Source organism: Scylla paramamosain, chromosome 7, assembly GCF_035594125.1.
Source record: "Scylla paramamosain isolate STU-SP2022 chromosome 7, ASM3559412v1, whole genome shotgun sequence".
Taxonomy (NCBI): Eukaryota; Metazoa; Arthropoda; class Malacostraca; order Decapoda; family Portunidae; genus Scylla; species Scylla paramamosain.
Genome location: NC_087157.1, coordinates 7,220,001 through 7,342,500, shown reverse-complemented (window position 1 = coordinate 7,342,500; position 122,500 = coordinate 7,220,001). Strand labels below are relative to the sequence as shown.

The following is a 122,500-nucleotide window of genomic DNA, read 5'->3' as shown; positions in this document are numbered from 1 at the left end:
CTTTGTCTTTCTTCTTCTTCTTCTTCTTCTTCTTCTTCTTCTTCTTCTTCTTCTTCTTCTTCTTCTTCTTCTTCTTCTTCTTCTTCTTCTTCTTCTTCTTTTCCTCCTCCTCCTCCTCCTCCTCCTCCTCCTCCTCCTCCTCCTCCTCCTCCTCCTCCTCCTCCTCCTCCACCACCCTGTTCTTTGTCCATTGTCACCCTTCACAGCTACTCTGCCACGAGCCACACCTCTGTAGTTATTTTCATATCTTCCGTTCATAACATTCCTCTCCTCCCCCCGTCATTAACCCGCCAGTCTGTGCAACAACTCAACAGCTCCCCACTGCCACTGTCCCCTGCTGCGTCCTTCCCTTGTCAAAATCACCTACGAGTATCCTTATAAATACTGCCCCCTGTCAATGCTCCCTGCCAGTCTCATTTATATACATACTGTTCTTCGACCGTGTAAGCTTGCCATAGTCTCCCACCTTCCTTCCCTTGACTGCTCGTATCTACAGCAAGCATTCAGTGTCAACATTCCTCGTCTTCATGGCTGTTGAGAAAATATCAGTTTCTAAGGTGGTAACTCTCTCTCTCTCTCTCTCTCTCTCTCTCTCTCTCTCTCTCTCTCTCTCATTTCTTACCTTTCCTCGACGGGGACATCTCATTTCATCTATTTTTCATGCTTTGCTGTAAGATTTCCATCGGTTTTTTCCTGTTCGACCTCACAAAGGATTTATTTCTTATCTGTTTCCTCTTCTGCTTATGTCTTAGGGAATGGAGGGTGGGGGGAGAGCCTTCTTCTGCCTTTGAGTTCTTTTTTACTACCATTACTTTCTCGGTAGCATTAAGGGCAAGTCACCTCGTGAGGACTGCAAGGTCAATTGTACCCTGTGTATCTGTGTAACCTATGTAACCCTTCTACTCTCACCTTCCACACACACCTTACCTGCCTCCAGCCAAGCGTAATTCTACTTACCTGTCTCCTTACCCGTGTATTCCAGCCCAGTACCTGCAGGGAATGGGACTCAGTGTTATGTAGGATGGGTCGTTACTCTTCTGAAGGCGACGCAGAAAGGAACGGGAATGTGTACTTGCAATGGCTTCGGATCGTGATTCAGTGATGCGGATTCCACTGTCAGGTGTGATAATGAACGTCACTATGGAGAGAGAGAGAGAGAGAGAGAGAGAGAGAGAGAGAGAGAGAGAGAGAGAGAGAGCAAGGAAGTGGTCGAGAGAGTGAGGTATTGTGGGAGAGGTGCAGGAGGAGGGGGAGGGGAAAAGCGGCCAACCCACTTCAGTTAAGTTCTGACGAGTGAGCGGCAGGCAGACTAAATGGTAATTAGTTTGTCTTGGCTCTGAGTAAACAAGCGACAAGTCCATCCCTTTGTGTGTGTGTGTGTGTGTGTGTGTGTGTGTGTGTGTGTACTTTCTTGTCCCACATATTGCCCGTTCTCTCTCTCTCTCTCTCTCTCTCTCTCTCATATGTCCTGCTTCCCTCCCTCCTCCCTCCAATAATCTTCAGCTCTATCTTTTACTATATATTTTTCAAGGGTCACATCTTTTACTCGTCTTCCTGTCGCCTGGTATAAAAACACACACATTTCCACCTTTTTTCTCCTCTCGAATCATATTCCAAAATCTTTTCCTCATCATAATTATCTTCATAAGAATTCTTCCTTGTATCTTTTCTCTTTTACCATTAATTTTTTCCTCCCTTTATCTTATCTTCCAGCATGTTTCTTTCCTTTTTTTCTCACTTTTTTTTCTCCGCTCCCTTGTTCATTAGTCCTGCGTATCATTATTATCACATTTTCCCTCCCTACACAGTGTCTGGCACGATTCTTATATCTTTTTTTCCTTGCTTCAAATCATCTCGAATAATCTTTTACTCCTCGATTTTTTTTTCTTGCTTCATCTCGCCACTTCACCATGCTCCTCGTCACCGCTTCCACCACTACCGCGACCTTAGCTTCCTCCTCCTCCTCCTCCTCCTCCTAATCCTCCTCCTCCTCCTTCTTAACGTTCTTGTCACTTCATAAAAAGAGGCACTTATCTTTTTTTTTTCCCAGCTTTTTTTTACTCTTAGGCTTAAACGTATGTATGATTTATTTGTTTGTTTATTTATTTTTCTTTTTTGTTTTTTTGACGAGTGATTGTATTTTGTACTTCTTGTTTTTATTCCTCCCTTTCTACTTTTCATTACACCTTAATTTAAATGTTTATGATTTGGAGTGACCATATTACGTCTCTCTCTCTCTCTCTCTCTCTCTCTCTCTCTCTCTCTCTCTCTCTGGCGCACACATGCCTCTCCACACGCCCTCCAATCCACATAACCTCGTTTCCTTCCCCTCTAGGCCTTTCAAGTCCCATATCTTATCTCTTGCTAAATTTACCTCACTACCACCCCTGCCACCCACCTGTTCCCCCAACACCATCCTATTCCCTTTTCTCTCCCCCTTTCCTTCCCTTCACTCCTTTCCTCTAGTACTTCTACTTTACTCCTTCTCTTCCATCTTATTTTTCTTCTTCGTCTCTATGCTTTTCCTTTCCTTTCCTTCCCATCCTCTTACCTCTTACTTCTTTCCTTTTTTTTTTCTCTTGCTTCTATGCTCTTTCTTTTTTTCTTTTCTTCCCCTTTCATATTACTTCTTATGTTAATATAATCTTCCTTGTTCCTAATTCTCTCTCTCTCTCTCTCTCTCTCTCTCTCTCTCTCTCTCTCTCTCTCTCTCTCTCTCTCTCTCTCTCTCTCTCTCTCTCTCTCTCTCTCTCTCTCTCTCTCTGTCTGTCTGCCTGCATTTCTGTGCAATCATCTCTCTCCCTCTTGCACCGTCTCTCTTCTCCCTCTTCCTCCCTGTCACGTAGTCTTCTCTCCCCTTTCTCCTCCTCCTGCCATACTTCTCTTCGCCTTGCACTCCCTCTCTTTCACTCCCACCCACTCTCACCACCCTCACCACCCGCCTCTGCCAACCTGCCTGCCACTCATCCAGCCACTATTAGCCATCACGTCCTCTCTCCACTCTCTCTCCACTCTCTCGCCATTCCATCCACCGGTGTCTCTACTCACTACTATAATCTGCACACCACGCTGAGTTCCCATCCATCCACCTCCTCCACCTCTGAAGTCGCTCTTATTTTCTCCTCTTCTTCTTTTGATTTTTTGGCTTTACTTAATCTTTTCATTGTTGGTCTTACGCTTAACGTTCTTCATTTTTTTATTATTATTTATTCTTTACTTAACTAACTTACTAATTTGACTGACTAACAAACTAGCTAACTACTATTTTCCTCCCATCCTTCCTTTCTCCTTCTCCTCCTCCTCCTCCTCTCGCTCACTCCATTATCGTCATCCATTCCTCCACTCGTTCACTGAAACATCCACTACTAGCTCGTGACGAAATTAGAAAACGGGGTGTGAGAAGATAGGGGTAACTAATTTTTTTATACTCTTGCTATTTTTTTTCCTCTTTTCCTCCTCCTCCTCCTCCTCCTCCTCCTCCTCCTCCTCCTCCTCCTGCTGCTGCTGCTGCTGCTGTATGATGCCACCCTGATCTTATTTACGCATTTTTTTTTATCGTCCCGTCTATGTGTCTGTCTGTCTGTCTGTTGTCTGTGTGTAACTGCCTATGTTTGCTATTCCCCTCGTCTTACCCCCCCCCCCTCTCTCTCTCTCTCTCTCTCTCTCTCTCTCTCTCTCTCTCTCTCTCTCTCTCTCTCTCTCTCTCTCTCTCTCTCTCTCTTACCCAACCCCCAACTGTATTTTGGGAGGAGCCTTAAATACACGCAGCCTCGCCCTCTACACCCTCCTGCCCACGCTACCACCACCGCCCGCTCACCCACGCCCACACACACTCACCCACCCACCAGCCCACGTCCGCATCCCGCCTGCAGTACGCCCTCCCTTGATCCTCCTCTCGCGCTACCTCTTGAAGTGAAAAATTTTGTGTTCGTAATATTTTTTTTTTTTTTCACCTCCTCTGAGTGATAAATGAAAGGTTTTGCTTTAGCTTGATCTGCCTCGCCTTTTCCTCCTTTCCTTCCTTCCTTCCTCCTCCCTCCAGCTTTAGATCTTTGCTTTGCTTTATTAATGTCTCTTACATGTATGGTCCAATTTTTTATTTTTTTTAATTTTTTCGTTGTTTTTTTGCTTTTGTTTTCTTCTTTTTTGTTGTTTCGTTTTTATGTGTTATTTTTTTATATTATCTTTATTATTTTATGTTCCCTCTTCTGCATTATTTTCTCTTTCTCCTCTTGTGTTTGTGTTATTACTCCATCTATTCCTTCAGCTGTTTTTTCTCTTTCCCTATTTATTCATTCAAATGCTTTATTTACATTTTCTTCCTTCTCATCTTTTTTTTCTTTCCATGATATTTCTTTCTTTCCATCATTTTTCTCTCTTTTTTTCTCTTCTCACTACCTGTACCGTCACTTCTGTTCCTTTCTTTAACGCTCATTATCATCTTCCTCTTCATTATCTTCCTATTCATTACCTTTCACTCTCCTCCTATATCAATTCTTCTCTTCCTTTTCCCTTGCCTTTCCTTCCTTTTCCCATCCTGCCCATTCCATTCCATTCTTCCCTTTCATTTCTATCTTATTTCATCCCTTCCCTTTCTTTCCTTTCTTTTCCCTTCCCTTTACATCCCATCCCATCCATTCTCATCCGTTCCCTTTCCTTTCTCTTCCCTCCCTTCTCATCTCATCTCATCTCATCTCATCTTATATCATCCTATCCCATCTTTTCCTTCTCTGTCTCTGAGTCACTTTCCCAGACATGACTCCCAAGCAGTGCCAAGATGTATTAATTGGTACTTATCGTGGCTGTCTTCCAACACACACACACACACACACACACACACACACACACACATCTATATACTGGCACCGCTCCTCCTCAGGTAGAAGGCGCCCTTGGTAAATGACAACGCCCTTCTTGAGTAGTAAAGCGGCCTTGGGGAGCTCTCTTTGGTACCCTTCCCTTAGTGATGAGCGTTTCTGGGGACTTGTGGCGCCCTTCTGTAGGCGAGACGTACCCCATGTTGTAAATTGGCAAGGGCCAGTTTTCTTAAAGAGTTTTTGATATTTTTGTAGCGGGAAGGGTCGAAGGGTCGGAGAGTGCCGCGTGTTTGGCTCAGTGGGGAGGAACTCTTAACGACGACATATGTTCGAGTAGCTATCACTCTTGTTTACAGCTCTCCAGTTATTAAACCTAGACCTGTTTCGATCAGCTGTTTCTGTGATGCATGGAGAGCACACGCCGCTACAACAACGTCATGTGGCGCCGACTGAGGTTACGAAAGTGTTGCCTCTGCCTCTCGTGACTCAAGGGACAGGTCAAGGCCGAGAAGTGTGCTGGAAATGCTTGTTTATGTGTTCATTTTTTTCTTTGTTTTCAATATGCAAAGTGCCTTGTTATGGGACGTGTTAAATAAGTTTTTCCACCGAGATGCGTCCTAACAAGAGTCTCCTTTTGTCTTTTTTTTTCCATATATTATTTCTTTCTACACTACTCTCTTCATTCGTTACTCTGCTTTTCCGGCATTTCTTTCTTGGTGTAATGAACGCTCTCCTGTTCGCATTCAAAAAAAAGTTGCTAAAAAGTTGCTTTCATTGTGAAGGAAACAATGAGTGCAACACCGAAGGAAACTTGAACGAATGTGTCTACGCACTGGGAAGGTTGATGCTGAAACGTTTCACCGTTTTATCTCTATCTACAACTTTTCACAGGTTCTAGCGGTAGTTGTTGTGGTTTGTGGTTTTCAAGGATGTTTTCATGTATCAAGTGACAGTGTAATAAAGATACTGCACCATTAACAGAAAAAAAACCACCCATGAAAACCCGGTAAGTAATTCCTTGGTGCCTTTGCAACTAGTCCTAAGTGAACAAAACATTTAAGAATACGAACAATCCTGACGAAGACGCAGACAGAGACCCTGAAGGAGACGGGAATGACGACACCAAGACCACAAGAGAAGCACATACTAAGACCTTATACAATTCATTGACAAACACACAGCTGCTTAATACACTGAGCCTCATGCGCCTAATAAATGTAACAGGCAGTGTACACAGGGAGGCAGTCATGTGCACGGGAGAGAAGCAGGCACCCTCGAGTTATTCTGAGGCTGGTGAGGATGGCGCACAGGAATGTTAGGGCAGGAAAAGAGGGAGGGAGTGCGAGGGTGGGAGGGACAACTATGGGGGGGAGTGCGAGGGTGGGAGGGAGAGTGATGCTAGGAGTGAGGGGTCGGGTGGGAGAGTAAAGGGGGGCGAGAGCGATGGAGGGAGGAAAGTGATGGGTGGGATAGACAAGGAGGGGAATGAGAGAGAGAGAGAGAGAGAGAGAGAGAGAGAGAGAGAGAGAGAGAGAGAGAGGAGAGAGAGAGAGAGAGAGAGAGAGAGAATCTGGAGTAAACACCTGGAAACTAACTCGGTAATAAGGAAAGAATTCGGAGAAACGAAAGAAGAAGAAAAGGAAGAAAACGAACAGGAAGAAGAAGAAGAAGAAGAAGAAGAAGAAGAAGAAGAAGAAGAAGAAGAAGAAGAAGAAGAAGACGTATTACAACATACCGCAATAAGAAGAAAGGATAGGAAAGAGGAATAGATGGTGACAACGAATAAAAGATGAGACACATAGGAAGATAGAAAAAGAGGTAGAGAGGAAGGAAAGAAAAGAAAAAAAAGGGGAGAGTGAAGGAAGAAAGACCAGAACAGCGCTCATCCTCAATTAAATCTGCGGGGAACATTAATTCGTAGTAATGACGTGACGTGTGAGGCGCTATGAGGTGTGAGTGAAGGGTACGCTGCGCCTGGCCCCCTCCCTCCCCCTCCCTCACCCCTTCACCCCCACAAGGAAGGGTAGTGTTGGTAAGGCCCCCATCATCCCCATCATCCCCACCCACACACCTCACCCATCACCGGCGCTCACCTGGCTGGAGGAGGCGCAGGCCAGCCATAAACATTTAGGTTGTGGGGATACCTGGCGTAAACCATCGAGCTGTGCAGGAAGAAAGGGAGGAGGGAGAGGAGGAGGAGGAGGAGGAGGAGGAGGAGGAGAAGGAGGAAGAATGCGAGGAAGAAGACGAATGTAGAGGGCAATTAATAGCACTACTATCTCTGCAGCATTAATAGTTATAGTATACTCATGATCAGAACTTAAGTAATCTGTTGTATTCACTTCTGTTTTGTGTTCTTTTTTCAGTCTTTAGTTCTCTGATTTGACAACAGTTACCTTATAAAACTTGGCAACTGGTAAATTTTCAGCTTATCAGTAGTTTAAGATTAAGGGAAAACTTGTAATTTTTTTTTTTTTTTTTTTTTTTTTTTTTTTATGTAGGAAGGATACTGGCCAAGGGCAACAAAAATCTAATAAAAAAAAATGCCCACTGAAATGCCAGTCCCTAAAAGGGTCAAAGCAGTGGTCAAAAATTGGTGGATAAGTGTCTTGAAACCTCCCTCTTGAAGGAATTCAAGTCATAGGAAGGTGGAAATACAGAAGCAGGCAAGGAGTTCCAGAGTTTACCAGAGAAAGGGATGAATGATTGAGAATACTGGTTAACTCTTGCGTTAGAGAGGTGGACAGAATAGGAGTGAGAGAAAGAAGAAAGTCTTGTGCAGCGAGGCCGCGGAAGGAGGGGAGGCATGCAGTTAGCAAGATCAGAAGAGCAGTTAGCATGAAAATAGCGGTAGAAGACAGCAAGAGATGCAACATTGCGGCGGTGAGAGAGAGGCTGAAGACAGTCAGTTAGAGGAGAGGAGTTGATGAGACGAAAAGCTTTTGATTCCACCCTGTCTAGAACAGCAGTATGAGTGGAACCCCCAGACATGTGAAGCATACTCCATACATGGACGGATAAGGCCCTTGTACAGAGTTAGCAGCTGGGGGGTGAGAAAAACTGGCGGAGACGTCTCAGAACACCTAACTTCATAGAAGCCGTTTTAGCTAGAGATGAGATGTGAAGTTTCCAGTTCAGATTATAAGTAAAGGACAGACCGAGGATGTTCAGTGTAGAAGAGGGGGACAGTTGAGTGTCATTGAAGAAGAGGGGATAGTTGTCTGGAAGATTGTGTCGAGTTGATAGATGGAGGAATTGAGTTTTTGAGGCATTGAACAATACCAAGTTTGCTCTGCCCCAATCAGAAATTTTAGAAAGATCAGAAGTCAGGCGTTCTGTGGCTTCCCTGCGTGATATGTTTACCTCCTGAAGGGTTGGACGTCTATGAAAAGACGTGGAAAAGTGCAGGGTGGTATCATCAGCATAGGAGTGGATAGAACAAGAAGTTTGGTTTAGAAGATCATTAATGAATAATAAGAAGAGAGTGGGTGACAGGACAGAACCCTGAGGAACACCACTGTTAATAGATTTAGGAGAAGAACAGTGACCGTCTACCACAGCAGCAATAGAACGGTCAGAAAGGAAACTTGAGATGAAGTTACAGAGAGAAGGATAGAAACCGTAGGAGGGTAGTTTGGAAATCAAAGCTTTGTGCCAGACTCTATCAAAGGCTTTTGATATGTCCAAGGCAACAGCAAAAGTTTCACCAAAGTCTCTAAAAGAGGATGACCAAGACTCAGTAAGGAAAGCCAGAAGATCACCAGTAGAGCGTCCTTGACGGAACCCATACTGGCGATCAGATAGAAGGTTGTGAAGTGATAGATGTTTAAGAATCTTCCTGTTGAGGATAGATTCAAAAACTTTAGATAAGCAGGAAATTAAAGCAATAGGACGGTAGTTTGAGGGATTAGAGCGGTCACCCTTTTAGGAACAGGTTGAATGTAGGCAAACTTCCAGCAAGAAGGAAAGGTAGATGTTGACAGACAGAGCTGAAAGAGTTTGACTAGGCAAGGTGCAAGCACGGAGGCACAGTTTCGGAGAACAATAGGAGGGACCCCATCAGGTCCATAAGCCTTCTGAGGGTTTAGGCCAGCGAGGGCATGGAAAACATCATTACGAAGAATTTTAATACGAGGCATGAAGTAGTCAGAGGGTGGAGGAGAGGGAGGAACAAGCCCAGAATCGTCCAAGGTAGAGTTTTTAGCAAAGGTTTGAGCAAAGAGTTCAGCTTTAGAAATAGATGTGATAGCAGTGGTGCCATCTGGTTGAAGTAGAGGAGGGAAAGAAGAAGAAGCAAAGTTATTGGAGATATTTTTGGCTAGATGCCAGAAATCACGAGGGGAGTTAGATCTTGAAAGGTTTTGACATTTTCTGTTAATGAAGGAGTTTTTGGCTAGTTGGAGAACAGACTTGGCATGGTTCCGGGCAGAAATATAAAGTGCATGAGATTCTGGTGAAGGAAGGCTTAAGTACCTTTTGTGGGCCACCTCTCTATCATGTATAGCACGAGAACAAGCTGTGTTAAACCAAGGTTTAGAAGGTTTAGGACGAGAAAAAGAGTGAGGAATGTACGCCTCCATGCCAGACACTATCACCTCTGTTATGCGCTCAGCACACAAAGACGGGTCTCTGACACGGAAGCAGTAGTCATTCCAAGGAAAATCAGCAAAATACCGCCTCAGGTCCCCCCAACTAGCAGAGGCAAAACGCCAGAGGCACCTTCGCTTAGGGGGATCCTGAGGAGGGATTGGAGTGATAGGACAAGATAAAGATATGAGATTGTGATCGGAGGAGCCCAACGGAGAAGAAAGGGTAACAGCATAAGCAGAAGGATTAGAGGTCAGGAAAAGGTCAAGAATGTTGGGCGTATCTCCAAGACGGTCAGGAATACGAGTAGGGTGTTGCACCAATTGCTCTAGGTCATGGAGGATAGCAAAGTTGTAGGCTAGTTCACCAGGATGGTCAGTGAAGGGAGAGGAAAGCCAAAGCTGGGTGTGAACATTGAAGTCTCCAAGAATGGAGATCTCTGCAAAAGGGAAGAGGGTCAGAATGTGCTCCACTTTGGAAGTTAAGTAGTCAAAGAATTTCTTATAGTCAGAGGAGTTAGGAGAGAGGTATACAGCACAGATAAATTTAGTATGAGAATGACTCTGTAGTCGAAGCCAGATGGTGGAAAACTCGGAAGATTCAAGAGCGTGGGCACGAGAGCAGGTTAAGTCATTGCGCACATAAACGCAGCATCCAGCTTTGGATCGAAAATGAGGATAGAGAAAGTAGGAGGGAACAGAAAAGGGGCTACTGTCAGTTGCCTCAGACACCTGAGTTTCAGTGAGGAAAAGAAGATGAGGTTTAGAAGAGGAGAGGTGGTGTTCTACAGATTGAAAATTAGATCTTAGACCGCGAATGTTGCAGAAGTAAATGAAGAAAAAGTTGAGGGGGTGTCAATTCAGAGGAGGAGTAGTATTTTACTCAACTAGCTATTGGATCATCATCACCATCGTTATTAACAGCAGAAGAGGTAGAAGTGACGCCAACGAGTAGAAGCAGTAAAGGAAACATATCCACACACATTGCACAGTTTCCCTCACCCCCAGCAGGCACGAGGAAATTAGCAAACAGGTTTTTATGTTGCCTTTGGTAAACAAGCGGCACAAGTGAGGCGCCGCGCAGGCAGGTTCACGCCTCTCGCACCTCCCCGCTGCCTCTACTGTCTCCTCGGCCTCTCCCCCGCAGTGTTGTCTTCCCCACCAGTACACTCATCGATACATAAACAACGTGGTATCTGTTTCTCTCGTGCTGTCCATCTGTATGTTTCCGCCTGATTAGTGGTGTTCATGTACTCTGTTTATGTACGTTTGTATATGCGTATTTATGTATGTATGTATGTATGTATGTATTATAAGTGTGCTCTCTCTCTCTCTCTCTCTCTCTCTCTCTCTCTCTCTCTCTCTCTCTCTCTCTCTCTCTCTCTGTGTGTGTGTGTGTGTGTGTGCATCTATCTTTCTAACTGTGTATCTTCCTACTTATCTATTTCCAAACAAAGGACCTACGTGATCACTCGCTCTTAACAAGGCGGGGAGGAGAAGGAGGGGTGTAACTATTGCTGTAATCACGTGACACAGTTCAAGGATCCTATTGGTCAAGCCCCTTCCTTGCTTCCCCCTCCTTCCCGCCCTGGACCTCCCACCCTGCAGCACAACGGCGTTAGTGGTGGTCTGCGGCGGGTGTGTGGTGCCTCCTTCCTTTGTTAGCTGGTGTTGGATGAGAAGCTTGACTTGCGTGACTTGTGGTGAGGTAAGATATGCTGCAGTGTTTTTTGTTCTCTATCTATGGCCTGTATTGTAAAACTCATTGTTCTCTCACTACGACTATTATCAAAGGCCACACAAATGATTGGCCGGCTTCTCAAGAGTGTTCTGGTAATAACGTAGAAATCTTGTTAATCTGTCACTAGAACCATATAAAACATTCTTGAAACCCATGTAACTTCAATTAGAACCTTTCGATTGTAGTGGAAATGTGACAGGGAAGTGTTTCAGGCCGGCAATCCCTAACGGGGTGCTCCAGACAAGGCACCACGCTTTCACTTACATTCACACTCTTAGCCCAGGCGACTTCTAGTGGAAAGGGACAATCTCGTGGCCCACCTTGTACTGTTCATTGTTGAGAAGGGGGGGGGGAAAGAAGGGTAAAGAGAACGGAAAAGATGATTGTTTCCTGTCACGTAGAATTGAGTGGTTTAGGTAATTATATTAATTTTGTTATTAAAAAAAAGTGGTAATCTATCCTCTAACTCAAAGGAATTATAGAAAAGAAGGAAAATAGGGTAATTATAACATGAAAGGTGTTATTGCTTCTCTCGTTGCGTGGAATGGAGTAGTTTAAATAGGTGTATATGACTTGGGTTATGTATCAACTTGACAGTCTATTCTCTAACTCAAAAGAATCATATAAAGGCTGTGACGTTACTATTCCACGGAGGTAGAGCGTGCTGGTGACGGGCGCCATTAGAGCAGTCGCCTGTCTGCTGGTTTTCTTTTATGCCTAGAAGGAAAACGGGATTGAAGGGCATACTTAAGTGATGCATACTGTACTGTTACATCTACTACTACTATTACTACTACCACCACCACCACCAACACCACCACTACTACTGTAACTTCTAGTATTCTTCTCCGTCACCACTACCATCACCGCCATCTCCTCCTCCTCCTCCTCCTCCTCCTCGTTGTAGTCTGTAAATATCGCTAATTACGTACCTTCCAATTTTCAGCCCCATATTTTCATACCTAAATGTCTGACTCAACAGGTTACATTAGAACAAGTGCCGGCCTTTTCTTAAATATTCATAATGCTGAGAATTTACCCTCACAAGGCGGCATAATCAGGTCCTTCCGGTACCTGCTGATTACTGCTAATTAGACCTTCCTCTAGAGGGAAGAGCCAGGCTGGGTGGGGTGGATGGTGCTGGGCGGAGGGATGGAGGGAATGAAGGGGTCGGGTCGGGTCTGAGAGAAGGAAGAGAGAGGGGGGGGAAAAAGAAAGGGATAGGAATTCAGGGCGAGGCCGAGGGAAGGAAGGGAGGAGAAAGGGAGGAAAAGGAATAGGGGAGTCGGAACGGAGTTAAGGGAAGGAAGGAAGGAGCAGAGGAGGAAAGAAAATGGGCAGGGAGGTCGGGGCGAGTAAGAAAGGAGGGAAGAATAGGGAAGAAAAGAAAAGAAACAATAAAGTCGGGGCGAGGAAGAGAGTAGAGGGAAGAACAGGGAAGGAAAGAAAAGGAAAGGGACAGGAAGGTGAGGGCAGGCTTGAGAGAGAGAGGGAAGGGGAGAACACGGAAAGGAAGGGACAGGGAGGTCTCCCTGTGTGGTGCGGTCCCTCTTCCCTCTCCTCTCATTAAGGTCATTCATAAAAGGTTTTCTATAAAAAGTTTTCTTCATTTGCTGAGACACTCAATATGCATGAATCTGCAATGCTTATGACTGGATATATTTGAAAAGTGTGGTTTTAAGATTATAGTATGTATTTTTCTGCCCAGATGTGGTGTGAAACATAGGAAAAGGAAGAAAGGGAGACAGTGAGACGCTGGAAAACCGAGCGAGTGAGTGAGGAGAGAGAAATAGAGAAAGAAAGGGATGTGTGTGATATACCATTCCCTGCCTCCTTTCCCTCATACTGGAGCTTGTGAGGGGAGTGGAGGTGTGTTGCGAGTTGGTCTTGTGTGAACCCCAACACGCCGGATGGGGACAGCCAGCCATCATCCCCTGCAGCAATCCTCGTCCTCGCCCGCCTTGTCCCTTACAGCCTCCCGCAGCCTCCTGGATGTATGCGTCATCACCGCCGAGCCAAGGTACAGTGCTTGTGGTGACGTTATGGTCTTTATTGCATTGTACTTGAACACACACACACACACACACGCATACACGCACACACGCACACTCGCACGCATACGTACACTCGCACGCACACGTACACTCGCACACACACGTACACTCGCACGCACGCACACACACGCACACTCGCACACACACGCTCACTCGCACGCACACACACGCACGCACACACACACACACACACACGCACACTCGCACGCACACTCGCACGCGCACACACGCACACGCACACACGCACACGCACACGCACGCACACTCGCACGCACACGCACACTCGCACGCACACGCACGCACGCACACTCGCACGCACACTCGTACGCACACGCACACTCGCACGCACACTCGCACGCACACTCGCACGCACACGCACACTCGCACGCACATGCACACTCGCACTCGCACTCGCACTCAAACGCACACGCACACCCTCACGCACATCCTCACGCACACTCGCACGCACACTCGCTCGCACGCACGCGCACACTCGCACGCAAACACACAATCGCATGCAAACGCACACTCGCACACACATTCAGTCGCACGCACACGTACGCTCGCACGCACACGCACACCCGCACGCACACACGCACACGCACATACACGCACACAACACGCGCACACACACACGCGCACACACACACACGCAAGCACGAACACGCACACACGCACACGAACACACACACACACACACACGCACACGCACATGCACACGCACACGCACACACGCGCACGCGCTCGCGCGCGCGCACACACACACACACACACACACACACACACACACACACACACACACACACACACACACACAAAGACATTCTCTAAATATGTTTGCTCTTTTATATATGTATTGATTATGTTTTCTAAAAAAAAAAAAAGAAAAAGAAAACAGCTTACAGTTCTCTTTGATATGATTGAAGGTATTCATCGTATTTGTTTGAAGTGACAATACAAGTTATTCACCTCAGTTACTGTTTCCCGGAAAAAAAAAATTGTGTGTGTGTGTGTGTACGAGAGAGAGAGAGAGAGAGAGAGAGAGAGAGAGAGAGAGAGAGAGAGAGAGAGAGAGAGAGAGAGAGAGAGAGAGAGAGAGATTGTTGTGTTTTCAAGATATACCGTTATCACAGTTCAATTTTCCCAAACACACTCATAGCCATTCCGTGAATAGCGCTTTATTTGAACGCAGGGGGACACTGTCGCTCTATGGACTGCTTTCGATTGATATGAGCGCTGCCATTTTGTGATGGATTAAAAGTTTAATTGTGTAATTCAAATAAACAAATATTGGTCAGCGTTTTAGTAGTGTGGGTGATGCCGGACACAACCACTAATGGCTTTGCGAATGACGGTCTGTCAGATCAAAGGTGTGATATTTTCATATCAAGCATTTACAAGTGTTAAATAGATCAAATGTTTAATTGAATCGCGTGTTGGTACTGAAGGTGATTGAGTAAAGCGACAAATCTGCAAGTCAGCGAAAATTATTTGAATGGTGTTATAATATTTGAGAGAGAGAGAGAGAGAGAGAGAGAGAGAGAGAGAGAGAGAGAGAGAGAGAGAGAGAGAGAGAGAGAGAGAGAGAGAGAGAGAGAGAGAGAGAGAGAGAGAGAGAGAGTTTGGGTATTTAAAAGTAATAACATGGGAGAGGAAGGAAAAATGGGTAGTCTGAGCAGCATAAAAGGATAGGAGGAAAGGTTAAGTGAACGGAAAGACGAGAGCAGTGTGAAGAATCTGTCACACTAGAATTTGTTCCCGCCGCCCACAGCTGACGCTCTTCCTTCTGACAGGTTTTTCTCTACGTGCTAATGCAAATAATTAAGTTACAACATGTTGGGCACAAGGTAATGACTCTCTCAGGATAAACTAATTTGCTCTCAGTAATTCACTTATAGTTTCTGAAGAAATTACCGAGACCTACCAGCACCAAGAGGAGTTACCCAGATGACCTCCTCGCCTCGGTCGCTGTTTGTGTTTTGGATTTGGGAGGGTTTCAGAACTTGTTTTATATTGGTTTAATATATGCAGTGTTTTTTTTTTATGTACATATTTGGTGTGGTGTCAGTTAATCAGTTAGTCTGTTTGTCAGGTCTATCTGTTCTGTTTATATGTCTGTTCGTCTGCTTTGTTTGTCTGTCACTGCCTGTCTGCTAACTCCTCACTCGCCTTCCTCTCTCTCTCTCTCTCTCTCTCTCTCTCTCTCTCTCTCTCTGCATATAAAATGTTTGTATGCATTTATGTATACTATACGTACGTACACGAGTTTATGCCTGAGTACAGTCTAAGATCACTAAAGTTCAACGTACCTATTTTGACTCGCATGAATATAATTTCTCGTCATATGCACCCAATTTTCGCTCACGGCAGAAGCAGCGGCACTTCTTATCACTCCCAAGCCCCGATTCCTGCGTCCTCTAGGAGATATCTTATTCATGAACAGTGGATAATCTGTGTCAACGACTGTCCCGGGAGATTGATAACTCCACTGTGAACTTTCCTGGCGATGGCAAATAAGGGAGGAAGGGGCTGGGGAGTGCGTGGTATGGTGGTGGCTGGAGGAGGTTTGTGGGAATGATGGAAGATGGACAGCTGGAGGGATCGTGATGAAGAGGAATAGTTGGTGGGACTCTGGGGAGGCGAAGGGATTATTGGAAGACCCCAGACGGTGAGGACGGATTACTGGAGGGAGGCGGGGAGGGCGTGACGGTGGGAATATCACGGGTGTTGGGCAGATTGGAAGGTTTAGCGTGAATTAGGTGTTTGCGAGGCTGTAATTGCGCAGCTGAGATGGGGAAGGATTGGAGGAGGTGGCGATAAACACAGCAGTCTCGATGATTAATGAGGCTTGGAGGGGGGGCGGGGTCTGTGTGGCACGGGAGAGGCACTGCGGAAGGTCAGGTGTGAGCGGCGGAGGTCTGGAGGCTGGCAGGTGGCGGTGTCTGGCAGCGCTTCCACCTGAGGTCGAGGCGCCGCCAGTAGTGTGCCAGGCGGCGTTGAGGTAGGGCTGTGCGAGGGTGTGGCGGGGCGGCAGCGTGAGGGTGTCTGTGTGCCTCGATGCTTCTGTCCCACGTGCAGCGACCGTCATCTCCTCCGCGCTCTAAACAGGACTTGGTTTTCAGGATCTTTAGCAGCTTTACTTTCCAAAATAAAGGATTCTTAGACGCAAAGGAGCCACAGGAATGAGATATCTGTGGCTGTTATAAGGAGTCGCGCCAACTTGCGAGCAAAGCGTGACCAGTGACCCGGGTTGTTCCTGAGGGCACGGAAGGCCCACCTGACGCTGTAGTGACTCCGGTGAGTATGGAGGTGAAGGTAGTTAATATTATCTTTCAGTGGCCTGTTTTGGAGGAAATTTTTGGCCTTGTGTTGGAATAAAATGCGGACGCAGAGTGGTTTGCATAATGAATGGAAGTGAATTAAGTATCAGTTGATTCATCCCTGCAGCTGCACTTTTTGTTTGTCGTATGGCTGCCATAAGGGAACCAGGGATTGAAGCTAAGGTGGCTAAACTACATCTGATTCTGACTGAGATGCATTTTGGGTTCTGTGGCACATCTTTAAGTTACTTGTGAATACAATAATCTTCACTTCACTGGCAAGCGTGACCGTGGTGTTGGGGCGGCGGCGTCTTCCAGGCAGAGACAGTGTGGCGAGTCAGGGAAAGCATCTGTTAAGGGGCGTAGCCAGACAGTCGCGTCACTTAGCCACACCAGGACGTGGTCTGGACCGGTGCCCAAGTCTGTAGTGGTTAGTCACTTAAACAAAAGAGTCAGGAACCTCTCCCCTCTAGACCTCAAACTCCTGTGCCGTCTCTTCCGTGTGGCGCCCTATGGCAGGCTTCCGTGTCTGCCGCGTGGCCTCTCAAAGTCTGTTTGTCAGGACGAAAATTGTGTGATTTTAATATTTTTAATATAATTTTTACTATTCTCTGATTAACGATTTGGAGAATTGGTAATGAGTTTCCTTTAAATTAACAAGGCTTGGCGGATCGTTGAATTGAACGAACGAAAATAACAAGGATTCGTTCAGTGTTTCATCCAGAATAGTAAACATAAAACTGAGACGCATTTTTTGGAGAGGCACGCCACAAAATCTTTCGTGCACAAAAACGTGAAATGCATCGAGAGGGACAAACATAGCATTTGACAATTTAGTTTTCCAGCCTCACCAGGTAACCACGCATTAGGGCTGCATAAGGCACGACAGACGCACCTGCCTGTAGCGTGGAGGCGGAAGTGGGCGGAAGAGGGCTAGGAGGAGGGCGCTTGGCCGGGAAATCAAATTGAGAAAATGGATTCTAGGAAGTGCGGAGCGTTTCCTCGTTTATATTTTTTATAGGATGAAGAACAAGAGGCTTTGCAGTATCGGTAGAGAGGGTTGGAGGGGGAAGGGAAGTGTGGAGGAGATTAGAGAGTGCTTGGATGTTGAGGAGGAGGAGTTGAGAGGAGTACTGGGGAGAAGAGGAAGAGTACCTGGAAGTCAAGGAGGAGGAGGAGTCAAGATGAGTACTTAAGGAGAGGAAAAGGATGGGAAGTACTTTTTTTTAGGTCGGGAAGGAGTCGTCGAGGTGAATATTGAACGCAGAGGGAGAGGAGGAGGATGCCAAATTTTATGCTTCGTGCCAGAATTGAATACATCTCGCATCGTACATTTCCCGAGCTGCGCCGCGCTACTGTTGTGTACACGGGCAGGGAGGTATGGGTCTCCTTGTGCCGCGTTTACCGAGGAGGCGCCCTAAGCCATCAATTTGACCTCCGCGACAGCTCTCTCTCCTTTATTTTCATTTCACCGAATAAAGTTGGCGGGGCGTAAGAAAGGCGCCTTCTGCCGACTAAGGATATCAGGTGGAGTCATAAACTTCACCTGAAAAGAGGATGATGATAGTGCTAATTGAGAATGCCATTAGCTTAATCTCCATTCCATTTCCTTAAGCTTAATTTTATTCTCTTTCTTTCATTCTCACTTGCTCTCTCACTCACATTATTATTATCTTTTATTTCATCCTGCCGTTTCTCCCACTTATTTTATTCTCATTCATTCTTATTATCGTCTGCCTCTCCCCTGTCTCTCCCTCTCAATTCAGTCTTTTCATTTTAGGCCACTCCTCCTCCTCCTCCTCCTCCTCCTCCACTCTTGGACCCACAGGTAAATCTGGCAATGGTTTCCCTCGCTCCGTGAAGAGCTTAATTGCCAGGTATCTTCGTCACGGGCCTGTTAAAGCTAATGGATATGTCTCAATGGAAAGGACTCAGTGATTTTAAAACAGAAGACAAATATAGACAGAAAGAAGCGGAGATTGAGAGGTTGGTGCTGGACTGTTACTTTCCACTTAGCCAGGCGGTGGGTCTTAGTTCTGAGCCTTATGTGTTGTGTGATGGAAGGTATTACTGTGTGTGTGTGTGTGTGTGTGTGTACCAGCATATCCAGTAAGTACGTGTTTTTCCTGAATTATTAAGCTTCTATATTTTCCTCTCAGTTTAGTACCTGTTTTGAAGATCCAGGTTATTTTTCCTTCTTTTCGTCTTTCTTTTGTTTCCTTCCATCATTCATTTATTCATTCACTCATTCATTTATTCATTTATTTATTTATTCACTCATTCACTTACTGGTTCTTTTTTCTTTCCTTTCTTCTTGCTATTCTTTCTCCTGTGTGTGTGTGTGTGTGTGTGTGTGTGTGTGTCTGTCTGTCTGTCTGTGTCTGTGTGTATATGTATGTTTGTATGCGTGTATGTATATAAAAGCAGCACAATTATTTGTATAATTTTACTGGTACACGACTTAAATGACCTAAAGTATATCAAGTTATTTTTTCTTTACCTGCAACAACACGTAACTGCCTCGTATATATGCGTGCCTCGTCAGTGTGGAGTTACAGCAATACCTTACCAGCAAGTACCGCGGCGGGAGATCCTCGGAACGCTAATTACAGCAGTGTGTCATGCGATAAATCACGACGCTGAAAGAAAATGGGAAGGGAGAGTGAGATATAGGTTTGAGAACACGGGATAGGTACGAGATTAGGAAAGTGAGAAATGGATGAACGGTTGTGAAGGTATTCCATTCATCTAAATCCCACCACGTTGATCCTTTCATGAAAATTATTATGCCACAGATAACGCCCACATGACAAGCTCCACAATCTAATCTGACCGTAATGACTTTTTTCCGTAAATGCTCTCTAACCTAATCTAAGATAACCTAATCAAACTTATCCTAACCCTCCTTGATAAATTCCTTGACCAAACCTAATGTTCATGATAAACTCACAAACTTACATAACCCCTATTATAACCCAACTAACGTAACTAACCCTTCCATGGTAGGGCTCATAACTTAAGGAACCCTCCCATGGTAACCTAACATAATACTCCTTGATAAATTCCTTAACCAAACCTAACTCGCCTAATCCATATGTTACCTAACCTAACCCAAACCTATGATAAGAGCCGACCCTCATCTAACTGTTTTTACCCTGTAGTGAGTTTTCTTAACCTATTCTAACATCACTTTAACCTGATCTGTCTTGTAAGAGGAATTACTTTTTTATTTTTTCCATTTTTATTATTATTTTTTAGGTGGAAAATTTATCCGGAGCTCGTAAAGAGGAAGAACAGTAACAGGGAAGAAGGGTGCTCGATAGAATGGGATGATATACACCTTTGTCTCAGCCTGGCTTTTGTTTATGTGCCAACATTTTCATTAAAATCCGGAGAGAGTGAGGATGTTGTATAGGCCGGGGCGGTGGAACAAGAGGTGGTGACGGAGCCAGGTGAATAAGGGCAGGGCTCTGGGGAGGCTGTGGGGGCAGGGCGTAAAGAAAGGCTGAGGGACAAGGGAACAAGGGAGAAAAAGGAGGTAAGGTAGGCAAGATATAAGGAGGGAAAGAAAAACGAAGAGATGAATTGAGAATACCTCCACTCTCTCTCTCTCTCTCTCTCTCTCTCTCTCTCTCTCTCTCTCTCTCTCTCTCTCTCTCTCTCTCTCTCTCTCTCACACACACACACACTTACTCTTCTCACCCTTCGTTCCCAGGGCCTGTCTTGTCGCTAGCACCGTCCTCTGCATCTTACTTTATCTGTCACAATCCCACCCTCAGCTGCTCCTGCCGTGGGAACAAAAGGGTCACCTACTTCTCTTCCCCTCCTCCACCTTGTCATAATTTTCCTCAGACTCTCCCTTTTCGTCATCGTCCTCCCTCTTGTCTTCTATCATCTTAGTATCGTACCCCTCTTCTGTCTCCTCGTCCGTGTCCTCTTTCTTGTTCTGCTGCTTCTCCTCCTCCTCCTCCTCATTATTATCATTATTGTCTTCCTCCTCTCGTTCTCCTCATCCTCTTTGTCCTTGTCCTTGTCTTTTTCTCTCTCTCCCTCTTTCATCTTCTCGTCATTGTTATCTTTCTCTTCTTCGTTCTTCTCATGTGTGCCTTTTCCTGCAGGTTAGGTTCCCTCTCTCTCCCACACCTACACCCACCTCTCTCTCACCTCTCTTCCTATCTCACCTCTCTCCTTTTCTTCTTACCTCTCTCTTTCTCACCTCTCTCCCTTTCTCACCTCTCTCCCTTTCTCACCTCTCTCTTTCTCACCTCTCTCTTTCTCACCTCTCTCCTTTCTCACTTCTCTCCCTCTTCCTCCTCTCCCACACCACTCACACACATTTGTTGCAACACGAGAGGAAAAAAAAATCAGTTGTGTTCACTATTTCACTGTTTTATTTTGTATTCTTTTGTTTTGTTTTTCATTTTATTTCAAGTTGGGAGTTGCTAATTTTTTTGTTTGTTTGTAAACTGCGCCATTTTTATTCCAACTCGTGAACTTCTAGCTTAATGAACGACTCTCCTCTATTCCCCCCCACCCCTGACACCCTATCTCCCTCCCTGTCTCCTCTCCTTCCTTCCGCCGTGACTCATCCCTCTGTTCCCCCTTCTCCTCCCCCCACCAAAAAAAAAAAAAAAAGTTCTTTCCTCAGATCGGAAGGTTTAGGTAGCGTGGGGAGGTATTGTCTGAGCTTCCAAGTTTGCTGTAATCTTTCTCTCCCAAGTCAATGTGGAAGTTAGTGTGGTTGGCGTGCACTGACGGAATCTGGCACTCGCGGCAAGACTCAGAATGCCTGTAATTAATCTGACGGTTAGTGTAGGAAACTTTCTGTATTGCCGTGAGAAAGTAATAAATATGTGAAACGAAAATTTAGGAATGTTTGAATAATATGAATTTAAGATGTCGATGGCTGCAGTGATTTGTTAGGGAAGGTACCAGCGGAATTGTACTAATAGATTTATAGTACTCGTAGTTTGAAAGGGGAAGAAATTTGAATAAGAAAAATAAGGGAGATAAGTAAATAAACTAATATATAAATGAATGAATAAATAAACATAGATATATAGAGTAAAATATAGATAAGTAAAATAAGTGAAATAAAGCAAGTAATATCCTCTGAAACAATTTACCAGCAAGAGTGACGCAAGATCAGCCTTGGATCTTGTGAGTCTAATATATAAAACTTTTCGAATTCCATCACGAGCGATTTTTATGCGTGTGGTGTGCAGGTGCCCGGGGCCAATCCGCTCAGGGGATCCAGGGGCGACGGGGAGCGGTGGATTAATTTCTCCATCCATGCATCAGTGGACGAGGTGTTGACGTGCTCAACCCTTTTTTTTTTTTTCGTGACGTAATGACTCACTGCGGAAGTTGGGATGGAATTTCTGGGTTTGATTATTTTTTATTGCTCTGTTTTTTTGAGGACCTTAGTTTTTTTTTGGGGAGGATTGTATTTATTTATATTTTTTTGGTAGGAATCTTAAGATTTTGAAATGACTTCCATCTGAACGCTTGAAACACTCACTTTCATATCATTCTTTACTGTTTCCTTCAGTTCAGCTAAGGAAGACAAGCTAAATTTATCTTATTTGTGCAAAATCCTGTTTTTTTTTTTTTTATTTATTTATTTTTTTTTTAATTTATTTTGGTGCAGGGGAACGGCCAGAGAGGACAGGGAGAAGTTTGGAAGGGAAGAGGAAAGAGGGAAAAGGGTTATGTCTTTGCCTCATGCACGTTTAGTTACCGAGTCAAACACCCTTAATCATGGTGCCCTAAAATCCAATTATCTCCGTGACTCCCCTTTGCGCCTCCGCGACTTTAGGGGGTAGAGACTTTAACTAATATCCGCGTGCTGTGAGCTACGAGAGAACAAAGAGGAAGCTGCCCCGCTGGCCTCTCTTTATCACATAATTCGCATACAGGTGAAAGAAAAGGTTGAGGAAGTATGTCCTGTGTTGTTTACTGTGTAGACTTTGGGTGCTTCGTAGTTGTGATTCTTTCTCCTTATTGGATTCAGGACCTGTTTGTTTTATACCTCAGTTGATTTGCTGACCTTATAGCTGTTTTTGTCGTGTGACATCGTATGACATGCAAAGTAAAAATAAAATTAAAACATTAGAAATTTAAGAATTGGTAAGAGAGAGAGAGAGAGAGAGAGAGAGAGAGAGAGAGAGAGAGAGAGAGAGAGAGAGAGAGAGAGAGAGAGAGAGAGAGAGAGAGAGAGAGAGAGAGAGAGAGAGAGGGATTTATACAACTGTACTAATGTGAAAAGAACTGAGTACTAAATATTATTACAGATTCAGTTTATTTAGCAAATGTACAAATGCACGCTAGTAATCATGTGGTGCCGAGTAATTTTTTCCTCCTGCTTTTCGTATTATATATATTGTTTTTGCCAAAATTTAGCGCCGATTGCAATAATTTTCTCTCCTGGGACGTGCATCCTAATTACGTGAAGTGAAACTGTACTTTTTTCTTGTCTCCACAGGGTGACATTCGTTTTAAAATCAATCCAGTAATGAATCTTTCTCTCTCTCTCTCTCTCTCTCTCTCTCTCTCTCTCTCTCTCTCTCTTACCAATTCTTAAATTTTTAATGTTTTAATTTTATTTTTACTTTGCATGTCATGCGATGTCACACGACGAGAAAACAAACAGGTCCTGAATCCAATAATGAGAAAGAATTACAGGTCCCTTGGATATGATTGAAGGTATTCATCGTATTTGTTTGAAGTGACAATACAAGTTATTCACCTCAGTTACTGTTTCCCGGAAAAAAAAAATTGTGTGTGTGTGTGTGTGTGTGTGTGTGTGTGAGAGAGAGAGAGAGAGAGAGAGAGAGAGAGAGAGAGAGAGAGAGAGAGAGAGAGAGAGAGAGAGAGAGGTAATCACAAGCTTGACTGCGTGCATATCTCGAGGGTGTGAGTGCTGTCCTGCCTCTCCCTGACCAGCGTGTTCCCTGCCTCGCCTGCGCACAGAGCACTCCTTGTCTAGAACGTGCCGTGGAATATGTATTGTGCAGCTCCTGACGTGAACAATAATGGGAAGAAATAATATATACTAATAATTTTTTACTCTTACTTAGAAGTACATGCATGAAAAAAAAAAGAAAAGGGCTACCAGAAGATCGTGTTGGTTCATAGGGATATTATGCTGATGTGTGGGATAGTAGGGTAGAGTATGGTAAGGTTTCTCCCCACCAACCTTTTGTTTGTAGTTAATCCTTTTTGACTGTACTCATTTGGAACTGACACCTTCTGTGGGCCTGTTTATTATAACTTGTTCCCCTTGCCAAATACCTATCTTACATAAATAAACAAAAATAATGCTAATCGGGTCATCTCCCAACGCTTAAATGGGAATACATACATACGAATATAGGAATACATGAGCATAAATACCAAAAGCCCATGTTAATTTATAGGGAGAGTGTAGCATTGATGTACGATAGAAGTCTAAGTCTCCTGCCCGTGAACTACTACTGCCGGGAGATTAAGAAGGGAACGTCATGTGCCTTGAAGAAAACGAGTGCGTGGTAATTCGAGTGAAATAGAAATAGATACTCAGTTTGATCACGGGTAGTAGTGGTACAGCTCGCTAAGAAAGTTGAAAGGGAACACCATGTGGCTTGAAGAAAACGAGCAGCAGTACGTGATAATTCCAAGCAGTCAAGCACGGGAAGATACTCAGCTGGATTACTGGCAGTGGTGGGATATCTCGCACCTGCACGAACTGGAGTCAATTAGCGTTCATCAGCCGCCAGTCCGCGCGATACAGACGAGTTGTAGACCAAAAATATCTCGCCACGTTCACTTCGCTAATGATTCACTCACGCCATTCCAATTACTTTTCCAATTACTAAATTTCAAACGAACGACTACGAACGGCTTTGGAAACCTTGATGACTTTGGCTATTTGTTTTGTTACGTCATATTTACGCACACAGTCACACACGCAAACTCTCTCTTTCATTTCATTCCGTTTTGAATTAATTATGGACTCTGAACTTGTGATGGATTACCTCATTCGTCATGGCCGTTGCCGCCAGATCTAATCGGAGGCGCGTCAGAAAGTCTCGATGGATATGCTGAATTTTTCTCAATTTGTCGGAATGCCAACTCGATGTGTGGCTGATGAACCCCGTGGCTGCAACTCCGTAATGCTTCTTATTCCTTAGATTCAGTATTTATTCATATTTTTACCTCTTACTCTTGCGTTTTTATTTACTTACTCCTAACCAATAACCATTTATTTCTTTACCACTGTAAGTCATATTTCATTTGGCTCACTCATAGAACTGATATTTGTAGCTTTTCTACGTTTGTAATATTTATTCTGTTAATCGTATAATTTTTTATAACTTTCTATTCATTTGACTCTGATGTATTTAATTTGACTCACTTTTCATTGTTTGACACTCAGTAAATTTACTACTATACATTTTTTTTATCTTTATGTCCAATGCTTTTATTTCCTTTCTCACTCTTAGAATCAGCTTTTATTTTCTTCCACTCTCAAGGAGATGCAGCGGCGGTGAGTGTGTGTGTGTGTGTGTGTGTGTGTGTGTGTGTGTGGTGTGTGCGTGGTGCGATTATGTTCCTCGTAATCCCATTTAATGTCAGATTTCTCACGTATCTTACCAAGCCTTACGTTTCCTGTTACTCCGTTAATAACCCACATAACTTCCTCCAGGAAAGGATGGTGTTTGGTGTCTGTCGGAGTGGCGGCAATGGTGGTGGTGTTCGGTGGTAGTGATGGTGGTGGTGATGGTGGTGGTGGTGTTTGGTGTCTGCATGGCGGCAGTGATGGTGGTGGTGGTGGTCTTTGTTGTCTGCATAAAGGCGGGTTTGCTTCTGATGCCACTGTATTGCTAATTTCTGAACGTAACCAGGCAAGGCAAAGGAATATTCGATTTTAATGAAGGGTGACAGAGTTAACTCCTTAGACTTGAGGAAGGGAAAAGGGAAGAGCGTGGTGGATAGCAGAGGGAAAGGAGAATATTAGAGAAAAATTAAACTTGTGAAAAATGTTGGGAAAGAATGTGTCTGAGGAAATTAGAATGTGGAGTAAGACTTGAGTAGAGACCTTTGAATAGAAAATTCCGATAAAAAAAGATGAATGAAGAGTTCACTAAGAAACTGGATAGAGAATTGGATGCGAATAAGGAGTAAGAAAAGAGAATAGGATATCAGAAGAACCATCGATAAGGAGACTTGCGGGAAAGAAGAATCTGATAGAATGGTGTTTTGGCGCCACCACCTCGAGGCCAAAGGGTGCAGGAGAGGAGGAAGGTGACGTGTAGGAGAGAAGGAAGGCGCTTAAAAGGATCATTGGGGACACGTAAAGGGAAGGAGGGGACGCTTAAGTGCTTGGTCGCCACTGTCTCACGCCTCGCTGCTCAAATCCGACCATTAATTAGTCGCCTCCCCGCGCACAGCTGCATAACTCCCGAGGCGCCTGACATTTGAGACGTCTCCGCCATCTTCAACTTTATCTTTTCACGCCCAATTTTCCGATCGACATGCTTCTCCCTGTTATCTCTTTTTCCCTCCACTCCTTATTCCTCCGAGAATAAAGTTGTGTCTACTCTTCTACTTGTTTCTTTGTTTCTTCCTCCTCACCTTCTTCAAACAAAACAGTCCATTATGGTGGGTCTGTAGGTGACCTTTGCTCCCTTCCCCAGGGCTTGCCCGAGGAAGGCAAGGTTTAGACACCACTTTACTAGAGTACCGCTTCAGAGAGAGAGAGAGAGAGAGAGAGAGAGAGAGAGAGAGAGAGAGAGAGAGAGAGAGAGAGAGAGAGAGAGAGAGAATCTACACAAAGAATTCTTAAGTAGGTTTAGGTATGAGAGTTTTCTGAAATAATTTGTGAGTAAATTGAACGTGTTTTCTTGTGTCTTCTTCACCTTACTTTGCCTTTGCCTCTTCTCCTTCCTTTTCCTCCTCCTCCTCTTTTTATTCACGAAGAGAGGCACAAGGACATGATATTTCAAATGTTGCTCAGTTGGATTATGGCTTCTTGTTTTCCGTCCCCGCATGCTTCATACCTACAGACTGCTTGCTTGCGTGGCGGCGGCGGCGAGGCGGCTGCGGAGACACAACGCAATATCCCTCCCCCGAACAAAAACTTTTCATTGAATCGCTTTATCATGTTTGCCTTTCTCTCTCTCTCTCTCTCTCTCTCTCTCTCTCTCTCTCTCTCTCTCTCTCACCATTGTGTATAACTTAAAGGTATTTCCGTTAAGGCTGTCCTCCTCCTCCTCCTCCTCCTCCTCCTTCTTTTTCTTCTTTTTTCTCTATTATCTTCGTCTTCATCATCGTCATCATCATCATCATCTTAAGTTCTTCTTCTTCTTCTTCTTCTTCTTCTTCTTCTTCTTCTTCTTCTTCTTCTTCTTCTTCTTCTTCTTCTTCTTCTTCTTCTTCTTCTTCTTCTTCTTCTTCTTCTTCTTCTTCTTCTTCTTCTTCTTCTTCTTCTTCTTCTTCTTCTTCTTCTTCTTCTTCTTCTTCTTCTTCTTCTTCTTCTTCTTCTTCTTCTTCTTCTTCTTCTTCTTCTTCTTCTTCTTCTTCTTCTTCTTCTTCTTCTTCTTCTTCTTCTTCTTCTTCTTCTTCTTCTTCTTCTTCTTCTTCTTCTTCTTCTTCTTCTTCTTCTTCTTCTTCTTCTTCTTCTTCTTCTTCTTCTTCTTCTTCTTCTTCTTCTTCTTCTTCTTCTTCTTCTTCTTCTTCTTCTTCTTCTTCTTCTTCTTCTTCTTCTTCTTCTTCTTCTTCTTCTTCTTCTTCTTCTTCTTCTTCTTCTTCTTCTTCTTCTTCTTCTTCTTCTTCTTCTTCTTCTTCTTCTTCTTCTTCTTCTTCTTCTTCTTCTTCTTCTTCTTCTTCTTCTTCTTCTTCTTCTTCTTCTTCTTCTTCTTCTTCTTCTTCTTCTTCTTCTTCTTCTTCTTCTTCTTCTTCTTCTTCTTCTTCTTCTTCTTCTTCTTCTTCTTCTTCTTCTTCTTCTTCTTCTTCTTCTTCTTCTTCTTCTTCTTCTTCTTCTTCTTCTTCTTCTTCTTCTTCTTCTTCTTCTTCTTCTTCTTCTTCTTCTTCTTCTTCTTCTTCTTCTTCTTCTTCTTCTTCTTCTTCTTCTTCTTCTTCTTCTTCTTCTTCTTCTTCTTGCTTTCCTCCTCCTCTTCCTCCTCCTCCTCCTACTTACCCATTTTTCTTTTACTTTCCTTTCCTGCCTCATTTCCTCCTCCTCCTCAGCACCTTTCCTCTTCCCGCGTATTTCCTCATTTTCCTCTTTTCTTCCCTTCTTTTCATTACCTCTATCTCTCCTTTTGTATCCTCTTTTCCTCCTACTGCTCATTTTCTTTGTTATTTATCCTTTTGTCCTTCCATCCTTGCACCATCCCTCGTCATTCTTTCCTGTTACACGTCTTTTTAGCTTCTCTTCTTCCTTAATGTTCTTTGTCATCTTTCCCGGTCTGCTCTTCCTTTCTCTCACTCATCCTGTTCTCTTTTTCCATCCCATAACCTCTGTCTTCTCTTCCACCATCTCCTTTGTACTCCACTCTGAGGCGCGTCAACCAGTCTCTCTTTCACTTTCGTACTTGTCACCCGAATCGAAAGGTGCTTGTGACTTCAGGTTGGGATGGCAAAAGCAGGCTGAACAAATGGCAAGCGAAAAAGTGTCATCCATGAATTGCAAGTCTGTCTGTCTATATATACCAGGTCGGCAGTCCTACACCGGGTGGTCCAGACAAAGCACCAGGCACTCATTCACACATCATTCACACTCTCAGCTCCGTCGCTCCCTGGTGGAAAGGGATAGTCTCGTGGACAACAATATCACACCCCATGAATTTTAATGAGAATGTGGGTAAAATTAACATACGGGAAGGTAAAACGTGACAGAGCGAAAAGGAAAGAGAAGGAAAAGTGTTTGGGATAGTACAGGAAAAGGAAGGTTGAACGAATGACAGTGGAATAGTACAGGAAAAGGAAGGTTGAACGAATGACAGTGGGATAGTACAGGAAAAGGAAGGTTGAACGAATGACAGTGGGATAGTACGGGAAAAGGAAGGTTGAACGAATGACAGTGGGATAGTACAGGAAAAGGAAGGTTGAACGAATGACAGTGGGATAGTATAGGAAAAGGAAGATTGAACGAATGACATTGGGATAGTACAGGAAAAGGAAGGTTGAGCGAATGATAGCAAAATGTCATCTAGAACTGCAAGTAGAATGGAAAAGAAAGGTAAAATGAAAACAAAGGAAGGTGAAACGTGGCAGAGCAGAGAGAGAGAGAGAGAGAGAGAGAGAGAGAGAGAGAGAGAGAGAGAGAGAGAGAGAGAGAGAGAGAGAGAGAGAGGTATTGTACAGGAAGGCTGAACGAACGGGCAGCAAAATGTCATCCTGGAATCGTGAGAAAATTGAAAAAAATGATATTGAAGCTGCCACTGGAACTTGACAGGGGAAAAAGAAGGAAGGGAGAAAAAACAAAGAATGGAATTGCACATTTAACGATGCGACGAATATTGTTATTGTCATTTTTGTTTTCGTTCGTGTGTCTAGCTTTGAAGATATATTAAACTTTTCTTTAAACTTCTTTCGTGTGTTGTGGCATTTGCTGTGCTCGTAAGAAAGAGAAAACAAATAATAAGAAAATAGTGGCGATGATTATTGGTAGTATTTTCATTTACTTTTCCTTCCAGTTAAGAAAGTTCACTAATTTTATTTCTCTTGTTGCGGCACTTGGCTCTTCTCATGCTTTTCACTATCTCTCATGATTGCTTCCCGTTGCTTCTTTCTTACAGCACTAGACTAGAGAGGAGAGAGAGAGTGGGGAATATTAGAGGCAAGGGAAAGGCGGAAGAAATATGAAAACCTCACCAGTTACGCTTCGTAAAATTGTAAGAACACCTCAAGAAATTCCTCGCACTCGTTTTCTCTGAATTTGGGATAATGATTTCTGCTCCCACCTGTGGAAATGGAGCACTGGAGTTTGTTAGCCGGCCAATTAGGAAGAACTGATGGGCTTTGGCAGGCGAACGAAGGGAATGAGAGATGGGAACAAGAGGAGGGGGGTTAGATAGATAGATTGATAGATAGATAGAGAGAGAGAGAGAGAGAGAGAGAGAGAGAGAGAGAGAGAGAGAGAGAGAGAGAGAGAGAGAGAGAGAGAGGAATTCCATCCATCGAGTAACTTTATTTTGTCGGTTGAAGGTGAGAGAGTGAACAGGTACTGCCAGGTAGAGAGAGAGAGAGAGAGAGAGAGAGAGAGAGAGAGAGAGAGAGAGAGAGAGAGAGAGAGAGAGAGAGAGAGAGAGAGAGAGAACGACAAAACTCCATTCCTCCACCATCCCCACTACCCCACCGCCCACACACACACACACACACACACACGGCTCATATGACCCACTTTGCAAATTATCATCGAGAAGTGAAATCATTCTGGGAAATCTGACTCGGCAATTAGGTTTGTGGGACACCTGATAAAGGCGAGCACTAACCCCTTCCTTGTAATGACGAGGAAACGAGAGAATTCTATTATCTAAACATGTTATTACGTTTCTACCGAGAGAAGGAAAGCTATTAGATTTGAAAAGGTCTTAAAAATAATTGTTTTCATCTACTGTAATATATTCAGGAGGTATTGCTCTTTAAAGGTTTCTCTGAAGTTTTGGATTGATAAAAATTTTGTTTGTCAATGGGGATGTTTATTCAGGATGTTGTTGTTAAAGGGTTAATGTATGATAAACGTTTTTTTTATGCCGTAGTATGTGCTGAAAAAAAGTTGCTTAAATTATGGTTAAAAATGTCTGTTATGTTTGGAAGTTTAAAGGAGTTAGATCGCTACTTTTTTTTTACAAGAATTAAGCTGATTTAAGACTTATTTTTTAATCCTAGTCAAGAGAAGCCGAGTTGGAAATAACTTTTACAAAACTGAACGAAAAGGAGTCACGATGCTACATTAATATACCCGAATGAAGAGAAGTTCGTCTTATTTTTTTGTATTCGAGAACTAAACGAAATCTGAGCGATAGATTGTATACACGAGAATAGAGTTGAACACAATGTATCCGTAGTATTTGTAAAGAAGCACTCCCACGCTAACAGGAAGACAAAGGCTAGTTATTGATTCTTGGCAGACCAGGAGCACAAAAACGGAAAAGAAGCAAACTAATCTGACGCTCCTCCCCACCAAAAATAAGTAGATAAATAAAAGCAAATAAAACTGGTAATAAATAAATAGATAAAGTAAATAAAAATAAGTAGATAAATAAAAGCAAACAAAAACTGGTAATAAATAAATAGATAAAGTAAATAAAAATAAGTAAATGAAATAAATATGAGTTAAATAAGTAAAAACAGATAAACAGATAAGAGGTTCCCAAACAGAAGCCAATTTAGTTCTGAATTCGTGCAAATGGTTTCCTTGTTCGTGCAGACACACCTGCTGCGCGCTAATTAGCAGCTGCAAGGTGGTGTTAGCTGGTCTTGTTAACCCTCTGACTGCCATGACTTCTGAAGGTTAATGAAATGTTCAGGTGCAAGTTTAGAGTAGTTTTGAAAGGCGCCAATGTCACCAGAGGGAACGTTCGCATAGTTTTGTATTTCGAATTTTTTAGTGCCTCTAGTCATGCTTTTGATGTGTAATGTCATTAAAGGTTACTCAAATGAGGTAATAATTTATCACCCTGTTATTAGCTGTCAAAGGGTTAAGCTAATGACTGTGAAATGTGGGCTGACAATATGTATTTTAGTCAACGAGTTCGGTTTGCCTGATTGAGGGCTGTATATGTTCTGCTTTCCTCGTTCCCTCACATTAGTAACAGTGATAGGTACTATTTTGTACTGAAAATTTATTGTATCATTTACGTTTGCGTTGAGTTTCCCAATGAAGTGCACCTAATTAAAAGTAAAATTTAAGTCTGTGTATAATTTCACAATAAAATGCACTGAATTAAAAGGTAAAAAATGTGTCGAGTGCTTTTAGAGAAATCTCATCATTATGCCTTCAAAATACTTTCCTTTTAGCGTCTTTGTCTCTTTCATCACAGTTAATAACACACTGAATATTCATAAACTCTGGAAAACTGTTCCTGTTTTTGTTTTTTCTCCTGTCAGCGAATTCAGTTGTTTAAAAAGGGAGCGTCAAGACACCCCAGAAACTCAGTTGCTCGTGTCTCTTGGTTTTCCTCCTCAGATTTCTTTTCGGAAATAGCTTTGTCAGTTGGCTTCTTTTTAAATGAATTAAATAAAAATAGTAAATAAAAATGAATGATTAAATTAAGTGATTATACTAGCAAGGAAGCTATACAATAAATTTTCTAGTATCCTTTCCCTCATGCTATTTAGTTAAGGAAGGAAACAATTCTCAACTTGTATCCTCAAACACACTGCTGCCTTGTCTCTGCAACTGTCTGCTACGTTGTAGTAGATGTTATAGATGTTTTCAAGGATGTTTTCATAATTCCAGTGGTTTGATAAATATACTACATCAACGAGAGAGAGAGAGAGAGAGAGAGAGAGAGAGAGAGAGAGAGAGAGAGAGAGAGAGAGAGAGAGAGAGAGAGAGAGAGAGAGAGAGAGAGAGAGAGAGAGAGAGAGAGAGAGAGAATAAGCAGCTTAAAAGAAAACTGAAAAAAAGAGAGAAAAAGTTTGGCGACGTGAAAAGAAAATGTGTCAAAACTTCAGGGCGTGAATAAGTTGATTACGACAAAGGAAATGAAATGAGAAAATAGATTAAGAGGACAGTGACGCGCTGGAAGACTTTAATATACATAATCATAATTTATATAAAAGGACCTTAATGAAGAATTACTTTTCATGAAGCGCAAATCATGATGATTATCACCATAAATACAATGAGACTCAGAAAGAGAGAGAGAGAGAGAGAGAGAGAGAGAGAGAGAGAGAGAGAGAGAGAGAGAGAGAGAGAGAGAGAGAGAGAGAGAGAGAGAGAGAGAGAGAGAGAGAGAGAGAGAGAGAGAGAGACTTGGCACGCATTGCATATAAGAGATAAAGGGAAGCGGGTAAAGATGCTGTGTGATATGATGTGAGTGACGGTCGGGAGATTGGTGGGCTGGTAGGATCCGGAAGAGGACAAGCAGGGAGAGAAGGAGTATTGCGAAATACATACCAAGAACAGATACTGAAAGACTTTCCAGCGTGTAAATTGGCTAAAATTGGTCATCTTGGTTCCTGTACTTTTGTTTGTTTTGGGAGCGGTGTGATGTGCGTTTGTTCCTATTTATTTCTTTTATTTTACTTATTTTTTGCCATTGACCGGCACTCCTGGCATATATATATATATATATATATATATATATATATATATATATATATATATATATATATATATATATATATATATATATATATATATATATATATATATATAATAAGCTTAATGTGGATATATTTTCAAGTACTGACTCTGCTCATATTCCAAATCAAATGAGAGAGAAACGGATAGGGGAAAAAATGCTCTTTTGCTCTCTTATCTCTCCTGCAACGTGCTTCTAGCAAATGGTCAGGAGGGATTATCATGCTCGTAGTAGAAAAGGAAGGCATGAAAATCTGTTGTTACTTAGTTAAAGAATAATCTTGAACTACACGAAAGCCGATGCTGGTGCATCTTGAGACGGAATAACTTTACTAGGTACTAATAAGCAGTTATTGAGACTTCGACACTGAAAGGATAAGGAAAGGAACAAGGCTAATGATTTTTTTCTTTGATATATTTATTGAGTTTTATCGCCTCTGTTTCTTTATTTATATTTTTCTTTATTTTATTTTATTTATTTTTTTCTGGGAAGTGTCCATGGTTCTTTACTTTCAGGAATTCGTTGTGGTTAATTTGAAACATCTTCGCTTCCAAACGATGTAAATTTAGCAGTGTACTTGTAATTTCATACGTGTTAGCATCTGGTAGCAATTAATTTCACCTTAGTAACTTCACCTTCCTTTTCTTGTTTGCAAATTCTACCTTATGAGTGGACACAAGTGGTAGTACGGAAAAGGAGTTCAATGTGGGAAGGTGGATAGGAGAGCGTGTTCCTTGATAGTAGAAATGAATAAGATAAATAAAAGAAAAGTTGCGGTGCTGTGAGGACGCGTGTGTGGGAGCGGTGCTGGCGACCCCAATATTGGCTGTCATGAGGCGGCCGCTGGAGAGGAAGAGACGCCGACCCGCAGGAAGCCGCATGGGGACACCTTATCGATGGAAATGTGGGGAAGAGGATGAGAGAGAGAGAGAGAGAGAGAGAGAGAGAGAGAGAGAGAGAGAGAGAGAGAGAGAGAGAGAGAGAGAGAGAGAAGGGGGTGGGCAGGCGTGAGAACCGCAACTAACTTAGCGTTTGCTTACGATAATTGCTTCTACGAGTATGTAGCGAGGCCATCTCTCGAGGAGCAAGCAGTTAAACCGTGGCCGTGAGACTCATTATCTCAACACACACATTGCTTGCACCACTAGCTCGCCACACAAGCTGCAGACAACTCACCGCAGAGCACACCTTGCTTCGCGCTAACAAGATTGCATGCAGAGTCATGACAGTATGTGCAATGATAATTAACCAAAATGAGCTTAACTCTAGTCAGTTTACATTGGTGGCAGCTGCGGGATAAGAACCCAACACATACATCAGTATCGCAAGAACAAGTCCCTGTCAAGTCTGTAAGCCTTTATGAAGCCACTAAAAGTACCAAGGTCACAAACAACCGCCACCGCTATCGGTTCACCGCTAGCCCGACTACACTTAAACATCTTAAACATTTACCAAAAGACAATCGAGTAACCACAACCAATGCCACATCGACAAAACCTCCCATGCCAAGCAATTACATATCGCAGAGTGGTATGCGTCACTATGCCTTTGTGAAACATTGTGACACTGAATGCTTCCGGCTGACTTACTAGAAGCTTGCTGACGGTTTGAAAACATCCCGCCTGCCAGCGCTTATTTTTTGCATAATCTAATGATCATCCCTCGAGCAATTCATCATACTCGTCGTCATCGTGTTTATTGTAATCATCATCGTCAGTATCACCATCCTTACTCAGTACACTCCGCTACACCGTCACAGCATTTCTATTATTACTCGTAGTCACCATATTCCCTTTTACCGTCACAGTATCACTATCACTATTACTTCTTACTACACTCCGCTTTCTCGTCACAGATTACACCACGCAGTCTCATTCACGAGGCTTCTCAAAACTCGGGAGCAGTTAGCAGTTTTCCATGAGGCACTTGAGTCTCCTTTGTGTCATTAGATTCTTTAAGCTTGTGAGGACTGGCGCGTCGAACAGTCTTAAAGAGGAAGTAGTACCTACATACACAGTGCGTCCAGTTTTGCGACAGTTTGAAAATTACCTCTGTATATGTGTGTCATTTGCAGTGTGTGTGTGTGTGTGTGTGTTTGTGTTTGTGTTTATGTTTATGTTTATGAGTGAAAGGGATGGCGGATGTATGTATACGACCATTTTCTGAAACAATTTTGCGCCTCACCTCTACTACATGCAGAAGACTATAGTTAAAGTTGCACGGATTTTCAATTATGTTTTTTTTTTCTTTATGGTTCAAGTGTCAGATTATTGAAATTTCTACATTATTAGCAGGAGAAACACTCTTGAAAACCCAGCCAATCACCACTGTAGGTATCTGCCCCATTCAGTGTGTGTGGGTGGAGAGGGATGAGTGGCGGATGCAATAGCTGGCTGGATGAGTACAGAGGCGGACATACACGTAAACAAAATAGCACATGCAATACATAACGCGTTTACAAAATCGACAACATAAATCCTTGGAACATATTTATCAGCAATCAATTCACCAGCAACACATGCGCCAACGTAACTCAGTTTATGCGTGTGGGTGTCCCTTGCATGTTAGTGCTACACCAAGCTGAGCCTAATGAGACGTAAATAAACCCAGGGAATGACACGTGTCCCTTCATTACCAGACACAGCGCGACAAAGACCTGTTTACTTTCCCAAAAATAACGGGAATGAGTGAAACACGAGGTAAAAAATGTTTTAATGAGACTTTTCAGTAATTAACTATCCATGACAATTCTAGTCTCTTTTGTGCATGAAAAGAATAATAACAATGAACCAATATAAAATAATGAAGATTAATTTTAAAGCTTTTAATGCCTTTAAAGACGCAAAAATAAGGAAAATGTATTAATGGAACTGAGTAAAAAAACTATCAATTTTAGTTTGTACATATGAAAATAATTTCAACTCAGCGAAACGCACTGGAATAAAATGAAGGTGCATTTACGACGCTTTTTAAGACAAACTATAGCAATTCAAGCGTCATACTTTTACGAATTGCAATATTATCACCATACTCACATACTCAAGCTTACGTACCAAAATTACCTGACGTTCGTACTCTCCCAGCGTTACTATACATACCACGTTGACTCTTAATTAACCTGTTCCCGCTCACGACTCACACAGGTACGTTGGAGTCATTCTCGGGACCTCCTTCACGGGTTTTAATAATTGAAGGCGTTTATGGAAGGTGTACACACGTGCGAGGCGGTGATGAAGTCTTATTTTTGTTTCAGTGCCAAGGGGAAAGTGGAAAATTAATGAGTTTCTGATGGGGAGGAAAACGTTCGCTGTAAATAACTTTTCGGAATGTGAGTGTTTGAAATTTGGAACTGATCGCGAAAGACGTTATTGAAGAGCTGGGGAGGAAGGGAAAATTAATGTTGTGAGCGTTGAGGGAAAGGGGGATGGAGGGAGAGAGAGAGAGAGAGAGAGAGAGAGAGAGAGAGAGAGAGAGAGAGAGAGAGAGAGAGAGAGAGAGAGAGAGAGAGAGAGAGAGAGAGAGAGAGAGAGAGAGAGAGAGAGAGAGAGAGAGAGCAGTTCAGATATTTATTACATGTCTGTTTCTCTCTCTCTCTCTCTCTCTCTCTCTCTCTCTCTCTCTCTCTCTCTCTCTCGCTCTCTGTGTGTGTGTGTGTGTGTGTGTGTGTGTGTGTGTCAGTACACTTTTCACTGGTTGCCACTATGCAGAGACACGCGTCTGACTAAAAAAAAAAAAAAAAAAATCTTTAATTAAATTTTTCTGCACGGCTGTAATTTTCTTTGCCTCTTTTCTTCCTTCCAGACTGGAGAACTGAATTTTTGGCTGCTTTTGGCCGTGGCTTTCTTGTGTGCGTGCGTGCTTTCGTGCGTGCTTAAGTGTGTGTGTGTGTGTGTGTGTGTGTGTGTGTGTGTGTGTGTGTGGTAATAATACTACTGAAAAATTACTCCGAAAGCATTAAGGATTCTCTCTCTCTCTCTCTCTCTCTCTCTCTCTCTCTCTCTCTCTCTCTCTCTCTCAGAACGTGTGAGAGCCATTAGCCACACAAACTTTCCCTTTACTCCTCGGCCCATAATTTCCAACTGACGTGAGTAGCTGTGACAATGCTTCTGTAAATACTGTTCACCACACCTGTAACTCACAGCACCTGTACCCGCGGCTAAACTAATCATGTGCGTTCTCCTAGTGCCTCTCTCTCTCTCTCTCTCTCTCTCTCTCTCTCTCTCTCTCTCTCTCTCTCTCTCTCTCTCTCTCTCTCTCTCTCTCTCTCTCTCTCTCTCTCTCTCTCTCTCTCTCTCTCTCTCCCCCTTCATAAACCAGAAGCGCGGACCAGGGGGCAGCGGGGATGGAAAGGGTTGAAAAACAGTCTGTTGTCTGAAGGGGGGCTTCGTTTCTCTCTCTCTCTCTCTCTCTCTCTCTCTCTCTCTCTCTCTCTCTCTCTCTCTCTCTCTCTCTCTCTCTCTCTCTCTCCTTGTTAAAGAGGAAAACTTGAGGGCATAATATTTCAAAACTTGTGACGTGCCTCGATGCTTCTGTGTGTTGGGAAAGTGTCAGTCAAGGGATGGCTCCTGGAAATTGTGTTAGGAGCCCTGAGTGTTGTATATATGTATTGTCTGTTGTACTGTGTTTTATTGTGTGTGTGTGTGTGTGTGTGTGTGTGTATTACTGTAATGCATTGAGGAATTCGAGATTGCTATAATTTTTTGCTTTTAAAAAGGTTTGATACACTCACACACATGCTCACACACACACACACACACACACACACACACACACACACACACACACACACACACACACACACACACACACACACACACACACACACACACACACACACTGTAGAGAGAGAGAGAGAGAGAGAGAGAGAGAGAGAGAGAGAGAGAGAGAGAGAGAGAGAGAGAGAGAGAGAGAGAGAGAGAGAGAGAGAGAGAGAGAGAGAGAGAGAGAGAGAGAGAGAGAGAGAGAGAGAGATATTGTACGCCTCGGATTTGTGAAGCCACTCATTAGCCTTGGAGGTAATTAATTCTTGATAATACTATGACGATATTTGCTGTGCCTGATTACACTTGCAATATGAAGACGAATGATTATCCTCCCCCACACACACACACACACGCTGTAATGTTTGCACTGGTCTGTGATGCTGTTTGCTCGTCTGAATAGATAATTAAGTTTAAGTAAATTAACCAGTGGTGTACTCATTTTTACTGTCTGCATTAACGTAATTTATGAGGAATAGAGGGGAATGTCAGCAGAAATTCAGCGGGATATGTAAATTTGAAAGAGTGGGATTGTTGACAGCCATGGAACGAAATTACTTACGCTTTTGCTGATCGCGAGTGGAATAATTCATCAACCGTGACTCATTAAGGTGATTCAGAATGAGTGAAGGGGGATATTAACTGCTTTTTAAATAGGATATCCAATGACGCTCACTGCAATTACTATACAGAGGCAAGCGAGACTTGAAACCGTGAAATGGCTGTTTGTGAAAGGAAGAATCGTAAGATAAATATTACTAGAGTCTCGACCCAAGCATTGGTGAAGCTTAGGAGTAATGGTTAAACCCGTTGATTGTTGTGGTTTCTTATCGGTTTAGTGAAATATCTTGTACAAGTTTGGAGTTGAATTGCGAGACACATTAATAAAACAACGAAAAATCAAGTTATCGAGAAGCTTAAACCTTTTAGTGCCTGCAAATATGTTTCTCTGCAGAATCATCTGTCTTTGCTCTGAAAAGATGAGTCGTATTTCATTGCCAATAAGTTTGTTTAATCATAAATCATCAGGACAATTCAACGGGAAGCAAATCAGCAGTTTATAGTCCCTCGTTAGCCCAAACATCTGCTGAGATTCAAAATAGTTCTCGATGGCGATTTAGTGCAATTAATGGCCGTGACTCTAAGGGAACATTAACCAAGACTAAATACAAAGTCGTGCAGTGATACAACGAAACTGTTAACCTTGACCTGACACGGTTATTATGCGGATTAACGAGGACATTATCCCTGATTCAGTGGCACAAAACAACTGTGATTCAAGGCAACTGCTAATCAAATTTCAACGTGGTAGTTAATCGTAATTGAACGAGAGTAACCATGAGCCAGCCACGGTATCATCCACAATACACCTGGGGCATTTTTAACCGCTTCTCGTTGCAGTTACTCGCCGTGAATGGGACGCGTATCAACTATGAATCCAAGGGTGTAATTACGCTGACTTAGTGAAGATGTTAAATGGTACCCAGCGGTATTTTTACAGACTTTTGTTATACGTTTGAATAGATGTAATTGGAATGTACTTGTTAAGGGTCTGTGAACATAGTAATAGTTGCTGGCACAGGTCACCACAGCTTCAAGTGAAATAACAGCCGTCAGATTGAAGAGCAGTGTTGTCTGTCTCCCGCAGAGAAACATTATTTTCCTTTTAACTGTGCAGTAAACATTCAGAACAAAGCATCGCCATATTTTGTGAACAGAAATTTAGTTGAAACGTTGTGAAAACAAAATCGAGAAATTCTTGCATGCTATTCCTGAACAAATTCTTTTCTTTTCTGAATGAATCTTTTAAATATATTTCCGAAACATTTTTCCTCGATATAAAAAAAATGCAAAAATGGATCAATATAGGTAAAATAATAGTTTGTGATACAGTTTATTATGATAGATAGATAGATAGATAGACAGACAGACAGACAGACATATAGATAAACAAATAACATTAAATAGTTTCTTCGGCACAACCATCACTCCCTTATTTAAACTGCGAAGAACTAGACAACTGGGAGCCCTGACAGTGACAATCCTCGGTATTTAAGGCGCCGTTGCTCTCTGCGGGGAAGCTGCGTGATGTGCAACCTGCCGCGAGGAGAAGTAGGTCACCGCGGCACCCTCAGCGGAAATTAAGGTCCGGGTGAATGATGCTAGTGTCTTGAGAGTACCAGACAAGGTCACCACCATTTCTACGTATCCACACCATTCCTGCATATCCACACCATTCCTGTACAGCCATACCATCTCTACATACTTACAGCATCCTTATTTATTAACATACCCAGTCCATCCTTACACGCCTACATACCCTCATCATACATACATACCCATACATACCCATACATACATATATACATACATACATCATTCCTACCAGTCCAGTTGCTCACACCATGCTTATGTATCCTCACCATCTCTACATAACCTCACCATCCCTGCTCATCCTCATATCCCCTGCGTCCTTACATGTCCACACACTCCCCACCATTTCTACATAACCACATGTACACACCATCCCTACATATCCACTTTTCTCCACATTCCCCTACATATTTTCGTATCCCTCACCATCCCTACATGTCCACATACCCTCATCATCCCAACATAGTTCCACATTTCTCTTACGTTACTCTTTTTATTTATTTATTTTTTCCTTTACCTTGTTTTTTTTTTTCTACCGGAAAGTGTACGTATCATTTTTCAGGTTTTGGGACAAGAGAGCATACGAGGAAAAAAGCATTAGAAAAGAAAAACATTCCTTATACTCTGAGATTTTATGCTATTTTTTTTCTTTCTTTCACTGGTTAGTACTTTTCTCAACTGTCTCCGTGCCAAAAGGGAGCTCAGGGCAGTGATGGATGAGGAGGACTCTTCTCTCTTACAGTCCTCTCCTCTTTACCAACTTGTGTATTAAGACTTTTTCTCCCAGATAATCTTGTAAAGAGTCGTTATTTTTGCTGTATTTTTTTTTTTTTAACTGATGTGGTGTTATATAATCCACCACCTCTCCTCCTCTTCTTCCTCCTCCTCCTCCTCTTCTGATAACTACATAGAAATTTACGACTAGTTTGTCCATTTCATTAATTGGTTAAAGAATGTAACCTTGACATAGCTTCAGGAGAAAAAGGAGGAGGAGGGAGGGAGGACGGAAAAAAGGAAGAAAAGAAAGAAACATAAAGGAAAAAGAAAAACTATAATGGAGGAGGAGGAGGAGGATTAAATGAATTACTACAAAAGTTTGATTATGATAAAGAAGGACAAAGAGGATTGTGATAAAGAGCTTACAGAGGGAATGATGGAATAAAAGAAGAATGTAAGAAGAATCCTCATCCAGGAGGAGGAGGAGGAGGAGGGGAAAACATAGGAGGATAAGAAAAAAAAACAAAACAAAAAACAAGAACCAATAAGAGGATTGGAAGGGGGAGGAGGACGAGGGGGAGGAGGAGGAGGAGGAGGAGGAGGAGGAGGAGGAGGAGGAGGAGGAGGAGGAGGAATATCAATACAACAATAACAACAACAATGATAATAATAATGGCAATAATAATAATAATAATAATAATAATAATAATAATAATAATAATAATAATGGTAATTCTGGAAAACAAATAGGAGCATATTTGTTGGTCCTGAAGAGGATGTTTTTTGATAAATGCACTACATTTCATCAAAAGCGAATGATAAAATAAGAAAATAAAGACGAGAGAGGAGGAGGAGGAGGAGGAGGAGGAGGAGGAAGAGTAATAGAGGAAGATTAATAGCAGTAAAGAGAGTTATGTACATCGAGGGAGGAATAACTGATGATGGAGGAAGACGGAAAGAGTAAGAGTAAAAGAGGAAGGGGAGAAAAAGGAAGAAGACCAAGACCGTGTATAAGACAAGTGTTTAGATATTCCAGAGAGAGAGAGAGAGAGAGAGAGAGAGAGAGAGAGAGAGAGAGAGAGAGAGAGAGAGAGAGAGAGAGAGAGAGAGAGAGAGAGAACGATGGAGTAAAGACATAAAACGTTGTGTGTGTGTGTGTGTGTGTGTGTGTGTGTGTGTCTGCAGTGATAATTGTACCTTCGCAAACTGATACTCAGGCTGATAACAACACCAGCATCACCAACAACACTGCAGCGTGGCACCTCATCCAACACAGCCTTTGTACCCACGAGTTTATCACGACTACCGCCTCTCTGCCGGATATTCCTGAAGCAGACCACTTGCATTTAGTTTGTTTCTCTTTAGTTCGTGTCTTCATTCTTTCTTAGTAGGGCTTATTTATATATTTTCGTCTCTGTCATTCTTCTATTGTTTCTTTGTTATTTTATGGTTTACTCTTTTTTTTTTTTTTTCTCTTAGTGTCATGTCTTTCTTCTCCAGTTTCTTTTTTCTTTCATGGCACTATAATCACATTTTTGCTCTTCCGCTCCTATTTCCCTCTATTTTCTTAAAGTTTCCTTATCATTCTAAGTTTTACTTCATTTCTTGTTTTTTTCTTTCTTCCTTCATTTCTTCTTTTCTCCTTCTGACTTAAACTTTATTATTTTTTCCGCTATTATTTGCGTTCCTTCCTCTATTTCCTCCCATCTTTTTGTCTGTCTGTCTGTCTGTCTCTTGCACATTACTTCGCTCTCTCACTCACCCACTCACTAACTCACAAACTTTCTTAACTCGTGTACTAACCAACTCCTACTTCTGTCCCCGTCTTACTTATTCCTTATAATCTGCGCCATTACTCGTATTAGTGCCATCTTACCCACGCCTTTGTCTCTTCCTCTCTTCTCTGTCGTTCTCTTCTCCTCACCCTGCATGGACTTCTGCTTCTCCCTCTTGTCTGTCCTCTGCAAATGCCTCTGTGTAGTACATGCTTTTCCAACGCTCTCTTTGTACCTCTCTTGACACGTTTTGGCTTTCCCCTTTCATGCTCCTTCCTTCCTCCTCTCTCTCTCTCTCTCTCTCCACTTTATTTCTCCTCTTCCTCTCTCCTCACTTTATGTACTACCCTTCCTGCGTGTTTCTGTTATCTGGTTATCGTTCTTTTTTTCCTCTTTCTCTTCCTTGTCTCCTCCTCCTCCTTTTCCTGCTCCTGCTCCTCTTCTTCCTACTCTTCCTCATAAAAGTGACTCTCCCTACTCACCCACTTCCTGTCTTCTTCTCTATCGTTCTGCTCTCTCTTCTCCTTTCTAGAAGTCTTCCCCTCCTACTTCTGTTTCACCTTCCGTCTTGCTACAGTGCTGTGTGTGTGTGTGTGTGTGTGTGTGTGTGTGTGTGTGTGTGTGTTATTTTTATCCTCTTTCCCTCTCGGCTACTTAGTCCCATGCTTTCTATTCCTTTCTCCCTTCCCATCCTCCCTCACTACTTGTCTTTCGTGCTTTCTTCTCTCTCCCTCCCTCCAACACTCACTCTTTGTTTCTTACATACATTTATTCATCTCCCTCTGAATAAGTAAGACATGCCTCGAGTGTGTGTCTTCCTTCCTCGTTGTCTTTCTTATCTTGGTCATGGTGGTGGTGGTGGTGCTTATGGCGGTTGTGATGTAGGTCTCTCTCTCTCTCTCTCTCTCTCTCTCTCTCTCTCTCTCTCTCTCTCTCTCTCTCTCTCTCTCTCTCTCTCTCTCTCTCTCTCTCTCTCTCTCTCTCTCTCTCTCTCTCTCTCTCTCTCTCTCTCTCTCTCTCTCTCTCTCTCATCTGTATTCTGGACTGCATAAGAAATAAAGATGAACAGCTTTCATTCCGTCTGTTTGTCAGTCAGTCAGCGCTTGGCTTTCCCGTCTTTTCCTGATATTCAGTAGATGTATGTATGTATCTACTATGTATGTATGTATGTATGTATGTATGTATGTACTATATCTGGTATGTGTGTGTGTGTGTGTGTGTGTGTGTATATCCTCACTTTGTAGCGTAAAATTGATTGAACTTACTTGATCTGACGGTAATGGCAGCGGGACAATTGCTCTCCCACACCGCTAAAGATGGTTTAAGGCTTCAGTATAATTATTTGGTTAGAACAGCTAAGGGGTTAACGAAAAGAGATGAAATTAACTACGAAGCCAGGCGAAGACAGATCCAATTGAATTTTTCAGATATACAGAACAAAGAATAGAGAATCAATAGGTCCATTAAGGGCATCTGATTCAAAGTTACTTTTTCTAAACGATTATTTTCTTGACCGGTTTTCACTCACGAAAACGTGCAGGAAATTCCGGAAAAGGGAAGAGAATTTAAGGACATGTGATGATAAGCTGATAGATATTTTCATAAAAAAAGGAGATAGCGGAATAGGACATGGGCTGAAAATCAGAGCCAGGTGAAATATATCTCAGAGTACTAAAACAATGAAAGTTATCTATCAGTGAACCTCTAGTCAATATCTTGAAGAAATTATTAGATTCAGGAGAGGTACCGGTAATGTGGAGGCAGGCGAATGTAGTACTCATCTTTAAAATCAGCTTAACATTAATTATAGATTTCATAATGAATCGGCAATTGTGAGGAACATTGGGGATCATTTAGACAAATACAGGATGACAAAGGATTCACAACGTGGCTTCACGAAGGGGCAGTCCTGCTTCACAAACCTGCTGAGTTTTTAAGATAAAGTCTACGCGAGGCAGCAGATAATGGGGATAGTCACGAGATCATGTACCTGGACTTTAGTAAGGCTCTCTACAAGGTACCTCACCAAAGGCTCCTGCACGAGATTAGGGCACATGGGGTAAAAGGGAAGGTTTTATGCTGCATGAGGTCATGGTCAAATAATATGAAGAAATTGGTCCAAAAATAGAGTGGTGGATGAATGGAATAGACTCAGTAATGAAATTGTTAGTCATAATGGAGTTTTAAAAGTATTTATACATGTATGTATGCATGCATGTATGAAAGGACATTATTCCCTGCGTTTTGTTAATTTTTGACAATTAATTCTTCTTATTGGAGAGTGTGTTCGTGATTTGTAGTGAGTTAAATACTATGCATTAACAATGGAAAAAATAAAATTCTTGAGAACTTTCCTAATAATTAATCACTGTAGCTTTTGAAAAACGTCGGGATGAGAGAAAAACGAAAAAAATTTGACACCTAAGACTTTCCTTCTCTCTACCGTGGTATATTAATGCATGATGACTGTTTCTCTGTATACGTGTGTGTGGTGATAATGAAAGAAAACGGGAGAAAAGAAAATGCTTGATGAATACAAAGTAAGCGATATGGTACGTAAGTCTCTCTCTCTCTCTCTCTCTCTCTCTCTCTCTCTCTCTCTCTCTCTCTCTCTCTCTCTCTCTCTCTCTCTCTCTCTCTCTCTCTCTCTCTCTCTCTCTATATATATATATATTAGTAAAGTTTAGTGAAGCGTAATTACGTATATTTCTCTTTTTATCATTTTTACCGGTGAGGGCAAATAAAGTGTGATATTCTGGCTACGTTGAGGGAGGAGGATCATGTGTCACTTCTAGATAAGCCTCGTTCCCTCTCCCCATCTTCACTCTCCATTCCTTCCTTTTCTTTTCTCCTCGTTTATTTTTTTCATTTTTTTTTTTTTTGCTTCTCTCTCCTCTCTCCCTTCTGTCTCTTTTTCTGTAATATGTAATCAATGCTCTTTATTGTCTTCCTCCTCTTTCTTCTTGTCTCTCTACTTCTCTTGTTTCCTCGCCTTTTTCTCACTCTTTTTCATGTCCTCCCCTTTGCTCTAGTCTGTCTTTCCTTGTCACTTTTCCCTCCTCCTCCTCTTCCTCCTTGTCTTCCTCCTATTCCTCCTCCTCCTGGTCTTCAAGGCATTTCAAAGTCTCTCTCTCTCTCTCTCTCTCTCTCTCTCTCTCTCTCTCTCTCTCTCTCTCTCTCTCTCTCTCTCTCTCTCTCTCTCTCTCACGTGCAGTCTTCCTGGTTTCTTTGCTCTTGGGACTGCACCACTGGTTTCTCTTCTTTCCTCTTTTCATATTTTCCTTTTCCTCGTTTTTTTGTAGCATTTTTGTCTTAACTCAGATGTCGCAGTCTTCTTTTTGCCTTTTTTCCCTTTATATTACTCTCACGGTTTTATGGTTTTTCTGTTTCCTAATTTTTTTTTTTAGCATTTCTTTATCTTCCATTTTCTCTCCTTATTCCCATTATCAGTTTGTTTCCATGTTTCTTTTTTTTTATTTATTTACTTATTTATTTTTTTCATTTTTCACCTCTATCGTCTCATTGACATTTCTTGTCCACCGCCATCTCCTTTGCTGCTTCTTCCTTCTCTTCCTCCGCTTCGTTTTCTTTGCCCTCACCCACCGTCTAGTGTTTTATTGCCTTCGTTTCTGATATTGACTTTCCTTCCTTCTCTTCCTCCTCCTCCTCGTCATATATTGTTTTTTTTTTCACATTTCTCCCCTCCAGCGTTCCTACAAGTACACAATGCACGTAGCACATTACTACCACACCAGAGCATTGAGACTCGGCCGCGACAATTGAAAGATTAACTTCAGCTTGTCTTATGTACGAGTATCTTGCTCTCCTCTTGAATTAGTGTAACGTTATTTGTCATCTTTCTTAACTAGCGGGGTGCTGTGGGACGGTGGATGGGTGACGATAATCTTCTTCTTCTTCTTCTTCTTCTTCTTCTTCTTCTTCTTCTTCTTCTTCTTCTTCTTCTTCTTCTTCTTCTTCTTCTTCTTCTTCTTCTTCTTCTTCTTCTTCTTCTTCTTCTTCTTCTTCTTCTTCTTCTTCTTCTTCTTCTTCTTCTTCTTCTTCTTCTTCTTCTTCTTCTTCTTCTTCTTCTTCTTCTTCTTCTTCTTCTTCTTCTTCTTCTTCTTCTTCTTCTTCTTCTTCTTCTTCTTCTTCTTCTTCTTCTTCTTCTTCTTCTTCTTCTTCTTCTTCTTCTTCTTCTTCTTCTTCTTCTTCTTCTTCTTCTTCTTCTTCTTCTTCTTCTTCTTCTTCTTCTTCTTCTTCTTCTTCTTCTTCTTCTTCTTCTTCTTCTTCTTCTTCTTCTTCTTCTTCTTCTTCTTCTTCTTCTTCTTCTTCTTCTTCTTCTTCTTCTTCTTCTTCTTCTTCTTCTTCTTCTTCTTCTTCTTCTTCTTCTTCTTCTTCTTCTTCTTCTTCTTCTTCTTCTTCTTCTTCTTCTTCTTCTTCTTCTTCTTCTTCTTCTTCTTCTTCTTCTTCTTCTTCTTCTTCTTCTTCTTCTTCTTCTTCTTCTTCTTCTTCTTCTTCTTCTTCTTCTTCTTCTTCTTCTTCTTCTTCTTCTTCTTCTTCTTCTTCTTCTTCTTCTTCTTCTTCTTCTTCTTCTTCTTCTTCTTCTTCTTCTTCTTCTTCTTCTTCTTCTTCTTCTTCTTCTTCTTCTTCTTCTTCTTCTTCTTCTTCTTCTTCTTCTTCTTCTTCTTCTTCTTCTTCTTCTTCTTCTTCTTCTTCTTCTTCTTCTTCTTCTTCTTCTTCTTCTTCTTCTTCTTCTTCTTCTTCTTCTTCTTCTTCTTCTTCTTCTTCTTCTTCTTCTTCTTCTTCTTCTTCTTCTTCTTCTTCTTCTTCTTCTTCTTCTTCTTCTTCTTCTTCTTCTTCTTCTTCTTCTTCTTCTTCTTCTTCTTCTTCTTCTTCTTCTTCTTCTTCTTCTTCTTCTTCTTCTTCTTCTTCTTCTTCTTCTTCTTCTTCTTCTTCTTCTTCTTCTTCTTCTTCTTCTTCTTCTTCTTCTTCTTCTTCTTCTTCTTCTTCTTCTTCTTCTTCTTCTTCTTCTTCTTCTTCTTCTTCTTCTTCTTCTTCTTCTTCTTCTTCTTCTTCTTCTTCTTCTTCTTCTTCTTCTTCTTCTTCTTCTTCTTCTTCTTCTTCTTCTTCTTCTTCTTCTTCTTCTTCTTCTTCTTCTTCTTCTTCTTCTTCTTCTTCTTCTTCTTCTTCTTCTTCTTCTTCTTCTTCTTCTTCTTCTTCTTCTTCTTCTTCTTCTTCTTCTTCTTCTTCTTCTTCTTCTTCTTCTTCTTCTTCTTCTTCTTCTTCTTAGTCTATTGTCATCTTTCTTATCACCACGTCCTCCCACCTGCATTCCTTTATTTCCTGTCAGCGTCTTCTTTTTCTTTTCTTTTTCTTTGTAGCTATATATATCTGGGATTTTGTTCTTCATTTCTTGTTTCCACCCTCTTATTCGTCACTATCAGCGCTATTCTCCTCCTTCTCCTCCTGCTCCTTTATGAGACCTTTCCACTAAACAAGTACACAATAACATACTCAAAATGGTAGTCACGCTCCTCAGCAAATCCTCATTACGCTCCTCTTAAGCCGTACTCTTTCTCCTTATTATTGGGTCTTACCACCAACCCATCAAGCGTTTACCCACAATTCCCAAGTATTACCTCACCTTCCTCCCCAGTTCCTTTCCTCTACTACCCAGTGTCTCCCAATCTTTTCTCCACCCTATCAAACGTCTTTCTTCGGGTTCTAAATACGAGCATCGTCTCAATCTCTCCCCGCAGCGTCCCCTCTGCCCCTCATTTTCTCCACATCTTTTCCCGATTGTTTCCTTTCAACCTTCTCCAGTATCTTTCGTTAGCTTGTCCCCACTGCCCCGTATTTCCCCCCAGTAGCTGTGTTTGTCCGTTCCCCTGTCTGTCCTATCTCCCTAAGCTCTCCCTATCGTCTCTCTTTCAACCCTTCTACAGTATCTTTCCTCAGGTTGTCTTCGGTTTCCCTCAGTGTCCTCGCCCTCTTATCAGTCCTTCCCTACTTTTCCCTCGTGTGTTTCCTGTCGTCTCCCATCAATTTCTATGTCCCTCTTAATTACTGTGTTCCATTCTCATTCTTTTCTTGTCTTTTCCCCCTGCTGTTACGTCATGCAAGTTGCAGATCAGTAATTTTTCTTCGTTATCCTTCTACTGTTTTTTTTTTCCATTTCACTTACTGTTTTTGTTCACTATTTCCTTCGTTTTTTTTATTTATATTGTGTTTGTTGTTTTTTGTATGTTTTCTCATTTAATCTTCTGTTTTCTTCGCTCTTCTTTTTTCTTTTTCTCTCCTGTTAATTTCTATTCATGCTGACTTTTTCCTTTCTTTCTTTTCTTCGTGTTATTCGATTTCCTTCTCGTAGCTTCACCTTGTTTTATCATATTTCATTTATTGTTTTCCTGCAGTGTTTCTTCCTAGTTTTTCTTTCCTCTCTCCAAAGTTAATTTCCTTCCCTGTTTATTCTCCTGTCTTTCCTCTCGCTATTTTTTTTTTTTTTAGCCTGTGTGTCTGGCTGGCTGTGTCTGGCTAGCTGTCTGTCTGGCTAGCTGTCTTTGTCTGGCTAGCTGTCGTCTGTCTAGTTGTCGTTGTCTACCAAGTTGTCGTTGTCTATTTGTCTTATCTATCTACCTGGCTGGCTGGCTGGCTGGGTGATTGGCTTGCTGGCTGACTGGATGGATAGATGGATGGATGACTACTGGCTCTCTCTCTCTCTCTCTCTCTCTCTCTCTCTCTCTCTCTCTCTCTCTCTCTCTCTCTCTCTCTCTCTCTCTCTCTCTCTCTTTCCTTCTGGCTATGTTCCTGCCTTCCCTGACAGGTGGGTGTTGTTGCTGTCTCAGGATTTCCAACGTAATGTCATTATTAGCACACTGAGTCATCCCTCTTCCTCCTCCTTCTCCTTCTCCTTCTCCTTCTCCTTCTCCTTCTCCTCCTCCTCCTCCTCCTCCTCCTCCTCCTTCTCCTTCTCCTCCTCCTCCTCCTCCTCCTCCTCCTCCTCCTCCTCCTCCTCCTCCTCACTGGTATATATATCCTCACAGAATCTTTCGTTGTTTGCTTCGTCTTTTCTTTTCTTATCTACTTGTAAGGGTGAAACTGATGATGCTGGGTGGAGCGTGACTTTGTTGTTGTTGTTGTTGTTGTTGTTGTTGTTGTTGCAGACAAGGAGTGTGTTTTGTTTCTCATATTGTCTCTCTCTCTCTCTCTCTCTCTCTCTCTCTCTCTCTCTCTCTCTCTCTCTCTCTCTCTCTCTCTGTATGTGTGTGTGTGTGTGCGTGTGTGTACGTGTAGAGAGAGAGAGAGAGAGAGAGAGAGAGAGAGAGAGAGAGAGAGAGAGAGAGAGAGAGAGAGAGAGAGAGAGAGAGAGAGAGAGAGAGAGAGAGAGTGTGTGTACGTGATATTAAATTACGTTTTTCCTGTAATGATTGGCAATACAGACAATTAATCTCCCTATAATTTTCGCTCGCGGTATTAGTGTTGCATCTGTGAATCGTGCAGGCGTTAAATTTGTACGTCCGCTCAGCATATTTAATCAATCTGCCGTGAATCGGAATAACCTTTTGGAGCTTAGCGAGGGAAGGTCGAGAGCGGAAAAGCGATAACGTGCGTGTGAAAGCCTGTGAACAAATAAAAGTATCAGAGACAGGCAGGAGGGCGAGGCAGGGAGGCACGAGATATGGAGAAGGAAGGGGCGAGTCGGATTGGCGGAGGGTGGTAAAGAGGACGATCGAGAGGGCGGTAGAACAAGGAGAAGGGTGGGTAGAACAAGGGTGGTATGGTGGGTGTTTATGGATGGGCGGGAGGCGAGATAGAGTCATGTTGGCCAGATGGTATTACCCGGGTAAGGGGTTTTCCTTATGACACCCTCTCCGCCTGTCGCTGCCATCTGCTTCTGAAAGGGTGCGCCTTATTAGGTCTTACCCTCCCCGCGACGAGTCTACACTCCCAGACTACACTGCTTTCCTTAGGAGTGATGGCACTTTGATTCTCTCTCTCTCTCTCTCTCTCTCTCTCTCTCTCTCTCTCTCTCTCTCTCTCTCTCTCTCTCTCTCTCTCTCTCTCTCTCTCTCTCTCTGTGTGTGTGTGTGTGTGTGTGTGTGTGTGTGTGTGTGTGTGTTTGCCGTTGTGTTGCACCCTCAACACATTCATTTGGGCGTGGTGATCTGCCAGAGGTGCTGCAGATCTGGTAAAACTACAACAACAGAACGTGTGTGTGTGTGTGTGTGTGTGTGTGTGTGTATTTGTGTGGTGTTCGTTTTCTTTTGGGCTTTCAGTGGCGAACCTTGAATTTCACGAGATTCCTGCAGCGGTGTGATGGGAGGCTCCCCGCGGCCCGCCATGATGGAGGGAGTGTGGCGTGCAGGCCTGTAAGACACCCTCAGACGCCCCACGAGACAAAACACTCCGTTAGCCATGTCTCGTTCGCTCGCCTTTTCCAGGAAGAGCCGCCCACTCCGGGTTTCCGTGTCTTGCTCTCCCAGCCAATAGCCATTTATTGTCTCCCAGTCTCTTTCTCCCCCTCTCTCTTTTTTTGTTTTTATTTTACGGTCTCTTACTGTCTTTTCTTCACGGTCTCCTTTCCCCTCCGCTTTCCATCATGCTGTCTTTCAATTATCCATTTACTGTGAAGACACTGGTGTCTGGCTTACTGGAGTGTAATTCTTAGCTCAAAGCGTGAGGTATTAAAGTTTTAATCCTTTGACTGCCATGTCTTCTTAAAATTAATAAAGTGGTATAAATGTAGCGTATAATTCCTAAGGACAAGACACTATTGACAGGAAAAGGAGTGATCGAGTAGGTGAAGATTTTTATTGCCTCTAGCAATGCTCTTACACGATGAATTGTCTTGGGTTATATGCTTCTTTTCCTTTTTTTCTTTTTTTTTCTTAGTGTCAGTAAACCAGTAAAGGGCAAAAGGAAAGGATAATAAAAAAAATAAAAACTCAACACTGTTCCGTAAAAGAAACAGAAGTAAAGAAAACGGAAAGAAACAAAATTACCGAGTGTCATACATTTGCATTCACAGCGATTTGCGGGAACCAGGAAAGGCGGTGCGGAAGAAGGGCAAGAGTAAGGGAGGCAGTAGACAGGAGGTCCGGGAGGTGAGTGAGTGGGAAGCACGTAATATCAGTCTGTGGCTCCAGCAGGGCAGCTTCATCTCGTCGATTAGAGATAATGTGGAAGGCCTGTCGTGTGTTAACATCCTTAATTACATTAGTGTATCGTTGCAGCGCCATGTCACGATGCGGGCAGCGGGGAATGTTGGCTGTTCTCGTGCTGCATTCCACTTGTCTTCATTCCCTATCTCTCCTCCCTTTTTTTTATTCTCTATTTTTTTTTTTTTTTTTTTTTTTTTTTAACATTTTTACGTTCTCTTTTAAGTGGAGGGCCCGCCGTTTCCTGTCTCACCGCCGCTGCTCGGTTAGTATTCCTGGATGACATGGACTATTTTATTTCCCTGACACCCGCAGCCAGAGGGAAAAGGCTTAACCATATTTTGTCTCCCTTTCCGCGTGGGGGTTGGCGTGTCGTGGCTGGCGGGGGGACAACAGCGGCTCGTCACCTCCATTACACGCCCGCCGCACGCCAACATGGCCCTATACCGGCCCCCCTCTACACCCTTCACCATGCCGAAATGAACGTCCGTGTGTGTGTGTGTGTGATTATGAAAAAGGTGTCATTATTTCTAGTTCTAGTTCTAGTTAGGTGTCATATATTTCTAGTTAGTGTATGCAGTTTTGTGGACGACAAATTTAATAATTACACATATTTAGTATGTTTATACTTTGTAAAGTTATGTTCATATGGTTATGTAATGTATTATGTGACTCCTAGCTGTGGTACATAAAACATCTATCTGTTTATCTACTTATATATTTATTTATTAATCAGTCTGTCTCTATTTATCTGTCTATCTGTGTGTGTGTTTGTCTCTCTATTTATCTGTCTATCTGTGTGTGTGTGTGTGTGTGTGTGTGTGTGTGTGTGTGTGTGTGTGTGTGTGTGTGTGTGTGTGTGTGTTCCCATCAGTCTCAAGTCAAGAGAAACTTTTGCAGAAGTGAGTGAAAGCAGTTTGTAAAAGTTTGGAAGCGGCCTTGAGTCTTTCCCTGTAAAAGAAGAGTAAGACCAAAGGAAAAGAAAAAGAGAAATGGTGAAAGTTTGAGATTCACGCTAAGGAGATGAGTTCGCACTGTTATATTAATGAATATTTAATTTATTTATTCACTTTGTTTCTTACAAGATCATACAAGACAACTTATGGAAGATGGCAAAAAAAGACCAAGAACCTTCATGTTTCTTCTCGTATCAGTTCGTTTCTTGAAAAGATTTGTGATCCAGAAGGATAATTGAATTTAGTTCTCGAAGTGGCCTGCCTCTTCCCTGCGGGAAAAGTCTCTGGAAGAAGCAGGGTAGAGAAAGGGAGGCTTTTCCAGACCCAAAGAACAAAGGAGATAAAACAGGGAATATGCCGCATAATTCTTACATAGCTTACCTGAGAAAATTGCGTTTTATTGAAAAGACTGTCTCTTAAGTTTATCACATTCCTTGGAAAAAGGAATCGGGGTTTACCAACAAGTTTTAAAGAATATAGAAGCTTACTTTAGAGGATTACTTCTCGTGAAAAGACAGTCTAAAAGGTTTTTAATATTCCCCATAGGAGAAAAAAGATTTGATGTGCTTGAAAGAACATTTAAGTAGAGAGTCTCTTCCCTGAGAAAAACTCAGATTAGATATTTCAGTGGAGATAGAATGAGAGGGTTTCTGTACAAGGACTAGAGATTATATGATATGAAATTTCATATGTCTTAGGGTACACGAAATATTGCGTGCATTAGGGGGTTATGTATTCGAGATTAATTTGAGTGATACAAGGGATATGAGAATTTGGGTTTGTATTCTGGACAGGACTAGAAGCTTGATAAAAAAATTTATATTTACGAAAGAAATAGAAGAAAATTAGTTAGAAAATGATGGTAGACGACTGAAATAGACTTAGTAATCAGTGTTAGTGCCGAGTCAATGGGGAAGTTTTAAAATATATGAATATATAGCTAGGAATTATAGGTGGATATAGGCATGTATGTTTTACACTGGGACTGTCACGAGTAGGCCTGATGACGTCTTGCTGCTTTTCTTATGTTCCCATTATTGGATACGTTAATTTCATGTAATTTTTCAGGGAAACATTAATGTTCCATGCATTAGCACACTGAAGCGACCAAAGCCTCTTGGGTAAATAATATAGCAGCTCAGTGGCGGTGCAGCCTCAGCGGTGGCGCGGGGTAAGCAATAACGTTGAAACTTGCTTTTGTAATATGGGTTTCAAGCTGATCTCTCTAACCTGCTGCCTAACTAACCTGTGGTTGTGCTGACTGGCAGATTTACTGGCCAACTCTCTAATGAATTGAATAATTAATTAACTGACGCTCTGACTGACTGCCTGACTGATTGACATTAATTTACTCACCAATCATTTTCTTTTCCACAACTATCCTTCCATTCACTTAACTATACTCCTCCAAAATCACGCCCATCCATTCCTCCAACCACCCACCCTCGCACTCACCCATCCTCTCACTCACCCACCAGCCAATCCACCCACCAGCCTACCCACCCACCCTCTTACCCACTCATTGCCGAACCACTCACCCTTTCACTCATCTAACTAACTTGGTGTTATGATATTAAAAAGTAAGTAAAGTTTGTCCACCCCTTAAGAGGCATAAAAGAAAAAGATTAATTAAAAAGTTAAATACTCGTATTTCCCACGAAAGAATAATAACCTCAGAAGGCTAGTGTCTGGTGGTGGTGGTGGTGACGTAAGTGTATGGCGTTAATAAAATGAACTGGAGAGCTGAGTAACGGATTGATCGGAACGCATAGGCTGAAGACTAATTAATTAATCCTTTAAGAAGAGAAAAGTGTAATTTCCGCTCAAGGATTAGCAGAGTTAGTATACAGGTAGCACACGAATATTTTAAAATAAATCGTTACGCTCTGAAAAAAAAAATATATATATAAAGGACATCAATCTCGTATTTTATATATATATATATATATATATATATATATATATATATATATATATATATATATATATATATATATATATATATATATATATATATATAAAAGAGTTGAAACACAGAAAAAGAAAATAGTTTAATATGGAACGCGCTTTAGTAGGAAAAGAACTATATTTGAAACCCAGAGAAAAGAAGGAAAAATAATAAATCATGCAAGACTTTGTCCCGCAATAAAAAAAAAGTATTGCATGCAGTTGAAACCGAAAAAAAAGGAGAGTATGAATCATAACAGACTTTTAACAGAAAATGAGACTGAAAAAGTTGAGAAGTAAGAAACTCCTCTTTGTTGAAACACTGAAAAATAAACTAATAATGATAATAATAAAACAACAACCACAAGAACAACAACAGCAGCAGCAGCAGCAGCAGCAGCAGCAGCAAGAAGGAAGATGATGATGATGAGGAAGAATAATAATATTAAGAAAAAGAAGAAAAATATGCAGAAGAAGAAAAGGAAGAACAATACGAACAACAAGAATAAGAAGAACAAGAAAAATAAGAGCAAGAAGAACAAGATTAAGAAAAGCAAGAACAAGAAGAAAGGAAAGAAAAAGAAGAGCGAGAAGAAACACACAAACCATACCAAACTTTAACCCGAAAACAAAACGGTAGTTAAAACGCAAAGAAAAGAAGAAAAGTGCCCCTCTTAAACCTACAGCGGGAGAGAGAGCTGAGAGGAGCGGCGCGACGGGAAGGAGGCCGTCGCGGGATTAGCTTTATGGGCCTCATCACATCCACCGGGGGAGAGGCAGCGAAATAACATAGAAATCAGAACCTCATTTCTCTTCTAATCCGTGCTAATCTTCGTGGCCACTATCTTAAGACGACTGCTCTGGTTCTGCTTTGTACTGTTTAGAGTTGAGTACTAAAAACGTATTGGGCTGAAAGCGTTGTGAAAAGTATGTGAAAAGCTTAGAAGCGAAAGGAAAGGAAAGTGTTCGTATAGCAATGGAAACTTACCGAAAGGAGGGAGTGAAAATCACGTAGAAGTGGAAGACAAAAGAATGGAAAGTAGAATGATAAAAAGGGAAACCAGCGTAAAGGAGATTTCAAAGGTGCATAAAAATGGAAGAAGAAGGAAAGAAAAGAAAAGTATACATACAAAAAGAGAAATCTACCGAAAAGAAGTGAAAACTGCGTGGAAGTGGATACCAAGGATGTAAAAGATAAAGTGAAAGAAACGAAAAGCAACTTGAAAGAAAATTAAAAGCAAATGGAAGAAGGAAAAAGGAAACACGTACAAATGGGAAACCAATAAAACGAGACGAAAGTAAATCCCAGGTACAAATGGAAAACCAATAAAACGGAGAGCAACTGGAAAACTAGAAAATAAAGTTGAAAAAATCATACAAACAGAAAGAGGACGAAGAGAAAGCGAAAAAAAAAAAAAAAATGTGCCATGCAAACACGAAACCAACAATACGAAAAAAAAAAAAATGTTGAAATAGAAAACTAATGGAACAGAAACATCGAAAAATGTAAAACAATAGAAAACGAACGCATCTAAAACAAGATCAGGAAGCGCACGATACACAACGCAAACACGAAGGGAAATGGTAATTACTGCCCGAACGAGACAGGGTGATGAGCGAGATGGAAAGGAAAACGGGACACTCTTTCCTCTTAATGCCCTCGCACTTTTCCTCCTCTTCAGGCGTGGCAGAAATGGATTTTTAAATTGCCTCTCCTTTCACAGCAAGATTTACTCCGCTTATCCTTGTCCCAGTTATCTCTAAATCTGCCTGGTGGTCTGAATGGAATACCAACTGTGCTTTCATATGTCAACGTGTTAACTGTAATTGGACCTGATACTTGTAAATTGAAATTGGTATGTATTACGTCATATCAAGATTTCTCTGATCATTCATGTTCCAGTTATCTCTAAATCTGCCTCGTAGTTCTGAATGAAATATCAAAAATACTTTCATATTTCAGCGCCACGCTAATCTTAATTGAACCACAGACTCGTAAACTGGAAAGAGTAATGTATTTTGTAACAGCAAAATTTCTCCATGTCCTAGTTACCTCTATATCTATATGGTGTCCAAAATGGAATATCAACAGTGCTTTCATATCTCAACGCCACGCTAATTGTAATGACTCGTAAATTGAAAAGAATAGCGTATTACGTCACAAAGATTTGCTAACATCCTGACATCTCTGTATCTGCCTGGTGCTCCGAGTGAAATATCAACAATGCCTTCATATCTCAACACCACGCTAGTCGTAATCGCACCACAGACTCGTAAATTGAAACGAAGTGTATTACGTCACAACAACAGGGTGAAGGAGTGTGGCGGATGTACATTGTGTCAAAGTGGTGTTCTTTTTGTGCGGGGGAGGGGGAAGGTTTGTGGGTTATGAGACTGCGAGGTGATGAGGCGTGATGAGCAGGAAGGGCTGGATTGTGGGGACGTCAGGGAGGCGATCCGTCTGTTCTCAGGGGCGCGGGAAGAATGCCATTTGTAGGGAGACGGGTGATGGATTGTTGAGAGAGAGAGAGAGAGAGAGAGAGAGAGAGAGAGAGAGAGAGAGAGAGAGAGAGAGAGAGAGAGAGAGAGAGAGAGAGGGGTGGGGAGGTTGCAATAGTGGGGGAAACTAGAACTGCGCTGTCACAATTCTAACATTAAAGCCGAAACTCCTCCTTGAAGAACATGAGAATTATATTTACATGCATTTTCACGTCCTCGGCAGAGTTTACAGTAATCCTTCTCCTCCTCTTCCTTCTCTTTCTCCTCCGTCTGAAGTTTTCTTTTTTCTTTTACTTAATTTGATTTATTTCAACCCATCCGAACACTTGTGTTCTTCTTTCTCTTTTCTTTTCCTTTCCTTTCCTTTCCTTTCCTTTCTATTATTCTATTATTATTACCTATGTTACATAAACTGTGACAAGACCAAGTACGTACTTCCTAAAAGACACACACACACACACACACACACACACAGAGAGAGAGAGAGAGAGAGAGAGAGAGAGAGAGAGAGAGAGAGAGAGAGAGAGAGAGAGAGAGAGAGAGAGAGAGAGAGAGAGAGAGAGAGATAAAAACGCACGCCTGCAAGTAGGAAAATATTAGGATACAACCTGAAGACCTCCACGGCACTCAGATTAACTTATCACTCCTCTGGCACTAATGGTAGCAGAGGACTTCTTTCTCCCGGCACTCCGAGGCACTAATGAAAGGTGTCTCTTGCTCGGCACATTGGCACTACAGAGGCCTTGCTGTGGCGGCACTGCTGGCACTACCTGCGGGCACTCAGGAGCACCACAGCCTGGCACTGCTCTGGCACTAGAGATAACAGAGGCCCTCGTTCTGGTGGCACCACTGGGGCTGTATTCGCTCCGCCTGCACGCCGCGCTGCACGAGGCGCTGCCGGTGGTGGATGAAGCGAGTCTCTGCCTCCCGCCACGAGGTGGACGGGTTGCTCCACACACACACACACACACACACACACACACAAACACACATAGAGAGAGAGAGAGAGAGAGAGAGAGAGAGAGAGAGAGAGAGAGAGAGAGAGAGAGAGAGAGAGAGAGAGAGAGAGAGAGAGAGAGAGAGAGAGAGAGAGAGAGAGAGAGAGAGAGAGAGAGAGAGAGAGAGAGAGAAAGCGCGCGTTGGCTTAATCCCGTCCCCCTTAAGAGTACACAAGGAATTCCAGATAAACAAAGGAAGCGGTGGGTGTGTCGGCCTCCCCTTGGCGGTCCCCTTGGCCACGGCACAGTTCCCGAGTCCCTGCGCGACCCTCGAGTCCTGCCCAGTCCCTCTGTGATATTCTGCAGTATGTCAGCGGTTTTTGTTATGCCGTTTTCTATTCTCTTTTTTCACCTGTTTTCCCTCTACCCAAATGGAATCCAGCCAGTGAGGAGAAGGAGTGACAGTAAGATATTGCTCGCTATGCACTATTTCATATGGTTGGAGAGAGAGAGAGAGAGAGAGAGAGAGAGAGAGAGAGAGAGAGAGAGAGAGAGAGAGAGAGAGAGAGAGAGAGAGACTACCTTAGACAGACTAACATTTAGACAGACTGACTGACTTATAGACGAACAGACCAACTTATAGGCAAACCGACAAACCGATAGACAGAAAAATAGACAAACGGATAAACAAATAGATAAATAAGCAAATAAATAAACACAGAGACAGACAGACAGACAGACAGACAGGAAATACCGAATCCAAAATTCCTTCAAACTCGTGATATTTCCTTCCTGAATTTGTTTTAGAATGGGGAAGCTAAAGAAAACGGAGATGGACGCAGTGGTATTCTTAACACCTCCATGCAATATTGACTTAGAAGACTCGTTCATCATAACAACTATTACTAACTCTATACAAACTTTGATTAGCCGGAAGATATGGGCTATGGAGAGAGACTGGGGATGAATGTGGGATGTGGGAGGCAGACTGGAGGGAAATGTAGGAGCTTGAGAGGAATTGTATGAAGGAATGTAGAGGTTTGGAGAATCGGTGTGGAGTATTATGGCGTTTGGGAGGGAGTGTAGGGAGAGAGATGAGGGATTCTGGGGAAATGTATAGAGGAAGATGAAACGTGTAGAAAATTTGGTGTCTGGTTGAAGTGTGGGGAGTAAAGCAATCTTGGGGAGGTGAAAGGACGAATATGGAAGTTTTTTTTTTTTATGTAGGAGGGGCACCGGCCAAGGGCAAGAAAATTACAAGAAAAAAAAAAAAAAGGGCCCGCTGAGGTGCCGGTCCCCAGAGTCAAAAACGGTCGTAAAAAAATAAATTAGTGTCTTGAAACCTCCTTCTCTTTATTCCTTTTTTTTTTTTTGTTGTTGTTGCTGGATTGGTAAATTAGCGAATATTTTTTATATTTTTTGTGCTCTTGACCGGCCGCCTTTATGAAAAGAAAAGAAAGAAAAAGACTGGAAAGAGTATAAGATTTCACGCAACTGTCTGCTGATGAGAGAAAGTGAGCATTGTTTGGTGACGGTGAGGGAAGGTGAGTGAAATTGAGTGACAGGATAAGTCGTACTGAACACCCTGAGATCGACCTCCTGAGACCGACCTCCTAAGTTTCTACCCTGCCTGTAGGTGTAAACATGTGCCTTCAGGGTCCGCTGCGCAAGTTAGGATGCAAATCGCTGAAGTTTGCACCATTTGCCGCGCCTTAAGCCTTCCCGGGTGATGAACGCTATACTTTTTTGGCTGATAATGAAGCTGAGAGAAAAATATGTATCTTGAGTCTCCTTGCAAAGTATTAATAATGCTCTTACACTTTATCTGTACACGTGTGTTGAGATTATGGGTGTTTTAAAATATACCTAATGGTAACATATAGCATGGGATAAGTATAGAGGGTGCGATTATAATTGGGTTTTTGTGTGCCTCTTGAAAACCTCTTACGTTAAATTAATATCCTTTTTATATTCACGTCCGGAGGATTTTTTTTGTCATACATCACGAGAAAAATTACACTAATGGAAATGTGAAAGGCTCGAGTAATATCTGTTTTATGAATTTAATCTTGCTATCGTGTGTGTGTGTGTGTGTGTGGAGAGAGAGAGAGAGAGAGAGAGAGAGAGAGAGAGAGAGAGAGAGAGAGAGAGAGAGAGAGAGAGAGAGAGAGAGAGAGAGAGAGAGAGAGAGAGAGAGAGAGAGAGAGAGAGAGAGAGAGAGAGAGAGAGAGAGAGAGAGAGAGTATAAGATAGCTGCTGAGTGTGCCAGGCCACGTTTCCGTTGAGTGTGTAAAGCACCAGCACCTGACGTGCCAAGAATTCAAGTGACACCTCTTAAGAGTGCCGGAAAGACACTCAAATTATTTCACCAGCACACTTCAGACACTTATCAACTTCTTTCACCTCTCATTCTTTCACCACCCCCATCCTGTCTACCACGCCCTCCCTTCCACCACCCCTCCTGTTTATCACCACCTCCTGCCTCCTCCCCTACCCCCGTTTACCATCTCATGGTCCCGTTATTTGCCCTTCCCGGCTTCTCTGATAACACAAAATTAAAGTGATAAAGTTTAGCGATACGTTAGTGTTGCCAGCGGCCGTGACACGAGATGCTCGAACAGCATAAAGTGTCAGGGATGCATAAGTGAGTGATGTGAGCCTCGCCTGATGCTCCCCCACCCCCAGGCAAGGAAAGTTTAGCATGAAAAGTTACCTGATTCTCGTCTCCCTTCGCTGTCCTTCATACACGCTGGCAAACTGCATCTTTGTAGGTTCTGTTTAGTGAAACCATATTCTGGAAACACATGGGAAGCTTCTGAAGATTGGAAGAGAAATGGGAGGTGTGATAGTGCTCGTTCAGGTGTCTATATGCGTGTTTCTACTTTTTTTTTCAAGAATTTTATGGCTGATAATTATTAAAAGCGTTCGGTGACATAAAGAAAGATAATGGATGATGAATCTAGCTCGTTAAGATCAATATAAGAACTCATTGACATACCTGAAAAAAATCCTCTTCACCTGACACGAAACACCTGGACCCTTTAACATTTCCCTGCCATTCTGTCCACTTGACGCGCAACATTATTACTTTGCTCGCCTCATGTCTTCCAGAAGCACTCTACGTATCTCACTTAGCCTTCCGCTCCGCCATCCTCCCTGCATTCCAATCCTTCCTTCCACTCGCCTTCCACTCGCACCTCCTTCCTGCCTTCCACTTTTCCCTCCTTCCTTCCACTCCTCCTTTCTTTCCACTCCACCATCCTGCCACCACCAGCTTAAGGAGAGCAGAAGACTAAGACGTACACCCCATGCCGCCCTCGCTTGACCTTCCCCTGCCCTAACCAGACCAGACGAAGCACCGCCAACATTCATCATAGCGCTCTTCTCGATAATGGTTGTGAGTCCCATTGTGTAATTGAAAGAAAAATGGGGCTTTCGGAACTGTGCGGATTTATGGCTCCTACACCTCCCCTGACAGTGTGACCTTCCCTGTTCCTCACCATTCCTCTGTTTCTGCTCCTCATCCTCCTCTCTAACGGTGATTGGTGCTTTGCGTGGAGACCAGAGGACGGTGGAGTGGTGAAGGGCTCGTGTGTGTGTGTGTGTGTGTGTGTGTGTGTGTGTGTGTGTGTGTTTGTCTCTCTACCACTCCACAAACATTTTCAGTTTGTCTCGTTTTAGAAAATCCTGATTAAAATTTGCTTTATTCCCTGACAATATTCCATGTGGAGAGAGAATGATTTATGGAATTGATTTGCATGGTAACTTTAGTCTGTAGAGCCGCGCGTGGCTAGAGAGAGAGAGAGAGAGAGAGAGAGAGAGAGAGAGAGAGAGAGAGAGAGAGAGAGAGAGAGAGAGAGAGAGAGAGAGAGAGAGAGAGAAATAACGCCGCCATGACACTGGGATAACTGCAACTGAGCTTAAATGAGAGAGAGAGAGAGAGAGAGAGAGAGAGAGAGAGAGAGAGAGAGAGAGAGAGAGAGAGAGAGAGAGGGAGAAATAACGCCGCCATGACACTGGGATAACTGCAACTGAGCTTAAATGAGAGAGAGAGAGAGAGAGAGAGAGAGAGAGAGAGAGAGAGAGAGAGAGAGAGAGAGAGAGAGAGAGAGAGAGAGAGAGAGAGAGAATGGTTACGAAGAAGCTGATTAACTTCCCCATAAAAGCTGGCGGAGAGAAGTAGACTCCTGGTCGTCACCCTCCTTTCCCACCTAACTCGCGGCACAGCCCTGAGATACTGGCATTGTTTACACCAACACTCGTATTTACATTACAAATACTGGCGGATGTGGAGGAGGAGGAGAAGGGGGGGGGAAAGTAGTAGTAGTAGTAGTGGTGGTGGGGAGTATTAGGAGGAGGGTTTTTATTGCTCAGGTCCTTGAAATCTCACTGATAAAGCAAGATTGAGTGTGTGGAGTGAGTAAGTGAGCGAGTGAATGAGAGTGCTTTTGAGAAGGCTTGAGTTTCTGAGCTAGCGCAGATAAGTGCACTCATATCTCTAGCTTAGGAATGTTTTTTTTTTTCCTTTTTTAAGAATCTTGCAGCCGGATCTGGGGAACGTTGTGTGTGTGTGTGTGTGTGTGTGTGTGTGTGTGTGTGTGTGTTTGTGTTTGTTTACGAGGTGGTTCCCTGGCCCAGCATTCCACTCCTTCAATTCAAGTGCCACTACATTTCATATTCCTGTGTGCCAGCAAAATGAGAACCTGCGCTATCTACCCCACCACTGCTAGGCCGAATCTCTCCACCCGTCCTTGTTTTTATGTAAGCTTCTGGTTTGTATATGAATAGGGACAGTTTTCTTCTATTTCTTTCCCGCACATAAGTATTTAAATGTTTTGCATTACTATTACCGGAACGATAATATGATGTACACTTCTGGTCATCATATTGACATTTTCTTCTATTTCTTTCCCTCACAGAAATATCTGAAGCATCAACATTATTATTGCAATGATAATGTACATGTTACATTGTGTCTGATCCCTATATGAAAGGAAACGTTTTCTTCTACTCTCCTTTACAAAAAAAAAAAAAAAAAAAGAATTAGTATTATATATTATTATATTATTATTATTATTATTATTATTATTATTATCATCATCATCATCAGTATTAGTAGTATAAGAAGTGTTGTTAAAACGATATTATAATGCACATGTCCTGTCTGTATATGATAGCAACAGTTTTTTTTTTTTCCCCTTACAAAAAAAAAAAAAGTATTAAAAAGATATACATTATTATTATCATCGAAATGATGATAGAAAGATAATATAAATTTCTAGTCAGTATATGAGAGGAATAGTTTTCTTTTACCACTTCCTCTCACATTGTGAGAGGAAGTGGTCTTACATTGTGTCTGATCCCTATATGAAAGGAAACGTTTTCTTCTACTCTCCTTTACAAAAAAAAAAAAAAAAAAAAAAATTAGTATTATATATTATTATATTATTATTATTATTATTATTATTATTATCATCATCATCATCATCAGTATTAGTAGTATAAGAAGTGTTGTTAAAACGATATTATAATGCACATGTCCTGTCTGTATATGATAGCAACAGTTTTTTTTTTTCCCCTTACAAAAAAAAAAAAAGTATTAAAAAGATATACATTATTATTATCATCGAAATGATGATAGAAAGATAATATAAATTTCTAGTCAGTATATGAGAGGAATAGTTTTCTTTTACCACTTCCTCTCACAAAAAAAATGATGTACATTATTATGAAAATTATAATGTAAAGATAACTGTGGATAATAAACTTAAATTTAAATAGCGTCATTTGTGATAAAGAGGAAACTTAATTACTTGTAAATGTGCAAATAAAGTAACCTAAAAATACAGACAAGTGGTGCACATAAAAGCTGCAGTTTAGTCAGAAACAATAAAAAAAAAGTGCTACAAATGCGATTAAAACAGCGAAATACTCTTGTTTAAAACGACTAATTTGCAAGTCGTTCTAGTAGGTTAGAGAGAGAGAGAGAGAGAGAGAGAGAGAGAGAGAGAGAGAGAGAGAGAGAGAGAGAGAGAGAGAGAGAGAGAGAGAGAGAGAGAGAGAGAGAGAAAGTAAAGTACATATAAATTAAAAAGAGGAAACGAACTTGGTACATAAATCGCTAATTTTTCAGCACTCGCTCATTAATACAAGTTCCAGTAACATCATGGCATCCCTGCTGTCCTCTGCGTGGTGTGTTGCATGGACTGATATATCGAGGCATTGGTGCTTAGCTGGGATTGGTATGTGTGTGTGTGTGTGTGTGTGTGTGTGTGTGTGTGTGTGTGTGTGTGTGTAGGCCGGAGGTAAATGTTAGAGGTTGAAGAGATGTCTAGGAGAGAGAGAGAGAGAGAGAGAGAGAGAGAGAGAGAGAGAGAGAGAGAGAGAGAGAGAGAGAGAGAGAGAGAGAGAGAGAGAGAGAGAGAGCCTACATACATAAATACACCCACTCCACTCCATTAACAAAATAGCTCAATCCACAGCTTCCCTCATAAGTACCGAACCAAAACACAGACACTCCCCACAAGGCGACCCACACTTGTTATAGGCTCCCTGGTTGGCCATCAGTATCTCCTCCCCAGCCCAACCCAGCCCAGCGATCGTTTAACATGTTGCTGCAAGTTTCTGCCGCATTGAGTCACGGATGGGGTAATTGTTGCTTCCACTACTGCAACCCGGAGATTAATCCACTTATTCACATGTTATTGCCGTGTGTGTGTGTGTGTGTGTGTGTGTGTGTGTGTGTGTGTGTGTGTGTGTGGTAGTAGCATTTTGATTCGTTTCAGAGAGAGAGAGAGAGAGAGAGAGAGAGAGAGAGAGAGAGAGAGAGAGAGAGAGAGAGAGAGAGAGAGAGAGAGAGAGAGAGAGAGAGAGAGAGAGAGAGAGAGAGAGAGAGAGAGAGAGAGAGAGAGAGAGAGAGAGAGAGAGAGAGAGAGAGAGAGAGAGAGAGAGAGAGAGAGAGAGAGAGAGAGAGAGAGAGAGAGAGAGAGAGAGAGAGAGAGAGAGAGAGAGAGAGAGGATTGTTTGTTTTTAGATGTGAGTGCCTGTCGGAGTGCTAGGGATTACTGGAATTACAGTATCTATTATCTATTATCGTGTCATGCATGATGGAAAACAGTAACCTTTGCACAATATTCTGACCTTTTGCTTGATCCAGGCCTGCGTGGGTTGGGAGCAAGGGAAGCAGCAGATGTCCGTGGGGAGAAGGGCAACAAGTCGATGTGTCGAGATGTGCCCGCGCTTACCATAATTCAGCTTGCTAACATAACTTAGTAAAGAAACCTAACTTAGTAAAGAAACCTAACTTAACCTAACCTAACATTTCCATACCTAAGATTTTACTTACTAACCTAACCTAACATATACCCATAACTGAGCCTTAGTTTACTCTAATCTTAACGTAACCTAACAAAACGTAATCTAACATAATCTAAATTTGCCTATTCATGCTTTAGAAGCTCATATTTGGCTTTTCAACCTAACAACCTAATCTGACCTACTATGGCATACCTACCTAACACAACTTAACCGACGTATCTTTAGTTTAGAATTTTGTTTATTATCTATACTTCCACTTTTATGCATAAATTATTCTAACTCTTTATTTTATCATGAATATGTAGAGTAGTAAATTGTGTGTGTGTGTGTGTGTGTGTGTGTGTGTGTGTGTGTGTGTGTGTGTGTGTTTGAGTTTATATTTTATGATGTTAAAATTTGGTTGGTAGTTATGTAAAATTGACGATGGTTGTGTGATTAAAATGTAACAAAGCAAGTATAGGAGACTGATGATGTGGAGGTGGTAGTCGTGTGTGTGTGTGTGTGTGTGTGTGTGTGTGTAATGGAAACAATTAATTTAAGAGCCATTGAGCTTTAAGGAGGTGCTATGTGTGAAAAAAAAAAGGAAAGAAGGAAGAGAGGAAGGAGGTGAGGAAGAAAGGAAACACAAGTCTCTCCCTCAGCTCTTCTCACTTCTTTCCCTTGCCAACCATCCTGATTCTCGCCTTTCACTGCTTTTACTCTCCTTTCCTCTTCATTAAATTTTCCATTTTCTTTATCTTTACGCATTACTTTTCTTCATTTCTCTCCGTTTCTTTCGTTCCTCCCTTTGTCTGCTATTCTTTTCATACTTGTCTGTACTTTTGTATGTTCCGTTTTTCCTCCTCGCCCCCCTCTCTCTCTCTCTCTCTCTCTCTCTCTCTCTCTCTCTCTCTCTCTCTCTCTCTCTCTCTCTCTCTCTCTCTCTCTCTCTCTCTCTCTTTCCTTCCCTCCTTTGGTGTCTATTTCCCCTCTCCGTTCATATCTACTGCTTCATATTCTTTCCTTTCTTACTTTCCAATATCCCCTGGTTCTCTTTTGCTACCCGACTGTGTGATATTTCCTGCTCTTCTTTCTCACCGCATATCCATCTCCCCTTTCGTAGTTTCCTTTTATCCCTCATCACTTTCATTGCATCTTTATTTTGCCACTATAGTCTCGTTGTAGCGGCGCTTGAACATCAGTCAATCAGCCGATCAATCAATTAACTTCTTAACTTTTTAGATTATCCTCTGTAAGTCTTGTTCTTCCTCTCATTCTAACGCTCTGATCTTTCTTTCATCCTCTCCTCCTGCTCTATTTGTTTTTCCTACTATCGTCTTTCTTAAATCTCATTCCTCCGGCTAGGACTTTTTCCTTTCAATTTTCTCTGCCCTCCTCTGTTCTTGCTCTATTTCCATTTTTTTCTTTTTTTAATACCTATCATCTTTCGTATACTTCATTCTCTCCGGCTGGCACTCTCTTTTCTCCTCTCTCTTTCTTCCTTTCTTCCTCCTCTCCTCTAATTTCTTTCGCTTCTTATGTATCCTCTCTTAAAAACCTTTCCTCTTGCTAGCCTCGTACAATTTCCTTTCCTCTGTTCGTACTCAAATCCCCCCTTTTCTTCGTTCTTCTAATTCTCTCCTATCTCTCCTTTTCCCTGATCCTCACTGCTCCTTTCAGCTTTAACTTACCACTTTCTTTCCTTTCTTCCTTCTTTACCTCTTTTGCCACCTCCCTACGACCCATTTGCCACCTGTCAGCTTGATAGGGCTTGAGAACCTTACCTAGAGTGAAGCTGATTGGAGTGCAGGGACAGGGAAAGAGAGCGACCTACTCGTACTAGAGGAAAGGACGGCCAGGTGGAAAAGCGGGTAGTTGGGTGGAAAGAGTCCCATATGTTTTTTTTTCTCTTGTGGGTAGTGGAGTACATGAAGAGGACGAAATAGTTGCGGAAAGTGGTCATCAAAGGAAATGTGATGTACACGTGAGGGTGAAAGGAAAAGAAGAGAAGAGGAGCGGGGAGGATGGATGAATGGTGTGCAAAGGAGCGTAAAAGATGTGTAGGGTGGAAGTTGAATGGAGCACTTGGCGGTTTTGAAAGATAAGACCCGTGAATGAAAGAGACAGGCGGAGACAGGCGGGAAGGAGTGATGCGGAGGGGGAATACAGAGGGAAAATTGGGTTTGCATTTATTAATAGAACTAGATATTGGAAAGCCAGGATCTGTAAGAAAAGACCAGTGGTAAGATTGAAAAAGGACAGGATAACTGAAGGATATAAGGTTGGTGGATATAAGGATTGCAGGATTAGATGATTAGAGGATGACTGGAGGAAAAGCACTGGAGGATTAAAATTTTGAAAGATCAGAGGATTAAATAGCTACATAATAAGACGGAATAGGATATGAAAATATTGAATGGTTACATGACTGGAAGATGAGGAGATGCGGAAAAAGAATCTGAGGAGGAGGAGGTGTAAGAGGCAATGGATCTGGGAAAGAAAATGAAGAAGAGGTGGAGGAGGAACTAAGAAGGAAAGAAAAAGGAAAAATTACCACAACCACGAGGAAAAAAATATCTGATTCTTTTATTGATAAATGAGCTCAAAGTCGAATATAATATTATAAAGATTGAGCCTCCAGTAATAACCACACAGCTAGGTGCTGCCTGATGAGGTGAGGCGGCTCGGCGTCTTAGCTTTAAAGATGAACTCCGATCAGACACCCAATAATGCATCGTTATTGTGTGTGCGTGCGTGCGTGCGTACGTGCGCGCGTGCGCGCGCGTGTGTCCGTGTGCGTGTGTGTACTCAGGCGCGGAGCACCGAGGTAAAAAAAAAAGTTCACTTTCTTTTTGCGATATGACTTGAAATTCTGCGTGGGAAAAGGAAAGATGATTCAGAAATTCAATATGAAAATAAGGCATATTGACGAGAGCGATTGAGTGTGTTGGGAGAGGAGGAGCAGGAAGAGTGGAGGAGGAAGAATAGTGTAAGAATAGGAAAACCACAAGTGGTGGCAGAATGAACGCCTAGAGGGAAGGGCGGCGGAGGCCAGAGGGCTGGGCGGTGCAAGAGAGTAGAGCGGCACGTTTGGGGAACTCTGCCTGTGGGAGAGTGGGCCATCAGGGCGGACGTGGCTGGAGAGAGAGAGAGAGAGAGAGAGAGAGAGAGAGAGAGAGAGAGAGAGAGAGAGAGAGAGAGAGAGAGAGAGAGAGAGAGAGAGAGAGAGAGAGAGAGAGAGAGAGAGAGAGAGAGAGAGAGAGAGAGAGAGAGAGAGAGAGAGAGAGAGAGAGAGAGAGAGAGAGAGAGAGAGAGAGAGAGAGAGAGAGAGAGAGAGAGAGAGAGAGAGAGAGAGAGAGAGAGAGAGAGAGAGAGAGAGAGAGAGAGAGAGAGAGAGAGAGAGAGAGAGAGAGAGAGAGAGAGAGAGAGAGAGAGCCATCAGGGCGGACGTGGCTGGCGAGAGAGAGGGAGGTGAGGAAATGTACAAAAGGGAAAAGAGTGAAGGTGTAGTGAAGAAAAGTGTTGGAAGGAAGTCATACGCGTTGTCAGAGAAGATCTTGATAAATTTGTTCTGCTCTTGCTTTATGTCTCTGCAGTGTAGAGTCTACACACACACACACACACACACACACACACACACACACACACACACACACACACACACACACACACACACACACACACACACACACATTCATTCATATTTTCAAGGGTATTCTTCAGCTCCACGCCCGACACACTGTCAGGTTGCGCATCTTTGTCGTTTCTTTCTCGTATCTTTCTCACACTTACCGCTCATTTACATAGATGTTAGTATAATGAGGCTCCACCGGCGGCCACGGATGTCACACTAACTGCTCAAATAAGAGGGATAGAGAGAGAGAGAGAGAGAGAGAGAGAGAGAGAGAGAGAGAGAGAGAGAGAGAGAGAGAGAGAGAGAGAGAGAGAGAGAGAGAGAGAGAGAGAGAGAGAGAGAGAGAGAGAGAGAGAGAGAGAGAGAGAGAGAGAGAGAGAGAGAGAGAGAGAGAGAGAGAGAGAGAGAGAGAGAGAGAGAGAGAGAGAGAGAGAGAGAGAGAGAGAGAGAGAGAGAGAATTTAGATGTAGAAAAGATGGAGACAAGTAGATACAAGAGCGGATGCTGAATGGCGTTAACTCTTTAAGATAAACGCGTGAATTCAGGACGTGTGAATTCAGGGGAAAATACTAGAGTGAACGCATCAAGGCACGTTAATCTTCTTACTCCATCACAAACAAATTGAGGAGTGTCTGTTTGTGACTGAATTAATTGCGACTCAGAAATACCGTGAAGAGGTGCTGAGGGTGAGAATACGTACCATGGTGTATATTTGTATGGTCACTTGTTTTAGGAATTGCTCGTGTGTTCAATTACTAAGGTTATATTAAACGTATCGTACCTGCACCTGCCTCCCGCGTGCACCTGTGTGGGGCGTGTGTAGCTGAAAGGCACGGAGTTCAAAGATAGTAAAGATTTTCGCCGAGTACGCGCTGACGATTACTGTTGCAAAAAAAATGACCTGCTATTTATCTGCCAGTTTTACTCATTCATTGCTCTTTTCATCAGTTATAACGTCCTCCGCCTCACTGACTATACAAAGGAGAGAAAAAAGGAACCATGTCAGCCGTTTTTTTTTTTTTTTTTTGCGGGAGCTTTTGAAATACTGCATCACACCAGCTTGTGTGATGTACAAAAGGACTTTTCTGTTAATACTCGGTGGTGCTTTATTTACAGGATGAAGGTAAATAAAAAAAAAAAAAAAATGGTATGAAAATTGCTGTTGCCGTTGTTGCAGCTTATTATTATTATTATTATTATTATTATTATTATTATTATTATTATTATTATTATTATTATAATTTTTGTTGTTATCTTTATTATCATTTATAATAATAATAATAATAATAATAATAATAATAATAATAATAATAGTAATGATAATAATAATAATAATTATTATTATTAGTAGTAGTAGTATAGTAGTAGTAGTAGGCTAGTTGTTGTTGTTGTAGTAGTAGTTGTTGTTGTTGTTGTACTATTATCTTTGTTGGAGAAGATTAGGCAGATTTACGGATGGGGATGATGGGTAGAAATAGGAGGTAAGATTCATACAGGTGTTGCCACGTGTAGGCCTGATGGCTTCTTGAAGCTTCCCTTATGTTCTTATGTAGTAGCAACAGCAGCATTTTTGTCTTTATTATTAGCAGAAGTAGTAGTAGTAGTAGTAGCATTATTATTATTATTATTATTATTATCATTATTATTATTATTATTATTAGTAGTAGTAGTAGTAGTATTGTTAATAAAATTTATGAGGATTATGATCATGGTAATTAGTTTAATAGCATTGTTGATAATTTTATTACTGTTAAAATTACATTTTTAAAAATTTAATTACATACAAAAACATGAACGTGGTAGTCCCTGTCTTGTATCCCCTTCAGTCCTCTCTTTTCATCAGGAGGAACATTCTTTGGTTCAACAAAAGTCCTTTGACTCCACAACCTTTTTCTTTATGGTTCCGAGGAATATTAATAATGTTACTCAGACGTAATATTGTTAATGGGCAACATGTGGGGAAGAGGAGCCTGGTTAGACAGGAAAAAAATACCTTTCAGCTTTTACATTTTGGAGTTTTGTTTCATGCATTATTAAAACATGTATTCCGTGGCATTATATTTTTCGTTTTTTTATGCAAATTCGACAAATAGAAACCTAATGACTCGTCGATTTCTTCTGTTTCGCTTCTGGTATGATGGATGCATGAATGTGGTGTTGATGATCATGACGGTGATGGTGGTGACGGTGATGGTGATGGTGATGATGATGATGATGATGAACAGGATGAGGAAAATATTACGGCGACGATGTTGATGCTGGTGAATTAGAGATGGTGGTAATCGTGTTGAAATTGATTTCGTATTGTTATTGTTATTATTATTATTATTATTATTATTATTATTATTATTATTATTATTATTATTAGTAGTAGTAGTAGTAGTAGTAGTAAGAGTAGTATTAGTACGTGGTTGTTGTTATTTTTGTTATTTCTGTTGTTGTAGCTGCTGATGGTGGTGTTGTTGTTGTTGTTGTTGTTGTTGTTGTTGTTCGTAATGGTGGTGGTGGTGGTTAAATGTTGTGTGCGCAGAAAATACCAATTGTTATTCCGGAGTGTTTTCCGAGTGGAGGAGTGAGTGGAGTGGCGAGGCTTTTGTAGTGGCGGTGAGTTTGGTGTGGACAATTGTGTGTGTGTGTGTGTGTGTGTGTGTGTGTCTGGAGGAAATGAAAGTGGCTATGTTGTTAGGAATTTTGTTGTTCTTACTGCTCTTACAACAACAACAACAACAACAACAACAACAACAACAACAACAACAACAACAACAACAACAACAACAACAACAACAACAACAACAACAACAACAACAACAACAACAACAACAACAACAACAACAACAACAACAACAACAACAACAACAACAACAACAACAACAACAACAACAACAACAACAACAACAACAACAACAACAACAACAACAACAACAACAACAACAACAACAACAACAACAACAACAACAACAACAACAACAACAACAACAACAACAACAACAACAACAACAACAACAACAACAACAACAACAACAACAACAACCTTTACTCCCTCTTACTTCTACTGCAACTACTATTTTCGCTAGCTGCATGGCATTGTATAACTAAATTACTATATTACAACGGTGTCCTTTAATCCTAAGCGCCATTGTATCCCACATATGAGTTATAGAGAGAGCGGTAGACACTGTCACCTTCATTTTTGCTGGGTGTAGCTTTGAGCAATTTCACATGCCAGGAAAAAAAATAACACCTCTAAAAATTCTTGTTTTGTTGGTGATGGATCTTTGTGGAGGTGATTATTGTTGGTGGTGGTGGTAGTGGTGGTAGTGGTAATGGTGGTAGTGGCAGTGGTGGTAGGAAGAGTGGTGGTCGTGGGCGGTGCTTTGACATATACTGCTGTGCTTGACTCAGAACCTTGGCTCCTGACTCCTCCTCTGCAGTGTGTGTGTGTGTGTGTGTGTGTGTGTGTGTGTGTGTGTGTGGGCGAGTGCGTGAGAGGGCTTTTTACCGACTTACTTTACGTATTGTCTCTCTTCTTTCATCCTCCTCCTCCTCCTCCTCCTCCTCCTCCTCCTCCTCTTCCTCCTCCTCCTCCTCCTCCTCCTCCTCCTCCTCCTCGTCGTTCTCTTCCTCTTTCAGACCCAAAGGCCATGTGATGTTTGGACTCCTGTGTGTGTGTGTGTGTGTGTGTGTGTGTGTGTGTGTGTGTGTGTGTGTGTGTGTGTGTGTGTGTGTGTGTGTGTGTGTGTGTGTGTGTGTGTGTGTGTGTGTGTGTGTCTGCGGGTACATCCATTCCTTTGATTTCTTTGTTTCATCCTCTCCATTCTGCGTACTTGGTCCAATACTTTAAATTTCTATCCTTTGTGTGTGTGTGTGTGTGTGTGTGTGTGTGTGTGTGTGTGTGTGTGTGTGTGTGTGTGTGTGTGTGTTCGGGTGCGCCCATGGCCTTCGTTCAGTTAAGACAAAGACACCTTACAGGGGAGACTTCCTCGTTTGAATCTCATCGGGAATTTCCTTTTCGCTAATATATCTACGGAACCTGGCAGCCTGTTTTCATTTACTCACTGAAAATCGGGAGCGAAAGAGAGATAAACGTTGTTGTTGTTATTTTTATCTCTCCCTCAGCTCCACTTCCCTTCTTTACCATCTAATTTTTAACATAATCCCCTCAGCTTTTTCCTCCACATTTTAATGTCACTATTCCATCCAGTCTTAGGCAATATCCCTCTCATCTCTCTAGTGCTTATTCTTCCTTGTAATTCCCTCAATCCTCCCAGCCGCGGCTACTCAAAGGAGAGGGACAGGAGCGGGGAGAAGGGAGAGGGAGGAGAGGGGGAGACGATGGGAGAGGAACTTTATGGAGGGGGATTAAACAGGCTTGAGATAAGAGCGGTACGAATGTGTGTGTGTGTGTGTGTGTGTGTGTGTGTGTGTGTGTGTGTGTGTGTGTGTGATCGGAATGAAAAGCACCAAAATGTTTTTATTAATAAGGGAAAGTTGTGGTGGGTATGTGGGTGTGTTAGAACAAGGATGGCTTGGGTGTGTGGGTGTGTGGGGAAGATGTGCGATGTGGATGTGAGTGTTGGGGATGAAGGATGAGTGGGCACGGCGGCTGAGTGAGTGCGGCGCGGTGGGTGGGCGTGGCGCGGGCATAAGCACAGGCACTGCGGCAGTACTGGGGGGAGGGGCTGGCCAGGCCCGCCGAGTCTCTCCGCTTTAAAGTGAGGCCCTGCGATGCTGGGGAGGCGCCGGTGGTGGTGGTGGTGGCTCTGGTGCTGCGGCTGCAAGGAGAAGCTTGGATGACTTCAGTCAAGTCCAGATTATGATTATTACTTTGTCATTATTATTATTATTATTATTGTTATCATTATTATTATTATTATTATTATTATTATCATTATTATTATTATCATCTTTATTATTATTGTTATTATTATTATTATTATTATTATTATTATTAATAATATTAATATTATTATTATTATCATTATTATTATTATTACTATTATCGTTATTTTCGTCGTCGTCGTTGCTTCTGTCATTACTGTTGGCATTGTTGTTGCCATTGCTGCGATGTACTTGTGTCTGTAATGTTGCAAAACCACATACTTAGTTCACGAATTTCCAGAAAAGAAATCAGTGTTAGATTCGCTAGAGGAAGAGAGGGACACACACACACACACACACACACACACACACACACACACACACACACACACACACACACACACACACACACACACACTCATCATAAAACTCAGTGCAGTATATGCGGATGCCCCTCGGGAAGGTGAGTGGGTGGGTGAGTCTGCGTCATAAAAGCTGTATCATGTACTCAATTTCGCTGAATTTTTCAGAAGCTGCGACCTCCAAAAATGTAATTACGAGTAGCTATATGAGGAAGTACTTGCAATGCCGACAGCCACAGCGCGATGGTGGAATGTGGCACTAATTAGGGCTTCACAATGAGCGTGGGCGATGAGGTGAGGGTTGGGGCTTCGTGCTGTGAGACTGGCGAATAAGTTACATCTGCGGAGAGCAAGATGAAAGCCCGGGATTGATCGAAGGGCGGGGAATGTCTGGCGATGTCTTGGCGTGCGGGAGGCGGTGGTGGGACGCTCTCTGGTATAAGACTGAGTGGTATTCAAGATATTTTAGTGGAGAGGAAGATGTTTAAAAGTGATGGCGAAAAATCATAAAGGTTTTTACTTGTTTCCATAAAAGTAATTCGAGGGGGAAAAACATTTTACGTTAGAAAATTCTTGTTAAAAGTTACCACCCTCCCCTCCCCCACAAAAAAAAGTGAAGAGTAAAAAAAAATGCATTTAAAAACGTAACGTTAGTTAAGTTAAAAAAAGAATAAATAAAAAGGCATGAATAAAAAAAAAAAGAATAAATAAAATAAAATAAAATAAATGGTCAAAGTGAGTTCACATAGTTGGACAAATTCAGGGAGTTCCAGGCTTTGAATGAATTTATCGGACATTTGGGTGGGAAAAGCAAGCGCCTTGAAAGCCTTGTATCAGACGCACTCTGAAAGTTGTGTGCCTTCTACCTGTGTGATCCCCAACTCCCTCTTAAATTGTTGGAAAAAACAGCATATTGGATAATGACGTGTGTGTGTCTGTGTATGCGTGGGGGGAGGGGGTGAAGCTGGGTTCTGACAGTAATTCGTTTTTCACTGTCATTGGCCTCGATCGCTATTTATCACCTGGTTCTCATCCTTCTCGCCAAAGCTGCTAACGGTAGCGTGCCATACTCGTCAATTTTCTCTTTCGTCTTCTTTCTCTTCCTTGCTCTTCAGTTTTCCTTTTACTTTTCCTTTTTCCCCCCTTTCTCTTCCTTGCTCTTCAGTTTTCCTTTTACTTTTCCTTTTTTCCCCCCATTTGTTTTCTTCTCGTGAGTTGCTGCCTTTCCTATATTTTTCATTTCCCGTCCCTTCCTTACCTTTCCTTTTCATTATCTTGTCTTCTTTTCCATACCTTTCCTTTCCTTTCCTTTTGTTTCTCTCCCCTTCCACCTCCCACGTTTCTTCCCCTTCCGCCTTCCCCTTTCCCCCATCTCTACCATCCTTTCTATCTTTTCTTTTCCGCCATTTCCTCTTTCCCTTACCTTTCTCTCCATACCATTTCTTTCATATCTTTCTTTCCATCCCATTCCCTTTTATGTCTTCTCTTTCCCCTCCATTCCTTCTCCACTTTTATCTTGATCCACTTCCATTTCCCTCGGCAGCGTCAATGATAAGAGAGAGAAAAATGTAACTTGTCTAGGGAGGAGGCTAGATGATCGAGAGAGAGAGAGAGAGAGAGAGAGAGAGAGAGAGAGAGAGAGAGAGAGAGAGAGAGAGAGAGAGAGAGAGAGAGACTGTCGTTTTTATGTTAGGGGAAACACATGCAGAGCGAATTATCATATCAAAGTGGGATAACACGAAAACAAGATAGGAATTTGTTGCAATGCGACAACACGAAATGCAACGAGGATGCAGGATAATTATACTTGAATGTTGGTGTTTTCGTATTTAGTAAGCATCGTAATTTCTCAGCTCTCGCCCTTTTCACGTTAATGATGTGCCCACGTTATTCACCAAAGAAAAGGGATAGAGCAAAATATTGTGCTGTATTATTATTTTTTTCTTTTTTTCTTTTTACTTTTATCTTTCATGACCTGCATCGTACAGTATTTTTTGAGGTTTTCACAGGTTTCATTTTACCACCGAAGCGCCAGTTTATGGAGGGAACTTTTCCCCACGAAAATATTTACTGAGTAGAAGCGAGCGACTAGCGACGGGAGGCCATGTGTGACGTAGCGCAGGTGAGCTTAACAGGTGGCTGGCTGCGCCTCAGCACGGACACGGCTGATATATATTGATAATTATCTATTTTTCTTATTTTTATTTATTTATTTTTTTAGATCCCAATAATTTTTATTATTAATTATCTAGGTATATGTATATAATCTTCGGGTGTGAATTTTTTTGTGAATGTATATATGTATTTACATTTGTGTGTATGATAGTAACTGGGTGAATATATGTATGTATTTTTTTTCTTATGTAGGAGGGACACTGGCCAAGGGTAATAAAAATCCATTAAAAAAATCCACCGAGATACCAGTCCCAGAAAAGGGTCCAAACCGGTAGTAAAAAAATTGAAGGATAAATGTCTTGAAACCTCCCTCTTGAAGGAATTCAAGTCATAGGAAGGTGGAAATATAAAAGCAGGCAGGGAGTTCCAGAGTTTACCAGAGAAAGGGATGAATGATTGAGAATACTGGTTAACTCTTCCATTAGAGAGGTGGACAGAATAGGGGTGAGAGAAAGAAGAAAGTCTTGTTCAGCGAGGCCGCGGGAGGAGGGGAGGCATGCAGTTAACAAGATCAGAAGAGCAGTTAGCACTAAAATAGCGTTAGAAGACAGCTAGAGATGCAACATTGCGGCGATGAGAGAGAGACTGAAGACAGTCAGTTAGAAGAGAGGAGTTGATGAGACGAAAAGCTTTTGATTCCACCCTGTCTAGAAGAGCGGTATGAGTGGAGCCTCCCCAGACATGTGAAGCATACTCCATACATGGGCGGATAAGGCCCTTGAACAGAGTCAGCAGCTTGGGGGGAGGGCGAGAAAAACTGGCGGAGATGTCTCAGAACACCTTACTTCATAGAAGCTGTTTTAGCTAGAGATGAGATGTGAAGTTTCCAGTTCAGATTATAAGTAAAGGACAGACCGAGGATGTTCAGTGTAGAAGAGGGGGACAGTTGAGTGTCACTGAAGAAGAGGGGATAGTTATCTGGAAGATTGTGTTGAGTTGATAGATGAAGGAACTGAGTTTTTTGAGGCATTGAACAATACCAAGTTTGCTCTGCCCCAATCAGAAATTTTAGAAAGATCAGAAATCAGCGTTCTGTGGCTTCCCTGCGTGAAATGTTTACTTCCTGATGGGTTGGACGTCTATGAAAGGACGTGGAAATATGCAGGGTGGTATCATTAGTGTAGGAGTGGATAGGACAAAGAAGTTTGGTTTAGAAGGTCATTGATGAATAATAAGAGACTGGGTGCATGTATACTTGTATGCGTGTATCCATACATGAGGGAAAACTAAAGATGTTTGCAAGAATATCAATATGGAGAGGTGTGTCTATCAAACATCATACATCTGCATGTGAAAAGAATATTGCATGAATGCTGCGCTAAGCCGCTGAGAGAACCTTTAACGTTAGGAAACCCGTGAGTGATATTCTGGACTATATTTCCAGTATATGAACATCCGGGAGTTTGTGTCTTTACTTTCATCACCTGTAGTTCCTGAATTTTCCTGTATAAATGTTATCCTTGAGAAGTTGTACATTTTTGTGGCAAACAGGGCCTGGCGAGGGGAGCACACCTACACACAGATGACCAACACCTGTACTGTTCATAACCTGCAGTGTATTAAAAAAATAAACACGGACCACACATGTATTTTAAGTTCCGTGGTTTCATATGTCATAGTCGAAAATATTTTACTTTTATAAGAACACTCAAGAGGACTGAGACGTGGCTTCGTACACATTGTAGCTTCTTATCTTGACAGCTTTTAACAAGGTGCAGTGGTAGTTAGTGGGGATTTCAAGACAGTTAACAAGGATTTTTTGCTGTAAATAGGAAAAATACTTATGAGATTCTAAGTAACCATTTCCATAGCCTTTGAAAACAGTCTTAATGAAAGTTCAAAGCGTTAAGAATACGTGCCTCGATTCGATTAGGTTAGTTTAGGTCGTCAGGTCGTCAGGTCAGGTCAAGTTAGTTTACGTAAGTTAGGTTACAGTACGATTGGAAGAATGAGGCAAAACTTTTAACTATATATAAGTTTAGCACTCGTGTGGTGTCTTCCTGACCTGACAGTCTCTAAGGAAAAGTCTCATGGGAAATTGAAAAAAATGATATAAGTGGCGTGTTGATTAAAAAAAAAAGACAAATAAATAAATGTTAGTGTTGCAAAGCAAAATTAGATGGTGCAATGAGGTGAAAATTCCACGTTGGGAGTAATGGTATTCAGCTCAACCCTTTTACCGCTATGGTCGCTCTTTCCTAACATTCAGATCTCTGTAAAAAGTGTTTGCATGGACACTCACAAAATGGAAATAGGAAGTAAATTCTTACTTTTTTTTAGGCTGCAGAAATAGTATTTAAGAGACTGCAGTACAAAGCAAATGCCTATGAAGTTGTAGATGGTTATGGAGGAAAAAATGTAGCAGTGAAGAGAAAAGGGTATTATTTTTTTGTCTCTTTATAGCCTCCAGAAATATTTAGGAGACTACAAAACAAAATAAGTGTCCATAAAGTTGTAGACGGTTATGGGAAAAGTGTTAAAAGAAATTGTAGCAGTGTAGGAGTTAACCACTGACACACACAAACACACAGAGAGAGAATAGAAGGATATTTTATCTCTTTTTAGGCTGCAGAAGTATTAAAGAGACTGCAGTACAAAATAAGTGTCCGTAAAGTTGTAGATGGTTATGGCAAAACATGTAAAATAAAGAGAATTGTAGCAGTGGAGACCTGCAAATATTTTAAAAAGTGCAGAAGCCGCGTCTGGATAAACACTGAAGGTCACATGATGGTCACTGGACAGGATTTGGTGTTCCCGGGTTTTATGAAATTGCGATATTGGGTTCTGGAATATCTTTACTGTATGCAGCGGTGGCGTTATTATTGCTTTTGTTTTGTTTCAGTTTACTTATTTTTCGTATTTTGGGTGACGGAATTTCGTGGTCCTGTTTACGTTTGGAGAGTTTTGTTATGTCTTTTTTTTTTTTTTTTTTTTGTTATTTGGCTTTTGTTTTGTTTTAGTGTGTTTTGTTTGTCGCAGGATTTCACTTATTGTCGGTCAGTGCCTGGAATGAAATGAGAGCAGCACGTTTTTTTCCCCCTCCTTTTTGTTTGTCACTCTGTTTATCTGTTTCTCTGTCTATTCGTCTGTTTATTTATTTGTCTGTCTGTCTGTCTGTCTGTCTGTCTGTCTGTCTGTCTGTCTGTCTGTCTGTCTGTTCTATCTTTCTCATGGAGCAGGTCAGTGCTTGCTAGTACCAGCGATAAACAATGGGAGGAAATGCTCTCTCTCTCTCTCTCTCTCTCTCTCTCTCTCTCTCTCTCTCTCTCTCTCTCTCTCTCTCTCTCTCTCTCTCTCTCTCTCTCTCACTATCACTTCCTATTCCCTTTCCTTTACTTCCTTTCCCTTCCCTTTCCTTCCCTTCCCTTCCCTTTCCTTCCCTTCCCTTCCCTTTCCTTTATTTCCGGTCCCTTCCCCTCCCTTCCACTAAGCATCCGCCGAAAATCCACTAGGCACACGAATAGAGAGAGAGAGAGAGAGAGAGAGAGAGAGAGAGAGAGAGAGAGAGAGAGAGAGAGAGAGAGAGAGAGAGAGAGAGAGAGCGCCCTTGTCTGCACTCGGTCTACACTACTTAAGTCTGCCCTGCTGCCTGGATATACATAGGCACAATGAGACGCCAGGAACTCGTGCTGTGTGAATCCTAAGTCCGTGAAAGCTGGGCGTTTGAAGTGGAGACGTCAAATTACTGCGAAGAGATGGAACACAGGGACAAGGGAAGGAGGATATAAATGAGATAACGAGTGAATAGAGAGAGAGAGAGAGAGAGAGAGAGAGAGAGAGAGAGAGAGAGAGAGAGAGAGAGAGAGAGAGAGAGAGAGAGAGAGAGAGAGAGAGAGAGAAAGTCTTGTTGTGATGAAGGAATAGCTGGTGTGTTAAAGGTTAAAAAAGACAAAAAAAAAAAAAAATCTGTGTAAGAGATAACAAAGATAATTATTCACTAAGAAGAAAGAGAGAAAAAAAGGAAAGACAGTAAACCATGTAAAGGTAAAAAGTAGGATGAAGAGGGAATAGATTAAGAAAAAAAAAATAGTAGATGGAGAAGATATGAGGAATAGCTATAAGAAAAAAAAATATGTGAAGAAAACAACAGGTTCAGTGAAAGACATAGTTGTGGTGATTGTTAATTAGAAAGAAAAAATGAAAATGGAATAGAATCCTTTTCCGAAGAGAATCCTTTTCTGAAATATGTCCATGATAAATACAAAGAAAAGTAAAAGAAAATAATGAAAGCAACCGGCAGGACAGTGGGTGTCATGTTTGGTAAGGTACTAATTGGAGGGATTGGATAACAGGCTAATTAGTATTTCTTCTATATTTATGTTACACTTGGAGCTCTGTGATTGGTTGCCTCCAGTTGAGTACAGAAATATTGAAAATTTATGTCCTCTTGGTTCGTGGGTCCTTTATTCTCCTTGTTTTCCATTGTAATCATTTCTTTTATTTTGAAACCTTCGCTAGATTTCAAATTAAAAAGAGTGAATGTTTAATATTTTTTCCCGCCACGTGCTTCAATAATTGGGTACGTTTGTGTGTGGATGTGTGTGCGCGTGTGAGTGGATGAGTGGGATTGGTGGGTGGGTGGGTGTGTGGGTGTGTTTCTATAAAAAAAAAGTTCATTTCTATCTTCCACTTTAAACATGAAATAAAGAAGAAACGTAGACAAAAGAAAAGTAAATCATTCATACGTCTTTTGTAAGTCTGGTTGAGTCTTTTTTGGCTCGCTAATCAAGATTCGGGAATGGAATGGAATTTTACGCTGACCCAATTGTCCATTTAATGTAGTCGTGCATTGTTCCTTGTCTAGAGCACTGATGGCGTGGTGGTGGTGGTGGTGATGGTAGTAGTAGTAGTAGTAGTAGTAGTAGTAGTAGTGGTAGTAGTAGTGGTGGCAGCAGCAGTAGTATCATTATCTTTTTTAGTTTACTTGATAACGAACTTTTTTAGGATTAACAGAAATGGTGATAGTTATGAAAGGTTAGCTCAGAAATGCTGCAGTGATAATTTTGACACTATTCCTGACCTGAGCATAATGCGTGAGGCACCGGATATCAGCAACGTAAATAATTAGCCACTTCAAGGAGAACATTCCTTGGATTTAGTGGAGTGGCTGCGGCATTAACAACTCCACTTGAGAAGGACTGATGCACTCTCAACAACAGCTGGAATTGATAGTTGCATAAATACTCGCAAGTTAATTCGACCAGGAAATGAAGCCTTTATCATAACTCTCCCAAGCACCAAGGCTTCCAAAATGTACTCCTTTTTAACACTTTTACTGCTATGATTGTCCTTTTTTAAACGTTCATAGTCTTAAGAAATGCATTGGCAGAGGAAATAGAGAATAGCAGGTTAATTGTCTTTTTCTCCAAAATATAATTCTAAAGGGGCTGTAGTATGAAGTTGTTGATTATGGGAAAATGTTTAGCAGTGAAAAGGTTAACGTATTCAGTACTACTGGCAGCTTCCGAACTTCATACAGTCACCAGTTGTTTGCCAGAATACAGCAAATACTGACACGGTTATAATAGAACCAAACCGATGCCTTGGTGCTGAAGGAGTTTATTAAAGTTGGTGAATATTGTTCATTGTATTACTGTAATCGTGGATTTAGATAATTCATGGGGATTGATTTTAGTGCATCAGATAAAATGAAACAATAAGGGTGAGACGCCTGAAAAGCAAAACTGAAAGAAGAGTAAGAGTAGGAGAACATAATAGGCGACACAAAGCGATAAAGGAAAAGAAAGAAGAAAAAAGTTATATATATAGTGCCACTTACTCAGCAACCAACCTCATACCTTATACCAAACACCAAGAGAATCCAACCTTAAAATTTGTCCAATACTCTGAAGCTGTACAGGGGAAAAGCTAATATACTTCAGGTACCAAGAGCCAGTCGTTGCTGTGACAAAGCGGCTGAGTGCTGGGCGTGTCGTGCTACGGAGTCAGTGTTGTAACGTGCTCGTGTAATTTGGTATTGAGCGCCTGCGTGTGTTTGTGTGTGTGTCGTGAAAGGGTTGTTGTGTTAAGCGACAGTTTCGTGCTCTGATGGCGAGGGCGGCGCTCATAGCAGCAGCGGGGGTGCCATCAGGGCGGTGAGGAGCCCTGCCTCGCTCTCCCCACTGACACATCTTGCTACTCGCCCCCTCCCCCGCGTTGCCGCTGTGCCTTCTCCTTCTCCTCCTCCTCCTCTTTCTCCTTCTCCTTCTTCTTCTTCTCCTTCTCCTTCTCCTTCTCCTTCTTCTTTTCCTTCTTCTCCTTCTTCTTCTTCTCCTTCTCCTTCTCCTTCTCCTCCTCCTCCTCCTTCATCTATCTTTTTTTCTTTTTCTTCTTTCTTTTTCTTAATTCATTTTAAATCTTATTCTGTTCTCTTTTTTCTTTTCTTTTTTTGTTGTTCATAATTCTTCTTATTCTTCTTTTCTTTTTCTTTTTTCTTTTCCTTTTTTTAAATTATATTTCTGGAGTTTTGTTTGTTTTCTTTTTTTTTTCATTCGTCACTGTCAGCTCTTTTCTCTTCCTCCTCTTCAATTACTTCCTCTTTCCTTCCTCTTTCTTTCCTCCTCCTTCTGCTTCTCCTCAATTACTTCCTCTTCCTCCTCTTTCTTCCCTCCTCCTCCTCCTCGTGTTGTGCAAATATTGCTAATTATATACTTTCTAATTTTAGTTCATTTCCAGTTCTCATTTCGAGCTCAAATATGAGACTCAGCGGAAGGTCATATTTTCCTTCCTCATCACCATCCCATCCCGACCTAATTTTCGTCATCGCCCTCCTGGTCCTCGTTGATATTCAATCCTTCCATTGTCATCATCATCAGCGCCATCGTCACCCCCACCACTATAGCTTCCGTCTCACTCATTAAACACTATTGCCTTGAAACTTCAATTCATGTTTTTCTTTATCAGAGAAATTATCAAGATTACTTAGTAAGGAGTGTCTTGGTTGTACATATTTTTTTGAGGTGACGCTCCTTCCCTCCCTCCTGCAACACCCAGTGACGCTTGTGTTTTATTGATGGGACAGGCAAAATTTGACTTATTCATGCATTACTACCACCACCACCACTACTACGACCATCACCACTACCACCGCCAGTATTTTCATGGCAACAAAGGTTTCGGTTATGTGGATGAGGTTTCGTGTGTGTGTGTGTGTGTGTGTGTGTGTGTGCGCGTGTGTGACGTGCATGCTTGTTTACCTTTATCGTTCTTCCCGTCTCTAATGTTTTACACAATAGTTTTCTAACTTGCAAGCCTTCAAAAGTTTTGTCATTATATTTAATTGTAGTTCTCTTTGAAGGCACCAAGTTTTCCAGACTTGTTGCGCCACGCCTTTGTTTTTTGTTTTTTTTGTTTGTTTTTTATATTATATCTATTAAATCTCAGAACTCGTGAATGATAATGTCAATTAGAATTTGTTACTTCCTATATTTTACCACTTTGTCGATTTTCTTTTGTCAAATGCGAAGCTTGTCAAGAAATAAGTCTGGTAGAATTAATAGTTCTCTTTCTTCAAACTTAAATATAGACTATGGAAAGTCATTTGTTCACTAACTTATAAAAGATAAAAATACGTACCTTAAGTTTTCCGAATGCTCTCTCTCTCTCTCTCTCTCTCTCTCTCTCTCTCTCTCTCTCTCTCTCTCTCTCTCTCTCTCTCTCTCTCTCTCTCTCTCTCTCTCTCTCTCTCTCCGCTCCTGAGCTTCCTTTCTATTTTACAGCTTCTTAATATACTTCATTCTTTAATTTTCCCTGAATTCTTCTCATAATAAGTCTTCAGGCTCCAGTCAGAGGCTTCCTGCCAACTCATTTTGTGAAGACCAAAGCTTCAAGAAATAACAAATTAAAGAAAAGGGATAGTGCGAGCGCTAGGAAATTTTTCATACAATTCCCTGAATTATTTACAAGTTTGCACACCTACATATTTCCTGCCGACACTCTCTCTCTCTCTCTCTCTCTCTCTCTCTCTCTCTCTCTCTCTCTCTCTCTCTCTCTCTCTCTCTCTCTCTCTCTCTCTCACGTACCTAGAGATACAAAAAAGGAAAAATAATAACACTTTCCCCAAATTTCAGTATCCCCTGCAGATTGAGGGATTCCCAGGGTATTACACAGCAAAAGTGATTAGACAGACAGACAGGCAGGCAGGCAGGCAGATGGACAGGCAGGCGAGCAGGGAAACAAGACAGGAAGGCAGTGAAGCAAGCATGAACGAAGCAGGCAAAGAGGAAAAGAGAAAAGACAGGAAGCAATGAGACGATACTTGATTAAACGATTACTTTTTTTTTCATTTGATTGACGTTAAAAAAAAATCATGATTGAGGTGTTAATTTATTTTGCACCTTCATCTTCATCACTGTCAGGCCAGTCTAGGGTCCATGCAGCCCGCGTGAAAACTTCCTCCTTGGTGCAATGAGCGTTGGTACTCAGGCGAAGGTGAATGATTAATACCTGTAGTGTTTCCTTGTTAGTTTTTACTGAGGTATTGCGGGGAACGCGAGCTTTTAGGATGGAAGAGAATTAGGGAAACGCATCGTTCGTACGTGTAAGAAGCAGGGAAAGGAGGAGGAGGAGGAGGAGGAGGAGAAGCAGGAGGAAGAGGAGGAGAAGCAGGAGGAGGAGGAGGAGAAGCAGGAGGAGAAGCAGGAGGAAGAGGAGGAGGAGGAGGAGGAGGAGGAAGTAAAGAACTGGTCTTCTCGAGTAAAAATGAAGGAAAACACTTAAGGGGAAAGAAAAAGAAAACGAGAAGAACAAAGAAGACATAGAAGACATTGGAAGAGGAGGATTTGGATTAGGATTAGGGGACGAAGAAGGAAGAGGAGCAGCAGCAAGAGAAAGAGAGGAGGAGGAGGAGGAGAAGGAAGAACTGCTGCAACAGTTGTATGAGAAGAAGCAATATCCTTAACAGAAGAAGAAGAAAAAAAAAACAAAGAAGAGGAGGAATAAGAAAACCAAAAGAGAGAGCACCCTGAAAGAGAAGCAAAACAACGAATCCATAAAAAGAATTCGAAAGGAAAAAGATTGGAAAAAGAGAAGGTGAAAATAGAAGGTGGAAGTAAGAAAGAGACGGAGACAGCAAGACATTTGTTTGTGTAGTGTATTATCTCGTTCTTTTAGTGGTTAATGGAGTGAGGGATGGGCGTGGTGGCGAAACAATGTCTTGAAATCTATAGAGACCTCACTGCTCTCTCTCTCTCTCTCTCTCTCTCTCTCTCTCTCTCTCTCTCTCTCTCTCTCTCTCTCTCTCTCTCTCTCTCTCTCTATTCTCTTTCTACCCTTTTGTTTCGATTGTTCTTTCCTCTTGAAGCCTTGGTCCTCTTTTCTCTCCCTCTCACGCATGACATCCACATTCTCTCTCTCTCTCTCTCTCTCTCTCTCTCTCTCTCTCTCTCTCTCTCTCTCTCTCTCTCTCTCTCTCTCTCTCTCTCTCTCTCTCTCTCTCTCTCTCTCTCTCTCATAATTCATTCATTTCCTCCCTCTCCTACTTCATACATCACTGCTGCGCTGTACGTCCCCCCTCGCCGCCCCACAGCGTCCCCTCGACAGTTGCTAGATTCTGTTTCCATACATCTCCCCCATTTGTCTGCCCCTCCTTCCCCTGTCTTCCCTGCCCCACGATAGAGAAATTGTGTTTATTGAATGGGGAGGATAACTTTTTCTTCTCAAAACACACACACACACACACACACACACACACACACACACACACACACACACACACACACACACACACACACACACTCTCTCTCTCTCTCTCTCTCTCTCTCTCTCTCTCTCTCTCTCTCTCTCTCTCTCTCTCTCTCTCTCTCTCTCTCTCTCTCTCTCTCTCTCTCTCTCTCTCTCTCTCTCAGCTATAACCGTACACGTTCAAGCCATTTATTATTACTAGCTCAAATTATTTCCCTCGTAACGTAACTCGAAATTAGTGTGGTGATAGGGAACTGGAGGAGCTTCTGCCTGTCTGTCTGTGTGACTACTGTGTCTGCTCAGTGGATGGCAGATACTTGGTTGTCTGGCTAAGTGACCGGCTGAATGTCTGACTGTCTACTTGTCTGCTTCTCTCTCTCTCTCTCTCTCTCTCTCTCTCTCTCTCTCTCTCTCTCTCTCTCTCTCTCTCTCTCTCTCTCTCTCTCTCTCTCTCTCTCTCTCTCTCTCTCTCTCTCTGCCTTTGTCTGACTGTTTGTTTGACTGCCGCTTTGTCTGTCTGTCTGTCTTTCTATCTATCTGTCTGCCTGCCTCTCTGTCTGAATGTCTGCTTGTGTGCCTCTCCGTCCGTCTTTCTGTCTTCCTCTCTGACTGTCTGTTTGTCTGCCTCTGCCTGACTGTATGTTTGTCTGCCTCTCTGTCTCTTGTCTTTCTCTCTGCCTGTTTGTGTTGTTGGGTTGACTTGTTTGGCTCTCTCTCTCTCTCTCTCTCTCTCTCTCTCTCTCTCTCTCTCTCTCTCTCTCTCTCTCTCTCTCTCTCTCTCTCTCTCTCTCTCTCTCTCTCTCTCTCTCTCTCTCTCTCTCTCTCTCTCTCTCGTTGTATCGTCTCATCCAGGTCAGACGAGGAAAGTTTGTGACCATATTAATATTTTGTTCCTTCATAACATTCCCTGAACCACTTAAACTTTTGTTGTTGCCATGTTATACTTGCATTTTACTTGTCTGATTGGATTCCCGGGGAGGTAATTGAATTCTGGTCCGGTTTTGTGTATTTTCTTAATCCATGTGTCTTAGTTATGCATGGAAGTTGTTTCCAGTTTACGAGTTTAAAAGTTTTTGGTCGTTCTGGTTCGTTTAACGTTTCAGTTATACGTATGTTTCATTTATGTAATTACTGTTTTTTTGGCTGAATCAGTTTATTAGTTTATTTCGTTAATTAAATTCTGTTAGTTTCATTAATTCATATTTATTTTTTTGCGTTTGTATTTGTTGTTTTCTGTTGATTGCGTTTTTTTTCCTTTCCTTCATTCTTAAAATAAATTGTGGTATGTTTATTCAATTCATTACATTTATTCGCTTTATTAATTTCACGTTTTTAACTTGTAATTGCTAAGAGAGCGAATTTTATTGCTATGTTTGCTGCTGATTGTTTCCCTTGTCACTCATTCTTGAAAAAAAAAAAAAATGGGGTGTTTCGTGTTTATTTCGCTCATTATCCTTTTATTCGTTTTATTTATTTTTTTTTATTTGCTAAGACTAACATTTCTACTGCCTTTTTTTTTTTCATTTTTTATTTTATTTTTTACTCGCATACTTTTTACATACTTTAATTTTTTACTTTAATGCATTCTTAAAAAAAAAAAAAATGCGCGTTGTTTGCTTATGGTGGTGAAGGAAAAGTGTGCACTCGCTGAGGCAAACATGCTGGGAATCTAAGCGCTGCGGCAACCTGGTTAGTCTCTCCTCTCTCCGCGGTCTACTTTTTGTGTGGAGCCAACGGTTGATTAGATTCTGGCGTGTCTTTTTCGGCTGCTAGTTTTCTAAATTTCCTTTACGTTCTCGTGTGTGTGTGTGTGTTTATTTATTTAAAAGTAAACCTTTCTTTTCCCTCTCCCTGTTCTGACTAGACTGTTTTGTCCGCTCGTTCATTCATTCGTCCATCCATCCATCCATCCATTCTCTCTCTCTCTCTCTCTCTCTCTCTCTCTCTCTCTCTCTCTCTCTCTCTCTCTCTCTCTCTCTCTCTCTCTCTCTCTCGCTTCCCTCCCTTTCCCAGCCCTCCCTTCCCCCCACCCTTCCCTTCCACCCATTCCAGCAACCCCCGTAACACACACACCACATTACAAGTCCCACAACGTAGAAACACGAAACTGGAGCTTCATCTGACTTCATTAACATCGGAGAACAAGCAGGAGGCAGCGGTGTGGGGAGGAAAGCGCTGATTTGAGCCGTCCTGCGGGAAGCGGCAAGGGTGGGCAGGGGAGTCGGAGAGTCAGGAGAAACGAGGGGAAAGAAATGGTAGAGACGAGTAGGTAGGAAAGTTATTCTTTGCACTAGTATGTATTAGGTTTACTAGAGCGTCAGGATATAGAAAGAGAGAGAGAGAGAGAGAGAGAGAGAGAGAGAGAGAGAGAGAGAGAGAGAGAGGGAGAGAGGGAGGTAGGGAGAAATGCAATAGTGGCATGTGTTATTTTTTCATGGTCTCGGGAGGGGAAGGGACAAGAGGTGAAAACTCTGCTGGTGGGCTGGAAGGCTGGAAGGGAGTGTCGGACCTCACCAGGGGGAAGTAATTGTGCTGGAGGAAAAGTAGGAAAGGTTTTTTCTTCGCCCCATAACGAGGTAATAGTAACTCGATCCTGTCTCTCCAGGACATAATTGTGTCACAGTTAATACTAGGGACAAGTTTACTCCTCAGAGACGTGAGAGGAGAGAACTTTGGAGCCCCTGGTGGGAACAGACAGGCAGAGACAGACAGGAAAAGAAACAGATAGACAGAGGCACATACATAAATACTCGTACATACAGATACATAAATACATATTGACAAATACACACACACACACACACACACACACACACACACACACACACACACACACACTGGTCATATCACTGTGCAGTATTTCAGTGACATGACATAAAAAGCAAGTCTGACATTATAATAATAATAATAATAATATAAACTTTATTCAGTCTTTTGTACATACATTGTATAAAAGAAACTTTGTTCGGACTGGGCTCTAGTCTACATACTGTCATTAAAATAAGAATAAGAAAATATGAAAATAGTTCACATAGTAAAAATTCACAATCATACAATGAAGCTGATATTACTGTTAAGCATTTTAATGCTCCTAGGTACAAATGAATTTTTATATCGTGAGGTTCGTTGTACAGGTGCTTGTAATCTTCTGCCTGATCTTAAGTACACATAATTATGATGAAGCGGGTGTGTCTCATCCATCATAATTTTTTTTGCTTGTTTTATGACATTTACTTTATATATCTCCTCCAGTGGCATCACATTTGCCCCTAACCTTTTAGCCTGTTTTACTATTTTATTGAGTTTATTTTTATCCTTACATCTGAGAGTACTGAACCAAGTGGTTATTGAAAAAGTTATGATGGATTCAACAATTGATTTATATAGTAATGAAATAATAGTTTTATCTACCCTAATGTTTGTTTAAGATGCGAAGGTGATGCACCCGTTGGTTACACTTGCTATAAACTAGTTTTGTGTTGCTGTTCCCAGTGAGTTTGTTATCTATCATTATTCCTAGATATTTATACTCATCCACCCTTTCTACAGTTTGTGATTTTATTACAAGTTGTGCTGGAGGGATCTGATTTTTCCTAAAGTCAATGATCATCTCCTTAGTTTTTAAAACATTTAGATTTAAATAATTCTGGTCACTCCATAAAACAAAGTGGTTCACTTGGCTGAGAAAGTTGTTTTCATCACCATTAGATATTTTCCCAATTATAGCAGTGTCATCTGCATATTTCATGATAGTGACATTTCTATGATTACTTTGACAGTCATTTGTATAAATTGTGAATAGTATCGGTGAAAGCACACATCCCTGTGGAGCTCCTGTATTGGTGGTTAGAATATCAGATTTTATGTTTGATATACTGACAAACTGTGTTCGGTTTAAAAGGAAATCTAGAATCCATGAAATAAGGTTGCTGTTTACATTCATATTTAAGAGCTTGTCAATAAGTAGGTGAGGTTGAATGGTGTTGAAAGCACTACTAAAGTCAACATATAGTATACGAATATAAGAGTTTAAAGTTTCCAGATGGCTAGTTATTTCATGGTTCATGGTTAGGACAGCGTCTTGGACACTTCTACCAGCGGAATAAGCAAACTGTCGTGGATCACAATACTCAATTACATCTCTGCACAAGATATTCTTGACAATACTCTCGAAACACTTAAATATCACGCATGTGAGCGCCACAGGCCTAAAATCATTGTTTACTTTAGGAGAACGAGTTTTGGGTATGGGGATGATTTTTGATAATTTCCATTGGGCTGGGACTTTACTTTGGTCAAGGGATGCCTGAAATAATTTATGTAAAGGGAGTGTTAACTGCTCACGACATGACTTCAGTACTCTGGCACTCACACCATCGGGACCACATGCTTTCCCAGTCTTCACTCTTTTTAAAGAATTACAAACTTCCTTAAGGGATATTTCGATACGCCTATCATTTGTGTTGCTTAACAGTGATCTTAAATTTGCATTATTATTTTCAAAGTTGTGTATATCAAATCTGGCAAAAAATGTGTTCAGTTCGTTAGCGTATTCTTTGGTGATATTTTGTTCTGATATTTTTTGCTTTGTTTGATAACCACTTAATTGTTTCAGTCCTTGCCACGCGTCTTTCAGGTTATTAGTTCTAAACTGGCGTTCTACCTTCTCTTTATATGTTTTCTTGGCACTCGATATTTTTCTTTCTAGCCTTTTCTGTATTGATTTCACTTGGTTACGGTCACTTGATAGGGCTCTTTTCTTTTCATTTAAAATGATTTTTAGATCTTTCTTTACCCAGGGCTTATTATTAGGAAATATGGTTACTGTTTTTGATGGAACAATCATTTCTGTACAGAACACTATATAAGACGTCATTACGTCTACGTTGGCATCGATATCTGAGTTATCGTCGTATAATACTGACCAATCCGTGGACATGAAGCACCCTTGGAGTTCGCAGATGGATTCCTCACTCCAGCGTTTAATTGTCACTTTTTTCTGTTTTTCCCGTTTAAGTTTCTGTTTGTATACCGGCATACAATATAACATATTATGGTCAGAATTTCCAAGTGGGGTTTTCTTCACAACACGGTAACCGTCTTTGATATTACAAAACATGAGGTCTAGTGTGCTGTCTCCCTAGTTGTACACTTCACATATTGCTCGTATGCTGGTATTTGGTCGTGAAAATTACACCCGTTAAAATCACCAACGATAATTTTGACACTTTCAGGGCAGCTAGTTTCAAATTTATTAATGCTATTTAATAGTAGTTCACTTGCAACTGACATATTGGCAGATGGAGGTATGTACACATTAAAAATAAATACGTTGTTAAACTCTCTGGGTAAATAATAAGGTCTACAAGATACAACTAAAAATTCTAGGTTATCACAACAATGAGTCTCCTTGGTTGTTACGTTATTGCACCATTTGTCGTTAATGAATACAGCAACACCACCTCCACTTTTTTTCATAGTGTTTTTTCATATTCATTCATACATACAGTAATATATATTTTGTAATTACTCTTTCATCTCGCTCTATTGTCTTCCGCATGCACTCATCACATGTTGGTGCACTCATTCATTCATGCTTACATTCATCAACGTACACACATTTCCTGTCCTCTCCTTTCTCCCTTCCCTTGCTTGGTGATGCAAAAGTTAAAATTTGATATTCCCCCTCGACCTGCCCGGCGAGGCTTGGCTACTTCGCTTCCTAATAATGTTATGACCTCCGGGGACCGCTCGCTCACTGGATTTAAAGAGAGCTTGACCGGAGAGGAAGCGGCGAAGGGCACTCCTCTTTTCACTCTCACTCTCTCTCTCTCTCTCTCTCTCTCTCTCTCTCTCTCTCTCTCTCTCTCTCTCTCTCTCTCTCTCTCTCTCTCTCTCTCTCTCTCTCTCTTACATTATGGATCGAGAGGCTGAAGGAGCAATCTTTCCTCTTTTACTTTGCCTCTCACTCTCTCTACAGCCTCGTCGCCTCCTCTCTTGGTATTTTCTGGGTTCTGTTTTGTATTTTGGCGTCAAGGTTTCTGTTCCTGTTTACGGCTTCATTTTTCATCTCTCCTTTCTCCTTCTGCTCTTCTCATCTTCGTTCTTGCTCTTTTTCGTCGTTTCTCTTCACTTTTCTCCGTCATATTCGTTCTCAGGAGTCTCTCATTTTCGTTTTTCGATGTCGTCTTTTCTTTCTCCTACTGCTTCTCTTTCAACTCTTCCTCCTTTATACCCACTGCTTTCCTGTTCCCTCCGTCTTCGATCCTTCCCTCCCCGTCCTGACACACTGCAGGCTGAACAATGCAGGAAGCACAGACTGGGCGAGGCCTGAACTTGTTTTCTCCATTATTTTTCGCCTTGTTTATTTAGGATGCAGTCTCTCTCTCTCTCTCTCTCTCTCTCTCTCTCTCTCTCTCTCTCTCTCTCTCTCTCTCTCTGCTTTATCATCATCTCACCTCGTCTGACACTTCAATCTTCCCAGTAAATCCCTGTGCCCTTCCACGTCTCTTATTATGTAAACACGAACTGTGGGAAATAACGCGGAAATAACACCAGTAACTACTACAACATTTACAGTGGGTCGCTTGTTATTGCTGCACTGGTGGTGGTGGTGGTGGTGGTGCATCCCTTAGTAATTACTTTGCAGTTCTCTTGTTTTTTATATATATTTTTTTTTTGTGTGTGGGTTTCTTGAGGCGGTTGAGGAAAGGTGCTAAAGCGTGTGCCTCTTATATGAATGTATGAATTTACTTTGTATGTATGTATTTATATAGTATGTATGTATGTAGTAAGGCTGGTAGGTAATGTCTGTGTGTGTATGTAAGAGGGTGTATGTACTGTGAATGTGTTCAATTAGCATGTACCTTCTGGCAACAATGGCGTGGTATGCAGATAGGAATGGTGGCGGGGGATGGCGACATTAATATTTCCATAGATGTATGAGAGGGAAATGTGGGTATGTTTGAATGAATACACGAGCTGCATTAGCAACAGCACCGGCAGCTCTCGTTATGTTTTGTATAGAATTACGCACGGATTGAAATTAAAAGCAACATTCACGTTCTGTTTGAAAACTCATCGTACTGAGCTGCACTGAAATCGTCAAAAGGGAAAATCGAGAACTGAACGAAAACCTGACCGATAAGTGAACAGCGGGGAAGCACAGGCAAACATTACCTGGCTGAGAAGCACGGAGCGAAAACCCAAGCGAAAACTGAAAACTGCGAACGAAAACCTGACGGGAAAATGAGCAACGGGGGAGCACAAGTGAACATATCAAATTAGCATGGCACATTGCGACAGTTTCCAGGACCTACGAAGACAATTACCAGGAAGATTTGCCATCATTAGAAGCATTATAACTGATAAACTCAAATTCATTAAGGAAGTTAAAAGAAGGAAAGAGAGAAAAGAGGATCGAAGGACTTTTAAACCCTACCAGCACATTTCGACTAGAACAAAAATATCAGTCGCTTGATACTTTTTTCCTCTCTTTTCCCTCCCTTAATTCTGATTGTAGATCGACGGGCCTTTAAAAATCCTACCTGCACATTTCGACTTCAATAAAAATACGAGCCGCTTGATACTTTATCCTTTTTTTTACTTCCCATAATTCACTCTGTGCCTTGGTGGAGGGTGGAGAGTCACGTAGCCATATGCCGGGACTCAGTGCCTGATCCGGATGTACATATGTAGGGAGAAGCGAAGCAAACAAGTGGCAGGTGGAAGGGGAAGTGTTGAGAGGCAGGACAGAATGGCTCGTTGGCTTTCCACCACCTGAACCCTGCACTATGTATCCTGTTTGTTCTGTTCTGCTGAGAGAGAGAGAGAGAGAGAGAGAGAGAGAGAGAGAGAGAGAGAGAGAGAGAGAGAGAGAGAGAGAGAGAGAGAGAGAGAGAGAGAGAGAGAGAGAGAGAGAGAGAGAGATAGTACAAAATGAGGTCACTTTGATCCAGTAATTTAGTTATACTGTTTTCATTATCAATACCATTCGTACAAAAATGTTATTGCTAATAAAAATTGTGCTCGTAATCTAGCCAATTTTTTTTATATCTAACATTTTACTTAATATCAATTGGGATTAATGTTAATTACGCGTTTTTAATATCAATCCTCACACCACTACTCGACCTTACAAAAAGTGTAGTATGAGTGAAAAGAAAGATGTCGGAAAAAATATATTGAGATTGGTAAAAGAAAAACAGATATTGAGTATGTTTAGAAAATTATCGAAATTAAGGAAGGAAAAGGATATATATATATATATATATATATATATATATATATATATATATATATATATATATATATATATATATATATATATATATATATATATATATATATATATATATATATATATATATATATATATGAGAGAGAGAGAGAGATTTAGAAAATTATCGAAATTAAGGAAGGAAAAGGATATATATATATATATATATATATATATATATATATATATATATATATATATATATATATATATATATATATATATATATATATGAGAGAGAGAGAGAGATAAAAGAAAAGAACAGATGTAGGTAATGTTTAAAAATATCAAAAGTAGTTTGAGATAAATGTGTACGAAGTTTTAAATAACGGTGATTTCGTCCCCGTGATGGATGGAACGCGATATGCAAGACACAAATCAACTCGCCTTTCACAGCGGGAGGTGTTGTGAGGTTAGCGGCCAGAACCACCACCACCACCACCACCTCCTCCTCCACCTGTATATTTGCAGGGCTGGAATTTACGATGGGTGGTGAGGGATGGCAGGCAGGGAATGAGATAATGTGTTATTTTTTCAAGGCAAGGGAACATTTTTGTGTGTGGAAACCTGGAAACCATGCCCGTGGGAGAGCAAAGGTCAGTGAAGGTTAGCTGAGGCAAGCAGCGGTCACAAGCACACAGGTAAACACTAATTGGCTGGTAGATCAAGAGGAAGTCCTGAGAGAGCATGGGTATTTACCTGATTTAATCCACAGCACCACTCGAGGCTTGCTAAGTGGTTTGCGTCGGGGGTTGATGGAGGGATGAGAGGGAATGTGGGAAGAGAAGAGTGAGATAGAAAAAGAAGTATTGCTTGTACTGGATGAGCTACAGATGCGGAAACTTACTCGGATTTACTTATTTCCCTTCTTCTGTAGCTCTACATCGCCTTCCTCGTTTTTAGTTCCGCAAATTAAAACGTAAAAAAAGAGAGAGAAGGATAATCTTGTACAATCTCTACTTACTCAATTTTTCAAAGGGTTTAATCGTGGGTTTATAACACACACACACACACTCTCTCTCTCTCTCTCTCTCTCTCTCTCTCTCTCTCTCTCTCTCTCTCTCTCTCTCTCTCTCTCTCTCTCTCTCTCTCTCTCGTGACCTTTTCTCAACCAGGGTCCGAAACAATACTGTTAAACTGTTGTGTTCCAGAGGCGCTGACAGGAACATTCATTGCCAAACAACTGTGTAATGCGTATTTATCTGTCTTTTCGTGTGTACCTTTTTTTGTTTGAGTTCGTATGTATTTGAATTTGTGTTTAACAGTCTGGCTGTATTTGAATGTGTTTCTATCTATCTATCTATTTGTATGTATGAATGTATGTATGTATGTATGTATGTATGTATGTATATATGTATGTATAACTATCTATACGTTTCTATGTATGCATATGTATCCACCTATTTATCTTTCTGTCTGTCTCTGCCTGTCTATGTCTGTCAGTCAGTCAGCCATCCAGCCACTCTGTCTGCTCTCTCTCTCTCTCTCTCTCTCTCTCTCTCTCTCTCTCTCTCTCTCTCTCTCTCTCTCTCTCTCTCTCTCTCTCTCTCTCTCTCTCTCTCTCTCTCTCTCTCTCTCTCTCTCTCTTCCTATCGTTCTCCCCTGTGTGTGGTCCCGAGGGGGAATAAGAGGATTGCACCAGAGGAATAGATGGGAAGAGCAAGGAACTCTGAAAGGGAAGAGGTGGTGCAGGGTGGCTTTGGGGAGCTTATGAACACCTGCCTGAAGGAGATAAAGAGAGGTGAACTGAATCATGGAAAAAAGACCAACAACCTGAAAGAAAACGTGGAATGGCTGTCACAAAGTTGGGTGAAGAAGAAGCCCGTGAGTTGTGTGATGAAGTAATGTAGTTTTATTAAGAGATCAAACCAGTGCCTAGAGCGAGGAAGGTGAACTGGGTTAAGGGGAAGAAAGAATAGTGTCATGAGCGAAATAGGGGAGTTGTAGACGGTAATGGCTTGAGAAAGAGGCTGTTAACAGTTAATATTTAATGTGATGAAGCTTTCTATTCATTTGTTACTCTCATGGTTTCTCAGGGTTTATGAAATGGTCTGGTGAATGTTTAGGTGATAATTTCGAGAAATTTCACTGACAGCAAACCGAGTGCACGCGCAGATCAAAATGTTTTAGTGCTTGTAATTGCATTTCTGTAAAAATAATTTCATTAAAACTGTGTAGGTTTCAAATGAGATAAGTCCAGCCATACATCAGCAGTCAGAATGTTAAGAATGTATGCATACATACATACACACATACATACTCTCACTCTCATCCCTCTTTTTCCTCTTCCATTTCCCTTCCTTATCTCACCCCTTGTGCTGTTCTCATATCCGTAAAGAATTATACATACTTAGTTGTGCATCTCTTTGTTCCCTCTCTCATTTCCTTGCTTTGTCTCTCCCCCTTCATGCTTCTCTTGCTTCTACTTTTTTTGTTTTGTTTTTCATAATAGCCTCTAATTTTCATACCTGTCCTTCGCTTTCACCCTCCGTTGTGTTTTATCACCTTCATACCTACAGTTCACCTTTCACCTTTCCATCTGTCTTCTCTACATCCGCATGGGCTTCCCCTCCGCAGCTACTGCCTTGTTTACTTGTAGGTATTGTAGCATAGGACAGTATCGTGGCTCTCACCCTCATTCTTCTCCGCACCATTCTTCCTTCCATGGAAACTCGTTGTGGTGTCCATAATACGGTTGATTTAAAAGCGTAAAACTACCCAAAGATGAACGGAAATTGTTTAGTTATTGTTATTAGATTTTCTCTCTCTCTCTCTCTCTCTCTCTCTCTCTCTCTCTCTCTCTCTCTCTCTCTCTCTCTCTCTCTCTCTCTCTCTCTCTCTCTCTCTCTCTCTCTCTCTCTCTCTGTCTCTCTCTCCAATTTCAAGTAAAGTACATACCTTTTATCTGCTGACAAAGACGCGCGAGTGTGTGTGTGTGTGTGTGTGTGTGTGTGTGTGTGTGTGTGTGTGTGTGTGTGTGTGTGTGTGTGTGTGTGTGTGTGTGTGTGTGTGTGTGTGTGTGTGTGTGTGTGTGTATGAACGCGTGTGAGTATGCGAGCGTGCGTGTCGTAATGGCTCTATAAAACACACCTGTCCACACCTGCTGTCCTCACCTTTTACCTCTCGCCACCTTTGTTTTTTGAGCACCCCGAGCCAACCCAACACTGTTTGTCCCTTAGGCTGCAGCAAAAGACTCGTCCGCGCCTCCCATTATCCGCGTGAGTGACTTGACATTCGGGGCATTTCACGCTCATTAACCTGCACTCATCCCTTCAGCGCGAACCTAAAATTGGGTCATAATGGATGTACGTAGAGGGAGTGTTCATGTATGTGGCCTGGACTTGAGCCTGGAATGTAGAGTATGGAACTAGTAGAGAGGAAATGGGAGAAAAATCTGGAACGTTGGATGCTTATGGGATGAACTGGTGAAGGAATATTTAAATCTGGAATGTAAGTTGATTATGGAAATGGAGAGGAGAGCGGGAGGAATATGGAATGACATGTCCTGGTGAAGGGATATTTGGGTGAAGAACTGGAACAGAGGAAAAGAGGTGGAATATGAAAAGTGATGGGTTGGTGAAGGGATACTTAGGTCTGGAATGCTGGGTAAGTATGGAATTACGAAGGAAATGGGGAGGAATCTGGAATGGGGTGGGTTGGTGATGGGATATTTAGGTCTGAAATGTGTAGGGTGGATATGGGAATGGGAGTGTAGGTATGGGAAATAGAGAGAAAATAAAGACACTCTGTGGAATAAAGGGACATTGAGGCTCAAAATGTGTTGGATGAAAATAACTTCTGAGATAGAGAAGAATTTGGAGTGTGAGTTGTGGGTTGTTTAAGTGGATAGGAGTTTACAAAGGGAGTTTTTTTTTTCTTTCTATGTAAGCGGCATTGGCCAAGGGCAACAATATAAAAAGCCCACTGAGATGCCAGACCCTAAAGAAGAGTCAGGAGGTGGGATAATAATGTTTCTGAAGAAGGAAAATGATAAATAGACGGAAAAGTTTGGGGTGAAGAGTGAGAGGAGAGGGCCAGAATTGTGGTACAGGTTTACATAGAGAGGGCAGGAGATGAACAAAGGGAGGGTAATAATGAGGTATTCCCGCTAATTTGCATCTTAAAGTGACGGTCTACACAAAGGACAGAGTGGTGCATGAACAACATTGCAGGAAATTTTTAGCATATAATACAAATTCAGTCCGTGCTTCGGGTCGTATTTTTCCGCCGCGTCGGTGAGTTTTGTTTTGTGTTGGACATTTAAACGTTTCGTCTTTTAATTATGAAATAGTGGAGTTATTCTTTTCCATCAACTTTGAATTTTGTGAATTATTAATTGATTTTGAAGAATTCATAATAGCAACTTCATCAATAATTTCTATTACTTTTACTGCAGAACTGTTTTACTTGGAAACCTTATGAGCTTTGTGATTTTTTAAAATCTTTTAAGATATTCAAATTTAAAAGTAAATGATTCAAATTAACAGTTTTTTCTTTTTTCCCATTTAATACTTCGTGATTATTTCTGCACCAACCTTGTGAGGTTTAGGGATTCTTTTCTTTTCTTTCTTTCCTTTTCCTTTTAAGTGTTCGAAACGTTAATGGCTCACGCCCATAATTTTTTCTTTACTTGATGCTACAGGGTGATTTTTCTATCAACCTTTTGATCTAAAGTATTTCTGAAGATGTTTAAAGCGTAAATTAATAACTTGTTCTGTATTAACACTCTTAGGTGTGGGTACTGTGATGGAAAGGTAGTGCTAGTAATGAGGCCTCTGATTACCTTAATTAAGGGACACAGGTAACAAGGTAGCTTAATTAACGTGGAAATATATGTTGCCTCTATACGGATGCCTCACAGACGCGCAACACATCCAGTGCAACACATCCAAGGTTTTGATGGGTTTAAATCACTTCCACGCTGATGTGAAAATTATAATTACATCCATGTTTTTTCTTACCTTGGAAATTACCTGCACCTGAACGTGACGCTTTGAAATTGTCTCTTTTTTGGTTGGATTTCGAACATGTTTGTGAAGTGAATTCTGCTGAGAGGCTGAGACTGAAAAGGACATATCATTTACATATTGCTCCAGGTGGAAGAGTCCCATACGTGTGTGTGTGTGTTTGTGTGTGTGTGTGTGTTTATTTTTTTTTTATGTAGGAGGGACACCGGCCAAGGGCAACAAAAATCTAATAAAAAAAAAGCCCATTGAGATGCCAGTCCCCGAATAGGATCCGAAGCAGTAATAAAAAATTGAAGGATAAGTGTCTTGAAACCTCCCTCTTGAAGGAGTTTAAGTCATATTAAAGTGGAAATACAGAAGCAGAGTTTACCAGAGAAAGGGATGAATGACTGAGAATACTGGTTAACTCTTCCATTAGAGAAGTGGACAGAATAGGGGTGAGAGAAAGACGAAAGTCTTGTGCAGCGAGGCTGCCGGAGGAAGGGAGGCATGCAGTTAGCAAGATCAGAAGAGCAGTTAGCATGGAAATAGCGGTAGAAGACAGCTAGAGATTCAACACTGCGGCGATAAGAAAGAGGCTGAAGACAGTCAGTCAGAGGAGAGGAGTTGATGAGACGAAAAGCTTTTGATTCCACCTTGTCTAGAAGAGCGGTACGAATAGAACCCCCACCAGACATGTGAAGCATACTCCATACATGGGCAGATAAGGCCCTTGTACAGACTTAGTAGCTGGGGGGGATGAGGGGAATGGGGGTGGGAAAAACGTGTGTGTGTGTTCTTGTTCGTTCCTTCTCCTCTTCCCCTCCTCCTCCTCTGCTGTCCTATGAATCATACTTAATATTACGAGTAGATCGTGTAGAATACCACAAACAGCCACGTGAGGACCAGCAGGTTTGTTGCTGTTTGTTCTTCCTCTTTTTTTATCTTCCTCCTCTCCTCTCCTCTCCTCTTCGTCCTCTTCCTCCTCCTCCCCATTACCTTTCCTTCTTCTCATCGTCCTTTGAAGAATAATCTCTATCCAACTGTGCTGACCCAAACTGACCCACGTCCTGGTTATATAGTGCCTGGTTTTTCTCAGTAATTTTTCCGCCAGGTGCGTGAAGGGGCGCCACTAGTGCACTGTTATGGCCTCTTTGGTTATCGTGTATACCTCCCTCGCGTGCCGCCAGTAAATGGGTGTGTTACGGGTACTTTTTGTAGGTGTATCTTAAATGTGTAGATGTATTAATGGGTCTGAGAGTAATGGGTGCCTGTTGTGATCTATGTCTGTAGTGTTATTTGTTTTTATTTGTTTGTTTACCTTTTTCTTTGCTGTGTGTTTTGTAATTGAATCCTAAAATGGAGTCGTCTCTTTTATTCATTTATTTATTTATTTAGTTATTTATTATTATTTTGGAGAGGAAGCAAACGGCAAATCAGTCTCTCTCTCTCTCTCTCTCTCTCTCTCTCTCTCTCTCTCTCTCTCTCTCTCTCTCTCTCTCTCTCTCTCTCTCTCTCTCTCTCATCCTTGACCGGTTTCCTCCACGATAACACAAAAACATTAAGAGCACTCGGGAATGATAAAAAGCGTTAATGGAGGTACTCTGAAGGCTGTTTGGAGGCAAGGGGCAAGGATTAAGATAAGTCTGCATTGTAAGTGTATTATTGCGCTTATCATTCCATCATCATCATCATCATCATCATCATCATCATCATTATCATCATCATCATCATAATAATAATGATAATAATAATAATAATAATAATAATGATAATAATAATAAAAAGGTTTATTGATAATTGGTTATGCAGCCCTAGAGTAGAAAAATGCAATATAATATGGGACTACATGTAAAGATAGTTATGTTAATATATACTAATGCTAATCCTAATCATGATATTGATTATAGTAATGGTAATGATCATAGTAATAGTAATAATAACGTAACACTTAATTGGTGGTTGTCTCGCTGGCTGGGTCTGTCTGGGCGTCATCTTTCGCCAACAATCGCCCTGTTGTATGACGTCACTAGTGCTAATTGGCCGCTATTACAGGCTGCGGGAGGGTGATGATTATTGAGCTCTCACTTCAGCCATTGATTTCCACATTTGCTTGTTTGATGTGTTCGTTGGTGACTGACTGTATTAGTGACTCTGTGTTTCTTCTCTTTCCAGGTAACCATGACAGTCCATCCGAGGGGCAGATTTGCGAAGCGGTACAGTTGTGTTGGCTGAACAGTTGTGAAGGTTTGCTCCAGTGGGGTGAGTGTGTGGAGGGAAGAGGAGAGGTGTGTGCGTGTGTGTGTGTGTGCGTGTCTTGAGTGGGGAGTGTGGAAACAGCCTGTGGAAAAGGGCAGGTGTCTATATGTGTGCGTGTGTGTCTTGACGGTTACCGATAAAGAGATCGCCATGGGCGTGTAGAGAGCAGGTGTGCTGGTGCCGAGAACACCCTCAAGATGAGCTGCGCGTGTGACTGAGGGAAGCCAGAACGCATTACGGGCAGCGAGCGTCGCCGAGAGGCAGCCACGCCACCATGCCTAAGGAGTTCCAGCACCCGTTTTACAAGATGCCGTGGCTCTTGGAGGAGGAATACGGGTCACTCGAGGACCTAGACTGCCTCGAGGGTCGTGTGTATTTGCCCAGGACGACACACCATGTCCTCCCCCTGTGGGCAGATGATGACGACGATGAGGAGCCTCCCCAGAGATCCCACGGGCGTCCCTATCATGACGGCGGCACCAGTGAGGAGAGTGTGGAGGTTGTGGCTCCCTTGATTGACCCTCGGCGCGCCGTGCTGCTACCTGGCTACACGGGTGACCACTTCCCCGTGTGGAGGCGAACAGACCCTCCCAAGTATGTCAACGGCGCCTCCAGGCCTGCTAGGGAACCTATGCCCAAGGTTGGAATCCCTAAAATAGAAATGCAGAGCCCTGGTGACTCAGACGAGGAAGGCCAGATCAGTGAGGACACGAAGGAACCTCCTGCCAAGGCGACGAAAGGGACTCGAAATAGTGACTCGACCAAATCCCAGCCTCGGATGTCCCTGAGTTCCCTGAGGCGCTCCTCCACCCTTACCAGGATCAATGAGCTACTGCAGAGGGCTCGCTCAGAGGTGTTCGAGGGCGAGGACGGCTTGACGGCCCGTGAGAAGATCCGACACCTGCTGCGTAACTCACACGCGGACGACGTACAAAGGTGAGTGTTCCCTGCCCCTGGCCATCACCTGGCTCTTACTTCTCTGTTCTAATGATCCAATTTGCTGTGCATCACTATTGTGTCACTGATGGAGCATTCACAGCAAACACGCTTTATGGTGCTGCCTTGCCTTTTTCTTGTCGATTTCAAGCTGCGTTTCGTTCCCTCGATACCTCGAGGGCCGTTTTCTTTTCCTGCGTCTCTCTCTCTCTCAATTTCCTCGGATGCTTTGCACTTTCTTCCTATACCTATTTTCCTCCCATTCTTACACCGTCCATCAAATCGTGGCGGTAAACGACTCAACACACAGATACATACGTTACGCTGAGTAATCAATATTGAGCGTATGTATTGAAGGCGGGTAGTAATTTCCAGACGTACATTGGCTAGTCAGGCATCTTGATTGCTCCCCTGGCGCTGCCCTAGGTGGCGCCTCCTTCTACAGGTATGTTGGCAGGTGTGTACTGTGTGCAGGTCTGGATATTCCTAAAGGATATGAGACGGATTTGTCGTCGGTCAGTTTGCCGTGTTTTGTGCAGGTGTGTATGAGTGTGTGCTGGTGTGTCAGGTGTCGTGGCCAGGTGTGGGCGTGTGAGGAACGAAGGTGACGAGGAGGTATTTGAATAAATCGAACGCAGAACAGGGAGGGAAGAGGAACGTGAGCTGTGAGTGAATACAAATGGAGAGACGTGAATATATTGAAGGCAGAAAGGAAAGGAGGAATAACGTGAGCAGTAAATAAATGTAAATGGAGAAACGTGAGAGAGAGAGAGAGAGAGAGAGAGAGAGAGAGAGAGAGAGAGAGAGAGAGAGAGAGAGAGAGAGAGAGAGAGAGAGAGAGAGAGAGAGAGAGAGAGAGAGAGACTTTGCTTTGTCTTTCATCCTCTCTTGCCTTTGCAGTACAGTGAAAACTCACTCAGGCGAAAACTGCAAAAGAAATTAAAAAAATAGGATGATAATATTGATTACTACTTCTACTACTGCTACTACTACTCACAACAACAACAACAACAACAACAACACTCATGACGATAATAAAGGAACTAATTAAGATATGCCAAAGAGGAGGAGGAGGAGGAGGAGGAGGAGGAGGAGGAGGAGAAGGAGGAGGAGGAGGAGGAGGAGGAGGAGGAGGTGGTGGTGGTGGTGGAGGTGGTGATGGTGGTGCTGGTGGTGGTGGTAGTGGTGGTGGTGGTTCATTTGCCTCCCATGAAAGCTGCAGAAAACGTTACTTTGCTCCACACTCAGAATTAATCAAAGACACATCCTGAGACTTCCTGTCCTTCTTGTCTTGTGTTTCCATTCGTCATCCTGCCCTTTTTAGCATTGCATTCTTTTAATCTCTAATATTTATCTCTTCTCTTCTCCTTTGTCTCCTCCTTCACGCTTTACTTATTGTTTCCATCTTTTTTTTTCCGTCTCTTTTTCCTTTCTTTTTTATAATTTCTTTCTGTGATATTTGTTTTTTTTCTCTCCTTCGTTGTTCTTTTCTTTTCTCGTTTTCTCTTCGTTTTCATGTTCCCCGTTTTTTCTCTTTTCTTAACTTTCTCTTTTTATTTGTCTTTTTTTTATCATACTTTTTCTTTCATGTCTTTCCTTGTTTTTTTCTCTCATGTTAAGTCCTTATCTTCGGTACCACCACCACCAAACAACAACAACAGTAACAACAAAAACTTATCAAAGGCAGCATTAACAACTGAAATAGTAAAGAAAATGAAACACAAACACGGTGTATTGTCTTTCCCTTTATAAAAGAGGACAAGAGTGAGACTACCATCATGATCTGGGGAAGAACTCGTCCTCCTACTCCTCCTCTTCCTTTTCCTACTCCTTTTTCACGTCCTGCATTAAGGTGTAACAGACAGACTAAAGGTATGATATTGTAAGCTCAGGGATTTAAAGGTGCTCGTCACTGCCACAGGTGGAAGATGATGATGAGGAGGAGGAGGAGGAGGAGGACGAGGAACAGATGATAGTGGAGGTAGTGTTATTGCTGTGGGAAAATATATTGTTATGTGGACAATATTTGGGGCTTATCCTTCCCGCGGGAGATGGTGTGATGAGACAGAGAGAGAGAGAGAGAGAGAGAGAGAGAGAGAGAGAGAGAGAGAGAGAGAGAGAGAGAGAGAGAGAGAAAGAGAGAAAGAGAGACAGACATCGTGTGTGTGTGTGTGTGTGTGTGTGTGTGTGTGTGTGTGTGTGTGTGGTAGCCGTGCATTGTTCAAGACAACAACTCTCACCGCTTCCCCACCGCTTCTGTTGTTGTTCTTACCTCTCCCGTCCCCACCGCTTCTGATGTTGTTCTTACCTCTTCCGTCCATCCCTATCAGACCCTCCCACTACCCGCCATTCTCGCACAATCCCTCCTCTTTGTTCTCCGCGTTCCAACTCTCTTTTCTGTCCTTCACTTCCTTTTCTCTCCCTCACTCTATTTTATTTTTTTTTATTCGATGCTGAGTGGCGGAGCGGTTTTTTTTTTTTTTTTCTAGTTCCCGCTTCGCTCTTTGATGTGAAGTACCGGAATGTGGTATTGCTGCCCGTCTGTCCCGCTTGCCAGTTGTTTCCACCAGTGGGCGCCTCGCGGTGGTTGGCATTAAAGCGATCCTGGGTGGTGCTGTAGAGCATAGAACCTATTGTGGCTCTGCGTAAAACGAATGGCTATGTTCCTCTCTCTCTCTCTCTCTCTCTCTCTCTCTCTCTCTCTCTCTCTCTCTCTCTCTCTCTCTCTCTCTCTCTCTCTCTCTCTCTCTCTCTCTCTCTCTCTCTCTCTCTCTCTCTCTCTCTCTCTCTCCCCCATAAGAGGAGACTTATAGAATTACATAATAGAAAATAATAAGTATTAAGTGCCAAGCTTTTCCCTCTTTTCCCTTCCCCTCTCCTGTATAGGAAATGACTTACAGAAGGAGAGTTCCGAAGAGTGCTGGGGTCAATGAAGTCTCTCAGGTACCTTCGTATTCTTGTTCTCTTTTCTATTATCAAGACAGTTTTGGTCGTCTCCATCGCTGCTGCTTCACCTCAGGATGGTTGATTTTGCCTACAGGATTTCTCAACACTGAAGATTATTCGATTCGTGTCTAAGAGAACCTTTATTTATATTTCAAACTGAAAAATAACACTACGGCTCTCGTGTGAAAGTTTAAATATATTTACAGTATTTTTTTCTCTCCTCAAACATTCAACATTTAACCAAATAAAATTGTTACCCACCAAGAAAACTAATTTTACACAAGTTTACATTAAAATTCCGTCGCATCTAAAACTTCTCCCGAACACTAACCGCTACCTGACGCGCGAAATGCAATACTGATCCTGACTGGCTGGCTCTGAGAGGAAGACAAGTTTGAGGCATGAGCGGCGGGTGTCCTACGGGGGAGCGAGCGAGGCGCGGGTTGTTGTACCACCACTGCAACTTTACCCATTATTGATTCCGCCCCACTGCTGCCCAGGTGTGTACATGCTTCTTTCTCCGACCTTTGCCACCCTTCGCCAGCCGCGCCTCGCCCCATTACTGCTGTTGTATGTGCTTTCCATTAGAACTTCCATGTAAGTGAAGTTGAAGTTGCACGATTTGTGTGTGTGACGCCTCGTTATTCCCGCAGGTAAGAGAGTGGTGGTGGTGGAAAGCTGCCTTGTCTTTTTGTCAATTTTTATATCAGTTTCTTTGAGATGCACGAATATGCCTCAAGCTATATTTTTTTTTCTTTGTGTTTTTATTCATGATACTGAAGCGTTTCCAGGAACTCTCAAGATATTGGGCAGGTGTTGCGTGGATGTTTTTTCTTTTTTATCTTTACTTTCTAACTTTTTTCTCAACACTTTTTTTTCTTTTATATATTTTATCTCTCAGTCTCAGGCGTCTTTCGTTTCGTAACTTTGACATCTGGCCCCCCTGAGTGATGCCTGATTAAATATGGAGATTAACTTCTGGCATTATTCATGGAGCGTCAGGAATCAATGGCGTAGGAAATTGTTTCTTTTCTTTTATTTTCTCTGTCTCCTTTCCTTCATAACGATACACCTCTTTCAGTTTTGTGCAATTGTCTGATACGAGCCGTGTGAAATACTGGGCGAAAATTGTATAATACTTCTGTGTTGTATTTTTCAGCCTGCTGCGCCAATGTATTTTTTTTTTTTTTCAGTCGAATTCGTGTTAACTTGCAAGGATATTTTTAGTATTGCAAAAAGTTTACGGTCGTTAAAAAATGAAAGACTGTGACGAATTAACACTGCCAGGGCGAGAGTGAACTGTGGTGCAGTCTGTCAGCGGCCGTGAGGGAATGCAGGAAGAGAGAGGAAGCTGGCAAGTAGGAAGAGAAAGGACGGTAGGTGAAGAATGAGATGCGAGAAAGGAATTGGGAGGGAGGTTAGGGAATGAGAGTGGTAGGAAGGGAAAGAAGACAAAATATGGAAGATATTAAGAACGAAAAAAAGAGAGAGGAGAAAAGATGCGGATATAAAAGAGAAGGAGGGGATGAAGAAGAACCAGTCCGTCATTCGTGGTATTTAATGATGGTCGAGTTTATGGAAGTTTTAACGCAGGATTCATTAAGTCTAACTGCTTTCCAACTTACGCTCATTTAGGAGGGCAAAAAATGATAAATGTGGCTGTTTTTTTCATCTACAGTTTTTATATAATATTAAAAGAAAAGTTAAGACTTATGAAAGGGAAACTCTGAATGGAAAACTTTAAGACCTCACGCGGGGGTTCTACACATGTTTGGCGGTGCGAGGATGGTGGTGGTAAAGTGAGGAAGGTGAAGAGTTCTGCATCTTGACCCTGCTTTACGAATACTTACACTCTACGACGGCTTTTCCATTCCATCGTCTGTTGTTTCCTTCCTTCCTTGTGATTCATTACTTTAATCTCTTCACTGCTGGACAAAAATTTTCCTATACACATTTGCGATATTTTGCGATATTTTAGACACTTGTGTGCTTGAGTCTCTTAAATCCTTCTGTGCTCAAGAAAAGACAAAAATTAACATTCTACTTTCTTTTTTCTTTCTTTATGTAACCGTGGAGATATCTAATACAGTGCTTGTAATGTTAACAAAAGAAAACTATAATTTTTCATGAAGGTAGTTTTGCTTGGGGTGGCTCAAAACAAACGAACGGTGACAGAAATATGCAAAGACAGTTAGAGAATATAAATTTGTCCTGCTCTGGAAATATTGAAGCCGATGACACTGGTTATGATGACTTGTATTTTTATTATTACAACGAAAGCAAAAATGTATTTCAGTTTGTCGCTGTGACGTGCCTCTGGTTCCTTCAGGTTCCGCATCACGCCTCGCCCTTTGGCTTGACACATGATTAGATGAGGCGAACAGACAGACTCGAAGCAGCTGACGCACGTATGTCCTCGATTTTGGAAAGAGGAAATTTGCTGACGAAAATATATTGCTCTCCGTCAGCAGTGTCAAGAGAAAACTTCTGTACTGATTCATCTTAAAAGAGCGGATTCTCGCTTGAAGCATTTTTGTGTTTCCTGGAGGTGTAGCAGTGTATGATTTAAGATAAACACTCCTTTAAGAGAGAGAGAGAGAGAGAGAGAGAGAGAGAGAGAGAGAGAGAGAGAGAGAGAGAGAGAGAGAGAGAGAGAGAGAGAGAGAGAGAGAGAGAGAGAGAGAGAGAGAGAGAAAGGCTAAAGTGGAGTTAGAACAATTACCGTGGGAGAAGTTGAGATGACTTCATTAAGGCGAGAAGGGAAGGAAGGAGAGAAAGAAAGGAGCAGGCAGGGGAGCGGGTAGGCAGTGAGGGAAAGACACAAGGAAGGAGTTGAAGGTTACGTTACGCATCACCTGAGTAAAGAATTCCCTCACAAAACAGAAAACTAGGAGCCTGGAAGGAAGTAAACCCCACTGTCTGACCTTGTGAAAAAAAAAAATATTGCGTAAGAACCACTGTAACAACTGAAGCTTAGAACTGGCGACGCTGGAAGCAGGTAAGACTAACGAGGCGGAATAATGAGGGACTGTTGTGTGTGTATGGCAAGGACGTATGCAGGTGTTTGTGGTGCAACATGTCGCTTCGTTGGTTTGTGATAACACGGGATTATTGTTATGCACTTGTCCCTTGAGGCGCGGCGGTTGGTGGAGATGTAACGTGGTGGTGAGGTGTGGTGATGCTGCCAGATGAGGGGAGGGATATAGTGAGTGTCTGAACGGGCAGGTGATGCTGAAATGCGTCCCTGAAAAAAAAAAATAATAATAATGATAAATTTGAAATAAAAATAGAGAGAGGGTTAGTGTTAATTGAAGCCTCGTATATGATCATTATACATTAAATTCGGAACATGTTTATGCATATCAACACTGCGCAACACACACATATGCAACCCCCTGCCAGCGCCCCCCCCTTTACCCCAACAACACAGACACCTGGATGGCCTCGGGATCTAGTGTGTAATCATAGTTGTGTTAAAACTCTAGACACACACACACACACACACACACACACACACACACACACACACACACAAATTCCTCGGGGTCAGGTCACATTGTTAGCAGCCGAGTCATGCCTTAACGAGGGCGACAAGAGGCGTAATCCACACATCCACCCAACCACACACAGCCACTCTTAACACTCATCCACCCACTGTCCTGTCCACTCCACCGGTATAGCCTTGGTGGTGAACGTGCTGTTTATGGAGGTTAGTCTCGTATGGAGGGTGGTTTTTCTGTTGTATAGTCTTATTGAGTGTGGTGGTGGTGGTGGTGGTGGTGGGTTTAGGGTTAGCATGTTGTAAGGCTGAAGTTATGGTTATTAAGACCGAAATAAACACCTCTTTGCACTTGACACACACACACACTCTCTCTCTCTCTCTCTCTCTCTCTCTCTCTCTCTCTCTCTCTCTCTCTCTCTCTCTCTCTCTCTCTCTCTCTCTCTCTCTCATACTTCTAAAATTCAACCATAATTAAGGAGGTCCCCGGTGTGTCTTAAATTAACTTTTTTTGCGTCGTAACCCTCCAGCCAAGATTCCTTCCTCCCTTTCTCTCCACCTCCACCACCCTTCCTCCAACTCCACTTCCTGCAGGCTAACTCCCGAAGGCCACCAGTAAATAAGGTCGTAATCTGGTGAAGTGGCGTGTGTAGGCTATCTTAATGGCCCTGTTTCCTTCTACCTTGACTCTATACATGAGGAAGTGGGGCCGAGGAGGTGGTAGGATGGCTGAGTGGAATATTAATACATGGTGTTTGAGGGAAGGAGACGAGGAGTGGGAGTACCTGGTTGTTGGTTAGGTTAATGGGGTGGAATGTGTGCGTGTGGAGTAGATAGGAGTAAGTGGTTATTTTTCGTATTTATTGGGTATGTTCTCTTTCTCTATTCCTCTCTCGTTGTTCATATTTTTTTATGTGTCGTTATGTTGTTATACTCTGTTGTTATGGAGTGTTTTTCCGTGCTGTGGTACTTATGTGTGTGTGTGTGTGTGTGTGTGTGTGTGTGTGTGACGGGTGTTTATTATGCTCTCTCTTGATGTCATAAGAGCATGTTTTGTTATATATAATTATACTCTCTCTCTCTCTCTCTCTCTCTCTCTCTCTCTCTCTCTCTCTCTCTCTCTCTCTCTCTCTCTCTCTCAACATGTGTATACGCACACGTTTACATACTTCCTTTTGTTTTAATGGGACACTTGATTTGTATCCTGTTATGCTCGTTCTCTCCTTCACAGATGTACTTTCTTATCTTTCAAAATTACCTACCGTAGTCTGTCTGTGAGTAGCTACTACATTCTCCTCTCCACTCTGGCTCACGCTGAATCTCTCTTCCATTAATAACACCCAAGTATATCCATCCTCCTCACTCTTGCGCTTCAGGCATGATTACCCACAAAGTTATTCAATTAGCTAAGGCTGCAGTGAGACGCATAGCCTTAAGGGTCGCTAGATGGTCTGAATTGATGTTCTCTGCGGCACCAGCTCCGGCTATTAGTAACTTGAGGTTCTAGGGAATTTAGATGGTCTCTCTCCTTGGTAAACAGAAACAGGTAGGAGTGGTGGTGGTGATGGTAATGGTGGTGGTAGTTGTTGTTATTGGTGTTGGTGTTGATGTTGGGTGTTGTTTAAGCTGGTGTTGTTTTATGAAAATAAGAATAAATAGAAAATAAGGAGCAGCAACAGCAGAAGATGAAGTAAAAGAAGAAGAAGAACGAGGAGGAAAGATGAAGAAATAGAGGAGAAAAGGAAGAGGAGGGGTAGGAGGAGGAAGAGGAAGATGCAGAAGAAGAGGAAAAAAATGAATATAAGATGATAAACTGAACAATTCATAAAGAAGAAAGAGAAAAAATCAAGGAGAGAAAGATAAATTATAGCCATCGAAAGAAGAAAGGAAAGAAAAGGAGGAAAATAACAAAGAACGAAGGAATCACTAGTTAACCAAAACTGGAGGAAGAAAAGTTGAGAAGTGGAAAAGAAGTGAAGTGAAGTGAAGTGGAGAGGAGGGGGGGCGGGAACAAGTAGAGTGGAGTGGGGGATATGAGGCATCAGAGGTAGAAAAGAAGACATGAAGGAGCAGGATGATGGGAAGCCACTTTAAAATAGTTTTCTTTCTCTTGCCGAAGTTACTGAAGTCTGAAATGGGACCACTCGTAGATCTAACCGAGAGAGAGAGAGAGAGAGAGAGAGAGAGAGAGAGAGAGAGAGAGAGAGAGAGAGAGAGAGAGAGAGAGAGAGAGAGAGGATTCCCAATAGCTCACACATCTCTCGTACATCAGTAGAATTTCCAAGGCGCCATTATCCATTTCGCGGCGAATCCTATGCGGGGGTGGGGAGGAGCAGGGGGTGAGGCGCCACTAACCGTCATTCGGGCGCCCATTATGCCACCGCCGCCTCCGCTGTAATGGCGCGCCCATCTCTGAGCGAGTCATCTGCATTTTTGGAAGCTGTGTAGGGAATGTGGAGGAGAAATAGAACGTGAATGAAGCAGGGAAGAAAAAAACGTAAAAAAGGGAGAAAGAAATACGAAAGAAAAGTAAACGTGAAAGAAGCAAAGGAGGGAGAGGAGGAGGAGGAGGAGGAATAGGATGTGAATGAAGCAGAGAAGAAAAAGGTGTGTGGAGAGGAGGAGAAAGGAGAAATGGGGAAGAAAAAGTAGCACATGAAAGAAGTAGACAAAGAATGGAGAAGAAAAGGAGAAGAGGAGCAGGAGGAGGACAATAAAGTAATGAGAAAAAAATATATATGATCTGAAAGAAGAACGGGAGAAATAGGCATATGGAGAAGAAGATGAAGAAGAAATGAGAAGAATGAACAAGCATAGAAAGAAAAAAAAAGCAGAGAAGCAATATTAAAAAAAAGAGGGAGGGAGGTAGAAAGGAAGGAGAAAGACAACGAAAGGGATGGAGATAAGAAAATTAAAGGCGGTTGGGATTAGAAGGGAGAAGTAAGGAGGAGGTGGAGGAAGAAAAGGAAAGAGACGAGGAAGAAAAACGAAGACAGAAGGAGTGGACGAAAGAAGTGAGAAGGACAGAAAGAGGAAGAGGTGACAGGCAATAAAGCAGGAGAAGAGCAGGAGCAAGAAGTAAAGGAGGGATGGTAAAGGAGGGAGAGAGATGAGGCGAGAAGCAACGAGGCAATAAAAGAGAAATGATAAGGAAAGGGGAGAGGAGAAAGGAATGAGGAAGGGAAAGAAGAGCAGGCAACAGACACAGCAAAGAAAGAGAAGGATGAGGAAGAGGGGAAAGAGAATGTGATGAAAGAGGAGGGGAAACAGGAACAGAAGAAATGAGACAAAGAAGAGATATAATGACAAAGAAGTCTAAGAAAAAATTAGGAAAACAGGACGAAGAAGGGAGGGGGCAATGAAGACAAATAAAGGATAGAAATAAAGGAAGGAAGAAATGAAGAGGAGAAAAACTGGAAAAGGAAAAAAAAAGGAGACTCGGAAGAAAAGGAACATGAACAAGAAGTGGAGGAAGGCTGTGATAAAAAGACGAGAAGAAAGAGGACAAGGGAGGAGGGAGACAAAAGAAGAGAAATAAAACACAGAAATAGAGGAAGGGAGGAGTGAGGAGAAAGAGGTAGGGGCGGGCAGGAGACACAAGAGAGGAGGAGTAAGAGCAAGAAGTGGAGGGGGGGCCATGTGGTAAAAGACGAGAAGGAGAATTGAAAAGTAAGAGTGAGAAGAGAATGATTCCGAAAAAAAAAAAATGAATGTAGGAGGAAAGTGAAGAGGAGGAGAAAACTTAAGCCATAAAATGGAAATATAAATATGGAAATGAAACGATTAATTCTACCACTGCTGAGACGGAGATGAGCAGCACACCTTACGTGGAAGATGAAGATAAGAGGACATTAATATTTTTCCTATGAACGTATTTTGAAGTTAATTAATTGGAACCTGATACCGACTGGCTATTATTTGAAAGCATTAAGTTCATTTTAATAATAGTAATGAGAAAGACTTATACTAGTAAGTGTTGTATTTTGATAGTGGTACTGGTGGTGATGGTAATAGTAGTAGTCTTGTGTGTGTGTGTGTGTGTGTGTATTGTGGGTGGTACAAGAGGCGTGTCTTAGGAAACGGGCAGCTCTTAACGCTAAACAAAGGCGGTGGGTCTGCGAGGAGGAGAGAACACAACCCAGAGACAAAGGAAGAAGGCGAAAGGATAGTGTGGGTTGACTCGCTTCCTCTTCCTCTTCCTCTGCCTCTTCCTCCCCCTCTTCCTGGATTTGTCTTCCTCCATTTCCTGATGCTGTTGATCCTGTACCTCCTCTTCCTTCCTCCTCCTCCCCCTCCTCCTCCTCCTCCTCCTCCTCCTCCTCCTCCTCCTCCTCCTTCTCCTCCTCCTCCTCCTCCTCCTCCTCCTCCTCCTCCTCCACACTAAATTTGCTTTCCTATTCAATTTCATTTTTCTCCCTCCTTCTCGTACAAAGTTTGTTTTCTTCGGTGTCTCGGCTCAAAAAGTTTATCTATTTTTTGTCGCCTGCTTCCTGTTTACCTGTTTTCTTTACGTATTTTTCTTATCCGTCGAGAGAGAGAGAGAGAGAGAGAGAGAGAGAGAGAGAGAGAGAGAGAGAGAGAGAGAGAGAGAGAGAGAGAGAGAGAGAGCTATTGATATCAGACATTAAGATCTCTCGTTTTCCTTCATGTTCTCATTAAAAACATCATTAATACACTAAAAATAATTAGTTTGCCCTAAGTACACAAGCCGTCCCCTAACGGTACACATTTTCTTTGACTTTCTGTTACCGTTTTCTGTATTTACTTTTAAACGGAAACTTCGCTATATTTTTCAATTATTTTTTCAGTACAGAGACCAGATGTGTAACTGTGAAAAATTATATTAGTGTTAAGGTAGTAATGGTAAATGTTTGTTTTGTATTCATAGGCTTTTTTGGAAACGCAGCAGCTGGAGAGAGAGAGAGAGAGAGAGAGAGAGAGAGAGAGAGAGAGAGAGAGAGAGAGAGAGAGAGAGAGAGAGAGAGAGAGAGAGAGAGAGAGAGACTACAAAGATCTGGTAGCACTCCTCCTCCTCCTTCGCCTTTTCCTCTTTTCCTTTTTTCTTCTTTTCCTGGCTATTCCTCGTCTTTTTCCTTTTCTTCCTACCTTTCTTCCTCTTCCTGTTCTTCTTTTTCTTCTCTCCTCCTCCTCCTCCTCCTCCTCCTCCTCCTGCTGCTGCTGCTCCCTTCATCTCCCGTACACTATCGCATTATTTCCATTTTCCCTGAGAGTAACCACTCAATTCAGACATCGCCTCCTTCACTACCACCACCACCACCACCACCACTGCCACCACCGCCGCCGCCGCCGCCGCATTTCCCTTCCCATCGCACAATTTCCCGCGGGCTCTCCACCTTCCGCGTAGCAAGATGAGTGGCGTGCCGATGCGTCATTATTGGCCCCCTAAATCCTTCCATTGCTTCTGATGGAGGCGCTGACGGAGGCGTGGTGGTCACGGAACTTCGGCGTGGCGTGATGGATGAGGGGAATATTTGGTGTAGTTAACGTCAGCGGAATGGAAGATAATTCGGTTTTTTTTTATTTTTTATTATTTGTAAGAAGAGAACGATGTACTTCAGGATGAATTTTCCCTGCCATTATTTTTATTTTACACTTGATGATTGTTATAATTTTCTTTATAATCTTTGCCATCATGCGACTTAGTCTTATTTTGTTTTACGTAGTTAACACGAGGTGAAATAAAATAATGTTTCGTTTTTTATTCATTCATAAGAAGAGGACGATCAATAGATTTTTCTTTGTTATCATTACTCTTTTATTAAAAAAAAAAGTTTCTTTATCGTTTTTTACCATCGTACGAATGAATCATGCTTTATTCATAGGAAGATAATGCAAGAGAAAAGTTTGGATACTTTCCTCATCATCCCCTTCACTGCGATATGCAACAATTCACGGCGCTAACAGCAATGCGTAGAATCTTTATAAGCATCAAAAAGAAAGATAGCGGTAAGAAAGAACAGATTTTGTAATTTCTTGGCAGTACAATGAAAAGATCTCTGAGTGGTTTGTAATAAGAAAAGATGTGTCAAGTACCTGTGAAATGGATGGAAATATATACCACAGTTTATTCTATTTATGACTATTTTATTCATATTCCTTTCTTTATTTATTTCACTCTAGTTCATATCATAATCTCTCGTCACCTTAGAAGCACACCTGCGTAGCGTCTTGATTGACCTTGCCGCTAAGGACAGACGGTGCGTGGGGCCATGAGTACTAAGGTAGTCTGGGAGGTCACAGGAGGGAGGGAAGGCGGTGACTAAGGAATGAGTCATGTAGTCGTAATGGGCGTGAGCGGGGCGAGGTGAATGCCTGTTTGATGGTGTTGCGTGTGCTGATAAGAGTGGGTCAGGCAGGGTGTGTTGTATTGTACGCAAACACGATTTCCCTCCCCCCCAACCCACACACACACACACACACACACACACACACACACACACACACACTTTTAATACTGTCCCTTCCATGTAATCATTCTCTCTATTAATGAGTTTAGATGTTAAGGGGACGTTAGCTTCTCTTTTTAGTAAAAAATAAAAAAAATTGCGTCAATTTACATGAAACTTTACTGTAAAGTAGCTATGATGCCTACTTACGAGTGTAGAAATTTTCAGAATTATATATGAAAAAGAAAAGAAAAAAAATTATTTTCCCTGGATTTCAGTATTTTTTTTTTTACCAAACTTTAATCGATTATTGCTCAGACATTTTAAACAACAGAAAAATGAAAAATTATTTCTGATAAAGTTAATTATTAATAAATAATTTTTGCCAGCAACTTTTCTAAAATATGGAATTATTATGACGAAATTTTTTTTTTAACACTGATAACTTTGACGCCACTAAAAATTCGCAAATGTCCGTGTTAGAAAAAAAAAAAATACAGTAAAATCCCTCTTATCCGGCATCAACGGGACCGCCGACATGCCGGATACTTGAATATTGCCGGATACTTGAATAGAAGTGAAATTATGTCCACAATCACCACCCTACACTCACGCATCTTACCATAACAAAGACCAGCTGATCTTCATCAGCAGCTGATCTGATCAGCTGCTTAAGTGTAAGCACAACACGCTTCCTCTTTTCTACAACTTTAGGCATGATGAAGGCGTCAGGCGATAAACAGTGCACACGCGGGACTGAGTCACTGAGTAAACACAGTGCAGTGGGCCGCGGGTGGCGCGAAGCAGTGCGCTCTGGTGGTGAGGGGACAAAGTATGCCTCGCGCGGGAATTTTAATCGATTTAATGAGTACACATTGATTTTTTATTGATTTTAAGGCTCGGGAAAAAATGTGCCGGATACTTGAAGCTGCCGGATACTCGAATGCCGGATGAGAGGGATTTTACTGTATATGCATTTGACCAAATCCAAAATTTTCTGACAAAATTTATAGAAAATTTAATGGCAAGTATAACAAAAACAAAAATGAAGTAAATGTAAGGAAAACTATAGGTAGAGTAGCACTTTAAAGATCAATAACTTACAGTTGAGAAAACGGGGTTAGAAGCCTCCAGACGCGTAGTGCTGCAGTTGGTCTCTCAGCTTTTTGTTCCTCATCTTCCTCATCATTTATGAGATTGTGGTGCTTTTTCACATGACTTTAAACCATGAGTATCGCCGCAAAACTTCGGGAAAATGTTGCCACAGCTTTGGTTCAATTTTTACTGCGTTTAACTTTATTTCATGAGATTAGCCATTTTTCACCCCAAAATACGATAATGGATCTCTTGAAGAATGCCAGTGATAGTGAACTAAGTTTTTTTCTCTTTCTCTATTGCATTGCTCTCTGTTTTATTTCACACTACGATTCATTTATAGGGGAGAAAGGCTAACGCCTTGTCTTGTTATCCTGAAGGCATTTGTGACACTGAAATTCACCTGTCCTTCAAATTATCTGTCCTTCAAATTATCCTTCAGCTTTGATTTGCCTGTGAAGGGTTATTAAGTATAGTGAATAATTATCATAGAGGTGTAAGGAAATTTTGGTACCTTCCTGAAATAAGAACATAAGAAAATAAGGATTAGAAAATAAGGGAAGCTGCAAGAAGCCATCAAGTCTACACGTGGCAGTCCTAAAATGTATTATCTCACTCTTAATTTTTTTTTTTTCATTCCCTGATCCAAAAGTAAAGTCAATGCATCCAGTTACTCCTTCCGTATTCCTCTTACGTATACTTTTCCTCTTAAATTTTCAAGTAGAGGAAAACTAACCGCAGTACACCCTTCACCTGTCGCTCTGGAGCCTGATTTACGGCGCCTCCTTCCCGTCTTTCTTGGCCGCCGCCTCCCTGGGAAGCCGCAGGGAGGGAGGCGGCAAAGTGTATCTGTCAGCCTTCGTTCGGGACTTTGCGCGGGGCTCCATCCCTCCCGAGGCTGCTGAAGAGAAGGAAGGTAAGGAAGAGAGTTGAAGGGAAGGAAAAGGATAGGTGAAGGGAAGAAAGGAGCTGAAGAGAAGAAAGGGAGCTGAAAAGAAGGAAGGGGAGGAAAGGAGGGAATTTTTATTTTTTTTATTTATTTTTTTTTATGTAGGAAGGATACTGGCCAAGGGCAACAAAAATCTAATAAGAAAAAAATGCACACTGAAATGCCAGTCCCGTAAAAGGGTCAAGGCAGTGGTAAAAAATTGGTGGATAAGTGTCTTGAAACCTCCCTCTTGAAGGAATTCAAGTCATAGGAAGGTGGAAATACAGAAGCAGGCAAGGAGTTCCAGAGTTTACCAGAGAAAGGGATGAATGATTGAGAATACTGGTTAACTCTTGCGTTAGAGAGGTGGACAGAAAAGGAGTGAGAGAAAGAAGAAAGTCTTGTGCAGCGAGGCCGCGGGAGGAGGGGAGGCATGCAGTTAGCAAGATCAGAAGAGCAGTTGGCATGAAAATAGCGGTAGAAGACAGCTAGATATGCAACATTGCGGCGGTGAGAGAGGGGCTGAAGACAGTCAGTTAGAGGAGAGGAGTTGATGAGACGAAAAGCTTTTGATTCCACCCTGTCTAGAACAGCAGTATGAGTGGAACCCCCCCAGACATGTGAAGCATACTCCATACATGGACGGATAAGGCCCTTGTACAGAGATAGCAGCTGGGGGGGTGAGAAAAACTGGCGGAGACGTCTCAGAACACCTAACTTCATAGAAGCTGTTTTAGCTAGAGATGAGATGTGAAGTTTCCAGTTCAGATTATAAGTAAAGGACAGACCGAGGATGTTCAGTGTAGAAGAGGGGGACAGTTGAGTGTCATTGAAGAAGAGGGGATAGTTGTCTGGAAGATTGTGTCGAGTTGATAGATGGAGGAATTGAGTTTTTGAGGCATTGAACAATACCAAGTTTGCTCTGCCCCAATCAGAAATTTTAGAAAGATCAGAAGTCAGGCGTTCTGTGGCTTCCCTGCGTGATATGTTTACCTCCTGAAGGGTTGGACGTCTATGAAAAGACGTGGAAAAGTGCAGGGTGGTATCATCAGCATAGGAGTGGATAGGACAAGAAGTTTGTTTTAGAAGATCATTAATGAATAATAAGAAGAGAGTGGGTGACAGGACAGAACCCTGAGGAACACCACTGTTAATAGATTTAGGAGAAGAACAGTGACCGTCTACCACAGCAGCAATAGAACGGTCAGAAAGGAAACTTGAGATGAAGTTACAGAGAGAAGGATAGAAACCGTAGGAGGGTAGTTTGGAAATCAAAGCTTTGTGCCAGACTCTATCAAAGGCTTTTGATATGTCCAAGGCAACAGCAAAAGTTTCACCAAAGTCTCTAAAAGAGGATGACCAAGACTCAGTAAGGAAAGCCAGAAGATCACCAGTCGAGCGGCCTTGACGGAACCCATACTGGCGATCAGATAGAAGGTTGTGAAGTGATAGATGTTTAAGAATCTTCCTGTTGAGGATAGATTCAAAAACTTTAGATAAGCAGGAAATTAAAGCAATAGGACGGTAGTTTGAGGGATTAGAGCGGTCACCCTTTTTAGGAACAGGTTGAATGTAGGCAAACTTCCAGCAAGAAGGAAAGGTAGATGTTGACAGACAGAGCTGAAAGAGTTTGACTAGGCAAGGTGCAAGCACGGAGGCACAGTTTCGGAGAACAATAGGAGGGACCCCATCAGGTCCATAAGCCTTCCGAGGGTTTAGGCCAGCGAGGGCATGGAAAACATCATTACGAAGAATTTTAATACGTGGCATGAAGTAGTCAGAGGGTGGAGGAGAGGGAGGAACAAGCCCAGAATCGTCCAAGGTAGAGTTTTTAGCAAAGGTTTGAGCAAAGAGTTCAGCTTTAGAAATAGATGTGATAGCAGTGGTGCCATCTGGTTGAAGTAGAGGAGGGAAAGAAGAAGAAGCAAAGTTATTGGAGATATTTTTGGCTAGATGCCAGAAATCACGAGGGGAGTTAGATCTTGAAAGGTTTTGACATTTTCTGTTAATGAAAGAGTTTTTGGCTAGTTGGAGAACAGACTTGGCATGGTTCCGGGCAGAAATATAAAGTGCATGAGATTCTGGTGAAGGAAGGCTTAAGTACCTTTTGTGGGCCACCTCTCTATCATGTATAGCACGAGAACAAGCTGTGTTAAACCAAGGTTTAGAAGGTTTAGGTCGAGAAAAAGAGTGAGGAATGTACGCCTCCATGCCAGACACTATCACCTCTGTTATGCGCTCAGCACACAAAGACGGGTCTCTGACACGGAAGCAGTAGTCATTCCAAGGAAAATCAGCAAAATACCTCCTCAGGTCCCCCCAACTAGCAGAGGCAAAACGCCAGAGGCACCTTCGCTTAGGGGGATCCTGAGGAGGGATTGGAGTGATAGGACAAGATAAAGATATGAGATTGTGATCGGAGGAGCCCAACGGAGAATAAAGGGTGACAGCATAAGCAGAAGGATTAGAGGTCAGGAAAAGGTCAAGAATGTTGGGCGTATCTCCAAGACGGTCAGGAATACGAGTAGGGTGTTGCACCAATTGCTCTAGGTCATGGAGGATAGCAAAGTTGTAGGCTAGTTCACCAGGATGGTCAGTGAAGGGAGAGGAAAGCCAAAGCTGGTGGTGAACATTGAAGTCTCCAAGAATGGAGATCTCTGCAAAAGGGAAGAGGGTCAGAATGTGCTCCACTTTGGAAGTTAAGTAGTCAAAGAATTTCTTATAGTCAGAGGAGTTAGGAGAGAGGTATACAGCACAGATAAATTTAGTATGAGAATGACTCTGTAGTCGTAGCCAGATGGTGGAAAACTCGGAAGATTCAAGAGCGTGGGCACGAGAGCAGGTTAAGTCATTGCGCACATAAACGCAGCATCCAGCTTTGGATCGAAAATGAGGATAGAGAAAGTAGGAGGGAACAGAAAAGGGGTCAGAAAAGGGGAATTGAAGTGTAGGAGTTGTATGGAATTGAAGTGTAGGGAGTTGAAAGGAGTTGATGTGAAGGAAGGGAAGGAAGGCAGCTGAAGGGAAGGAAAGGAAGGAAGGGAGGGAGTTGAAGAGAAAGGAGAGATTTGAAGAGAAGGGAGGGAAGTTGGGAAAGGGAGGGAGTTGAAGGGAGGTGAAGGGAAGGAAGGGAGTTGAAGGGAAATGAAAGGAAGGAAGGAAGGAAGGGAGTTGAAGGGAAGGAAGGGAACCGGTGACAGGCTGCGTGTATTCTCCCTGACATTGAAGGTTTTCATGTGTTATTTTTCACTGTGGTATTTCCATCGTGTCATTTTTGTTATTGGTTTTCCCTTCACCCTTCAGTTTCCCTTCAGCTGTTTCTTTACTCTCTTGAGGAGTTTCGTTGTTGTTTTCACCTCAATATGTCACTTGGGTTTTTTTTTCCTTCAAGTTTCCATAACCACCACTGCCTTCATCATCACCACCATCACCACCACCACCACCACCACCACCACCACCACTACTACTACCACTACTATGCGAGTTTGCTACCCATATATTCTCTTTCCTTCCTTTTTTTTATTTCCTTCCTATACCAGAAGTCTCTCAGTATTTTCCGTCATGTTTCCTCTCATTCCCTACATTACTTAATCTTTACGGAAGTTTTATCGACTAAAGTTTCCTAGTTATAGTCTTTTCAGTATAGTCGTCGCAGCCACCTCTCTCTCTCTCTCTCTCTCTCTCTCTCTCTCTCTCTCTCTCTCTCTCTCTCTCTCTCTCTCTCTCTCTCTCTCTCTCTCTCTCTCTCTCTCTCTCCATCATTGGCTTTGCTTGAATCCTGCATGTATCATTATTATCTTCTCCTCCTCCTCCTCCTCCTCCTCCTCCTCCTCCTTCTTCTTCTTCACAGTCGTCTCTCCTGCATGTTTTCTGGAGCGTAATCGCCTCGTCCAGACTCCTGCCTTGATCTCCCCCCCCCCCATCTCTTCACTCGATCTGACACTTCGTAACAGCCCCGCGCCCTCCAATAATGTCTCCTCAGGTCGCTCCAACTCCTTCAAGTTAGCGCTCGTCTTGGTGTTTGTGGACTCTCTCTCTCTCTCTCTCTCTCTCTCTCTCTCTCTCTCTCTCTCTGCTTGTTCGTTTTGCTGTTCTTGTTCGTCTTGTTCTTGTTCTTCTTGTTCTTATTGTTTTGTTCTTGTTCTCCTCCTCTTCCTCCTCCTCCTTGTTTATTATATGAAAATAAATGTGTATTGCGCACAAAAAATCACTGAAATAAGAATTAAGTAGAATATTGCTTTGAGAACACTTCAAAATCGTCGATATTAGTTAGTTTGAAGTTAATAAGAATCGCACACACACACACACACACACACACACACACATACACACACACACACATACACACACACACACACACACACACACACAGTAAAGCACTTGAAATATAAGAAAGGAAGTGAAATACGCATAGAAATTATCCTGCCATTCGCTTACCACGCTCACCCGTACCTGTATTGACTCCCTTTTCATTAGAGTCAAAAGCAAAATGAGGAAGCTGTGAGGGAAGTGGAATATGTACTGTACCATGTCATGTCCATAGTAAGAAAACAACCCTTCTTTATATAGTTTTCTTCTAATACCATAAAAAGAGTAAGGAGAGAACAAAGAGGAAAAATGCAAAGAAGAAAGTATGTATTAAACACGATACTAAAATTGCATCTACCTTTTCATTTACTTTTTCTCGCGTAGCTTGAACAGGTGCGAATATAAGTTTCCTCGGTTGTAATTATATGTTATTATCTCTACGTTTCTTCTTGGTTATCTTCATTCTCGTTGTAATGTGGTCCTGGCTGTAGTGGTGGTGTTGGTGGTGGTGGGGGTGGTGGTGGGCTTGCGTGACACCTTTAGAGCGAAGCAGATGGAAGTAGCAGGTAGTTGTATTAAAGAGGGTGTGAGCGGAATGGTGCCTCTATCTGTGACCCTAATTCCTCTCTATTCCTTCACCTATAGCTCCTCACACCTGACCGTACACCTGATGGACGCGACAGGTGGGTTTGTTAATGAAGGTTTGGTGTTACTTGTGCATGTTACCCCCTCCCCTCCTACTACTGTCACCTCACCTGTACTTCCTCACACCTGGCCACGCAGGGATAATTACGAGGGTTGTCTTTATTCTCTGCTGAAATTAGCCATAGACTGCTGGGTTCATTTTCAGCCAGCGAGCGTCATTGGTTGGCGGAGCGTGGCCTGGACTGCCTCTGATTGGCTATTGCAGTGAGGCCGTGACTTCCGGTTATTGGCTCTCTGCCTCGTGTGTTTCATTGTGACTCGACAGTGCTCCTTCCTCTCTTAGGCAGGTCGAACGTTGTGTTTCATTATCCTGCCACACATGCAGGTTGTTTGATGAAACTGACTGATTGAGTAACTGATGATTGACTGAAAAGAGTAAATAGTAAGCATTATTTGGCACCATTCTACTGATATTAGTTTTTTGAAGCTCACATCAAGCACATACGGCTGAGCTAATAGTCATTTTAAAAGGATCAGGCTTACAAACAGAACAAATAAAATAGAACG

General features: G+C 42.1%; 2 protein-coding genes across 6 annotated transcripts in view; both read left to right on the top strand.

Annotated features, from left to right (window-relative positions):
• The first annotated feature begins 10,551 nt into the window (after positions 1 to 10,551).
• On the top strand, positions 10,552 to 102,714 carry LOC135101963 (uncharacterized). Of its 5 annotated transcripts, XR_010269473.1 has the most exons (5): positions 10,552 to 10,623; positions 10,861 to 11,111; positions 12,853 to 13,164; positions 51,607 to 51,645; positions 51,777 to 52,088. XR_010269473.1 is itself a non-coding variant. In XM_064006428.1 (4 exons), exon 4 carries the CDS (start codon positions 101,444 to 101,446, stop codon positions 102,107 to 102,109), a length of 666 nt encoding a protein of 221 aa, XP_063862498.1. In that variant the 5' UTR covers positions 10,552 to 10,623; positions 10,861 to 11,111; positions 12,853 to 13,164; positions 101,086 to 101,443; the 3' UTR covers positions 102,110 to 102,714. The 5 variants fall into 5 exon arrangements, 2 of the variants coding, with proteins under 2 accessions (XP_063862498.1, XP_063862499.1); XR_010269475.1 differs by lacking the exon at positions 51,607 to 51,645; XR_010269476.1 differs by lacking the exons at positions 51,607 to 51,645; positions 51,777 to 52,088 and adding an exon at positions 51,251 to 51,580.
• A 17,155-nt stretch (positions 102,715 to 119,869) lies between these two features.
• The window catches only part of LOC135102470 (uncharacterized), a 62,040-nt gene continuing 59,409 nt past the window's right edge, over positions 119,870 to 122,500 (top strand). Inside the window, exons 1-2 of the mRNA XM_064007785.1 lie at positions 119,870 to 119,884; positions 121,934 to 121,971. Of these exons, the coding sequence (XP_063863855.1) occupies positions 119,870 to 119,884; positions 121,934 to 121,971 (53 nt within the window). The remainder of the gene's footprint in view (positions 119,885 to 121,933; positions 121,972 to 122,500) is intronic.

Coding starts and splice junctions, on each gene's coding strand:
- LOC135101963 (XM_064006428.1), top strand. CDS start 101,444: ATGCCTAAGGAGTTCCAGCACCCGTTTTACAAGATGCCGTGGCTCTTG.